General features: G+C 42.7%; 5 protein-coding genes across 13 annotated transcripts; 1 reads left to right on the top strand and 4 right to left on the bottom strand.

Moving 5' to 3' along the window:
- Positions 1-1907: 1907 nt before the first annotated feature.
- LOC132765109 (zinc finger protein 135-like) lies at positions 1908-13365 on the bottom strand. 2 transcript variants are annotated; one of them, XM_060759293.2, is made up of 2 exons: positions 13170-13365; positions 1908-5966 (listed from the first exon to the last, which is right to left on the bottom strand). In XM_060759293.2, exon 2 carries the CDS (start codon positions 5955-5957, stop codon positions 4788-4790), a length of 1170 nt encoding a protein of 389 aa, XP_060615276.2. In that variant the 5' UTR covers positions 5958-5966; positions 13170-13365; the 3' UTR covers positions 1908-4787. The 2 variants fall into 2 exon arrangements, with proteins under 2 accessions (XP_060615276.2, XP_060615277.2); XM_060759294.2 differs by having other exon boundaries at positions 1908-5963.
- Positions 13366-30120: 16755 nt separating this feature from the next.
- Positions 30121-53840, top strand: LOC132765101 (zinc finger protein CKR1-like). 3 transcript variants are annotated; one of them, XM_060759282.2, is made up of 3 exons: positions 30121-30276; positions 38665-38786; positions 49493-53840. In XM_060759282.2, the coding sequence occupies exons 2-3, from the start codon at positions 38699-38701 to the stop codon at positions 50980-50982; spliced, it is 1578 nt and encodes a 525-aa protein (XP_060615265.2). In that variant the 5' UTR covers positions 30121-30276; positions 38665-38698; the 3' UTR covers positions 50983-53840. The 3 variants fall into 3 exon arrangements, with proteins under 3 accessions (XP_060615265.2, XP_060615263.2, XP_060615264.2); XM_060759280.2 differs by having other exon boundaries at positions 49490-53840; XM_060759281.2 differs by lacking the exon at positions 30121-30276 and adding an exon at positions 30317-30429 and having other exon boundaries at positions 49490-53840.
- Positions 53841-55037: 1197 nt separating this feature from the next.
- Positions 55038-94643, bottom strand: LOC132765097 (zinc finger protein 135-like). Of its 6 annotated transcripts, none has more exons than XM_060759271.2 (6): positions 94447-94643; positions 79507-79993; positions 76277-76397; positions 67654-67798; positions 61123-61218; positions 55038-58522 (listed from the first exon to the last, which is right to left on the bottom strand). In XM_060759271.2, the coding sequence occupies exons 3-6, from the start codon at positions 76289-76291 to the stop codon at positions 56664-56666; spliced, it is 2115 nt and encodes a 704-aa protein (XP_060615254.2). In that variant the 5' UTR covers positions 76292-76397; positions 79507-79993; positions 94447-94643; the 3' UTR covers positions 55038-56663. The 6 variants fall into 6 exon arrangements, with proteins under 6 accessions (XP_060615254.2, XP_067319487.1, XP_067319488.1 ...); XM_067463386.1 differs by having other exon boundaries at positions 79525-79993; XM_067463387.1 differs by lacking the exon at positions 67654-67798 and having other exon boundaries at positions 79525-79993.
- Positions 94644-110696: 16053 nt separating this feature from the next.
- On the bottom strand, positions 110697-121199 carry LOC132765095 (uncharacterized). Its single transcript, XM_060759267.2, has 3 exons — positions 119266-121199; positions 117114-117240; positions 110697-116076 (listed from the first exon to the last, which is right to left on the bottom strand). Exons 1-3 carry the CDS (start codon positions 120553-120555, stop codon positions 114353-114355), a joined length of 3141 nt encoding a protein of 1046 aa, XP_060615250.2. The 5' UTR covers positions 120556-121199; the 3' UTR covers positions 110697-114352.
- Positions 121200-124420: 3221 nt separating this feature from the next.
- Positions 124421-143115, bottom strand: LOC132765099 (zinc finger protein 692). The gene is made up of 12 exons (XM_060759279.2): positions 142893-143115; positions 139979-140184; positions 139022-139053; positions 136346-136885; positions 135426-135480; positions 133360-133530; positions 132649-132777; positions 130715-130777; positions 130143-130221; positions 129263-129377; positions 128326-128425; positions 124421-126885 (listed from the first exon to the last, which is right to left on the bottom strand). Exons 2-12 carry the CDS (start codon positions 140167-140169, stop codon positions 126582-126584), a joined length of 1779 nt encoding a protein of 592 aa, XP_060615262.2. The 5' UTR covers positions 140170-140184; positions 142893-143115; the 3' UTR covers positions 124421-126581.
- Between the last annotated feature and the right edge of the window lie 1064 nt (positions 143116-144179).

Raw genomic sequence — 144179 nt, 5'->3', positions numbered from 1 at the left:
TCTTAACTAGGAGTCATTTGCAAGTCAGATGTTTGTAACTTGGGGACTGCCTCTTTTAAAGACCCAGCTACATCTATGGAGCCCCCGTGGTGCAGTGGGTTAAACCGCTGAGCTGGTGAACTTGCTGACTGAAAGGTTGGCGGTTCGAATCAGGGGAGGAGGAGGATGAGCTCACACTGTTAGCCCCAGCTTCTGCCAACCTAGCAGTTTGAAAACATGCACATGTGAGTAGATCAATAGATATCACTCCAACGGGAAGGTAACGGCGCTCCATACAGCCATGCTGGCCACATGACCTTGGAGGTGTCTACGGACAACGCTGGCTCTTCGGCTTCAAAATGGAGATGAGCACCCAGACTGGACTTAATGCCAGGGGAAAACCTTTACCTTTACCTACTACTATCTTTCCTCAGGCCCCAAACATATCTTCCAGTATTCAAGAGGGGGGCAACCTCCAGATACTTAGGATTGCAATCTCATCAGATCTAGCTGCCGTGGTTGATCACAAGGGATTATCAGTATGCCAAGGGATCTTGTTAATGCCTTAGAGGCTGAGAGAACAAAGTTGCTAGCATAAGCTTTCATCTCCAAGGAAGTAAACTTCATCTGTGAAAGTTTATGCTACCAATTTCATTTTCTCATTGTCTAAGGTTTTACAAGATCCCTTTTAACACTAATATTCCATACTAACATGGCATGTCTTTGAATAAGGGATGATATACCGCAAAACATCAGAAAGGCATCACTATGTCCTCAAATCAGAACTAGTGCAATCTGCATTTGTGATTTATAAGGAACAAAAATGGGATTATAAGATGTATTTTGAAATTAGGCATTTCAGCAAATACATTTAGCGTTCTATTTCTTTGTAGGACATGACATATTTATTTTAAGATTCATTTAATTGTTCTTCACTTAAACATTTTGGGAGTCAATGAGCATACTAAGTTATTACAACCACTAGAATGAAATTTGCTGTACCCATCCAGGGCATTCTGCATTTCAAATGTGAAAGCTGGCTTGATGTCACAGTCCTCTTGTGTTTGAAGCAGTTGTTTCTGAAGCAGAAAAGAGTTGTACTATATCTTTTCTCAATCTAGACCAGGGGTCTTCAAACTTTTTAAGCCAAGGGCTGGTTCATGGTCCCGCAGACAACTGGGGGTGGGGGTGGGGGCTGGACTATAGTTTGAAAAAAACATGAACAAATTCCTATGCACACTGCAATATCCTAGTTGTAGTGCAAAAAACCAATGGAAGAACAATATTTACAGTGAAGAACAAATTTCACCAACATAAACTTATCAGTATTTCAGTGTGAAGTGTGGCCCTACTTTTGGCTGATGAGATAGTCAAGATAATTAGTACTGTTGTTGTTTTGTGCCTTCAGGTTGTTTCAGACTTAGGGCAACCCTAAGTCTAAAGTTTAGGATGGGGGGCAGGTAAATGGCCTTGGAGGGCTGAATCCGCCCCATGGGCCTTAGTTTGAAGACCCCTGATCAAGACACCTATTGATGCAGCCTAGAATTGCATTGGCTTTTTCAGCAATCACATCACACTCTTGACTCATGTTCAGCATATGGTCTACTAAGACTCCTAGATCCCTTTCACATGGACTGTTTTCAAGCCAGCTTCAGGGAACTGTAGTAAAATAAGAGAGAGGGAGAGAAATAACCTTTGATTATACATTACTATTATTTAAAGATCACCTAACTTTTCCTCATAATTTTAACCTCACTAGTGTTGTTGTAACCTTTCAAATGACTTGGGTAATGCAATTGCAAGCAGCATTTCTTCTTTTAAGCATAATATCCTTATATCCCCACTGCATTTTATACTCTATATACTTTTCCTGCATGTCACAAGTAATATGTAACACCCCAGGGAGAGAAAGAAGTTTCAAGTCATAATTTACATGTTCCCCAGAGCACTCTATTTATTTATTTATTTACTTTAAAGAACAACATCCAACATATGCAATCCCAAATACTCTTTTCCTAGAAGCGAGTCCCTCTCTGACATCATGGGACGTACTTCTGTGTGAATCTGCACAGAGTTGCACTGCACTGCGAAATGTCTACCAAGCATACGTTCTGTGCATACTTTGGGAATGCAACCTTTTTTGGTGTTCAGAATAAAAGATCAACAACAACAACAACATTGGTTTCTTATATTAGAAGTAGAAAACTATCAATTACATTTTCTGAGAAAAAGAAAACACAGCAGGCAAAAAGAGTACCTAATTAAAACTACAGGCATATTTCGGTTAACAAAGCCTCTGACAAAGAAGCTTATTTTTACATTGAGTTTTTATTCCCTCAGGCCCTGCTTTTTCTCTAACTGGAAGTTTTGATAGCAGCATCTGCACTGGGAGGATGGTAACGGAAGACGGAGAAACACAGACTTTCTGTGTCCCTTTGCAGCAAACCATGCAATACTGAATTCCTAAGACGGATTCTGCTCTAGTCATGGAATCAAAGAGTTAGAAGAAACCACAAAGGCATCTAATACAACCCCCTTCCACGCAGAAACATAGAATCAAAGCACCCCCAATAGATGGCCATCCAGCCTCTGCTTAACTGTATGTGCATGCCTACAACAGGTAAAGTAAACAACTGCCCCAAGAACCCCTTGTTAGCATGGGTGAACAGCAAAATAAAGACAATGAGAATACATACGTTGTCTCACCAGGTTCCATCAACACATTAAAGAAGCAGATCTGTAAATGTGGACACCAGAATGGAATAAAAGTGGAGGCAGCTGAATATTTAAAATCATACTTCAGTACATTTGGATGGTGCTTTCAAATGGTCTTCACTTCTGCAAGAATGACCTGATCTGGTTTCTCAAGTCCATGCTGTAAATTTGAATGAAAACTTATCTGAAACACGTTAAACTATTATCCCTAATCTGAAAAGGGAACTTCTCTGAAGGTCTGGAACCAAACAAACCAATGTATTTCTAATTTACATCCGTTTCTTAACCACATCCCTGCCACTTGGGACCATTCCAAAATTTTCTATAAGCTCCACTAAAAAAAGGAGGGGTATTAGGGGGAAATTACATTGCAATTTTAAAGCTCTGCTGATGTCACATAAGCCTACAATACATGCTTGAAACCCCATATGTTGTCAGGCAGTGTCGAACAAAACTTTTTAATAGTGATTCCTCTTCTTGGCTGCTTCTGAGAGTACAGTGGGCTATTACAATAGATTGGAGGGGTTGGAGTTTGAATAGGTCAACCTGTCTAACAGTAAGTTAAACCAGTAGTGTCTAACTAGTAGTGTCTACTATTTATTCTAGTAGTGTCTACTATGAATGGCAGGAGCATTCCAGGACAAAAGCCTTTCCTGTCTTTACTGAGATCTTCTAATCTCTACATAGAATCATAGAGTTGGAATAGACCACATGGGTCATCCAGTCCATCCCCCTGCCATGCAGGAAAAGCACAATTAAAGTATCCCTGACAGATAACCATCCAACCTCTGATTAAAAGCTTCCAAGGAAGGAGTTTCCACCACACTCCAAGGCAGAGAGTTCCACTGCTGAATAGCTCTTACAATCAGGAAGTTCTTTCTAATGTTCAGGTAACATTTTCTTTCCTATAATTTGAACCCATTGCCCCAAGTCCTAGTTTCCAAGGCAGCAGAAAACAAGCCTGCTCCTTCTTCCTTATGGCATTGTTTCACATATTTGTACATGGCTACCATGTCTCCTCTCAACCTTCTCTTCTGCAGGCTAAACATACCTGGCTCTTTAAGGGATTCATGGTCTCCAGGTCTTTGATCATTTTAATTTCCCTCCTCTGGACACTTTCCAGCTTGTCAATATCTCTTTTGAACTGTGGTGCCCAGATTTGGACACAGAACTCCAGGTGAGGTCTAACCAAAGCAGAATACAGAGGCACCATGACTTCCCTTGATCTAGACACTATGTATAATAAGTATTCTCTAATAACAGCATACAACCTCCTCTCCCCACAAATTTGTGAGACCTCCACAACCAAGTTATCAAGTGTTAGCATAATTCAAGATTCAAGCCAACAAATGTCAAGGTCATCCAGAAGGCACACCAGACCTGGTCTTAATGGCCTTTTTGGCCTACAAGCCTGCCGTGAATAGATTAAAGGAGTGTTGAAAGTGATATCTGTCTTAGTCTTTTTAAATAAAAAGAGACGTATAGGAATCCAGACTAACTGGGAAATATCTTGCATGCAATTTCCCACCCAGTGTAGAGAAACAAAATGAGTGTACAGCATAAATCCACTGGATGATGCAGGGCGTTTTATGCACTAACAGAGTAGAAAGAAGGGAGTGTCTCAGTATCACCACAGAACTTGATATCAGTATAGTTCAGTCAGTCTTTTTTCCTCCTCCTTTCACCACTTAACAAAATGTCTGAGGATTTGTTAAAAACCAGAAAGTTAACTTTAGGAACTCTGGGTGTAGCAATCCACATCCAATCAAAGGTTCTAGAAACATGTCTGAAAGCAGATGGCCTAAAGATCAAAAGCAATAATTAAGCAGTAAAAATAAAAGCGTAGTGATGTGCCATGGAAAATTCTAGGACCCAGTTGTGAATTTGATAGAGAAAAAAGAAACCTGAATGGCTGATCCTAACTAGCCCCATAAAAAATTAAAGGTATATTGTCCTTTATTTCAGATGAGATTTTTACTGTATACATATGAGGGGAAGATGGGAAACACTAACTATGTGAGACACTTGGCTTGATTTCTTGTATATGAGCTGTTGCTATGGAGCTGAACTCCCACAGAACCACTATTTAAAAATTACCCAGTGTGGACTTTGTTATGCCTAGTCAGGTGTGAGTTCCGATAAAACGTTTTCCCACATTTGAGGCACATATATGGTCTCACTCCGGTGTGAATTTGTTCATGCTTCTTAAGACATGCGCGTTGGCTAAAACATTTCCCACACTCCTGGCATTTGTAGGGCTTCTCTCCTGTGTGAATTCTCTGGTGCTGGATCAAATCTGCAATCCCCCGGTACCTCTTCCCACACTCAGAACACAGGTAAGGTTTTTCCCCGGTGTGGATCCTCTTGTGTACAACGAGGTGAGAACTCTGGGAGAAACACTCCCCACACTCGCCACAAATATAAGGTTTTTCTGCTGTGTGTATTCTCAAGTGTCTGATGAGATGAGAGCTGACCAAGAAGCCTTTCAGGCAGACAGGGCATCCAAATGGTTTCTCTCCTGTGTGGATTCTCTGGTGGGCAACAAGATTAGAGCTCACGCTGAAGCTCTTTCCACAATCAGGGCATTTATATGGCTTCTCTCCTGTGTGTATCCTCTGATGTGCAATGAGGGTCGAGCTTTGGGAAAAGCTTTTCCCGCACTCAGGGCACGTGTAAGGTTTCTCTCCTGCATGGATCCTTTGGTGCTTCACCAGTGCTGAGCTGTCACTGAAGGGTTTCAGGCATTCACGGCAAACATATGGTTTCTCTCCAGTGTGGGTTCTTCGGTGCCTGATAAGGGGTGAACACCGTTTGAAGACTTTCTCACAATCAGGACACTTATAAATTCTTCCCGGCTTCTGGGTCTGCTTGGATTCCCCTGCAGTTCTGGATCGTGGCACAGCTCTACGTCTCTCCTTTGGAACAAATACTTGGGTTTCAGGACCAGGCTCGAGGTCAAATGGCTCTTCATCCCCACGAATCTGGAAGACGTTTATTTCATATTCTCCCAGAAAGGGTTCGCCTTCTTCAGCCTGTTCATGAATTGCCATTGGAAAGCTCTCCTCTTCATTCACCAGATTCACCTCTTCCTCTTCTTCTCCTTCTTCTTCTTCTTGAATTATCACCGCTTCTTCCATCAGATCTGCCTCAAAGTCCTCTGTGAGGATTACCTTTTCTATTATCAGGTTATCATCTTCCTCCTCCTCTTCCTCTTCTTGAATTATCAAGTCTTCTTCAATCAGGTAGTCTTCGTTTCTCATCATCTCTACCTGCTGGAGCAAAACATTCGTATCATGGAAATGCAAAATAAGAAGTGGGGAAATACTTGACAGCAAGACACATTGTTTTTTAGAAAACAAAATTAATAATGAGAAGCAGGATTGCCCATATGAAAGAAGGACTATAGTCAGAGGTGTTAGGTGGGGTGTAATGCCCCTGAAACACAGGTTCACAAACTGGGATTACTCTGGATTTGGCTCTGAACCTTGCAGGGACATGATCCTTGTCATCAGGCGGATGGTTTCTAGACTTTTCCCCCACATTATGCCCAAATTTTAACAGTTATCCAGTGGTATTTTGTGTTTAGTAGGCTACTAAGAAGTTTCACTTTAGTAGCATGCATGTCCTGTTCTCATAGCTATTTGGATAGTAGATGGGTCACACCAAAGCAGTCTTAATTTTTTTATTTGGTTTTGCTCTACAGAACATAAGGGATGCATCTTACAATAGCTTCATTTGATGTGTGTGTTTGCACCCCACCCCTGGGGAGCCACAGTCAGCCCTCTACATTTTATGGGATTAGGCACAGTGGTTCTCAACCTGTGGGTCCCCAGGTGTTTTGGCCTATGACTCCCAGATATCCCAACCAGTTTACCAGCTGTTAGGCTTTCTGGGAGTTGAAGGCCAAAGCATCTGGGAATCCACGGGTTGAGAACCACTGGATTGGGGGCACAGGACCACTGTGAAAATTTAAAAAAACACCTGTGAGTAAATACATTACTTTAAAAAATCTGACATTTGATCAACATCCATTAGAAGCTGGTCATAGAATCACCTTGGAGGACCTAGAGATTCCTAAGAAGCGATCTCTATGGAAATCTCTAGGTCCTATAGCATGATTTGAGAAGTTGACCATAGAGTCCAACTGGAGGACCACGTGATTACTAGATAGAACATTTTAAATCAAATCTGTGAATAATCAAACCCCCAAAAGTCAAAACTGCAAATGTGGAGGGATTATTGTATTTACCTAGCCATAGGGATTGGGAACTCTAGTTCTGGAATAAAGTGGAAAAAATAATTTAAGGTTCTTATTCTACCAACTGCTGCAAAAGGATGCTGGAATTCATATCCTAAAAGCCTACATTGCTTTGTTGTAGACAATTAGCTGCTGCATTCATCATCAATAAAGCTAACTTCCAGGGTGCCAGTCTGTTTCCGGGCACAATTTAAAGCCCTAGACACTTCAGGTCCAGGCTTTTTGGCTGACCACATCCCTTTGTATGAACCTGTCTGGGCCCTGAGATCTTCAGGAGAGGCCCTTCTCTCTGTCCCACCTCCATCGCAAGCTCAGTTAGTAGAAACAAGTAAGCGGGTCTTGCTTCTCAGTGGCTGCCCCGCAGCTCTGGAACTCCCTTATTCCCAGGGAAGCCAGAATGGCCCCCTCCTTCCTGTCCCTCCAGCAGCAGGCTAAAACCTTTTTGTTCAAGCAGGTTTTTAAATAGTAATAATAGTAGTAATAATAATAGTAATAATAATAGTAATAATAATAATACTTTATTTTTATCCTGCCCTGTCTCCCCAAGAAGATTCAGAAAAATGGCAAACATTTTTTAAGGTTTTTAAGATAATGTCAGGAGCTACTGTGGTTTTGTATGTTTTTATTTAATCTGAATTGTCTTAAATAGTAATGATGTTTAATACTGTTTTAATATTGTACATTAGTATATTGTACATTATATTGTCATGTTTTTAATGTTAGCTCCTTTTAGTCTCCTTATGAAAAGGAAAAAGCAGGATATAAATAAACATAACAACCACAACCCCTCTATGTAGCAGTGATATGTGTCAGCCTTCAGTACCAAGGACTGGGGGTGACATGGGTGCATCTACACTGTAGAATTAATGCACTTAGAGATCACTTTAACTGCCATGGCTCAATACTATGGAATCATGAAAGTTGTAGGTTTACAAAGCTTTTAGCATGCTCTGCCAAGGAGTGCTAGTGCATCACCAAACTACAACTCCCAGGATCCCATGGCAACTAAAGTGGTCTCAAACTGCATTCATTCTACAGCATAGATGAAGCCCTTAGCACACAGCCACTTCCAGCTCAGAACAGCCCTTTTGTTGAGGATGCAAGGGACTCAACAAGAGACCACTTGGACACAGAACTGCACCATCAATCATTGAACCAGGACCCTCTGTCTCTGTAGTTTCCTCTTCGCAACTGTATGGGATGTGATAAAATGAAAAGAGGGAATTAGTCGTATGTTGCCTAGGGCAGTTCATGGCAGGTATTTGCAAACAGGCACCCTTCTACCTTTTACATTCTGTACTAACCCTAACTTCCAATAAACACACCCCATTACAGGAAAGGAACAAGTGTTTCTGAGCATGGACATCAAGCACTCCTCAGAAACAAACTCAAGCAAAGGAAGGCCAATTATCCCTTCCAGATGGTACTTCATCCTTCCTCTAAGCCCCAGCCAGCAGCTTCAGTCATGAAGAATACTGGGAGATGCAATCAAACAATATGCAGAAGCAGGGATGCTGTTCATCCCTTAGTTTAAATCATGCTGCCACAGCAATAAATGGCTTCTTTGCATTAAAATGTTCACAGGTGACCCAAAACTCCCCAACCTCAGGGGATGGTACATGAGAGGTAGAGGGAAAGAGGGGACTGTCCTCTCAATAAAGAGCCCTGCTCTTTGGGCAATTTTCTTTGCACCTCTAGCACTGCAGTGAGACATTGAAAAACCCTTCACATACCCAAGAACTCTTGTATTTACTGTGTTTCTATTCCCTTGATAAATCTGCCTACCTCTCTTCTTTGGATGCCGAAATAGGATTCCAAATGCTCAACTGAATTTAATGGTAGAAATTTGGGGACTAAACCAAAATGTCATTAGGAGGAGGAGCGAATTCTAATCTTATAGTGCAATTGCCTCCCCAAATATTTATGAATTTTTGTTTCCCTTGTGGTTTTGAAAATCTGAATTCCACACTTCGAATTTTAGTTTGACAGCTGTTTTGTAGTCTTATATATTTTGACAACATGGATTAGTCAGCTTGTTTTGTGATTTTGTTTTTCACTTTACCTGAGCAATTTGTTTTTCCAGATTATATTGTACAATCTTGTGCTTTGTCATTCTTCCTTCCCTTTGTATATGCATGTGTTTACAGTGGACCCTTGGTATCTGTTCCAGGGCTTTCTGTGAATACCAAAATATATTCAAGTCCCCTTATATGTAACAGCATAGTAAAATGGTGTTCCTTATAGAAAAGGTAAAGGTTTCTCCATGTAAGCCATGCCGAGTCCCTTTGGGGAGATGGTGGCGAGAAAAAAAATTAAGTTGTTGTTGTTGTTGTTGTTGTTGTTATTCCCCTTGACATTAAGTCTAGTCGAGTCCAACTTTGGGGGGTGGTATTTATCTCAATTTCTAAGCTAAAGAGCCAGCTTTGACCATAGACGCCTGCTAGGTCATAGGGCCAGCATGACTTCATGAAGCACCGTTGCCTTCCCGCTAAAGCAGTAACTATTGATATACTCACATTTGCATGTTTTTGAACTGCTAGGTTGGCAGTAGCTGGGGCTAACAACGGGAGCTCATCCCATCCCATGGATTTGAACCGATGACCTTCCAGTCAGTAAATTCTGCAACTTAGCAGTTTAACCCGCTGTGCCACCATGTCCGCACATGGTGCTCCTTATACAGAATGACAAAACCAAAGTTTGCTTTTTAGAATTTTAAAATGTATTTTAAAGCTGTGGATCATGGAATTTGAGGCTGCAGGATCTATTGATATGAAGGGCCATCCTGTATACATATACTTTAGGTTGTATACCTTTGGGGGCAGCCACTGTTTTGGGCTGTTTTACTGTATAACGCCATGTACATTAAATGGTGATATAGAAATACATATATAAATAAATGATCATGATAATAATTTCCTCTTCCAAGATCTCTCTTAATTCTCCTGCTGAAGGGCTGACCCTGTCAACACTGAAGGCTCCTCACCAGCTTCTCTGAAATAAAACTCTATGGAGTTCAAGGAAACCAATGCATTTCTATTAAATGTGGGCAGAGGACATAAATACAGGCAATGAGCTATCTTGGAGATGGGACCCAAGTCTAAACACGCTGATGTTTTACGGAAACCTTAAAACATGAAGGTCATTTGAAACACATTATTTTTAATTATGTTGTGCAGGCATAAAAAAGTTGTGTATATTGAACCATACTGAACCATCAGTAAAGTGGTCACTATCTCAGCCATCCAGGTGGATAGGTTTGGAGCATAGCTGTTCCTCTATATCCACGGATTTTGTACCTAGAGATTCAAGTATCCATGGTCTGAAAACATTTTCAGTAACATCCAAAAAGCAAACCTTGGTATTAGATATCTTTGAATGTACATTAGAGATCTTTGAACGTTTATTAGAGATCTTTGAATGTTTATTAGAGATCTTTGAATGCATATTGGAGACCTCAAAGTCTATTTTAGAGATCTCTGAATGTATATTAGAGAACTCTGAATGCATATTAGATACCTCCTAAAGTATATTAGGTATCTCTGAATGTATATTTGATACTGTATTAGATATCTCCAAATGTATATTAGATATCTCCAAATGTATATTAAATATGTCCTAAAGTATATTAGATATCTCAAAATTTATATTTGATACTGTCAAATGTACATTAGATATCTCTGAATATATATTAGAAACCTCCAAGTGTATTTTATATATCTCCAAATGTATATTTGACACTGGGAAATGTATATTAGTTATCTCTGAATGTATATTAGGTATCTCCTAAAGTATATTAGATATCTCCTAAAGTATATTAGATATCTCCAAATGTATATTGGTAACCTTCAAATGTATATTAGATATCTCTGAATGTGTATTAGATGCCTCCAAATGATTATTAATAGATATCTCTAAAAGTATATTAGATATCTCAGAATGTATATTAGATATCTCTGAATGTGGCATCTCTGAATGTATATTAGATATCTCCAAATGTGTATTAGATGCTTCTGAATTTATATTACTAGATATTTCCAAATGTATATTAGATATCTCCTAACATATTAGATGCCTCTGATTGTATATTACTAGATAGCTCTGAATGCACATTAGATATCTCCAAATATATTTAAAATATCCTCTAGTATATTAGATATCTCCAAATGTATACTAGAAACCTCCAAATGTATTTTAGATATCTCCAAATGTATATATCTCCAAATGCATATTTGATACTGTGAAATGTAGATTAGATATCTCTGAATGTGTATTTGGCATATCCGAATGTGTATTGGGCATCTCCTAATACATATTCGATGTCTCCAAATGTGTATTACAGATCTCTGAATGTAGAGGTATCTCTGAGTGTATATTTGACATCTCTGAATGCATATTAGACATCTTCTAATTCAGGCTTGGGCAAAGTTGGGCCCTAAAGATGTTTTGGACTCCAACTACCACAATTCCTAACAACCGGTAGTCTGTTAGGAATTGTGGGTGTTGAAGTCCAAAACACCTGGAGAGCCTAAGTTTTCCCACGCCTGTTCTAATGGTATATTACACATTTCCAAATGTATATTTGATATGTCTAACATTTATTAGATATCTCTGAATGTATAGTAGAGATATCTGTAAGTGTGTATTTGACATCTCTGAATGCATATTAGAATTTTCCTAATGGTATGTTAGACATCTTATATATACTATATATTCCAAAATGTGTCTGAATGAGTATTAGGCATTTCCGAATGTGTATTAGGCACCTTCAAATACATGTTAGACATCTTCTAATGGTATATTAGACATCTTATATATAATATATATTCCAAAATCTCTCTGGATGCATATTAGGCATTTCCAAATGTGTATTAGGCACCTTCAAATACATGTTAGGTGTCTCCTGATGGTATATTAAACATCTTATATATAATATATATTTCAAAATCTCTCTGAATGTGTATTAGGCACCATCAAATACATCTTAGACGTCTTCTAATGGTATATTAGACCCCTTATATGTAATATATATTCCAAAATCTCTCTGGGTGTGTATTAGGCACCTTCAAATACATGTTAGATTTCTTCTAATGGTATATTAGACATCTTATATATAATATATATTCCAAAATGTGTCTGAATGTGTATTAGGCATTTCCGAATGTGTATTAGGCACCTTCAAATGCATGTTAGACATCTTCTAATTGTATATTAGATTTCTTATAGAATATATATATTTCAAAATCTCTCTGGATGTGTATTAGGCACCTTCAAATACATGTTAGACGTCTTCTAATGGTATATTAGACATCTTATATATAATATATATTCCAAAATCTCTCTGGATGTGTAATAGGCATTTCCAAATGTTTATTAGGTACCTTCAAATACATGTTAGATGTCTTCTAATGGTATATTAGACCCTTTATATATAATATGTATTCCAAAATCTCTCTGGATGTGTATTAGGCATTTCCAAATGTGTATTAGGCACCTTCAAATACATGTTAGACGTCTCCTAATGGTATATTAGACCCCTTATATATAATATATATCCCAAAATCTCTCCGGATGTGTATTAGGCATGTCCAAATGTGTATTAGGCACCTTCAAATACATGTTAGATATCTCCTAATGGTATATTAGTCCCCTTATATATAACATATATTCCAAAATCTCTCTGGATGTGTATTAGGCATTTCCAAATGTGTATTAGGCACCTTCAAATACATATTAGATATCTCCTAATGGTATATTAGTCCCCTTATATATAATATATATTCCAAAATCTCTCTGAATGTGTATTAGGTACCTTCAAATACATGTTAGATGTCTTCTATTGGTATATTAGACATCTTATATATAATATATATTCCAAAACCTTGGGTTTCTGAGGCATCCACTTAGGAAGCAGTCCAAAATCAGGCCCCAAATCCTAAACCCACACCAGGACTGATCCCAGTCGTTTTGAAGGATAAGGGTCCACTCAACCTTTTTCTCCTCCTCTTCCTCCTTTCATCTCCTGTCTCTGATTCTTCCTTATGGGGGGAATCTCTGTGATTGAGGCTCCAACGTCAAATGGCTGCCTTGGACAGGAGTCAAATCCTCTCTTGGGTCGGGGCTGGATCCCAACCCGGCTCCCCTTTAAAGGGGATCAAGCAGGGGATCAGGCAGGGGGATCCCCACCCTTGAGGCCTACTCCACCTCCATGCAGGCTTACCTATCTTCCCGCAGAAGCGACAGCAGCGGCCCTTTTGTTCTCGCCTTCCTCGGCTTTCTCCTCCCTCAGTCTCGGGATCCCACCCACCTCCACGCCGTGATCCAGCCCCTTCCTGGGTGGGAGGCCTTCGCCAGAGACCCTGCTCCGTCTCTGCCTGTCTCTCTGCCTGCCTGGCAATGAATGGAGAGGAAGCTGCAGCTTGACGCCTGTCTCCCTCCTTCCTTCCTTCCTTCCTTCCTTCCTTCCTTCCTTCCTTCCTTCCTTCCTTCCTTCCTTCCTTCCTTCCTTCCTTCCCTCCCTCCCTCCTTCTTTCCCCTTCCTTCCCTCAGCCTGTCTGGATCCGACATTTTGAGGCAGAGATTTGCCCAGGGTTTAAGTCAGCAGTTGGACTAGAAATAAAGCCATTCCTTTCATCAAAGGCTTCTCTATTCAGGAGAGTAAACAAAGAGTCACCCCATTCACTTCAACAAAGGGAGGCATCTTCTAGACTAGGCTTGGGCCAACTTGGGCCTTCCAGGTGTTTTGGACTCCAACTCCCACCATTCCTAACAGCCTCAGGCCCCTCAGGGGCCTGAGGCTGTTAGGAATGGTGGGAGTTGGAGTCCAAAACACCTGGAAGGCCCAAGTTGGCCCAAGCCTGGCCCAGGTTGAGTCATTTTGGGAATGTAAATGGGATTTTGGCCTGCATCAATAGGAGCATAGTGTCTAGATCTAGGGAAGTAATGCTACCCCTCTATTCTGCTTTGGTTAAACCACATCTGGAATATTGTGTCCAATTCTGGGCACCACAATTCAAGAGAGATATTGACAAGCTGGAATGTGTCCAGAGGAGGGCGACTAAAATGATCAAAGGTCTGGAGAACAAGCCCTATGAGGAGCGGCTTAAGGGGCTGGGTATGTTTAGCCTGAAGAAGAGAAGGCTGAGAGGGGATATGATAGCCATGTATAAATATGTGAGAGGAAGCCACAGGGAAGAGGGAGCAAGCTTGTTTCCTGCTTCCTTGGAGACTAGGACACGGAACAATGGCTTCAAACTACAAGAGAGGAGATTCCATCTGAACATGAGGAAGAACTTCCTGACTGTGAGAGGCGTTCAGCAGTGGAACTCTCTGCCCCGGAGTGTGGTGAAGGCTCCTTCTTTGGAAGCTTTTAAACAGAGGCTGGATGGCCATCTGTCAGGGGTGATTTGAATGCAATATTCCTGCTTCTTGGCAGGGGGTTGGACTGGATGGCCCATGAGGTCTCTTCCAACTCTTCGATTCTATGATTCTATGAATGGTGGGAGTTGGAGTCCAAAACACCTGGAAGGCCCAAGTTGGCCCAAACCTATCCCAGGTTGAGTCATTTTGGGAATGTAACCTTCAGAATTTCCTAGCCAATAGGACCATTACTTCCCAGGAGGCCTCTTAATGTTGATCATTCCAATCCTACATTGGGGTGTGTGTGTCTACACCAGTGATTATCAACCTTCCTAATGCCACGATCCCTTAATACAGTTCCTCCTGTTGTGGTGACTCCTCCCCAGCCATAAAATTATTTTCATAGCTACTTCAAAACTGTATTTTTGCTACTGTTATGAATCGTAATGTAAATATCAGAGATGCAGAATGTATTTTCCTTCATTGGATCAAATTGGACTTACTTACTTACTTACTTACTTACTTAGGCGATCCCCCATTGGACGAGTAAGATGGTCTTCCATTATGCGTTTCCTTGTGGGTTCGTAGGTGGCTGTGGAGCCCTATTTTTGACCCGCATCTTCTCCCACAGTGAGAGCATTGGTTTCCAGGTGGAAGGTGGTCCCTGTCGGGGTTGGCTTGACGCGCCTTCCTCCTGGCACGTTTCTCTCTTTCGCCCTCCACTCGTGCCTCCTCGAATTCTGTAGCACTGCTGGTCACAGCTGACCTCCAGCTGGAGCGCTCAAGGGCCAGGGCTTTCCAGGGCTTTCCAGTTCTCAGTGTCTATGCCAGAGATTTTAAGGTTGGCTTTGAGGCCATCTTTAAATCTCTTTTCCTGTCCACCAGGAATTGGACACAAATACCCGATATGCCTAAATCTGGATATTGATGGGATTTGGGCGAGGGGGGGGGGGATAGATTTGCTGGGATTTATACTTAACCTGGAGCCCCCAGTGGTTTAACCCTGAGCTGCTAAACTTGTTGACTGTAAGGGGAGTGGCGTGAGCTTCCGCTGTCAGCCCCAGCTTCTGCCAACCTAGCAGTTTGAAGACATGCAAATGTAAATAGATCAATAAGTACCGCTCCGGCGGGAAGGTAACGATGCTCCATGTAGTCATGCTGGCCACATGACCTTGGAGGTGTCTATGGACAATGCTGGCTTTTCGGCTTAGAAATGGAGATGAGCACCAACCCCCAGAGTCTGACACAACTAGACTTAATGTCAGGGGAAATCTTTACATTTATTCATATCCTGCTTTTCTCCCTCACGGGACCCAAAGCGGACTACAACATATTAAAATAATATAAACAGCAATCCAAATACATTGATTTTTATTTATCGTGTCATCAGCAACCAGACATTTGTATTACATTTTTAACAAAAACAAACAGACAGACAAAACACAGAATTTGCAAGCTTGGTAGTTGATTAAATGTCCTTTGACAAGTATCTGGCCACTTGGAGTGCCTCTGGTGTTGCCACAAGGAGGTCCTCCATTGTGCATGTGGCAGGGCTCAGGTTGTATTGCAGCAGGCGGTCTGTAGTTTGCTCTTCTCCACTCTCACATGTCGTGGATTCAACTTTGTAGCCCCATTTCTTAAGATTGGCTCTGCATCTCGTGGTGCCAGAGCGCAGTCTGTTCAGCGCCTTCCAAGTCGCCCAGTCCTCTGTGTGCCCAGGGGAGTGTCTCTCATTTGGTATCAGCCACTGATTGAGGTTCTGGGTTTGAGCCTGCCACTTTTGGACTCTCGCTTGCTGGGGTGTTCCAGCGAATGTCTCTGTAGATCTTAGAAAACTATTTCTTGATTTAAGTCATTGATGTGCTGGCTGATACCCAAACAAGGGATGGGCTGGAGATGTCGCTGCCTTGGTCCTTTCACTATTGGCTGCTACTTCCCGGCAGATGTCAGGTGGTGCAATACCGGCTAGACAGTGTAATTTCTCAACATTGATGACAAGTGTAAAACACCATACAGTCATGCTGGCCACATGACTTTGGAGGTGTCTGTGGACAATGCTGGCTCTTCAGCTTATAAATTGAGATGAGCACTACCCCCCAGAGTCGGACACAACTATACAATGTCAGGGGAAACCTTTACCTTTATTTATATCCCACTTTTCTCCCTCATGGGACCCAAAGCAGACTAAACATATTAAAATAATGTGAACAGCAATCCAAATACATCGATGATACGTATAAAACATCATAAAATAAACCATTTAAAGCAATAGCATACATTCACATTTTTGTAGCTTCATGTCCAATTAGATTGCACTTTGTCCCAGTGCATAAACATTATGGTGTTTCTGATTACACCAGCCTAGTTTCCTTCACTAAAGGCCTGTCTAAACAGGAAAGGCTTTGCAGCAGCCAGGGATACATTCTGTCTCCCCCTCCCTTTTTATTACAAAATAACTCCTTAAATCTTAAATGTGTTATCCTTTTTTTCTGATTCTTTGTATCCTTTTTGCCTCCCATGTCTTTCTTCCTCTCCTCTTTGCCTCTTGCAGCTTGGCCCCCATTATAGCCCCAACTGCCCTCAGAACGGGGCTCCTTTTCTTCTTTCCCTCAGAACATAACCTCCCTTCACCCCAACTGACCTCGAGTCAACCCTTGCCCTTTGTGGGTACCCTGGCTTCCACGGTTGGGTTCCCCCGATATCCACGGACCCCCTTTGTGTGTAATATGCATAGTATTTGATGTTTTATAAACTTTTGAAGACATTAAGCCACCAAGCAAGATTCTTGTAACCTTTCACCGGCACCTCTTGATCCTGTAATAATAATAATAATAATAATAATAATAATAATAGTATTTTTATTCCTGCTTTTCTCCCATAGGTGGGGCTGAAAATGGCGAAGAAATTGTTAAAAAACAGAAATTACATGATACAAGAGCACAACATCAGTCCTCCCAACCAAAACAAATAAACAATAGGCAAAAACATATTGCATAAACCATATTTATTTAATAGGTTCTTGTGGGTTTTTTCGGGCTATAGGGCCATGTTCTAGAGGCATTTCTCCTGACGTTTCACCTGCATCTGGCAAGCATCCTCAGAGGTAGTGAGGTTTATTTATTTATTTATTTAAAACATTTATATTCCTCCCTTCTCACCCCGAAGGGGACTCAGGGCGGAGCACAGCATATACATGGCAAACATTCAATGCCGGGACACAGATTCACATACAATACATAAACATTAAAAAGCATTTATCAAAATATTAAAATACACAATTTAAAACTGTCCTAGTCATCCGCGTCAAATCATTGGCCTTGTCATCTTTCTTATTGCCACTTTATTGCCCTGACCCAAAAGCTTGGTCCCACAGCCAAGTTTTTACTATCCTTCTAAAGGACAGGAGAGAGGGGGCCAACCTGATCTCACCAGGAAGGGAGTTCCATAGCTGGGGAGCAATCACCGAGAAGGCCCTGTCTCTCGTCCCCACCAATCGTACCTGTGACAAAGGCGGGATGGAAAGCAGGGCCTCCCTGTAGGATCTTAATCTCCGCAATGGTTGCATTTATAGTGAAAAGTCCCTGGGCCTCAGGCCAGTGAGGTTGTCCTTAAAACATTATACTAAGAATCCTTGAAGCTCCGCATCTTTTGCCATGAGAACCTTGCCAAACAGAGATGGCTTTCAATTATGTGTCTTGGCAATAGGTAAAGGTAAAGGTTTCTCCTGACATTAAGTCTAGTCGTGTCTGACTCTGGGGTTGGTACTCATCCCCATTTCGAAACCAAAGAGACAGCATTGTCCATAGACACCTCCAAGGTCATGACTGCATGGAGTGACATTACCTTCCCGCCCGTATCAGTACCTATTGATCTATTCACATTTGCATGTTTTCGAACTGCTAGGTTGGCAGAAGCTGGGTCTAACAGTGAGAGCTCACACTCCTCTGTTGATTCGAACTGCCAGTCTTTCAGTCAGCAAATTTAGCAACTCAGCGGTTTAACCTGCTACGACGCCAAGGGCACTAGCTTATTATGGATTGTCGGGAAATGTCTGCTTCTACAGAAAGGTTTAAACCTGAGAGCGAAAGGTGAGTAATGAAGGGGCCAAATGCACCTCTTTGGAGAGGGAGTTCCAGAGCCATGGGGCCATCACTGAAAAGGCCCTCTCTTTCATTCCCACCAACCGTACTTGTGACGGTGATGTGACCGAGAAAAGGGCCTTTCCTGATGATCTCAGGGCTTGTGTGGGCTGGTAGGAAGAGGTGCGGTCCCTCAAGTAGGCAGGGCCCAAACCATTCAGGGCTTTATAGGCTAAGGCCAGCACCTTGAATTGCGCCCAGAGACAGACTGGAAACAGACTGGAATTCCCTCCAGTGTTTGTCCTGGTCATCACATCAACAGTGGACTCAAGCACCCAACATCTCTGGAATCAGTCAATCTCTATTGATTCCCATAAGGCCGGTTGTACAGGGAACAACAGGATCCTTATGCAGTGCTACCCACCCTTTGTTGAGCCAATTGAACACAAAAATAACATTAATCGCCTGGTACTCCTCCAGTACGCCAGGTGGTCCTACCCCGTTTTTCCACAAGGATGGATCATTAAATCTCCTCACCTTGGACAATATATTGATATGGAACACAATGGATACTAGTGCCAGAGGCATTGGACTCATTCACTGGGGACTCATGAAACAATTATACTGACAATAATACTCATGGGACCAAATTGCCCCTATTTGTTCGTCACAGAGTTGAGACATTGTAATTAATTTATAAAACTATGTGTTCTTGTGTTCCTCTGGTCATCCTGCCCCCCTCCCCCCAGCCATTGGAGAACAGAAATCTGCATCAGAAATGGGAACTGTTCCCCGATTGGCTGGTGGGTGCTGCAGTCCCGCCTCACTGAGGGAATCCTCTTAGCTGGCTGTGACTTCAAAACTGGCTCTGCCAATCAGCATGAAGCCAGCTCCAGCTGAGGATGAGCAGAAAAAACAAAAAAAACTGTACAGTGTACAATGTATCTTTTACTTGTATCAAACAAGTACAGTATACAACTAGTTAGCATCCCTTCTGGCCAGGTTGAATCAAACACCTCGGTGACTTCTGCTTCAACTGGGGAGATTTATTTTATTGGGGAATATTAGGTTTTAGCTTTAAATCTTGCCAGGCACGGACTCACAGCAGTTTGATACCAGGTCTCGCTATTCACTTATCAGATCTCACTATCTGCAGTCCAGATCTCACTATCTGCAAACCACTCCAAATTGTTCGATTTGAGAAGGAACATGGGATAAAGGCTTTCTAGTCATGCAAAACATTGCTGCCTTAAGCAATTGCCCCCTTCCTGGTTACTACCTTATAAATTGCAGAGTAAGGATCCACGGTCTCCAAAACTAAGCCTATGGGCACTGAAAACTTATCCTTAGATTAATATTGCACCAAGAACACATGTTTATAACAAATAATTTCATGATATATTATTATGTTTATTTATATCCCACCTTTTCTCGCCATACAGAGACTCAGAGCAGCTCACAACCAAAATACAACTTCAAATATACAAATATACAAGTATTAGACAGTATTAAACATCATGTACACAAAGAAGAATGTGCAACTAGCGATATACATTCATTATATATTTCTAGTGCATAAAAACATCAAAATATTTCAGTATCTACAACTGAGAGTGAATCTCAACTGGATCACTCAATAGAAGTTCATCTACGATTGTTACTAGTATGCTTATGATGGCTTTTATTCCATGTCGGCTTTCTGATGTTTAAGGAGGCTAGTGGAATGGCAAAAGCTTATCCCACATTATTTATTATTTTATTTATTTTAAACTTTTATATCCCGATCTTCTCTACCTCTGTAGAGGGTCTCAGACCGGCTGACAGCAAGAATTCAATGCACTACACACACTTATATGTATTTCCCTTCATGTGTGTGTTTTTTCGTGGGAAGTAATGTTTGATCACTTACTGAACCTTTCCCACATTAGGCACTCACAGGTTTTCTTCCCAGTGTGAGTCCTTTCATGGATGATAAAGCTATTTTCACAGTCTGAGCATTTGTAGGGCTTCTCTTCCTTGCAGATCCTGGCATGTTCCTTAGGGAGGAAATGATAACACTATGTAACAAAATGTTAAACATTTTCTGTTCCTGTTTGAAAGTGTTATTTCTTGTTTAATTGTGTGGTACAAAAGTAGTTGACATATTCCAGAAACTTTGTTTTTTGTGGCTACCACACACTATGTTGAACTGGTCAAGACTATGAGATATTCCTTGAAAAATAAAGTCCAGTCTGTGTCCTATTTAAAGTTGCCGTGTCGATATGCTAGCTCTGTTGGGTTAATTTATCAATACTCAAAATTTCTACGATTTTTTTTCTTTATTTCCTCACTTTCCTATACTTTATTGTTCTCACTCTTTCATTGTAATCTATATAAAAATTAATACAATTATAATTAAAAAAATTTCTACGATTTTTATCAGCCATTCCTTTGGTGTAGGAATTTCGTTTTCTCTCCAATGTCGCACATACACTATTCTGGCCACTGTTGTCAAGTAATTGAAAATAATGTCTTCATTTCTTTCTAAATTTGTGCCTATAATACCCAACAGAAAATATTCTGGTTTAATTTGTAGTTTTATCTCTAACATCTTCTGGATGGCTCCATGTATTTATCTCCAATAGAAAGCTCTTTGCCTTCTTGCAATTATTTTATTTATTTATTTAGAGTTTTTATAACCCGATCTTCTCAACCTCTGGAGAGGGACTCAGGCCAGCTAACAACAGAGGATTAATAAGTTAAGATAAAACAAATATACATCATCAATATAAAATACATTAAAATACAATTAATACCATTTACAAAAAAAATCAGTTTGTCAGAGTGAAATCACAAATTCATCGCAACTCCACCACATATGAAAAAAGTGCCTATTTCCATTTTGTATTTCCAACATTTCGCATTCATACGTTGCTAATTTGTATGGAGTGATGTACCATTGGTATATAATTTCATACCAATTCTCTTTCATATCATAGGAGTATGTATATTTCAATTTACTATTCCAGATCTTCTAATCCTTCTGCCCACTTCGCCATACACATCTTAACTTGTTCCCCTTCCATTGACCATTCCAACCATTTCTTATATAATTTCATAATTAGTTTGTTTTGGTATCTGCATTATTCTGTCACAGAAAGAGTATTTTTTCATAAATCCTCTCTTCTTATCTTTGCTGTAATATTCTCTTATTTGCATGTATTGGAACCATGAAATATTCCTATATATCAAATTTATTTCTTCTTGTGTTTTCATCATGAAGTTTCCGTTTTGTTTTTTCAGTATTTCTTTATATGTGAGCCATTTTCCTCCTATTTCTCTTCTCTTGCATGCTTCCAGTGGTGAGATCCATACAGGTTTTTTAAAGATAAAATGTATCTTTATATCTCTCCAACATTTTGATCAGTGCCAATCTTATAAAGTGATTGCCATTTTTTTCAATCTTCCTTTCATCATACCATAGGTATGCATGCCAGCTCTTTTTTAAATCGAATCTGTCTAATGACAAAAGATTTTGTTTTATTGAGATTTGTCCAATCTTTTATCCAAACTAATTAACATGCATATAATTTAAAGTTGGGTAGTGCAAAGCCTCCTCTCTTCTTTTCATCTATTAGGTTGATAAATTTTATCCTAGCTTTCTTTCCTTGCCAAATAAATTTTGCCAAATCTTTGTCTCAAAATTTGAAGATCTGCATGTTTCTTAGAACAGGTAGTATTTAAAATAAGTAAAGCATTTTGGGAGGATGTTCATTTTAATTGCTGCTATTCTTCTCATGAATTACAAGTTTAAATACTTCAAATTTTCTAAATCTTTTTTATTTATTTCCATTTTACTTTATAGTTGTTTTTCAGAAGTTGTGAGTTTGTAACTGTTAAGATTTATTCCTAAAATATATGATTTTGTTGGACACTTGTATTCCTGGGGTTTTCTTCAGTAGTTCCTGTCTTGAATTAGTTATATATATATTTTGTTAACATTGTTGTCTTCTTATTCATCTTGAATCCTGATAGTCTTCCAAATTCCATTTTATTAAGCCAATTTTTTGTTTTGCAATGGGTCCGCCACTATACACATTAAATCGTCTGCAAAACCTCAGATTTTAAAATTTTATTTTTTTCAGCTTTGTCACCTTTTTATCTTCTCTTATTGCATATGGCGATATTTCCAATAATAATATAAAAAGTAAGGGAGATAATGGGCAACTTTGCCTCATTCCTTTATTTATCTTTATATTTTGGGTTGATTGTTTATTATTATTTTGGCATCCTGTTGATTATATACTGATGCAATTGCATTTATAAATTGGTGACCCATATCCAGTTCTGATATTAGCAATATGAAAAAGTCCCAGTGTAAGCTATCTAATGCCTTTTCTACATCTAGTGCAGTCAGCGCTACTTCCTTTTGATTGTTTCTCTCATAATATTTATGATGGTTCTGACATTTTCTATTAGGTGTCTTTGTGGCAAAAACCCTGTCTGGTCTTAATTTGAAAAAAATGTTTTTAGATGTTCTGGTAGTACAGTATTTTTGTAAATATCTTATAATCAATGTTTAGGAGGGATATTGGTCTATAAACATCTATTGGGTCCAAATTTTCTTTATGTAATATGGTAATATGGGCTCTCTTTCAGGAGTCTGGAAACTTTTGCATAGTTAATGCCTGATTCATATTTTTTTTAAGATATGGTATTAGTTCTTCAATTTATTTATAATATATTGCAGTAAAAAAAATTATTTTCTCTCCTTTTCTATCTCTTATCTTTCCTACTTTTGTATTATCTCAACACAAATGTTTTCACCCACTTTCGCTGTAAATATCACAAGAAAAAAGCACAATAAAAATAATTTAAAAAATATATTGCAGTAAAACCATTGGGTCCTGGGGCTTTGGTATTGTCTAATTTCTTGATGACTTTCTTTATTTCTTTTTATGTTATTTCTTAATTCAATGTTTCTCTTTGTTGATCTGATTTTTTTTCCAAATGTTGCCTTCCCAGATATTTCACTATATCTTCTTTATTAATTTGTTCCCTAGTTTAAAATATTATAAAACCCTATGTTATTTATTTATTTATTTATTTGCTGCATTTGTTGACCGCCGTTCTCAGCCCTGGGGCGACTCACGGCGGTGTACAACATATAAAAACACATTTACAATAAGCAATAATCACTACTACACAATACTAAATTACACTAAATACTCCGCTCCGTCTTATCGTAGAATCATAACCAAGCTCGTAAACCATATTCCGTTCCAGTCGTCATTACCAGTGAATGTAGCACTCAGTTAAATGCCTTCTCAAATAGCCACGTCTTTAGGCCCTTACGGAAAGACATAAATATACCTTTTTTCTTTTATCTGGTGAATTAAGTCCATTAATATTATTTGAATAATATTTAATTTCCATATTCATCTTCTTTTACTACATCCAAATTTGCTTGCGCAATTCCAATATACAATTAAGTTTTCTCTGGTGAGTCGGTCTTCATTCTTTTCTTTTCCTTATGTCATCCTTGTTCTTGAGTTTCATCTCTTTTTATATCTTTCATCTCCTTCTTCAGTTTTTTAATAAAACGCTTTTGCCTTTTCTTCAGTCATTAGCCAATATTTTACATCTTTGTACATTACCCCAATTCCTTCTGATCTCTCCCTTCTGAATTTGACATTTCCCTTCAGCCTTTGCAGAGATATCCTGCCCTGCTCCACTTCCTCCAGTTTTTCCAGAAGATTCATCTTTTCATTCTCACTCACTTTGCCATTCCCTGCTGAAATAAACAGATAGGCATCAAGTGAGCTTATCTGGCATAACCATAGCTCAATGATTAAGTATATATTTTGTAAGCAGAAGATCTAAGGTAGGGGTAGGCCAAGCACAGACCCAGGGCTGTTCATTCGGTTTGCAGGCCCATTAGAGAACAAAAACAGTCTTTAAAAAGATTTAGGTTGTCCTCAATAATGCTTTGAGTACCAGAATTCAAAAAGAACATTGATAAGCTGGAATGTACCCAGAGAAGGGTATTTAGCTTGGAGAAGAGAAGGTTGAGAAGTGACATAAAAGCCATGTTTAAATCTTTGCAAGATCATCATATTGTGGAGGAAGCAAGCTTGTATTCTGCTGTTCCTGAGACTAAGAAGCAGAGCTAATAGATTCAAACTACAAGAAAAGAGATTCCATCTTAATGCTAGGAAGAATTTCCTAAAGGGAAGGGCTGTTTGGCATATGCTGCTGCCTTGGGGAATGTGCTGGAGTCGTTTTCTCTGGAGATTTTTAAAAAGAGTTTGGATGGCTACTTGGGATCTCTTCCCTGTAGGAGGTGTGCCGTGTTAGTTGAGGCAGATCAAGGCCTGTTTTAGAAAAAGGCCTCTTTTGGATTGATAAGAAGGGAGGAATATGGCAAAAATGCACCTTTGCCTCCAAATGGTTCTTGCTATCAGGGCAACCCTTCAAGTTCTCCCAGGGGGCTAATGCAGTCTGCTAATTGCCCACCCTTCATCTAAGGCTGGTTCTAGGATTGTTTAGCTTTGTATTCCTGCATGGAAGAGGATTGAAGTAAATGGCTCTTGGAATGATTCTACTAAAAAGCCTAACATTTCCCATAAAAAATGGGGTGGAAAACTGTGATCTTCCATACAGTTTTAATCTTTTGTTAGTTCTGGCTATTATTGTAAGATATTGTGGTAAAGGCTTGTCCTAAAATACCAGGAGGACTACAACTGTGCCCTGAATTATGAGGACAGAAACACAAAAACAATTCCACATATAAACACAGCCAGATAAAGATTTTGGAGTATTACTATTGTCAGTTAGATCATTCTTGAAGTCTTTCATGTCTGGAATCACTGGTGTGTTGTAGGTTTTTGGGCTATATAGCCATGTTCTAGAAGCATTCTCTCTTGACGTTTCGCCTGCATCTGTGGCAAGCATCCTCAGAGGTTGTGAGGTGAGGACAACCTCTGAGGAGGCTTGCCATAGATGCAGGCGAAACATCAGGAGAGAATGCTTCTAGAACATGGCCATATAGCCCAAAAAACCTACAACAACCCAGACCAGAAAGTACTTGTTCACAGCTGCCATTCTCAACTCCTAGAATTCCAGCCATTGGCCTTTTGGCTGGTTGGAACTGAAACCAGAAATCAAAGGTTAAGATCCACTGGACTATAAGAACTGTAAGTGTGAGGGCTCTTCCAAACTGACCCTATATCCCAGGTTTTCTGCTTTAAACTGGATTATATGAGTCCACACTGCCAGATAATCTGGGATAAACAGAAAACCTGAGATCAGATCCTGGGATATAGGGCCTACCTGGAAGGGCCCTGAGTTAATGTGAGAACCATGTATGTGTTAAATGTAACACACCTTGTACTGCAATATAATGTGGGGTCCTTCAGATACTGATGAATTTATAATCTCATAATCCCCCTTGATAAAACAGTCGTTTAACACTTGCCAGGCTAAATCAGTCAGCTCCACTGAAGGAGGACAAGCGGAATCTCTTTAAGTGGGAATGATTAGTGAGCAATTTGTGCACAAGGGGCCCCAAAATTTGACTATATATTCCACGTAACCAATTGGCCAGCAAAGAGTCAACGGCATCAAAGAAGTAATTAAAATCTGGCTACTGTAGTGATTAGTTAATTTTTAATCTGTTCTTCCAAATGCTAGGATTTGTCAATGTCTCTCTACTTTGAAGATGAACTAGAACATCATGTCCTATATTTATCTCATCTATCATGGCTGACTGCAATACAAGAGCCCAGACAAATTGGGTTAAGCACACACATCTGAGGTGTGGCAATTTTGCCATGGAAAAATATAGCTTCAGAAAACTTTCTACGCCACATCTCTGAGTCAAATGTGTTTCTCCAATGTTCCTTTAACATGATCTCATTACTGAAATGGTTTTTTTAAAAAAGGATCCAACTAGACAGAAGAAAAGGATGGCCTAAGGAAGTGCTAAAAAGAGTTTGCAAAAAGGAAAAAAAATGTAATACAGGGTGAGGCAGCATAACTTCCTTTTTAAGAGCCGTCGCAAACTCTGTTCCTGCGGGAGAAAACCTTGCTAGCAAGTCCCTGACGTCATGAGCCTGCGCCTCTCTCCCCGCCCCTTTCTCCGCCCCTTTCTCTTTGCCAGCGTGGTTTTTCCTTTGCTAGGGCAGCATTGCCCGCATTTTCTCTCAGTTGAATTCTGCCAACTGAGAGAAAATGCGGGCAATGCTGCCCTAGCAAAGAAAAAACCACGCTGGCAAAGAGAAAGGGGCGGAGAAAGGGGCGGGGCGAGAGGCGGAGTCTCGTGACGTCAGGGACATGCTAGCAAGGTTTTCTCCCGCAGGAACCTAGTTTGCGACGGCTCTTAAAATGCACGCCATTCAGTCGGTTGAAGACATAGTGGAGCGCTAATGGCCTCGTTTGAGAGGCGGGAGCATAAAGTTTTGTCCTGACACAGTTCAGTTGCCATCATGCGTTGGAACAGTGAGGACCGTGCTTTTGCCATTGAGGTCTATTTTTCGAGCGGATTTGGAGTGGCCGGCCCGCTCTCCAGATTTGGCCCCTTGTGATTTTTTTCTATGGGTTTTTTTGGAATCCTGTGTTTATGTGAACCGTCCAAGGACCCTACAGGATTTGAAGACCAACATCCAGGAAGAAACTGCCAACGTAATGCCTGCTATGCTGGCAAGAGTCATGACAAATGCCAGAAATTGGTTTACTCAGTGTATGGAGAATGGGGCCGTCACCTACTTAATTTGATCTTCAAAACTATATAAAACAAAACTTTAGGTATGTGCCTACATTATAATTTTTTTCCTGATTCATACAATGGGTTTTATTAAGTTACGGAAAAAGGAAGTTATGCTGCCTCACCCTGTATATATTATATAAACATATTTATTATATTGTAATTTAATGCAATATACTACTACTACTACTACTACTACTAATAATAATAATAATAGTAAGCCGCTCCGAGTCCTCTTCAGGGTGAGAAGGGTGGCATTTAAATGTTGTAAATAAATAAATAAACCTTTATTTTCAGACATTTTGTCTGCCTCATTTGAATTCTTCCCTGATACTTTTTGTAATGTGATCCAGGCACAGAGGGAATCCTTACCAAGCCAAGTGGCTATTTATTTATTTATTTATTTATTTACTTTGCTTATATACCGCTGTTCTCAGCCCGGGGGCGACTCACAGCGGTGTACAACATAGGCGCAACAAAATTCAAGACACAGTATAAAAACAATTCACAATCCAACCATTATACAAAAACATCATCATTACTACGAAAACCATTCAGCATCGTCTCATCGTCCAAACCACAATCCAATATCATTTTCCTTTATTCCATTTCTATAGTCATTACCAATCATTGCACTTCCTGTTCGAACGCCTTCTTGAACAACCAAGTCTTCAATTTCCTGCGGAATATCATCAGGGAAGGAGCCAGTCTAATGTCCACGGGAAGGGTGTTCCACAGCCGAGGAGCCACCACCGAGAAGGCCCTATCTCTCGTCCCCACCAGCCGTGCCTGTGAAGCAGGCGGGATCGAGAGCAGGGCCTCCCCGGAAGATCTCAGTCCTGGTGGGCTCGTAGGTCGAGATGCGGTCGGATAGGTATCTTGGGCCGGAAACGTTTAAGGCTTTATAGGCCAACGCCCTCCTGCAAGGCTGACTTTCGCCCTCCTGCAAGGATACCATGTACAGCAGCATCTTCAAGGCGTGTGCCTCAGAGAAAACAACAGCCACTTTTCCCAAAAGTCCTGGCACCTGAATCAAAAGAATGGATAAGGTTCAGACTACAGTGCCGGTTTTGGAATAGCAAAACATTTTAACTGTTGTGCTTCAATGTAATGGAACTGTGCGAGTTGTAGTTTCACAAGGTCTTTAGCCTTCTGTGCCAAATAATGCTGGAGTGTCACCAAACTACAACTCCCAGGTTGCCATAGCCTTGAGTTTGAGTAATAGTGGTAAACTGTATTAATTCTACAGCAGGCATGGGCAAACTTGAGCACTCCAGGTGTTTTGTATTTCATTAGGAGACATCAAATATATATTACTAGCCAACCCCTGCCACGTGTTGCTGTGGCCCAGTCTGTGTATGTGTGTTTTGTGTGTGTATATATATTTGTGCATATATGTGTTTTTGTGTGTGTGTGTGTATTTGTGTGTTTATTTGTGTACATGAATATTGTGTACTTGCTGTGGCCAAACTTCCCTCTTCTTCTCCTTCTTTCCCTCCTTCATTCACTTCCTCTTTCTTTCCTTCCTTCCCGTCTTTCCTTCTCTTCTTCCTTCTCTATCTCTTTCCTTCCTTTCCCCTTTTCTTTCTCTTCTGCTGTCTCTTTTCTTCCTTCTCTCTTTCCTTCTTTCCTTCCCTCTCTCTTTCTCTACATCTTCCCCCTTCCTTCGCTCCCTCTTTCCTTCCTCTTTCCCATTTTCTTTCCTTCTCTCCTTCCTTCCTTCGCTAACTTTCCTTCCTCCCCCCTTTTCTTTCCCTCTCTTTCTCTTTCTTTCTTCTCTACCTCTTTCCTTCCTTCCTTCTCTCTTTGCTTCCATGCTTCCTTCTCCCTTTCCTTCTTTCTTTCCTTCTCTTTCTTTCTTTCTTTCTTTTTTCTCCTTCCCTCCCTCTTTCTTCCCTTTTTTTCTGTATTGTCATTTAGCTTTTCATCATTTTGGGGGCTTTTAAAGTCCCTTCTGCTGTGTTTTTCAGTGTTTTTATGAGTGAAGGACATACATTGCGTTGTTAGGTGTGTTGTGTCCAAATTTGGTGTCAATCCCCCCAGTAGTTTTTGATTTCTGTTAATCCCACAAACGAACATTATATTATTATTTATATAGATATGTGTGTGCTTGTCTATATGCATATTTGTGTGTATATATGTGTGTGCATGTGTATATGTATGTGAGCATGTATATTAATATGTGTGTGTATTTTTATGTGTGTGTGTATGAATGTGTGCATGTGTATAAGTATATGACTATATGTGTATATGTATATATTGTGTATTGGGGGGGTTAAGTCTGTTCTGCTGGGGCTTTGTGTGCGTGTGCGCGTGTTTAGGGGTGATGGACACTCGTCGGATTGTTATGTGTATTGTGTCCAAATTTGGTGTATTTTGGGGGGGTTTTAAGTCTGTTCCGCTGAGGTTTTGTGTGCGTGTGCATGTTTAGGGGTGATGGACACTTGTCGGATTGTTAGGTGTCTTGTGTCCAAATTTGGTGTCAATTCATCCAATGGTTTTTGAGTTATGTTAATCCCACAAACGAACATTGCATTTTTATTTATATAGATGAGATATCTAATATACATTTGGAAATGTGTAATATACCATTAGAACAGGCCTGGGCAAACTTAGGCCCTCCAGATGTTTTGGACTTCAACTCCCACAATTCCTAACAGAGATATACATTTGGATATATTGCCTGCTTTACAGTGTTAAGAGAGATATCTATGGAATTAAGCCATAATTAATTATGAATAAATAAGTCATAATTAAGTCATAATAATTAGAAGTGCCTGGTGAAATGCTATAACACAAAAAAAATGGAATGGCTGTATCTTTCCATGATACAAAGCTTGGGACCATTCAGGATTAGGGATGCTCTCAACCTGTTAAAAAAACAAGACCCCCCCCCCCCCCGGGATTGTCAGTGGTCTCGCCCGGTGCCGGCAGAGGGCACCTCTTCCTGTTGGAGCCTGGCCACTCGGCCGTTCTATCTATTGCTCGGCCGGGGGGAGGCGGGGTTTCCCAAGTCAGCCGCCGCTGCACATCCGGATTGAGCCTAAGCAGCCTCTCTTGATTCCCGCAATACAGAGGGAGAGAGAGAAAGGAGGAGGAGGACTCCCCCACTCCGCCGGCTCCATATTCCGACCCGCAGGTTGATTGTAGGTGATCAAGGGCGATTCCATTCGGAAATGGGGGGGAGAAGGGGAGAAAGGGCTGTTGCTAGGAAGAGGGAGGGCCCCCCAGCAACTAGGCCTGGAAGGCTTTTTGAGTCAAACCTTGGCCTTGATTTCTCTTCTGCGGTGGATGGAGAGGTGGGTTGACATAATAAATGAAAGGATTTATTTATATTTGGGTGGGATGGGGTGGCTAGCATATAATAAACCCTAAAAATGACAATATTCACAGCAAACCACGCCCCCCCCCAAACCTTCAAAGAAATTGTTGTGAACCCTCAAAAAAAACCTATCAATTAGGGTACAACTTGCAGGAAAAACAAAGGATCTAGATATTAACATAGTTCATGTTTCTGATTCCATATATATATGTGTATATATGTCTGTATATATTAATGCAAACTGCTTATGCTACAGCTTGCCAGAAGAAACAAAGGAACTAGCAACTAATGGAGCTCAGGCTTATGGGGTTTTTTTTTTAAATTGATTTTTGATTGATTTCTAATGCAAACAACCTGCTTCATTTCATGTATGCCTGTGTAAGGCCCAGATTAGACAATGGGCTGGATGTTGTGAATTGTTGCAATGGGATGTGTGTGTGCTTTGAAGGATGTATATTGTAACCTGATTAAGGTTTTATTTTTATTTTTAAATGGATCTATTTTAACGGTGTTTCAACTTTTGCATCTTGTAGGTTGTTAACCATGTATTTTTAATTTTTCCAATCCTCAGGGCATCCCAATTTGGGGGAAAAAACAAGATAATAATATAATAATATATAAATAAAATAATATAGACTGCCCGGAAGACTGCCCGGAAGCTTCAATCAGTCCAATGCGCGGCAGCCAGATTGCTAACAGGAGCAGGGTACAGAGACCATACGACCCCTCTGTTACGCCAGCTCCACTGGCTGCCGATCAGCTTCCGGACACAATTCAAAGTGCTGGTGTTGACCTATAAAGCCCTAAACGGCTCTGGCCCAGTTTACCTGTCCGAACGGATTCTCCCCTATGAACCATCAAGGCTACTAAGATCTTCCGGGGGGGGGGGGACTGCTCTCGGTCCCACCACCCTCACAATCACGGCTGGTGGGGACGAGAGACAGGGCCTTCTCGGTGGTGGCTCCCCGGCTTTGGAACTCCCTCCCACTAGAGGTTAGATCTGCCCCCTCCCTCCTGACGTTCAGGAAATTGCTAAAAACATGGCTCTGGAAGGCGGCATTCGAGGACTGAACCTAGAACCTTCCCTGTGATGAATTATGATGAACTGTGACTATGAATGTGATTATGACCATGACTGGATTGACGATTTGGCATAGGAAACTGTAATGATGTAATGTTTTTATTGTACTGAGTTATACTATTTTAATATGTAATGATTTGTATTTGCTGTTTTTATATGATTGTATTTGATATGCACTGTAAACCGACCTGAGTCCCTCGTCGAGGTTGAGAAGGCCGGTATAGAAAACCTTTAAATAAATAAATAAATAATAATAATAAATATATAGGTTGTTGTAGGTTTTTTCGGGCTATATGGCCATGGTCTAGAGGCATTCTCTCCTGACGTTTCACCTGCATCTATGGCAAGCATCCTCAGAGGTAGTGAGGTCTGTTGGAACTAGGAAAAAGGGTTTCTATATTTATTTATTTACTTTATTTGTATACCGCTGTTCTCAGCCCTTAGGCGACTCACAGCGGTTAACAACAAGAACAGCAAAAATTCAATGCTACAACAACACGGTATATAAAAACAATTAACATCATAAACACATTAAACAGTTAACAACAATAACCATCCACTGGCGTCTCATAACTAAAAACATGATCCAGATTCGTCATCCATTGTTCCATTCCTATGTTCATTACACTCATTGCACTGTCTATTCAAACGCCTGTTCAAATAACCAGGTTTTCAAATTTTTTCCGGAATACCATTAGTGATGGAGCCGATCTAATGTCCGTGGGAAGGGCGTTCCACAGCCGAGGGGCCACCACCGAGAAGGCCCTACCTCTCGTCCCCGCCAGCCGTGCTTGTGAAGCAGGCGGGATCGAGAGCAGGGCCTCCCCGGATGATCTCAAAGCCCGAGTGGGTTCATAGGCAGAGATGCGATCAGATAGGTAACTTGGGCCGGAACCGTGGCATGACCAGGGTGGGACAAAGGACTCTTGTCTGCTGGAGCTAGGTGTGAGTGTTTCAACTGACCACCTTGATTAGCATATAATGGCCTGACAGTGCCTGGAGCAAACTTTTGTTGAGAGGTGATTAGATGTCCTTGTTTGTTTCCTCTCTGTTGTTGTGCTGTTGTAATTTTAGAGTTTTTTTAAATAGTGGTAGCCAGATTTTGTTCATTTTCATGGTTTCCTCCTTTCTGTTGAATTTGTCCACATGTTTGTGGATTTCAATGGCTTCTCTGTGTAGTCTGACATGGTGGTTGTTGGAGTGGTCCAGCATTTCTGTGTTCTCAAATAATATGCTGTGTCCAGGCTGGTTCATCAGGTGCTCTGCTATGGCTGATTTCTCTGGTTGGAGTAGTCTGCAGTGCCTTTCATGTTCCTTGATTCGTGTTTGGGCGCTCTGTTTGGTGGTCCCTATGTAGACTTGTCCACAGCTGCATGGTATACGGTAGACTCCTGCAGAAGTGAGAGGATCCCTCTTGTCCTTTGCTGAACGAAGCATTTGTTGGATTTTCTTGGTGGGCCTGTAGATAGTTTGTATGTTGTGTTTCCTCATCAGCTTCCCTATGCGGTCAGTGGTTCCCTTGATGTATGGCAAGAACACTTTTCCTCTTTGTAGATCTTTGTCTTGACTCTTGTGGCTTGTTCTTGGTCTTGCAGCTCTTCTGATGTCTGAGGTGGAGTATCCATTTATATATTTATGTAATATATAAATAAAAATAAAAATAAATAAATAAAAGGCGGCAATCTTTTGCTGGAGTAATAATAATAGTAGTTTTGGAGTACAATGCTCCTGACTTCATGATCGTGTTAAAAAAAAGTATGGATTGTTGATGTTGCAATCCCAGGCTACAGCAGGATTGAAGAAAAACGATTGGAAAAGCTGACACGATATGAGGATTTAAAGATCGAACTGCAAAGACTCTAGCACAAGCCAGTCAAGGTGGTCCCAGTGGTGATCAGCACATTGTGTGCAGTGCCTAAAGACCTTGGCCTGCACTTAAACACAATCTATGCTGACAAAATTACCATCTGCCAGCTGCAAAAGGCCACCTTACCGGGATCTGCATGTATTATTCACCGAGACATCACACAGTCCTAGACACTTGGGAAGTGTCTGATGTGTGACCCAATACAACGGCCAGAAGAGTGTATATGGCTATATGGCCATGGTCTAGAGGCATTTTCTCCTGATGTTTCGCCTGCATCTATGGCAAGCATCCTCAGAGGTAGTGAGGTCTGTTGCAAACTAGGCGAAGTGTCAGGAGAAAATGCCTCTAGACCATGGCCATATAGCCCAAAAAAAACCTACAACAACCCAGACATTTAGTATAATGCCAAGTATTTAAAGTTTGTGTTTTTAAATACATTACAACTGTTTGCTTCTGACACAATAAATAAATAATAATAATCATTGTGTTGTTGAAAGCTTTCATGGCTGGAATCACTGGGTTGCTGTGAGTTTTCTGGGCTGTATGGCCCTATTCTAGAAGCATTCTCTCCTGACATTTCATTCACATCTATGGCAGGCATCCTCAGGGGTTGTGAGGTCTGTTGGAAACTAGGCAAGCGAGGTTTATATATCTGTGGAATGTCCAACGTGGGAAAAATAACTTGTCTGTTTGAGGTATGTGTGAATGTTGCAGTTGGCCACCTTGGTTAACATTAAATGGCCTTGCAGCTTTGAAGCATGGCTGCTTACTGCCTGGGGGAAACAATGCAAATGGACATGGATTTAAACCTTGGACATGGATTTAAATATTGATTTTTATAGTTTTAAATTGTTTTAATGAATTTTATGTGATTTAACATGTTTTAAACGATGTATTTCTGTGTGTTTGGCATCTAATGGTTGCCAGTCTGTACTGAGTCGCCTTTGGGCTGAAAAGGGCAGGATAAAAGTGTGGCAAATAAAAAAAAATATATAAAAATATGTGAGGGGAAGTCATAGGGAGGAGGGAGCAAACTTGTTTTCTGCTGCCTTGGAGACTAGAATGTGGAACAATGCCTTCAAACTACAGGAAAGGAGTTTCCACCTGAACATTAGGAAGAACTTCCTAACTGTGAGAGCTGTTCAGCAATGGAACTCTCTGTCCTGGAGTGTGGTGGAGGCTCCTTTGGAGGCTTTTAAACAGAGGCTGGATGGCCATCTGTCGGGGGTACTTTGAATGTGATTTTCCTCCTTCTTGGCAGGGGGTTGGACTGGATGGTCCCAGAGGTCTCTTCCAACTCTATGATTCTATGATAATTGTGTCTCTTCCAATTCTATGATTAAGAAAGAAATTATTAAATCAAAATGGGATGTCTTCTATCACTATTTTTGTTGTCTCAAGCTGCTTTGAGTCTGAATCTGGGGAAAAGGTGGGATAGAAATATCAATATAATTGTCATAATCTCCTCCCTTCCTCTGAATTTTGGGGACAGAGAAAGGAAAAGGCAATGGTTAGATCAAAATAGGGTGTCATATATCACTTTCTTTTTGGTGTTGTTGATTCAGGATAGGTGGTTAGGGTCAGAGTGGGATGATAATAATAATAATAATAATAATAATAATAATAATACTTTATTTATACCCCACCACCATCTCCCCTAGGGACTCGGAGTGGCTTACATGAGGCCAAGCCCAACAACACATCAATAAAACAAGAAAGCAATAAACAAAAACAATACAATTAGTATAGATCTCATATAAACAATAACACACAAAAATTTAAAAACCTATGGCTGGGATTGAACCAAGAGTAAAAGTGAAAAGGATGCCTGAGCAAGGAGAAAATCAGAAAGACAGACAGAGAGAGATTTAGAAGAACAATAATGGCCAGTGGCTAAACTGAATTGGCTCAATAACATTCAAATCGCTCTCTCTCTTTGGGCCATCCAGATTAAGGTACTGTAAAGGCCCCCAGTTGAATTAGTAACTTGCAGAGAAAGAGAAAGTCAGTCATTTTGGCCTCTTGAGGGCAAAAGCAAAAATAATGTGCAAAGGCATGGTTCTTTGGGCTTCTGGTTTGTGGGTGGAGTGAGATGTTGCAAATACAAACTCAGATTACTTTATTCAAATTGCCTGTTGATTTATAGAGACCCAGTGAATCTCACAGTGGATTATTTAGGAATAAACAACCAGCACTGACCTATTTCTTTGCTGCATCCTGATAACCAATGTGACAGTTTTCACCTTTGCTTTCTGATCTTACTATTGTTGCCTCCGACGTAATTAAGGAGTCTTCGGCCTCAATCGTAAGCACTGCTGGATTTATAAAACTGCAATTATATGCACATTCTCCTTTCTTTGATGTGTTATATCATTAAAGAAATAGGATTGTTTACCATGTAATTAAAGGTTAGGAGTCAAAATTAGCAAGGTCATAGTGATCCCTAGGTGCAACAGTAGTCATTTCATATTAAAATAAGGATCCAGTTATAAAGAAGCAGCCATAAGCTTATTATAGCCATTTATATGATGTTAGTACCATAGAATTGGCAGCAATCAGCCAGTCTTTGAAGCTGTAAGGCCATTCAATGCTAATCAAGGTGGCCAAATACAACATTCACACCTGCCTCCAGCAGACAAGAGTTTTCTCCCACCCTTGACTTTCCAGAGATATATAAACCCCACTTGCCTAGTTTCCAACAGACCTCACAACCTCTGAGGATGCCTGCCATAGATGTGGGTGAAATGTCAGGAGAGAATGCTTCTGGAAGATGGCCATACAGCCTGGAAAACTCACAGCAACCCATTGACACTTTTGCTTTCTAATTATTCAATGGACACAGATTTTGTTTTATGCACAAAATTATTAAAATATTGTGTATAAAGATACTTTCAGGGTGCGCATAAAGCATATATGCAAGATACTCCACTTAGGCAGAAAAAAATGAAATGTAAAGATACAGAATGGGGGATGCCTGACTTGACAGTAGTACGTGTGTAAAAGATCTTGGAGTCCTCGTGGACAATAAGTTAAACGAGCCAGGAATGTCAGGCGGCAGCTTAGAAAGCCAATGGGATTTTGACCTGCATAAAAAGGAGTCTAGTGTCTAGATCCAGGGAAGTCATGCTACCCCTCTATTCTGTCTTGATCACACCTGGAATCATGGTGTATTCTACACTTGGAATCACAGTTCTGGGCACCGTAATTGAAGGGAGATGTTGACAAGCTGGAATGTATCCAGATGAGGGAAACTAAAATGATAAAGGGTCTGGTGAACAAGTCCTATGAGGAGTGGCTTAAAGTGGCTGACTTAGGAAACAATGCTGGCTGTCTTCAACTTAAACATTACATCTTTAGGGAAGGGGGTTGCCAGCTTTATTATTTGCACAACTTCTCTGTTTTAGAGAGATAAACCCGGTTAATAAAAATAATAGTAATAATAGTAATACAACTGGAAAAGCTTACATGATATGAGAATTTAAAGATCGAACTACAAAGATTCTGGCACAAGCCAGTCAAGCTGGTCCCAGTGATGATCGGCACACTGGGTACAGTGCCTAAAGAGCTTGGCCTGCACTTAAACACAATTGGCGCTGACAAAATTACCATCTGCCAGCTGCAAAAGGCCACCTTACTGGGGGATTTGCATGCATTATTCGCCGATACATCACACAGTCCTAGACACTTGGGAAGTGTCCAACATGTGATCCAATACAACAGCCAGCATAGTGATCTTGTTTGCTGTGTACTAAACTTGTGGTGTATCAAATAGCAACACATCAGAGAAGGGCGGTTTTGTGTATATCTGTTCAAAAATCTGAAATCCAGAAGCATGTAGCATTTTGTAGCTCCCTTTTAATCCCACTTATTACAGCTCTGTCAAATTCTGTCCTACTTCTGAGTTATATGTGAACTGAACTATACATGATACATTTATGTTAGAAACCAAAATAAGCTCAAGTTTCATTTTTAAAATGTATATCGTACATATTATAATTTCCTCACAATTTTCAATATTTTCAGTTCAATAAAGGTAGAGGGATATCTCCACATTTCAGACTCTCATTCTCCCAGCAAGAGCTTTGGCTGCTGTTATAAGAAAATAATCTGTGTTGCATATTCAAGTGTTCGGTGCTATTAAAAGGTTATCTTTGTATGTTTGTCACAACTCAGACTATTGTGGAAATGCTCTTCACTATTTTGTTACTTATTTGGGCCAGGCAGATCACAGCTCTATATACTCCAAGGGCACTTCTTTCTTGGGTAAGCCAAACAATCAAAGGGCTGGTAATATCTTTAAATTCGACTATCCCTGCAGAGGTTGCAAAACTGTGTCCTAAATCCACATGAAAGGCCTCTAATCAGGTTATTCACTTGTCTCTTCATCTCCTACTGGGCTTGTAATTTTCTGATACTATCAAAAGAGAGAGGCAACCTGTTTCCTTTGCCTATTTATAGTGTGAGACATGCCCAACTGTAATTACAAGCTATTAGAACAAATTGGGTACATTAATCACCTGCATTAAAAGTAGGCCAGAAGTGTAGAATTTTATTTTTGTAGAATAGAACTATGGTAGTAAAGGTAAAGGTTTCCTCTTGACAGTAAGTCTAGTTATGTCCGACTCTGGGGGGTGGTGCTCATCTCCATGTCTAAGCCGAAGAGCCGGCATTGTCCGTGGACACCTCCAAGGTCATGTGCCCAACATGACTGCATGGAGTGCCATCACTTTCCAATAGAAGCGATACCAATTGATCTACTCATATTTGCATGTTTTTGAACTGCTAGGTTGGCAGAAGCTAGGGCTAACAGTGGGTGCTCACCCCGCTCCCTGGATTTGAACCTCTGAACTTTTGGTCAGCAAGTTCAGCAGCTCCACGGTTTAACCCACTGTGCTACCAGGGGGCCTTTGTATACACATACACATATTGGTAAATAAACAACTGCATTAAAATCAAGCCTATTAAAATCAAAACATTAAAACAGCAGTTAAAATCACAAAACCCAGATCATATTCCAGGGCCAATAAACTAATAGGCAAGTTTGAAATCACATAGTCAAATTTAACTGATAGGACATCAGACTTTTGCATTTTCTCTCTGTAACCAAGGATGGGTGATGTTGGACTACAATTTTGCACTGGCTAAGGATGATAGGAGTATAATGCAAGATATCTGGAGGGCACTGAGTTGGGGAAGGTTAGCCTTGCTAGCAATCACCAGTGAGAGTACAACACTGAATAAATTTGATTTCTTTTTCTTGGCAGGGACTAGTGAACTTCTGAGAAGCCATTTTCCACCATGGAGCCCTGGGTGTACCTGGACCCACGTCAGAGGGCTTTGTATCGAGATGTCATGCAGGAGAGCTACGAGACATTGATGTCTCTCGGTAAGGATCACATTTCTGCCTTATTTTTTGTTTCCTTGATCTCTCTTTTCCCCCTTTCATCATTTACAAGTAGCAAATGGCAGGGCCTCCGCAGTTTCTTTTTCCCTTTTCGGTTTAGCAAAAATCCCTTAGAAAAAACACTCCAAGAAACTCCGCTCATTTTCTTTCTTTCCTGTAACTCAAAATTGAGCCAGTGGGTCGTAGTACTATGTAGACTTGGATGAGCTGGTGCCATTAACTAGTTTTCTGCTGCCCTGGAGACTAGGACTTGAAGCAACGGGTTCAGATTACAGGAAAGAAGATGCCACCCAAACTTTAGGAAAAATTTTCTGACTGTAAGACCTGTTCAATAATGTAACTCACTGCCTCTAAGTGTGGTGGAGCTTCTTCTTTGGAGCGGGTTGAACTGGATTGTCCTTGGGGTCTCTTTCAATTCTACGATTCCATGATTCTTGGCCAATCATGAGAGATGGATCGCAGTCATAACCCAACAATATCCAGAGCGTCAGATTGCCTACCTGTTATTAAGAGTGCTAGCATAGGATTGGGAAGACCCAAGTTCAAATCCCCTCTTCTTGGGGATGCCAAGAAAAGAGATGTTTGGGTGGGAAACTGAACATGGCATATTGGTTTGAGTGATGGACTAGGACATCAGGAGGACAGGGCTCAAATCCCCACTCAGCCATGAGCAATCTTGGGCAAGTCACACTCTCACCTTTGGGGGAAGTAAAGACAACCTCTACCTGAACAAATCCTGCCAAGAAAACAATGTAAGTCAGAAAAAGAAAAGGCAGAGGAATGGGAGGCCAAATTGCCAATATCCACTGGATAATGGAGAAAGGCAGGGAAAAACATCTATTTCTGTTTTATTGACTATTCTAAAGCCTTTGACTGTGTGGGTCATAATAAATTGTGGCAAATTCTTGGTGGTATGGGCATCCCAAGCCACCTTGCCCATCTCCTAAGAAATCTGTATAATGACCAAGTAGCAACCATAAGAAGTGACCATGGAACAACAGACTGGTTCAAGATTAAGTAAGGCATATAGCAGGGTTGTATCCTCCAACCCAACCTATTCAACTTGTATGCAGAACACATCATGTGACGTGTGGGGCTTGATAAATGCAAGGCTGGGATAAAAATTGCTGGAAGAAACATTAACAACCTTAGATATGCAGATGATACCACTTTGATGGCCAAAAGCGAGGAGGAGCTGAGGAGTCTTCTAATCAAGGTGAAAGAAAAAAGTGCAAAGGCTGGGTTGCAGTTAAACATTTTAAAAAGCCAAGATTTTGGCAACCAGACTGATAGATAACTGGGAGAAAACGTGAAGGCAGTGACAGACTTTGTATTTCTAGCAGGCCTGTAGCCAGGGTGGGCTAGAGGCCCCCCACTCCAAATTTTCAAGTTAAAAAAACTCTGGTTTACTCATGAATTTTAACTGGTTAACCAAATCCCCATGCTAAGTCTATGAGACACAAAAAATTAATAGTCCCTCCAGAACTCCAAGCACTATCTCAAGCAAATATTGAGACTGGCCCTATATCCTAGATTATCTGGCAGTGTGGACTCATATAATCCAGTTTAAAGCAGAAAACCTGGGATCAGGTCCTGGGACATAGGGCCTGTCTGGAAGGGCCCTTAATCTTGGATTTTTGCACCACAAGGAAAACACTTGTGGTGCAAAAATTATCAGTTTTTAGTTGCTATTTTTCTGCTTTTAGTAATGCCATAGTACAGGTTGTAGTGAGGACTAAACTGAGAAGGAGAGCCATATATGCCAGCTTGAACTATTGGAGGAGTTTTGTGCCACCCCAAGATTAGCAAGGTATATGTGATGAAGGGCATAGGCATCCACATAGTTTATAACATCTAAAACAAGTTAATGTTCAAAGTGCTACCAATATGGCATAGTTTTTGGAGGAAGTGATTGGAGAAAAACAAACAGCAACAACAAAACCCTTTTCAAAAGCAGTAGCTTTTAAAAACATCCCTTTCCGCTTCTATATTCTGTATAACTTTAAAAACATACACTTTTTGTCTGCAAATTAGAACATTTGAAGTTAAGATTGTGGTTAAAGAGTCCAGCAAAAACTACAACAAAAACTAGGCTCGAAAGTAACTTATTAAACAATCTATACAGCCTATGCTAGATTTAAGAACCTGCTTTTAGAACAATTGGATGCAAATTTATTACACTGTTGTAATTCAATAAATATTGTCTTACCTTGAAGAAGGTTCTCATTCAGTTTAGTGACATATATGTATTTGAATAAGAACTTGTTTGTATTATACCCACAGAGGAAAACCTGCTCTCTGGGTACATAAAAGGGAAAGGCACGTTTTATTCTCTCCAAGCCTTTCCGGGAGGAGCCTTGATGCATTAGCACAACTGCTGACCCACCTGGAGCCAATTTAGTCAGTTTCTACAACAGTTGCTCCCCATTAAACTTAAATTGTAGCCTTGTGGCTTGATCACACCATGTAACACAATTTGAAAAATTATCTGTTCCTGGTTTGTAAATGTTATTTTTCTGTTTAATTGTGTGGCACTTACTTTGAAAGTAAGCACTCCAGAAACTTTGTTTTTGTGGCCACCACAAAGTTGAATTGGTTGAGACTCAATGAGATATTCATTGAAAAACTGTTGCAAAATGTGCTGCAGGATTTCTCTCAAGAACAAAGTTTTTTGCAGTTTAATAAACCTTTTCCATGGATTGTTGTAGGTTTTTTGGGCTGTTTGACCATGTTCTAGAAGCATTCTCTCCTGACATTTTGCCTGCATCTATGACAGGCATCCTCAGAGAGATGCAGGCAAAACTTCAGGAGAGAATGCTTCTAGAACATGGCCATACCTACAACAACCCAGTAATTCTGCGATGAAAGCCTTCGACTAAACCTTTTCCATGTTTTTATGATAGAACCAATTAGGAAATTACATTTATAGCCCAGCAACAAAAATGTGTTACATAGTGTAATCTCTTGTGTGTGTGTGTGTGTGTTTTTTTTTTTTAAGGAAAGCATTGGGCCATTCAATATCTCAGATTTTCAGGTGAAACAATATCTGTGCATGCATCAAAAGTTGATTTGGGGAACTAAAGTGCAAGTGCTTTGTAGCCCCAAACAGTAATACTTTTAGACTGTAAGTTAAATCTCAAGTCTTGCTCTGAACCTAGAAAGCCAGCATGGTTGAGACTCAATGAGATATTCATTGAAAAACTGTCGCAAAATGTGCTGCAGGATTTCCCTCAAGAACAAAGTTTTTTGAAGTTTAATAAACCTTTTCCCTGGATTATTGTAGGTTTTTTGTTACAGGATTCATGTTCAGACATGAAAACCTACTGGGTTTTTATTTTTCATACCAGGAGCCACTTGAGAAACTGCAAATCACTTCTGGTGTAAGAGAATTGGCAGTCTGCAGGGACGTTGCCCAGGGGATGCCCAGATTTTTTACTATCCTGTGGGAGCCTTCTCTCATGTCCCTGCATGGGAAGCTGGAGCTAACAGATGGAAGCTCACCCCACTCCATGGATTTGAACCATCAACCTTTTGGTCAGCAGTCCTGCTGGCACAAGAGTTTAACCCATTGCACTACTAGGGGCTCCACCCATTGGGTAACTTGGTCAAATCACATGCTCTCAGCCTCAAAAAAATGCCACAAGTCAGAAATGCATTAATGGCATACAGCAGCAATCACAACATAGAACTTGGAGATGTTGTATTTTGCAATTATAAATTCCACACTATCTCGCAGCCAGATTCAGAAGGCTATTTCTAAAGCATGAAAATGTTACTTTAAAAAAATGTAACACCCATATTGATTGGGAATCTAAAAGTTGTAACACCTTCAAATTCATGCTCTAAGAACTGGAACTACGAGTAAAGTTTGATGAGACCGCTCTCACACATGGTAGAATTAATGCAGTTTGACACCATGTTGAAGGTGCATCTATGCTATAGAATTAATTCAGTTTGACACCACTATTACTCCTATGGCTCAGAGCTATGGAATCATGGGAGCTCTATTTTACCAGGTCTGTAGCTGATGCTCCTTGTGATGCCATAGCATTCAGCCATGGAGATTAAAGTGGTGTCAAACTGCATTAATTCTACAGTAATGCTTCTCAACCTTGGGTCCCCAGATGTTTTTGGCCTACAATTCCCAGAAATCCCAGCCAGTTTACCAGCTGTTAGGATTTCTGGGACTTGTAGGCCAAAAACATCTGGGGACCCCAGGTTGAGAACCACTGTTCTACAGTATAGATGTACCCTAACTGCTGTAGCTCAATGCTGTGGAATTGTGGGCATTGTAGTTTTACAAGGTCCTCAGCTTTCTCTGCCAAAGAGGGCTGCAAACCCCATAATTCCATAGTGTTTATTCATGGCTGTTAAAGTGGGGTTAAACTGCATCAATTCTGTAGTGTATACACATCCTAAGTTTCATTATTGTTTTTCCAGCTGAGAAGCTTTTGTTGGAATTTTGGGCATTACCTGCAAGGCTGAGAAAAGGTTGTTTTTCAGGTGTATTTTGTTTTTTGGAAGACTGCTCCCTAGGAGCTGTGGAAAAGCAGAAATTCTCCAGTGTTACCTTTTCTGTGGTTTGGAAGGGTGTTCTTTCAAAACCCCACCCATCATTTACAGCCCATAAATGGCCCAAAATCTCCCTCCTTCCCTGTCTCCCTGTGAGAAGGAAGGCAGGAGCAAGGAGGCAGCCTACTTGGATGGAGGAGTCTACTTGGATGGAGGAGTCTACTTGGATGGAGGAAGGGACAAATGGGCCAGAGACTCTGTTCTTTGTGCTCACCAGCCCAACTGGTGAGTAATGTTTCTTTGTGGCAGGAAGATAAAAGGGAAAGTTGTGAGCAAGCATTTGGTTTCTGTGAACTGTGTTTTGTAAGGTAGCTGTTTTCCCCTACACTCCATGTTATACATTTGCTATGCTCACAGATGGCCTGGGACTTCTAGCACAAACACTAATTTAATCAAGGAGTATCCTCAGGCACAGAGACAGAATGGTGTAGTGGTTTGAGTATTGTTGGACTATGACTCCAGAGTTGACCTGGGTTTGAATTCCTGCCACTGGGTGACTCTGGGCTAGTGTCATACCCTCTCATCCCAATAATAATAATAATAATAATCATCATCATCATCATCTTTATTTATATTCCACTTTATCTCCCCAAGGGGACTCAGAGTGGATTACAAGATACACAGATAGGCAAACATCCATTGCCTTTTAATGCAATGATGTAACAATGACACACAAATACACAGAACAAAGGTAAAGGCTTCCCCTTTCATCTCTGGCTTCTGGAGGCGATGCTCAACTCTGGCCATGGGGAGGTGCTCTTTCTCCATTTCCAAGCTGAGGAAGCCTGTTGTCCATAGATACCTCCTGGTCATGTTGTCGGCATGGGTGCCTTTTATTACCTTCCCAGCGAAGCGATACCAATTGATCTACTCATATTTGCATATTTTCGAACTGCTAGGTTGGCAGGAGCTAGGGCTAATAGAGGGAGCTCACCCTGACCTGCGGCTTTGAACTGCCAACCTTTAGGTCAGCAGATTCAACAGTTCAATGTTATCCTGTTGTGCCACCGCGACCACAGAAAGCCATGTGCTAGTGCAACATTTCTCAACTTGGGGGTTGGGACCCCGGGGGGGGGGGGTCACGAGAGGGTGTCAGAGGGGTCACCAAAGACCACCAGAAAACACAGTATTTTCTATTGGTCATGGGGGTTCTGTGTGAAAAGTTTGGCCCAATTCTATTGTGGGATGAGTTCGGCAAGCTCTTTGATTGTCGGTGGACTATACATCCCAGCAACTACAACTCCCAAATGACAAAATCAACCCCCCCCCCCACCACCAGTATTCAAATTTGGGCATATCAGGTATTTGTGCCAAATTTAGTCCAGTGAATGAAAATACATCCTGCATATCAGATATTTAATTGTATGGTTGGGGTCACCACAACATGAGGAACTGTATTAAGGGGTCACGGCATTAGGAAGATTGAGAAACACTGTGCTAGGGTTTCTCTAAGCCAATCTAATTTTGTTTTGGAAATGAATTGGAAGTAAGTGATAATAACAGCAGTATGTTTAGACAGTGCCGTCTTGCAGTAGGTGCTGCTCTCTTGAATGCAATGGTTCCCAACCTTTTGGCTGTGCCCCACTTAAGCATCTCTAAAATCCTGATGCCCCCACCCCTCCCTGGCATATAATTCTTATTATTCAAAAAGTGAACTCCTATTTATTCACGTGGAGGAAGCCTAAAAGGTCATTTATTTGGTCTAAAGAACATAAAAGAATAAAAGGACACCTGAAATACTGAGTAAGGTATTACTGAGAAACTGATGATGATAATAATAATATGAAGTGTTATGAAAAAACAGCAAATAAAGCTTCAGAAGGATTGCTGTGAGTTTTCTGAGCTGTATGGCCATGTTCCCAAAGCATTCTCTCCTGACGCTTCGCCCACATCTATGGCAGGCATCCTCAGAGGTTGTGAGGTCTGTTGGAAACTAGGCAAGTGAGTTCCAGGGTGGGAGAAATAACTTTTGTCTGTTTGAGGCAAGTGTGAATGTTGTAAATGGCCAACTTGATTAGCATTAAATGGCATTGCAGCTTCAAAGCCTGGCTGCTTGCTGCCTGGGAGAATCCTTTATTGGGAGGTGTTAGCTGGCCCTAATTGTTTCATGTCAGGAATTCCCTTGTTTTTTTAGTTTTGCTCTTTATCTATTGTACTAATTTTAGAGTTTTTTAAAATACTGGTAGCCAGATTTTGTTCATTTTCATGGTTTCCTCTTTTCTGTTGAAATTGTCCACGTGCTTGTGTATTTCAATGACTTCTTTGAATGGCTTCAGAACATAACAGAGGACAGAAACGCATAAAAATAAAATTATTTTAATGGAAGTATTTTCTGTAATACTTTGATAGTTTTAAGTGTTATACCAAAAGACATTTTTATATATTTTGTATAACTTGCAGTGTTAAAAGAACACTGAAAGAGGAGTAGGATGTTTGGAAGGAGAGCTGCCTCCCTTTTCTGTGCAAATGGAAGCACAGTTTTGGCTGTGTATTGTCGAAGGCTTTCATGGCCGGAATCACTGGGTTGTAGGTTTTTTCGGGCTATATGGCCATGTGCTAGAGGCATTCTCTCCTGACATTTCGCCTGCATCTATGGCAAGCATACCTCTGAGGATGCTTGCCATAGATCAGTGTTTCTCAACCTGGGGATCGGGACCCCTGGGGGGGGGGTCACAAGGAGTTGTCAGAGGGGTCACCAAAGACCATTAGAAAACACAGTATTTTCTGCTGGTCATGGGGGTTCTGTGTGAGAAGTTTGGTCCAATTCTATCATTGGTGGGGTTCAGAATGCTCTTTGATTGTAGGTGAACTATAAATCCCAGCAACTACAGCTCCCAAATGTCAAGGTCTATTTTCCCTCAATTCCACCAGTGTTCACATTTGGGCATATTGAGTATTTGTGCCAGGTTTGATCCAGAGCTACCATTGTTGAAGTCCACAGTGCTCTAGATGTAGGTGAACTATAACTCCAAAACTCAAGGTCAATGCCCACTAAATCCTTCTAGTATTTTCTGTTGGTCATGAGAGTTCTGTGTGCCAAGTTTGGTTCAATTCCATTGTTGGTGGAGTTAAGAATGCTCTTTGATGGTGGATGAACTATAAATCCCTGCAACTGCAACTCCCAAATGACAAAATCAATCCCGCCCAGCCCCACCAGTATTCAAATTTGGGTGTATTGGGTATTTGTCAAATTTTGTCCAGATATTTACATTTTGATTCATAAGGGTAATCACATTACAGTTATGAAGCAGCAACGAAAATAATTTCATGGTTGGGGGTCACCACAACATGAGGAACTGTATTAAGGGGTCGCGGCATTAGGAAGGTTGAGAACCACTGCCATAGATGCAAGTGAAACGTCAGGAGAGAATGCCTCTAGAACATGGCCATAAAGCCCGAAAAAACCTACAGCAACCCAGCTTTGGCTGTATTTCCTTCCCTTTGAATAAGAGCTGTTTTGAGTCTCGATCCAGAGAGAAAAGTAGGGTCAAAATAATCCTCCTCCTCTCTTGATTTAGCTCCCTGTGAGCCCTCTTTATCCTGTATCTGCTGATTTTTCTGTTTTTCCTCACCAATCCTCACCAGCCTTTGCACTTGCCTTCACCCTTTTTCTTTTCTCCATCCCATTTCCTTAATCCTATTTCTCTCACTCTCCTCTAGGACCCTCACTTGAGGATTTGGTCTCAAGATTCAAGTACACGGTATATTGAATGCAGTTCAGCACCACTTTAACTGCCATGGCTGAATGCCATGGACTCATGGGAGTTGTAGTTGAGTGGGCCACCAACCCTTTTTAGTCAAAAAGACAAAAAACCTCATAACACAACTCCCAGAATTCCATAGAATTAATTCCAAGTCCTTTGCCCTTCCCTCTTTTGTTGTGACCATTAGTATCCAGGATTTTTTGTCTGCTTGGACTTTTTTGTGCTTGTTCTGTGTTTGTATGGGTGCATCTACACTGTAGAATTAATGCAGTTTGACACCACTTTGATTGCTATTGCTCAAAGTTGTAGAATCCCGGGAGCTGTAGTTTTACAAAGACTTTAGCGGTCTCTGCCAAAGAGTCCTTGTGCTTCATCAAACTGCAACTCCCAGGATTCCATAGCATAGAGACATGAGGGAAAGGTTAACATTCCTGCAATGTTTGCTTTGCTGTCTGTTCAAAAGATTTCACCTCACTTTCTGGAGCCCCCGGTGGTGCAGAGGGTTAAACCCCTGTGCTGGCAGGACTGAAGACTGACAGGTCGCAGATTCGAATCCGGGGAGAGGCGGATGAGCTCCCTCTATCAGCTCTAGCTCCTCATGCAGGTACATGAAAGAAGCCTCCCACAAGGATGATAAAAACATCAATTCATCCGGGTGTCCCCTGGGCAACGTCTTTGCAGACGGCCAATTCTCTCACACCAGAAGCAACTTGCAGTTTCTCAAGTTGCTCCTGACACGACAAAAAAAAACAACTTTCTGTGCCTGTGATAATTTGATTTTGAAAATATTTGTTTGTTGTGGAAACAAGGATTGGTGACACAGCTTCAGTTGAGACACCTTTTCCCCATGATAACTCTTTCTGGAGAGAATTTCCCTTCCGAGGGGTAGATTTCTCTCAGTTCCTATTGTCTCGCCCCTGTTCTTAACGGAGTCATTTGTAAGTCAGATATTTGTAACTTGGGGACTGCCTGTACTGTATTGACAAGAAACCACAAGCACCATCTAGTCTAAACCCATTGTGTTATGCAGAGAAACACAATTAAAGCACTCCGGGCAGATAGCCATCCAGCATCTGATTAAAAATTTCCTGAAATAGAGGCCCCTTATACAATGCCATATAAAATCCAGATTATCTACTTTGAACTGGATTTTATGGCAGTGTATGTCAGAAATATTAAAAATTAAGTATTTTTAATTACAAAAGTGTGAGTCAAAAACTGACAGGGTTAAATGGATACAATGACTCAGCAAAAGCTACAGTTCAGTATGTGGTTGTAGCTTAGTAGCCCTCAGTCTGAAGGAGCCTTAAGTCTGTGAAAGGTCTCTGTGGGAGAAGGGTCTCAGTGTAAGAAGGCCTCAGTGTTAGTTTGCCTCAGTCTGAGGTAGCTCTCAGAATGAGAAGCCTCAAGAGTGAGAAGGCCTTAGTGCAGTGGTTCTCAACACATGGGTCCCCAGATGTTTTGGCCTTCAACTCCCAGAAATCCTAACAGTTGGTAAACTGGCTGGGATTTCTGGGAGTTGTAGGCCAAAACACCTGGGGACCCAAAGGTTGAGAACCACTGCCTTAGTGGGAGATAGGCCTCAATGTGAGGTAGGACTTCAGTGTTAGTAGGCCTGGTGTGTGAGAAGCTTCGGTGAGAGAAGCCCCAGTTGAAGGCCATTGTGTGTGAAGGCTGATGGGTGTAAAAAGCTCCTGTGTGAAGCTCCTGTAACTTTGGTGTGAGGAGAGGCTTTGTGAGAGTGAAACTGTTTATCTGCATGAGAAAGAAGCCCAGCGTGGAAGCAGAGAAGGAAGCGTAAATAACTTTATTTGTGTTATGGAAACCTTGTTGCTGCAAATAGTGCAACCATATTATTTTACTACAAAGAAAAGCCTCCTATGGAAGAGATAACACCGGTCCGTGTGTTTTTGTTCTTTTCATCACTTTGAGCTACTGGTGTTGATAAGTTACTCTGCTATACATTCAAGGGGAGGGCCTTTTGTTATTAAGCCCACTCACTCAACAGTGCAGACTCATATAATCCAGTTCAAAGCAGATAAAATGGATTACCTGCTTTGATAATCTGGATTATATGGCAGTGTAGAAGGGGCTGGAAACTCCATCACACTCCAAGGCAGCATTTTCCATTACTGGGATCTTACTGGCAATTCTTTGTAATATTCAGATGAGATATCTTCTCCTGGCATTTGAATCCATTGCTTCATGTCCTAATCTAACCCTCTCCCCCTCAATGTGACTTCCTTTCAAATATTTAAACATGGCTACCATGTCCCCACAGCCTTTGCTTCTTCAGGCTAAACATACCCAGCTCCCTAAGCTGCTGTTCATTGGGCTTGGCTTCCAAACTTCTGGATACATTCCAGCTTGTCCATCTTGATCATATTTGTTTTTCTTTTCTCCTTTTAGCAGCTGATAAATTACTGAACAGCAATAACAATGATGAGGAGGATGATGATGATGATGACGATGATGAAGAGGAGGAGGAAGATGAAGGCCCCGAGGAGCTGCGCCCGGGTACATCTCAAAGCACCCCCAGGAGGGTGAAGGCCTTGCCTCGCCGGGTCACTCCTCAGCCACAGAAGATCGTCCCAGTGGTGAAGAAGGACAAGGCCACCCAGCGTGGCCATGCTCTGAAGAAAAGCTTGGAGAGCCGCTGCTCGGATTGTACGAGGGTCCTGCACACCACCAGCCGGGGCCGCCAGCGGAGTGAAGCCAATGCCGCCCGGGAGAAACCCTTCCAGTGCACGGATTGTGGGAAGAGCTTCATTTGGAGCTCGCACCTGGAGCGCCACCGGCGGATGCACACGGGGGAGAAGCCCTTCAAATGCCTCAACTGCGGCGAGGCCTACAGCCAAAACTTCCATCTCCTCCAGCACCGTTGCTCCCAGCTCATCGAGAAGCCCTTCAAGTGCGCTGAGTGTGGAAAGCGTTTTGCTCAGAGCTCTGCCTTGGAGAACCACCAGAAGGGCCACACGGCTATCAAGCGCCACAAGTGCAACGATTGCGGCAAGTGTTTCATTTGGGCTTCCCACCTGGAGAGGCACCGACGAGTCCATACCGGCGAGCGGCCCTTCAAGTGCCCCGAGTGTGGCGAGACCTACAGCCAAAGTGCCCACCTGGCCAAACATCGGCGGAACCACATGGGTGAGCGGCCTTACAACTGTCCGGCCTGCTGGCGAAGCTTTGCTCTGATCTCAGAGCTGGAGGAGCACAAGAAAACTCACCTGGGTTGCGAGGATTGTGGGAAGGTCTTCCGGAGCCGGCAGACGCTGATGCGGCACCAGCGAGGCCACCGCCGAGAGCGCACCCACCTCTGCGAGGAGTGCGGTAAAGGATTTGTGTGGGCCTCTCACCTGGAACGCCACCGCCGGGTCCATACCGGAGAGCGCCCTTTCCCTTGCCCCACCTGCGGAGAGAAGTTCGCCCAGAAGGTCCACCTCCTCCAGCACAACAAGACCCACTCGCACACACGGCCCTACAAATGTGGGGACTGCGACAAGCGCTTTGGGGACAGCTCAGCATTCCTCGCCCACCAGCGGGGCCACGCCATGGAGAAGAACCACAAGTGCCAGTACTGTGGCAAGAGCTTTGCCTGGAGCTCCCACCTGGAGAGGCACCTGAGGATCCACACGGGAGAGAAGCCCTACAAATGCCCCGACTGCCCTGAGCACTTTAGCCAGACCTCCCAGCTCTTCAAGCATCAGCGAAGCCACCTGGGCAAGAGGCCCTACAAGTGCAACGAGTGTGGGCGTTGCTTTGGCACCACCTTGGAAGTCATCATTCACCAGCGGACCCATTTTGGGACCAAGCCCTACCGCTGTTCCAACTGCGGCAAAGGCTTCACCCGCCGGGCCAATCTCCTCAAGCATCAGAGGAGCCATGGAAAAGAGTGCACTTAAAGAACTTTGGCGCTGGGCCCCAAAGCAGGTGCATGGAGAGCACCTGGATCCCCCTTGACCAGACAGTCTTGAACCCCTCCCTTCAAGAGAAACCCCTTCTTCTGTATGGTCCAATTATGGGGAGACTCCTGTGTTTGGTCCCGCTCTTGCGACAGCACCAAATTAACTTGCAAATGGTCGAGGGATATTTCAGAAGCAAAAATACGCACAGTTAACCAATGCGGAGCTCATTGAAAATGCCTTGATGGAGAGGTGCGGCTGACATCAGCCTTTTTCTTTTCTGTTTTTCTTTTTTGGCGTATAGAAGACCAATTGAGTTTTTAAAAAAGCAACATGTGCTTTTGGGGAATGGACCTTGGTGTAGAATCCATATGGATGTCCAAGTAGTAATTTGTTTGAACACTGTACATAGAACTATACCCCAGTTTGGGGGAAACGAAAGAAGCTTTAGTGACTGTTCGTCCCTATATTGCAGATCAGAAACTTTGCTTGAGATAGACCAACTCCCTTCTCATTTCCCCCTTTATAATTCTGAACTCTGGATATCAAAGCTTTAACAAATGCCACGGATCAACCTCCAGACCTTAAATGCCTGACAGGTGGATGGTGAGACTTCAGAATCCACATGGAGGTGGAAAAAGGAAACTTCAACCAGTCCCTTGAATGTGGTGAAAAAGCTTTATGGAGTGATTCAGCTCAGAAAATCATAATGGCTGGAAGCCCGTAACAAATGTTTTTGCGAAGCAGGCCAGTAATGCCGTGTTCGTACCTGAATACCCAGAGATTGTCTTCATGTGAAATGACAGCATTAGCTAGACGGACGGCATTATCTAGACAAACTGTGGGGCTTCCTGATTATTGTTTTATGAATAATGAAGCCCTAGTTGATGTCTGACCAATCTTGGAATCCCAACTGTTCTTTTTTTCCCTGCTCACAATGGGAGTTACAAGAAAAATACTTCCAATGACAGAAATATCCTGGAGATTTATTTTTTTTTGGACCGTGAACTTGATGGAGATTTTTTGTTGCCTTCCACTTTGCAAACTGGGGGAAGAATAATGGAGCTTAGGTGCCACTGACTGTGAGGGCTTGTCTCTGGTGCTCTTAAAAAATATCTTAGTGTTTTGGTCACGGGGGTGAAAAGATGTGTGACTGGGTTTGGGAAAGCAAAGAATAGCTGGAGGAGGGAAGAAGATGCCAAAGGATGATTGCCGCATATGGGGGAACGAATCCCATAAGGGGCTAAAGGGGAATTCAGCTTGGATAAATGGGGAATTGTTTCTGAATTTGAATTCAGAACTACTACAAAACTCAGTTTAGGGAGCTGTGTAACTGCCTATGTGAATTTCCTCCCTTCTTTTAGATTTCTTACTTATTAGATTGCATTTCTGATAGTCCAAATTGGCCTTTTCTTACCCTGGAATAAGGCTTGCGTTTTGTAAAAAAGGAAAAAGGTGGAGGCAAATTCGTAGAAAAAAAAGTCACGTATTTGAAGGTCTGGGATAGATCAACCCTCATGAAGAAGGTATTGCTTGTGTTTCATCTGGAATAAAAAAAATAAATTTAGAAATGCAACAAAAAGAGAGCAATATGTTGTCCCCCTGGGATGGAAAAAAAAAAATCACTATGCTACAATGCAGGGCTAACCCCAGGATGCAGTAAACAACTCATCTGAGTGTGTGGGTGTATACAGAAACCTGTGGGGGAGAAGCAAAAGAGGCTTTGCTGAAAATCCAGTACAGCTAATAGTGGGATTTTTGCAAAGGTGAATGAATTAGGGATTGAGACTGAGCATTGTAGAACACTCTTGTCGGCTTTTGGGGAGAATAACTGGATTTATATGTGTGTGGAGTGAGGGAAAGATAGTCTTAGAAATTTGTCTTTATGTTCAGTTGCAATAGATATCCAGGCCCCTGAAACCATGGGACTTAGTGGAAGTCTACTAATGGGTAGTGGACTTCCGCAATCTGATGGGTAGATCAGTGGTTCTCAACCTGTGGATCCCCAGGTGTTTTGGTCTACAACTCCCAGAAATCAAAGCCAGTTAGGATTTCTGGGAGTTGAAGGCCAAAACATCCAGGGACCCACAGGTTGAGAACCACTGGGGTAGATTACTTTTGTGGGGAAGTCAACTTCCAGACCCTTCAGCCTTTAAGGCCATGAGGTTTGGAGTTGTGATTCCAAAAAAAAAAAAAAAAAATCTTGACCCAGCTGTGTGAGACTTTGAAGAGGAGTGGCTTTTCCCCTTACTGTTTGCCGAGGGAAGTTATTTCACCTGATGGCTGTGCCTCCCTCGCATACTGCTTTCCATCACCTACCTCAGAGGAAAGGCTGCAAAAGATGCATACCAAGGAATCCCTGGCAATGGCAAAGAGACACATTGGCATTGGTGATCCTGCAAAATACACTGTGCCAGTCCGGCACAATGCTGTTAAGCTTCCCAGGCCCTCTGGACACAGAAAGGAAATGGATCATTGTGGAGGTTACCCCGAATTAGGTCCCTTGCTTCTGTTACCGTATGCTGACTTCTTTTTTCTTATGTTGACCTATACCTCCCAGCCAGCTCCTTATTGCTATTCTGCCCCTTATTTACTTTCAATCTGTTTTTTTTGGGAGGGGGGGGATATTATTTGTTTGCCACAATGTGCTCCCATTAATTTCCCCCCTTACCCTATTTTCTTTCACCTTTTTGTTTTCATCCAAAGCATGCAAGCATCTTTTTTTGTCGTCATTGTTTAGTGCCCTTCTCCTCCCTTTCTTCTCAGAACTGACATATAGAGGAATAAAAAAAGTCTAAGCTCTAATTTCTTTGTTGTTGGTTAGGAGTAATAAAGTTTTAAAAATTTAGCTGATGAAATTCCGGTTTTGTCTGGTGTGCATTTATGACTGGGTCTGTTTAAATCAATAGAGCAATTGTGGTAAACTAACTCCCAGCTTCTGTGAAGTGAGACTGTTGGGAGGTGCAGTCCAAAAAACAAGTTGCGACACACAAAACGAAACAAGACATAAATCTGCGCATCTGGTTTAATAGCTGTAGCTTAAAACCAAATGTTGGTTACAACTTAGAAACTCAATGGGAACTTGGCCAGACAGACATTATATAAATTCCATTGATTCAATAGGTCTTTCAATTGAACTAAAAATTAGGACTAGGTTTTAATATTGACAATACAAAATGTGCCATAAAATGCCAGCATGGCTGGCGAGGGATACATCTACCTCTTGGGAGGGAAGACGAGCAGAATTCAAAATGATCTTAACAGATTATAGAGAGATGGGCCCAAACCAACAAAATGAAGTTCAGTGTGGACAAAAACAAGATACTCCACTTAGGCAGAAAAAATGAAATGCAAAGATACAGAATGGGGGACGCCTGGCTCACCAGCAGTACATGTGAAAAATATCGTGGACAAATTACATATGAGGTAACAATATCATGTTTCAGCTTAAAAAAAGCCAATAGATTTGGGATTGTGCATGCAGATGTGCATTCTTGGCCAGTGTGAACCTGTCTACCTGGCTGCAACAGGAGATGGAACTTATTCCATTGTATTGGATGAACAACAATGGCGCTCCACATCTGTGGACAGGGATAATGCTCATCAAGCGTGAGTCTCCTGCCACATCTAAGATCAATGTAAAATTTGGATTCACATGAGAACAAGGCCGCAGACCTGAATATATGACAGTATGCCCTCCATTTTTGTAGAGATTAAGGGCATAGAAAAACAAAAAAGTGAAAACCTTCAAATTAAACAAAAATTGGGGAGAACACCAAAGAATTTCTAAGTCCTCCAGCTCAATTCTAAGGTCAACTTCCACAAGAAATTGGGCACAGATTAGCACTGGAGGACAAATGCCCAGAAAAGGGGTCTCTTTAGGAATTGCTTGGTTCTCGTGTCAAGTTCTAGCAACTGGGATTAGACAAGACGGAAATGTCTTGTCTAATCCCAGTTGCTAGAACTTGACACGAGAACCAAGCAACACACAGAAGGAACGATAATGGCAGCTAAGTGATAAACTGAAAGGATAATTATTTCACACAAGATGGAAATAATTATCCTTTCAGTTTATCACTTAGCTGCCATTACCATTCCTTCTGTGTGTTGCTGCTACAAGTTGCAGAATAAAGTTCTGTCGGCCTCTAAGTACCCAAACTCACGTTCTTCTGTCCTCTGATACAACTTCAATCCCACCCTTACACTATAAGAATATTTGTTTTAGGGAAGAATCTAAAAGTTTTTAAGAGGATATGAAGTTAAACAAAACTGAATACTTTCCAGGTAGACAGAAGATGCATATAGCCTCTATTACAAAAAATGGACATTGTTATAAACAGTGGTCCAGAGGCAATTAGAGTTTTCTCAGTGTTTAAAAGATAAACAGAGGGATTTCAGGTGTTAGATAGTGTCTCTAGACACCAATTTGGTTTCTTAAGCTAACCCTTTAGGGAATCTCGTTTGGATACATATAGTCATGGTTCTAAATGGTGATCGTTCTTCATGAACCTACTCCCCTTCACAACAATCTGGAAGAGGTTTTTGTACCAGATTAGTTGTCACTGTCATGCAGAACAAACACAGAGAATTTTGGGTTGTGGTTACCTAATCACACAAAACATGGATGCTTTTCTACTCACAGGACTTGCCCCATGCCTGACCACATAAAGCACAGAAAATTTGTTTCTGATTCTGGGACTGTCCTGTGATTTATGGAAGACTTGCTGCTTCTGTCTGGATCAGATCAAGATGCTTGAGGCTGGACCGAACCAAGGGCAAACCTTGTTGAGCAAGTTCCCCAGCAAGGTTGCTTGTTGGCTTTTTTCATTTCTTTTTCTCTTTCCACTGGAATACAACTCCTCCATACAACTAATCCTGTTGTTCAGGGATTGGGAAGTAGATCATGGGCTCTACAGCATCCAACTTGCTGTGGATGCATCTTGCTCAGCTTCATATGTATATAGTGGAGGCTCCTTTGGAAGCTTTTAAACAGAGGCTGGATGGCCATCTGTCAGGGGTGCTTTGAATGCAATATTCCTGCTTCTTGGCACGGGGTTGGACTGGATGGCCCATGAGGTCTCTTTCAACTCTATGATTCTATAATGGAAATAACTCTAATCGACCTCACTGTTGTGGGGAATGGAAGTTGTCAGAAAAATACCCTTATAATAAAGATGGTAAAACATTTTACAGCATTTGACAGCGTTTTAATTCATACGGTCCCTTCCCAAAGAAATACTCTTTTGGTGGTGACGGTGGGTCTACTATTCACAGAATCTGCTTCTGCCCTTCACCTGTGACTTCTACTCCCTTAAAATATGATTTCTACTCCTAAAAACAAGCTCCATGTTGATACACTAAATGCTTGGGATCTATACCACACATTTTTCTTTCTGTTCTGTGTTTGGCCTCAAGGTATGATAGGAGTTTTAGCAATTTTAGGAGTGATAGCAGCAACAGGAAGCCGTGGATGGAGGAGAGGAAAGGTTGCCCTTTCTTTTTGTCCCAGGAGGAGAGATGATGAAGAAGATAACAATAACAATAACAATTATTATTATTATTATTATTATTATTATTATTATTTACCCTGCCACCATCTCCCCGAAGGGACTTGGGGTGACTTACTAGTGGGATGTGTGTTTGGCATTTCCAAAAAGTGTAAGGGGGCCATTAAAAGGAAGTCAAGGGAAGTGAGTAGTGAGGGGCACTGCAGGAGGTGGGTGAGTCCAGCTTTCTGTAGGATCTATCAAACTTTCAGGTGCCTGCTTAAGGGTGCTGCTCCCCACGGTCCTCCATGCATCGACAGGAGACTTGGCTGGCCACTGGAAAGGGCTGGTTGCATCCAAGGTGGGTGACCAGACCTCCTGATGCTCCATCAACAGCCTTTCCTCTCCTTCCCCTTCCTTCCACCAGCTGCGAGTTGTGTTTGTCACTAAAACACTGCCTTCTTTTTCGTCATTCTGTGGCTGATTTTGGTCCTTGGCAGGGACAGTGTGGGCACGTTGGTGCCGGTTGCGGTGGGAGCTACGCCCAAAGCGTTTCCCACAGTAGGCACAAGGGAAGGGCTTCTGTCCTGTGTGCGAGAGTTGGTGCCGGATGAAGTGTGAACTCCAGGCAAAGCCCTTGCCACAAACGTCACACTGATAGGGCTTCTCACCACGATGCATTTGGCGATGACGCTCCAGCATGGCAATGGTACTAAATCCTTTCCCACATTCGAGACACTGATAAGGCTTGGCCTTGGTGTCATGGAGACCTCGGTGTGCGGCCAGCCCAGAGATTAAAGGGAAGCTTTTGCTACACCCTCCACAACCATGGGTTCGGGCTTCATTGTGGATCTGCTGTGGACCCTGGATGCAATCTGTACGTGTGTAAGGTTTCTCTCCAGTGTAGATTCGCTTATCTCTCTCCAGTTGAGAACTGTGCTCCAACCTTTTGTCACAGTCAGAGCTCTGGTGGGGTTTCCCTCTGGAATGGGTGAACTGGTGCTTGGCCAAGGAAGTGGGATTGCCAAAAACCCGGGCACATTCTGAGCAAGAGTAAGTCCTGCCTTTATTGTGATCACTGCGCTGGTGCTTGAGGAGAGCAGAGGACCAGCTAAAGTGGAGATCACACTCTATGCACTGATATGGCTTCTCCCCAGTGTTAATGCACCGGTGCTCAATTAAGCTTGAATGCTGTCCAAAGCTTTCCCCACACATTGTGCACTGGTGAGGGGGCTGCCCCATTTCTGTCTCTTCGACCACATCTTCATGCTCCAGAGGGGTCTGGGTGCTCTTGTGTCTAAAACGATCGGGATGGGTAATGTGGTTGACTCGCTTGCCACAGTCGGCACACTTTGAGGGGGGCGCCTCCTCTGGCAATGCTGATGCAGAGTGAATCCGCATGTGCCGATCTAGATGTGAGCTCCATGCAAAGGCCCGTCCGCACTCATGGCACTTGTATGGTTTCTCCCCCGTGTGGATCCGCCGGTGCCGCTCAAGGTGGGAGCTCCATGCAAAGCATTTCCCACAATCCACACACTTGTGGGGGTTCTCTCCAGCATGGCTCTTGCGATGTTGCTCCAGGGCTGCCAAGTCACTGAAGCACTTCCCACACTCAGGGCAGCGGTTGGGCTTTTCGCTTCCCGGCGCATGAATCCGCTGATGGGTCAGCAGGGTGGAGCAGACGCTGAAACGCTTCCCGCAGTCTGGACACTGATATGGCCGCTCCCCTGGGTGGGTTCTTTGGTGAATAATCAAGTCTGAGCACTGAATGAAGCTCTTCCCACATTCTTCACACTCGTAGGGTTTCTCTCCTGTGTGGATCTTCTGGTGTTTCACCAAAGCTGACTTATGACTGAAAGTTTTGCCACATTTGCAGCAAATGTTGGGGTTTGGAGTGGACAATGGAGGAGAAAGTGGGAGGATCTCAGCTTGGGCCTTGCTGTTTGTGGCTTCACTTGTGGGACACTGGGAGGCTTTGGCAGTAGACTCTGTCTCTTTGGAAACTTCTTGCACAGAATTCTCTTCTTTCATATTCTCATTTACTAATGCAGTAACTAAGACAGGAAGAAGAATTAGCCAGAGTTATGTAAACAGAGTATGTGTGGATGAGTTTGTGAGATTATTTTTTTCCTCCTTAAGCAATTTTCTACTTCAAAGTTAAGAGAAGGCTTGCTTTAATGTATTGCTGAAGGCTTTCATGGCTGGAATCACTGGGTTTCTGTGTGTTTTCTGGGATGTATGGCCATCTTCCAGAAGCATTCTCTCCTGATGTTTTGCCTGCATCTACGGCAGGGATCCTCAGAGGTTGTAGGGTCTGTTGGAAACTAGGCCATTGAGGTTTACATATCTGTGGAATGTCCACAGTGGGAGAAAGAACTTTTGTCTGAGGCAGGTGTGAATGTTGCAATTGGCCACCTTGATTGGCATTTAATGGCCTTGCAGCTTCAAGCAACCAGACCTCGAAGCTGCAAGGCCATTAAATGCTAATCAAGGTGGCCAATTGCAACATTCATACCTGCCTCAAACAGACAAGAGTTATTTCACCCACCTGGGACATTCCACGGATATATAAACCCCACTTGCCTAGTTTCCAACAGACCTCACAACCTCTGAGGTTGATGCAGGTGAAACGTCAGGAGAGAATGCTTCTGGAACATGGCCATACAGCCTAGAAAACTCACAGCAATCCAAGGCTTGCTTCATTTTGAACTATGGCTCCAAAAGTCAGCTTGTCTATAAATAATATTACCGAAACATGGAGGTGGAGCAGACCATAAGGGCCATCCAGTCCAACCTCGTACCATAGTTTTGTCTGTGAAATTGTGAAAACTGTAATCCAATTATATCTTTGACAAAGAAGAGTGAAATGAAAGTTTTAACTCAAGGCTGGTCAGAATTCAGAATTGGAGAAGTTAACTCTTCTGGGTTTTCTAAAACTAGCAACTCAAGATTTACCAACTGAGGTTAGCCACAAAGCAATACTGTGATGGAACAAGATAAAAAGTGGTGGCTCGTGTGTCACAACTGTAACTCATACATGGATGTTATCTGCAGATGGAAATATAAACGTGTACCTAAGCCTCTCACCAAGCGCTCATGTGTACACCTACATTGCAGAATCAATGCAGGTCATCACTGCTTTAGCTGCCATGACTCAATGCAATGGAATCACGGGACTTGTGGTGTTACAATGTCTTATACCTTCTCTGCCAATGACTGCTTATGCCTCATCAAACTACTATGAAAATCTGGGATTTGTAATCTGGTTAGATGCTGACACTCTTTGGCAGAGAATGCTAAAGACTTTGTAAAACTACAGCTCCCATTTTTTTTGTCATGTCAGGGCAGCTCCCATAATTTCATATCGAGACATGGCAGTTAAAATGGTGTCCAACTGCATTAGTGTAGATCGGTGGTTCTCAACCTGTGGGTCCCCAGGTGTTTTGGCCTACAACTCCCAGAAATCCCAGCCGGTTTACCAGCAGATGTTTTGGCCTTCAACTCCCAGAAATCCTAACAGCTGGTAAACCGGCTGGGATTTCTGGGAATTGAAGGCCAAAACATCTGGGGACCCACAGGTTGAGAACCACTGGTGTAGATACAGAAAAAATCTCAAAACAGGTCCAATATTTTGGACAGTGCCTTTAAATGTGGTGTCGAAGGCTTTCATGGCTGGAATCCCTGGGTTGCTGAGTTTTCCACTCTGTATGGCCATGTTCCAGAAGCATTCTCTCCTGACGTTTCACCCACATCTATGGCAGGCATCCTCACAACCTCTGAGGATGTCTGCCATAGATGTGGGTGAAATGTCAGGAGAGAATGCTTCTAGAACATGGCCATACAACCCAGAAAACTCACAGCAACCCAGTGCCTTTACGGTGAGGACAAAAACCTGAAAGAAACTCAGTTTGACAAGACACTAGAAACTCCAAATGCCATTGAGTAAGGCTGAACCAGTTAGATTTTTTTCTTTCTTGTTGTGTTTGTCTTCATTTGTTTTAGTTGGGTTTAATATCGTGACAGTTTAGTTTTTTTCTTAACCTTCATTAAAACTGTAATTATGTTTATCTTAGGTATTGCAAACTGCCTTAAGTTCTAAACTAGGAAAATATGAAATGTAAACAAACCATTTAGGGTTCTGAAATGCAGAAACCTGGTTACTTTACATAATTCAATCCACAACTGAAGAAATGTGTTCCTGGGCGGCACAATAGGTTAATCCTTGTGCCGGCAGGACTGAATACCAACAGGTTGGAGGTTCAAATCTGGGGAGAGCATGGATGAACTCCCTCTGTCAGCTCCAGCTCCCCATGCGAAGGACATGAGAGAAGCCTCCCACAAGGATGGGAAAACATCAAAACACCTAAGTGTCCCCTCAGCAACAACCTTGCAGACAGACAATTCTCTCACATCAGAAGCGACTTGCAGCTTCCCAAGTCGCCCCTGACACGGAACCCCCCTCCCCATTTTAAATCTTCAGGAAATTATTTATAAGGTCACAATCTTCTTTGCCACACATGTGCAAACAGACTAAAGAATGTCAATGAAATATACGATGGTTTAAAAAAACGCAAGCAGAAAATGAAGGTTATGGCTAGTAGAACCAGAAAAAAATCAGACAGTTCTCATCCTCTTCTGCCAACTCATGACTTACCTGGAGGGAGATTTCCTGGTGCTTGCAGGTCAGATGTTGTTGCTTCATTTCCTCTTTCCAACAGGGATAATAAGTCAGTCTTGGGCAGTGGAAATTCTTCTCAGTGGAAATATATACATATATGAGAGGAAATAGAATATAAGAACCACTTAGTTCAAGTATGTAAGCTAAAACAAACAAAAGTGTCAACATTTCAAGAGAGGTAACAGTCTATAGACAAGTAGACTTTAGATCTGAAAGGTTTGGAAAATTCCTTCACTAAGATCTGTTAAGCGAATGCCCATTGTTTACCAATAGAAAGAAAGAACGACCAGCTTCGAAATCAGTTTGGAAGAACCCACAAGTGGTTCTTGTGGGCTGTAAAGTCCACTCTGGGTGCTCAAAACTAGGCTGATTCTACACTGCCAAAATAATGCAGGTTGAACTGCATTATATGGTCAGTATAGAACAGGCATGGGCAAACTTAGGCCCTCCAGGTGTTTTGGAATTCAACTCCCACAATTCCTTGTTGAAGTCCAAAACACCTGGAAGGTCCAAGTTTGCCCATGCCTGGTATAGAATCATATATAGAATCCTAGAGTTGGAAGAGACCTCATGGCCATCCAGTCCAACCCCCTGGCAAGAAGCAGGAAAATTGCATTCAAAGCACCCCACAACAGATGGCCATCCAGCCTCGGTTTAAAAGCCTCCAAAGAAGGAGCCTCCACCACACTCCAAGTCAGAGAGTTCCACTGCTGAACAGCTCACACAGTCACGAAGCTCTTCCTAATGTTCTGATGGAATCTCTTTTCCTGTGGTTTGAAGCCATTGTTCCTCGTCCTAGTCTCTAGGGTAGCAGAAAACAAGCCTGCTCCTTCTCCCTATGACTTCTCCTCACATATTGATTCATGGCCCTCATCATATCTCCTCTCAGCCTTCTCTTCTGCAAGCTAAGCATGCCCAGCTCTTTAAGCCGCTCTTCATAGGGCTTGTTCTCCAGACCCTTGATAATTTTAGTTGCCCTCCTCTGGACACATTTCAGCTTGTCAACATCTCACTTCAATTGTGGAGCCCAGAATTGGACACAGTGCGATTCCAGTTGTCGTCTGACCAAGGCAGAATAGAGGGATAGCAGGACTTCCCTGGATCTAGACATTATGGAGGCCAAAATCCCATTGGCTGTTATAGCTGCTGCATCAAATTATTGGCTCATGTTTACATTGTTGTCCACGAGGATTCCAAGATCTTTTTCACACGTACTGCTCTCGAGTGATGCATCCCCCATTCTGTATCTTTGCATTTCATTTTTTCTGCCTAAGTGGAGTATCTTGCATTTGTCCCTGTTGAACTTCATTATGTTAGTTTGACCCATCTCTCTAATCTGCTAAGATAGTTTTGAATTCTGCTCCTGTCTTCTGGAGTATTGGCTATCCGCCCCCGCCGCCCCAAATTTGGTGTCATCTGCAAACTTGATAATCATGCCTTCTAACCCTTCATCTAAGTCATTTATAAAGATGTTGAACAGGACCGGGCCCAGGACAGAACCATGCTTATGGCACTCCGCTCGTCACTTCTTTCCAGAATGAGGAAAAAGCACCTTCTGGGTTCATTCGCTTAACCAATTATGCAGCTTGAACTACACTGAACTGCATTATATGGTTTTACACTGACTATATAATGCAATTCAAATTGCATTATTTGGAAGTATCGAACCAGCCAAATTTGGGTAAAATAGAGACACAAAGTTAATTCTGAGCATAAGTAAATGGCCCCGATTCAAATTACCTGTCCGAAAGCATATCTCCCTATGAACCATAGCGGAAATTAAGATCCTCCGGGTAGGCCTTGCTTTCTGTCCCGCCATTGTCAAAAGCACGATTGGTGGGGACGACAAGCAGGGCCGTCTTGGTGATTGCTCCCCGGCTATGGAACTCCCTTCCTGGTGAGATCAGGTCAGCCCCCTCCCTCCTGTCCTTCAGAAGGATGGTAAAAACTTGGCTGTGGAACCAAGCTTTCGGGACAGGGCAATAAAGCGGCAATAGGAAAGATGACCAGGCCAATTAGGTTTGACGCAGATGACTAGGACGGTTCTAAATGGTGTATTTTAATATTTTGATTTTTTTTTAATGTTTATGTATTGTATGTGAATTTGTGTCCCGGCATTGAATGTTTGCCATGTATATGCTGTGCTCCGCCCTGAGTCCCCTTCGGGGTGAGAAGGGCGGAATATAAATGTTTTAAATAAATAAATAAGTATACCCCCAATCCTATATATACTCTCTGTTTTGAGCATATGTATAACCCCAATCCCATGGCTGTTTAGGACATGGTGGATCAGAGACCATTGCTTTTCACATCCCTGGAAGCCCCCTTTAAATGATATAGCGACACACCTACTTTTAATGACACCCTTCTAAATCATAAATCTCACAACTGACAATAATTCAATATTAAGGGACTAGGTAATTCAATTAAAAAAAACCCAAGTAAAGGTAAAGGTTTCTCTTTGACTTTAAGTCTAGTTGTGTCCAACTCTGCGGGTGGTGTTCATATCAATTTCTAAGCTGAAGAACTGGCGTTGTCCATAGACATCTCCAAGGTCATGTGGCCACCATGACTGCATCTACTTTTAATGACACCCTTCTAAATCATAAATCTCACAATTGAAATCATTCAATATTAAGGGACTAGGTAATTCAATTTAAAAAAAACCCCAAAAAAACCCCCAAAAAACAAAGTAAAGGTAAAGGTTTCTCCTTGACTTTAAGTTTAGTTGTGTCCAACCCTGGGGGTGGTGTTCATATCCATTTCTAAGCTGAAGAACTGACGTTGTCCACAGACATCTCCAAGGTCATGTGGCCACCATGACTGCATGGAGCGCTGTTACCTTCCTGCAGAAGCGGTACCTATTGATCTACTCACATTTGCGTGTCTTCAAAGTCTAGGTTGGCAGAAGCTGGGGCTAACAGAAGGAGCTCACCCCACTCCCTGGATTCGAACCGCCAACCTTTTGGTCAGCAAGTTCAGCAGCTCAGTGAAACAAGCAAACCAAAAATAGCTACACAAGAATACTAGAATAAACAAACAAGTTTTAAGTATTTTTTAAAAAACTACACATTAGCATGTAACCTACTACAACTAAGTAACTACTAAGAATAACAGCATGTGAATGCAAGAATAAAACACACAAATAGTCACAGATGCAAAAAACAAATACACAGGCAAGAAAATCGTAAACTACGAACCTTTCACTCCCTATCTGATGATTATATGTTTTAAAATCAAATTATGCTCAATTGTGAGATTTAGCACTCAGAAGTGTGATTATATAATACCATTTAAAGGGAATAGACTGATCTAACATGGTTTTTAAAAACTCAGTTCCAATCCCTGCTCTTATCTGGAAGCTCTCGTCTTTGATTTGTGGCAATCTTCTTTATTTGGGAGTCATGAAACTGTACTCTGAGCACATTGAGGAAGACCCATCCCAATGCATGTTTACTTTTTTCTTGGGCTGTGAAACTGAGGGTCCCGCATCCACTATGTCCCAAACTGAATCCCATCTATTATCTCCATTTTTTCCCTGTCTCCTTTAGTATTTAATTATTTATTCAGAGTGCAATGGGAAAACTCAAAATGTCCTCAAAGCAGAGCTGTTACTTACATAATGATTGGCTAATCCCCCCCCCTCCACCGCCTGCCTCAAAAATACGGGATCATTATGCAAGCTCTGGATTTGATGCTAGGAATGAAATCCAACATTCTGAATATCTTAATGCAAGAGTAAGTATCTGAGGCCAGATGTTGTTGGATTACAACTCTCAGCATTTCTTATCGTAGGCTAGAGATGCAAGGGACTTGCAGACCAACAACATCTGGATGACTTCATGATTCCCACCTCTGTCTTAATTATTTCTTTTTTTCACCCCTAAGTAAGTGTCCACTTCATATGGTCAAAAGAGCCACCAAGTGAAAGATAAAAGCATGACCTCAGAGGTGGCATATGAAGTCATTGGGATGCAAGATGTTCCCTTAACAATTTTGCCTTTCTTATGTCATGGGCAATAATTACAATATGTGTTGTTGAAGGCTTTCATGGCCAGAATCACTGGGTTGCTGTGAGTTTTTTGGGCTGTATGGCCATGCTCCAGAAGCATTCTCTTCTGACGTTTGCCCACATCTATGGAAGGCGTTCTCAGAGGTTGTGAGATCTGTTGGAAAATTGGCAAGTGGAAACGTTTACATATCTGTGGAATGTCCAGTGTGGGAGAAAGAGCTCTTGTCTGCTGGAAGCAAGTGTGAATGTGGCCACCTTGGTTATAATAATAATAATAATTATTATTATTATTATTTATTTATTTATACCCCGCTACCATCTCCCCAAGGGACTCGGTGAGGCTTACATGAGGCCAAGCACAAAGTACATCAACAGTAAAAGCAATAACAAACAGTCAATACAACAATTAAAATAATCTCATAAACAAAAATAAACAATAACAATAACAACAAGCATATAAAAACCTATGGCTGGGCCAGATTTAATATATTAAATTTTTTAAAAAATAATGCTGGGCATGAACAAGATCGAAAATAACTGAGGTAGACTTTTCAGAGAGAGATGGGGCGCGCAGACAAGGCTATTCAGGTTAGCACTGAATAGCCTTGCAGCTTCAAAGCCTGGCTGCTTCCTGCCTGGGGGAATACTTTGTTGGAAGGTATTAGCTGGCCCTGATTGTTTCTTGTCTGGAATTTCTCTGTTTTCTGAATGTTTTATTTTATTTGCTGTCTTGACCACTCTAACAACCATCATGTTAGACTACACAGAATTTATTATTTATTTATTTATTTAAACGTTTTCTATACCGATCTTCTCACCTACAAGAGGGACTCAGATCCGGTTCACAACATGTGTTCATATACAAAAATACAAACCACAGAAAAGCCAATTAAATCCACAACTTTAACAGAAAGGAGGGAACCATGAAAATTAACAATATCTAGCTACCAGTATTTAGAAGCTCTAAAATCAGGACAGTAAATAAAGAACAACACTCAGAAAACAGGGGAATTCCAGATAGGAAACAATCGGGGCCAGCTATTTATTAATTTTTATTTCCTATATACCTGTATATACTCGAGTATAAGCCGACCCGAATATAAGCCAAGGCACCTAATTTTACCACAAAAACTGGGAAAATGTATTGACTTGAATTTAAGGTGAGGGTGGGAAATGTAGCAGCTACTGGTCAATTTCAAAATAAAACTCGATACCAATAAAATTACATTAATTGAGGTACCAGTAGGTTAAATGTTTTTGAATATTTACATAAAACTGTAATGTAACTGTCCAGCTCTGATGAAACCATTATTCTAGCCTCCTTCAATGTAAATGTGCTTACGTATCCTTCCAATAATAATAAAGAGAGCAAAATAATAAATTTCATAACAATAATAAATAGAGTAAAATAATAAATGTAATAAAAATAATAGAATAAAATAATGCAAATGTAATAATATCAATAACAGAGTAAATAATATATGTAATTATTTTTTTGTCATGTCAGGAGCGACTTGAGAAACTGCAAGTCGCTTCTGGTGTGAGAGAATTGGCCGTCTGCAAGGACGTTGCCCAGGGGACGCCCGGATGATTTGATGTTTTTATCATCCTTGTGGGAGGCTTCTCTCAGGTCCCCGCTTGGGGAGCTGGAGCTGACAGAGGGAACTCATCTGCCTCTCCCCGGATTCGAACCTGCGACCTGTCGATCTTCAGTCCTGCTGGCACAGGGGTTTAACCCACTGGGCCACCGGGGGCTCCATAATAAATGTAATAAAATAATAATAGAGTAATAACAGAAATATAATAAAAATAATACGAATAACAGAGTAAAATAATAAATAACCTTGGCTCAAGTATAAGCCGAGGGGAGCTTTTTCAGCCTAAGAAAGGGGCTTATACTCGAGTATATACTATATATATATATATAGAGAGAGAGAGAGAGAGAGAGAGAGAGAGCGCTAACACCTCCCAACAAAGATTTTCACCAGGCAACAACCAACCAGGCTTTGAAGCTGCAAGGCCATTCAATGCTAATCAAGGTGGCCACTGCAACATTCAATTGCCAATTGCAACTTGCCTCAAGCAGACAAAAGTTCTTTCTCCCACCCTGGACATTTCACAGATATACAAACCCCACTTGCCTAGTTTCCAACAGACCTCACAACCTCTGAGGATGCCTGCCATAGATGTGGGAAAAACGTCAGGAGAGAATGCTTCTGGAACATGGCCATACAATCTGGAAAACTCACAGCAACCCAAAGGATTTATTATATATATGATTATTATTATAACATTCAGCAATAGCAGTTAAAGTAGTGTCGAACTGTATTAATTCTACTATGTTGATGTATCCAAGAGAGAAGTCCCTTCCTTAGAAAGAAACACCATCAAGTTAAGACATTCCCTCTCTTCATATGCTTAAAGGTTTCAATTAATCGTGCAGAGATTAACCCAAGCTGGACTCCCCTGACTTTAGTTGCAGAAAAGGGCCCTACCGAGTGCCATCAGCATCTCATAACTTTCTTGCATGACGTCCCGATACAAGGCTCTCTGTCGTGGGTCCAGAAGCACATATTGTTCCATTTTAACTGGAAGCCAGTGGTTTGTAGACCACAATCTCCGGAACAGCAAGCAACAGCCCTGTCAGATAAAGAAGGAGACTGGATAGGATCCTAGAAGTAAATCAGTAAAATATATTCCCAACCATATAGAAAGCAACAATAAGGAACAGAAAGCAACAGTAAGGAGCTCCCTGTGCGCAATGCCGGCAGGACTGGAGACTGACAGGCCAGAGTTTCCAATCTGGGGAGAGCACGGATGAGCTCCCTCTGTCAGCTCCAGCTCCCCATGCTGGGACATGAGAGAAGCCTCCCGCAAGGATGGTAAAACATCAAACATCCGGGCGTCCCCTGGACAATGTCCTTGCAGACGGCCAATTCTCTCACACCAGAAGCGACTTGCCGTTTCTCAAGTCGCTCCTGACACACACACACACACACAAAGAAGTACGGAAAGCAGTGCAATGGTCTAAATGTTGATCTAAGATTCCTTCTGGCTGTTAGGAATTGTGGGAATTGAAGTCCAAAACACTTAGAGGGCCAAAGTTTGCTCATGCCTGGTGTAGATGCACCCTGAGTAACCCATGCACTGTAGAATCAATACAGTTTTACACCACTTGAACGGCCATGGCTCAATGCTATGGGAGCCTAGGATTTGTAGTTTGGTGAGACACCCACATCCTTGGATAGAGAAGGCGAAATACCTTGCAAAACTACAACTCCCATGAATTTGTTGGAATGAGTCATAGCAGCTAAAGTGGTGTATAACTGCATTTGTGTAAATACAGCTTTGGTTAGGTACTGGTGCTCTCTGGCACTTGTAAAACTACAACTCCCAGGATTCCATTATACTGAGCCACAGCTCTTAAATGCCACTTTTACAAGGTCCTTTGCCTTCTCTTCTTAAGAGCCTATATGCCTCACCAAACTAGTGTAGAATTATGGGATTTGTAGTTTGGTACAGTGCCATCCACTCTTTAGCAAAGAATGATAAAGACCTTGCAAAACTACAACTCCCAGGATTCCATTATACTGAGCCACAGCTCTTAAATGCCACTTTTACAAGGTCCTTTGCCTTCTCTTCTTAAGAGCCTATATGCCTCACCAAACTAGTGTAGAATTATGGGATTTGTAGTTTGGTACAGTGCCATCCACTCTTTAGCAAAGAATGATAAAGACCTTGCAAAACTACAACTCCCAGGATTCCATTATACTGAGTCACAGCCCATAAATACCACTTTTACAAGGTCCTTCGCCTTCTCTTCTTAAGAGCCTATATGCTTCACCAAAGTAGTGTGGACTTATGGGATTTGTAGTATGGTAGAGTGACACGCACTCTTTAGAAAAGAATGATAAAGACCTTGCAAAACTACAAATCCCAGTGTTCCATAGCATTGAGGCATGGCAGATAAAGCAGTATCAAATTACAGTAATTCTGTCCTGTAGATGAACCCCCATTAACCCCCTCCCCCCAATGCCATCCCTGCTGGAATCAATGGGAACAAATGCCTCTTTTGTGGTTTGCAAAACCTGCATTAAAATGGAAAGCCAAGTACTGTAGTAAAAATGGAGGCTTTCCAAAAGCCATTCTCTCCCCCCTCCCCTCCTTGCTTGAGCTGAATCCGTTTTACCTGGACTCTGTGGCTGCTGAAGGGTTAAAAGGCTGAGCAGAAAACACACACACTTACACAAACACACATTTACACAAACACACACATAAGGTCTCTTCCTCGGGAGTTTTCAATGGGAGAATTCAGCAGCAGGGATCCATGAAGCTCTGTCTCCCTGATAGACATAGAATGGAAGCGGATTAGGGAGCAAACAGCGCCCCCTGGCGGTGGTCGAGGGCGGCTCCAGCTTACTTCACTAACTCAAGCCTGAGAAAGTCAACATTGAATAGCAGCCCTTATAGCAGTGGCTATAACAGAAGCTGAAGAGGTCAAGAGAAGGTGGTGAGACTATACAGAAGATCTGTATAGGAAGGATAATAATATTGAGGATAGTTGGGTTGTTGTAGGTTTTTTCGGGCTATATGGCCATGTTCTAGAGGCATTCTCTCCTGACGTTTCGCCTGCATCTATGGCAAGCATCCTCAGAGGTACTGAGGTTTGTTGGAACTGGAAAAAGGGTTTATATATCTGTGAAATGACCAGGGTGGGACAAAGGACTCTTCTCTGCTGGAGCTAAGTGTGAATAGGTTCTTGTGGGTTTTTTCGGGCCATGTTCTAGAGGCATTTCTCCTGATGTTTCGCCTGCATCTATGGCAAGCATCCTCAGAGATAGTGTGAATGTTTCAACTGACCACCTTGATTAGCATATAATGGCCTGACAGTGCCTAGAGCAATCTTTTGTTGAGAGGTGATTACATGTGCCTGGTTGTTTCCCCTCTGTTGTTTTGCTGTTTTGGTTTTAGTTTTTTAAATACTGGTAGCCAGATTTTGTTCATTTTCATGGTTTCCTCCTTTCTGTTGAAATTGTCCACATGCTTGTGGATTTCAGTGGCTTCTCTGTGTAGTCTGACATGGTGGTTGTTGGAGTGGTCCAGCATTTCTGTGTTCTCAAATAATATGCTGTGTCCAGGTTGGTTCATCAGGTGATCTGCTAGGGCTGATTTCTCTAGTTGGAGTAGTCTGCAGTGCCTTTCATGTTCCTTGATGCGTGTCTGGGCGCTGCGTTTGGTGATCCCTATGTAGACTTGTCCACAGCTGCATGGCACACGGTAGACTCCTGCAGAAGCGAGAGGATCCCTCTTGTCCTTTGCTGAACATTTGTTGGATTTTCTTGGTGGGTCTGTAGATAGTTTGTATGTTGTGTTTCCTCATCAGCTTCCCTATGCGGTCAGTGGTTCCCTTGATGTCTGGCAAGAACACTTTTCCTCTGGGTGGATCTTTGTCTTGACTCTCGTGGCTTGTTCCTGGTCTTGCAGCTCTTCTGATGTCTGAGGTGGAGTATCCATTGGCCTGTAGAGCCCAGTTTAGGTGGTTCAGTCCATCTTGTAGGAGGTGGGGTTTGCAGATTTGCAGATCAAATGCTAATCAAGGTGGTCAGTTGAAACATTCGTGCCTAGCTCCAGCAGACAAGTGTCCTTTGTCCCACCCTGGTCATTCCACAAATATATAAACCCATTTTCCTAGTTCCATCAGACCTCACTACCTCTGAGGATGCTTGCCGTAGATACAGGCGAAACGTTAGGAGAGCATGCCTCTAGAACATGGTCATATAGCCCAAAAAAACCTACAACAACCCAGTGATTCCAGCCATGAAAGCCTTCGACAATACAATATTGAGGATAGTTTTGACGGTGTGGTGAGTGAATTAGAACCAGACATCCTGAGGAGTGAGGTTGAATGGGCCTTAAGAAGCATTGCTAACAACGAGGCAGCAGGAGATGACAGGATCATCTTGAAAGAAAATCTTGAAAGATGATGCCATCAAGAGGATGAATGCCATATACCAGCAAATATGGAAAACACAAAAATGTCCATCTGACCGGAAAAAAAAACAACTTATATCCCTATACCAAAAAAGGGAAATGCTAAAGACTGCTCAAACTTTTGTACAGAGGCCCTTATTTCTCATGCCAGTAAGGTCATGCTCAAGATCCTGCAAGGAAGACTCCAGCAATACATGGAGAGAGAGCTGCCAGATGTACAAGCGGGGTTTAGAAAAGGCAGAGGAACGAGAGACCAAATTGCCAATGTCCACTGGATAATGGAGAAAAGCAGGGAGTTTCAGAAAAAACATCTATTTCTGTTTTATTGACTATTCTAAAGTCTTTGACTGTGTGGATCATAATAAATTGTGGCAAGTTCTTGCTGGTATGGGCATAACAAATCACCTTGTCTCTCTCCTGAGGAATCTGTACAAGGACCAAGTAGCAACAGTAAGAGCCGCCGCAAACTAGCGTCTTGGGAGAGCAAACTGTGCCAGCACGACCGATGACGTCGAAGACTCCGCCTCTTTCTCCGCCCATTTCTCCGTGCCTTTTGCCTTTTGGTTTTTCTTTTGCTAGGGCAGCGATGCAAGCGTACTCTCGCTGTTGAATTCTCCGGCCCATCCTATGTTTTTATATCAGCCAGCATGCCAATGCCTTAAATCAAGAAATGGTTTTTTAAGATCTACAGAGATACTTGCCGGAACACCTCAGCAAGCAAGAGTCCAAAAGTGGCAGACTAAAAATCTGGAACCTCAAGCCATGGCTGATACTGAATGAGAGACTCCCCCCGGGCACACAGAAGACTGGGTGACTTGGAAGGCGCTGAACAGACTGCGCTCTGGCACCACGAAATGCAGAGCCAACCTTAAGAAAAGAAGTCGCAAAGTGGACTCCGCGACATGTGAGTGTGGAGAAGAGCAAACCACAGACCACCTATGACAATACAGTCTGAGCCCTGCCACATGCACAATGGAGGACTTTCTTACAGCAACACCAGAGGCACTCCAAGTGGTCAGCTACTGGTCAAAGGACATTTGGTATAATGCCAAGTTTTTAAACATTGTGTTTTTTAAAAGACATTACAACTGTACCCTTGGTCCGCTCCTGATATGATATAGAAATAACACAAGAAAGTGTATTGGTTATTCTTTATTTGCTGAATAACTGAAGACCAGCTGAATTATGACCAAGGAAACTATTTACATGCTAACAGCATGTATGATTGTCAGTTAACAATGGAAAACTTTGTGTTATTGTACAAAGAAGTGGTCTGAGTGAATTTGAAAACAATTTACAATAAAACACTGACCAAAAATACTCTTAAAGCCACATAACTGTCCCAATACAAAGAGCAACCCTTTTGATGAAAATTTCATGACATTAGTTATTTCTCTGATTCAGGATCCCTAAGGACTATTGTCTCGTGACCAGAATCTAGATTTAACTAGCAGTAAGTTACAATAAGATCTTTTTTTTTTAAAAAAATACAAATCTCAGGACTGTGCAGAACAAGAAGGCCACCGGTCTAATAGGTACATACATACATACATACATACATATATATATATATATATATATATATAGAAAAATAACATTTTGAATTTATCTACTTTCAAAGAGGTCTGGCTCAGTATATAAATGAAGGAGTCCCGAAAGAACATGTAAATAAGCAACTTTCTTTGTTCTCAGGAAACATTTTCAAATCTTTTTGCAAAACAGACACAACATTCTTTTTTCAAATTGATCCTACCTACATTGAGGGCTGTTCCATTGGAAGGGTGCATGTCCATTAATCTCTGGAGTGGACTCTTCCATGTCTTATAAGACTTGAACGTGCTCTGAAGCTTCTGCCACAAGCGGAGCATGGATAGAGCTGCTCATTCGTGTAGGTTTGGGAATGATAATTTTTTTTTCCCGGCCGACTAAATCTCCTCCAGCAGGCTGGAGGGATCTCTCCGGTGTGGATCCTTTCCTTGGGTTTCTCTCTAAAGTGGATCCTCTGGTGAAGGGAAATGCTCAATTTGACTCTGAATCTCTTGCCGCATTCGTGACACTGGTGGGATTTCTCTCCTGTGTGGATTTTCCAGTGAGCCTTAAGATTTGACCGAGTTCGGAAGTGTTTGCCACATTCAGAGCAGCCGTGGGGCTTGTAACCGGTGTGAATCATTTGGTGATTCATGAGGACTGATTTGTAAGGAAAGCTTTTGCCGCAGTCCTTACACAGATGGCTTTTCTCTCCTTTGGTAGGACGACCACGCCGACGAGAGCGGGAGCAACTTGTATTCAATTCAGTAAAGGCATTTGGTGGATCCATAACACTGCCATTGAGACTTGGGCATTCTTCTTGATGCCACTGCCCACTTGTTTCCACAGGGAATGCAGCAGCGGGATACTCCTCTTGTTCTGTCGTGGGGTAGATTTGGGGATGGTGCTCTTTCTCTAAACTACTTTGGGGCCAACTGGATGTTTCTTCTTCTTTTATCCAGTGCTGTTTTTCCTTCAGTCTCTGTTCCTGTGGCCAACAGGGCCAATCGTTGTAGTTTTCCTCTTTCTTAATGTTCTCTTCTTTTATCGTAACTTCTTCCCAAACGTCTTCTTCTTCCTTTATGCCTGGAAAGTGTGCATATTCTCTTGTTTATGTATGGCAAATAGCTTCCCAATACCTTTAACTTACATAGCCAATAATAATAATAATAATAATAATAATAATAATAATAATAATAATATATTTAAAAAAAAAACAAAGTATGGATTGTCGATGTTGCAATCCCAGGTGACAGCAGGATTGAAGAGAAACAACTGGAAAAGCTGACACGATATGAGGATTTAAAGATCGAACTGCTAAGACTGTGGCACAAGCCAGTCAAGGTGGTCCCAGTGGTGATTGGCAAACTGGGTGCAGTGCCTAAAGACCTTGGTCTGCATTTAAACACAATCGGCACTGACAAGATTACCATCTGCCAGCTGCAAAAGGCCACCTTACTGGGATCTGCACGCATTATTTGCTGACACATCACACAGTCCTAGACACTTGGGAAGTGTCCGACGTGTGATCCAATGCAACAACCAGCAGAGTGATCTTGTCTGCTGTGGACTCATCTTATTCTGTTTCTAATTAATAATAATAATAATAATAATAATAATAATATAAAGACTCTGGCACAAGCCAGTAAAGGTGGTCCCAGTGGTGATTGGCACACTGGGTGCAGTGCCTAAAGACCTTGGCCTGCACTTAAACACAATCAGCACTGACAAAATTACCATCTGCCAGCTGCAGAAGGCCACTTTACTGGGATTAGAAGTATTTGACGTGTGATCCAATACAACAGCCAGCAAAGTGATCTTGTCTGCTGTGGACTCATCTTGTTGTGTTTCAAATAATAATAATAATGATAATACTTTACTTTTAACCCACCCTCTTTCCCCGAAGGGACTCAGGGCGGCTTTCATGAATGAAAATGGCAAACATTCAATGCTGTGTGCAATAATAAACAATTAAAAACATTTGCACATATTTATTTATTTATTTGCGGTATTTCTAGCCTGCCTTTCTCAGCCCTAAGGTGACTCAAGGCAGGTTACAGATTGGCAGCATTTAATGCCACGCATTCATAAAAAATACATTTTTTAAAATTCAGCATAACATTATAAATACCATATAGAACCCATTAAAAACATATAATCACCACATACTATTAAAACAGATTGTGGCTAAAATGATATAAATCAGCAGCCAAGCATCATAGCTAGTACAATTAAGCAGTTAAAATCTGTATAAAAATATAGCTCTTTCATAAATTAAATGATCATTGTCAACTTGGTCCACCAAGAAGGGAATTGGTGTTACACTGTTCTACAAATTTTCAGTTTTTCTCAGTTGCGGAAACGAAATGTGCAGTTTCTTAATAAATTTAACATGCTGAATTCAAATATAATAATTAAATGTGTTAATTGGCTCTGGTTTTTATGCAACAGGTATTTCAATTTTCTCCACAATAGGTAATTCGTTAATATTATGATAATGCGCCTAACCTTTCTGCATGTATATAAACGGTGAATATTTACTAAATTTTAGTCAAATTATATTGCCAATAGTTTATACATGAGAAATATTTATTTAATTAGTCTATTGTTTATGTTTGTGCAGCAAGAAACTATATTAGTAGGCCTAATGCAGTTGAAAAGTCTGAAAGTTTAAATGTCGCTTTAATCGTGACTTTAGCTTATAACCTGTTTGTTTCTCTTGACTTTTCTTTTGTATTCAAGGAAAGGATTGTCTCTTACAATGCTCCAGCAGTAGTCTGACAGCATTGACGGAGTCCATTTGCCTTGATATCTTTTTTCCATAGTGCTTTATTTACACACGTGCGAGGCATAACTACAGTAAAAAGAACAATGTAAAACGATGTTTAACGATACTGTCTCAGTCTTCAACTGACTGACCCTCACCGTTCAAAAGTCTGGCCTTATATAGGGCTTTTTGGCTTTTGCACACGGCACTTATACTGCATCATCAAACTTTCTAGCGTATTCTAGAATCTTCCATAGTGTAAGTCGCAACATGCATTTTTTTCAACCATATGTGATCACGTGATTGCTTATATCATAAAAACTAGAGCCAATATACATTTTTAAATGTCATTTTCGTTTTCAGCACCCCAAAATCATAAAAGAACAACTATTTTCAGGCCCGCAACTTTTTCTCCGTTGAACAGTGTTATTATTCATCCTCCTCTCCATAAGCTAACAAGCAGAAACAGGTTTTTAATTCTTTCTTGAAGGAGAGGAATGAAGAGGCTGTTCTGATTACCGCAATAGCTTTTTTTAGACTGCCGCTGAGTATCATTCAAAATCAAACTGTTTATCTATTTCAGGGGTGTGAAACCCATTTTCATTGAAGGTCACATCAGCCTTCAAAGGGCCACTGAATCCATGGAGTGAGAATCCGTGGATACAGAGAGCCAACTATATATATATATTTAACATAGTACTCAGTGCTCTTTGGTATTAGAATGCTTCAAAGAAGGTCAACTTAATTTGAAATGTGCTCTTTTCTCCCCACCACCCAGCTATACATTCAGGTAATGGCAAAATCCATTAATGAAGGAAAGAAGGAATGCTTACAATTGGATGTCTCATTCTTCTCCTCCACAACTTCCCAGTAAGTAATATTTTGCTTGGGAGGCGTCAAAACACTCTTGCGTTTGGGAGCGTCTCTACACGGGCGAGCAGTTTTCATCATACTCTGAAAAAAAAAGCAAATCATTTCAAAATACAGGTTGAACATTTCTTATGTGGAAATTCGAAATGTTTTAAAATAATCCAGCTGTTTATTGTTTTTTATGAATATGTAAATTGAAAATAAAAACATATAACAACAACAACAACAGCAACAACAAAACATCTTATCCAACAATAATACTAATAATCTACCTAAGGTAAAGGTTTCCCTTGACATTAAGTTTAGTTGTGTTCGACTTCATTTCTAAGCCGCTGTCCCTAGACGCCTCCAAGGTCATATGGCCAGTATGACTGCATGAAGTGCCGTTACCTTCCTGCAGAAGTGGTACCTATTGATCTGCTCACATTTGCATGTTTTTGAACTGCTAGATTGGCAGAAGCTGGGCCTAACAGTGGGAGCTCACCGCACTTCCCAGATTTGAACCACCACCCTTTCCATCAGCAAGTTCAGCAACACAATGGTGTAACCTGCTGCTCCACTAGGGCCGTAATAATCCATTTAGGTGGCTGCAATAGTGACATCTTTGCTTCCTGATATTTCAATTCAGACAAATTTGTTTCATGCTCGAAATGATTAAAGTATTGTATATAAAATTACCTTAAGGCTATATGTATAAGGTGTACACGAAACATATATGTTTTTTGACTTCGGATCCATAGTAATAATATATTTTATTATTTCCAAGATAATATCCATTTCCAAGATATCTCATTATGTATATGCAAATAGAACAAAATCCAAATATCTATGTGTCTACATATATATCTCTCAATATAGATATTTCCAGGTTACTTCTGTTCCCAAACATTTCCAATAAGGGATACTCAATCTGTATTTCAAAATATACACTAATTAGAGGCCATTTGTTTACTCTGATATAATAGTGCTTTAATGAATGGAAATTGGGTTCCATATTCCCAAAATGTTTCCTTCTTACTTTGTTTTCAATCTAAAAAATCCCTATAATTGACAGCCAGACTATAGAAACGTTAATTTTTCCAAAATTCCAGTCATCTCGGCAAGTAGGCATAGTGGCTAGAAATGTGCTCATGGCATTTAGAAAAACATCTGATTCTACACTGTAGAATTAATAGATACTATATTAATTGCAATAACACAGTGCTATGGAATGCTGGGATTTTACAAGGTCTTCTCTGCCAAAGAGGGCTGGTGCCTCCCCAGACTACAGATTCCCCTGCAAATACTCTGAGAAGCACTTTAATTACCCATTGGGTTGCTCTTTACTTTTGATTTAAAACCGTCCAAATAGATACATCCTCTGTTCATGTCCACCGTTTATTTTTAAAGTTTTAACTATTACATTTGGTCCAGCCATAGGTTTTTAAATTCTTGTGTTTATTGTCCACTTGTGAGTTATATTAATTGTATTGTTTATTTTGTTTATTCCTTGTTATTTTATTACTGCTTGTTGTTTTTGATGTGTTGTTAGGCTTGGCCTCATGTAAGCCGCTCCGAGTCCCTTGGGGAGATGGTGGCAGGGTATAAATAAAGTTGTTGTTGTTATTATTATTGTTATTATAGCATTGAGCCATGGCAGTTAAAACTGCACTAATTCTACAATGTAGATGCACCCTAAGACCATGGTTTCCATCACCCCTTATGGGTTTATACTGGCAAGAGTTCCTGGAAGCCAAAGTCTGAAAGATTTGGAAGATCCGCATTTCTCTATCACATTTTTAAAATAGCATTAAGTGGTTTGTAAGGAACCGCCGGTGGCGCAATGGGTCAAACTCTTGTGCCAGCAGGACTAAAGACTGACAGGTTGGAGGTTCAAATCTGGGTAGAGCACGGATGAGCTCCCTCTGTCAGCTCCAGCTACCCATGAGGGGTCATGAGAGAAGCCTCCTACAAGGATGGTCAAACATCAAAACATCCGGGTGCCCCCTGGGCAATGTCTCTGCAAACGGGCAATTCTCTCACACCAGAAGTGACTTGCAGTTTCTCAAGTCACTCCTGACATGAAAAAGTTTATATTTTTATATTTAATCAGAATTTATCAGTTTAACCACTATGGCTTCTATGATATTTTGGAGTCTATATTTCAGTTAAATTCTTTCTTGGAAAGCAATCTAGAAAACTCCCAGGACTTACAGCAGGGAATTTCAGTACCTTCCCAACCTATAAAACCTAGGATGATGCCAGGGAACATATAGTGAGAAAACACTACTAAAACGGTGGAGTGTGAATGCACCGCAAGTTGGACCCAGACTTAAGGTGTATCTACACTGAAGAATGAATGCAACTGGATACCACTTTAACTACAGTCTCTCAATGCTATGTAATTATGGGAAGGTATCAGCACTCTTTGGCAGAGAAGGGACAAAACTTTGTAAGATGACAACTCCCATGATTCCACAGCATTAAGTCAAGATTTTTATATATAAATCTATATAAATAAAAATGTAATGTTCATTTGTGGGATTAACATAACTCAAAAACCATTGGATGAACTGACACCAAATTTGGACATAATACACCTATCGGGCCAATGAGTGACTGTTATTCATAAAACACTGGAAAACACAACAGAAGAGACTTCAAAAGCCAAAAAAAAATAATACATTACGCATGCGCAAAATCACACACAAACACATATATACGTACACATATACACACAGAAAACACATATACACAGACCGGCCAACAGCAATGTGTGGCAGGGAACAGTTACTTGAAAAAAAAATACAAATTAAAAAATAATAGTAATAATAATGTGTTTACGCAATGTGTTTTGTTTATTGTTTACTTACTCGCAGCTTTGAGTGCCGCCCATGCAAGAAAAGCAGAATATAAATAAATAAATAAAATGATGACGGGTAAGCAGCATTCATTCTAGTGTCAATGCACCCTAAATCTGAGTTCAATCTGCAATACATTTACAATCGTTTCTTCCCACTTTAAATGACAAGGTCTTAGGCTTGTCTACCGCTGCAAACTACAACTCCCAGGATTCTATAGCACTGATCCATGGCAGTTCAAGTGGTGTCAAACTGCATTCGCTCTACAGTGGGGATGCACCCAGTACACCAGTTCCCTGGATTCTGAAAGATGGCACTACATAACATAAAAAGTGATAAGAAAGTGCTATAACCATAGAGTGTGAATGCACCTCGGGCTGGACACATGTTTCGGCATTTCCTACTCTGATGACGTGAGTAGTTTTTTGATTTTGCAAGGAAATGTCCGCAAACTTGGCTGCCTCTCTGCTGTTTTTCGGCCTCCTAAATCTCAGCCATTCCTGCAGGTCCTCTGGAAGAAGAGCCAAGAACTTTTCCAGGATAACAGCGTCAACCATTTGCTCCTTGGTTTTCCTTTCGGGGAGCAGCCAGCCATGGACAGCATCACTCACGCGGGAGAGGGTCTCTTGAGGGGTTTCTCCAGCTGGAATGGGGCTCAAATGGCAACTCAACCCAGGATATTCCAGCCTGGCTGGTGGTGGATCTATGGCATCTTCCCTGGAGAGGAGACGCTGCTGAGACGTCTTTTTAGGTGATGGCAGATCTTGGAGGATAACCTTGTTGTTCCAAATCCTGTATTGCACCCTCTTCATCTTCCCAAATAAAGTCCTTCCTTAAAATCTGCCAAGGCAAGAGGAAGATCCAAAATCTCCTTAGATAATCAATTACTCTCAAATCTTCAGATCTGTACACTCAGGGTGCATCTATATAGCTTGGGTCCAGACTGTCTGAAAGACTGTATCTCCCTATATGAGCCAGCTATGTTTTAAGATCTTTGGGGAAGGGCTTTCTAACAACAACAACAACATCATCAACAACAAAAATTATCTGCCTCTCCTTGCAGCTTGAGGTGGGCAAAACATTGTTAAATCAGCAAAGTTAAACAAGGCATTCTTAATATACATATAACAAATTAACACAGGTGCAATGGCAATCTACACTGCAGAATTAATGCTGGTTCAAACCAAACAATCTGGTACCTCAACAGACTACAACTCCTAGGATTCCATTGCATTGCATAGCATCATACCAGTTGAAGGGGGTGTCAAACTGCTTTAATTCTTCAATGTAGATGCATCCAAAGTGTCTGACAAATGAGGTCCTTTTTACAACGCATGTTTATCCCTCCCTAGCTGCCCCCATTTCTTTGTTGTCCACTGTCCAGCTAACATATTTTTAACAGCTTCTGTATTGGGAGGATGGTAGGGAGGGATGGAGAAATCCAGACTCTCCGTATTTCATTGCAATAGTGGGTCTGATGGGAGCAATCCTATAAAGCATAAGCTGGGAAATAATGGGATTCTGCCAGACAAGACAGAGGTATTCCTGGTCAGTCGTAAGGCTGAACAGGGCACAGAGTTACAGCCTGTGCTTGATGGGGTTACACTCCCCCTGAAGGCGCAGGTTCGCAGCTTGGGAGTGATCCTGGACTCATCGCTGAGCCTGGAACCCCAGGTCTCGGCGGTGGCCAAAAGAGCTTGTGCGCCAGCTGCGTCCGTACCTTGGGAAGTCTGACTTGGCCACAGTGATCCACACTCTGGTTACTTCCTGTATAGATTATTGCAACGCTCTCTACATGGGGTTGCCTCTGAAGACTGCTTGGAAGCTGCAATTAGTCCAACGTTCAGCAGCCAGGTTACTAACAGGAGTGGGGTACAGGGAGAACACAACTCCTTTGTTGCGCCAGCTCCACTGGCTGCCAATTAGCTTCTGAGCACAATTCAAAGTGCTGGTGTTGACATACAAAACCCTATACAGTTCCGGCACAGTTTACCTGTTTGAACGTATTCTCCCATATGAACCATCAAAGTTGTTAAGATCTTCTGGAGGGGCCCTGAGCTCGGTCCTACCACATTCGCAATCGTGTCTGGTGGGAACGAGAGACAGGGCCTTTTCTGTGGTGGCCCCTTGGCTATAGAACTCTCTCCCAACTGAGATTAGATCTGCCCCCTCCCTCCTGACCTTCAAGAAGCTAGTAAAATCTTGGCTATGGAAAGAAGCATTCCCGGAATAAGGGCTGAGACCAGCACTAGATTAAAGTTACTATTACACATGTGGACCGAACTGGACATGATTTTATTTTGGCGACCTGGCTTATATATTTTAATCTATTTGTATTTTAACCTTTTATTGTTTGTATGATTTTTAGACTGTATTTGGCATTGAATTTTTGCTGTTAGCTGATCTGAGTCTCTCTATGGAGGTGGAGAAGATCGGGATATAAAAGTTTTAAATAAATAAATAATAAATAAATAGTCAATTCTACTGACTATGGGAAAACCAGGAATCTCCAAAGGCCTTTGGAAGCGTGATTGATTGGCATTCACACTATTTGGAATAATCATAACCTTTCGGAAAGGCATGACCTTGTTAGAGTTCATAACCTTTTGTAAAGTATGATCTGCCTGAGAAGAGTTAAAAACTCACTTGAGTCAATCTTCTTCTAGGTAAATATCCACTAGTATTCATGAAAGGCAAATTACGTTTCTCAGTTGTTAGACTGATATGCCTAGTTATCTCTTTGAATTGTTAGGAACAAAGATAATAATAAGAATCTTTATTTATACCCATCTCCCCAATGGGACTCGGGGCGGCTTACATGAGGCCAAGCCCAACAATACAGCAATACAGCAATGCAAATAAACAACGACAGTAAAATGTAAAAATATAAAGTAAAATACAAAACAATATAAATAAACATCAACAATATAAAATCACAATAATTTAAACACAAAAAATAAATCGCAGTGGGCAGGGCCGATAGCAAAGATTAAAAGTTTAAAAACACTGGGTGAGAAGACAATGAATTGTATCGGCACAGGGGATCAGGGGGACAAAAGTAAGGTTTATCTGTACTAGTAAGTGCTTCCGAGGACATTTTTTTGCAGGGTTTGGTCAGGTCAGAGGTTATATTGTGATCATTCTTAGTGTTTAATATTTTTATTTTTTACTGTTGTATTGCTTATTTTAATGGTTCTGTATTTTATGTTATTTTATTTCTTGATTTTTGTTGTGTTTTGTGTTATATTGTGTTTACTGCAATGATGGGTGTGGCCTTACGAAAGCTGCCCTGAGTCCCCTTTGGGGAGATGGTGGTAATAATAAAGTTTATTATTATTATTAGAAACACAACGAGATGAGTCCACAGCAGACACTCTGCTGGCTGTCGAATTGGATCACACATTGGACACTTCCCAAGTGTCTAGGACTGTGTGATGTATCGGCGAATAATGCGTGCAGATCCCAGTAGGGTGGCCTTCTGCAGCTGATGGATGGTAATTTTGTCAGTGCCAATTGTGTTTAAGTGCAGGCCAAGGGCTTTAGGCACTGCAACCAGTGTGCCAATCACCACCAGGACCATCTTTACTAGTTTGTGCCAGAGTCTTTGCAGATTATTATTATTATTGTTCAGTTAATCATTCCTTGAACGCACAGTGGAACAGCCAAGTTTTCAATCTCTTCCTAAAGACTGCCAAGGTGGGGGCTAGCCTAATTTCCAATGCATAAAATATATAGCAAATCTTCAAAGTGTTATTAGTAGTGCCAATTGTGTTTAAGTGCAGGCCAAGGTCTTTAGGCATTGCAGCCAGTGTGCAGATCACCACTGGGACCATCTTTACTAGTTTGTGCCAGAGTCTTTGCAGATTATTATTATTATTGTTCAGTTAATAATTCCTTGAACGCACAGTGGAACAGCCAAGTTTTCAAGCTCTTCCTAAAGACTGCCAAGGTGGGGGCTAGCCTAATTTCCAATGCATAAAATATATAGCAAATCTTCAAAGTGTTATTAGTAGTGCCAATTGTGTTTAAGTGCAGGCCAAGGTCTTTAGGCACTGCAGCCAGTGTGCAGATCAGTTAATCATTCCTTGAACGCACACTGGAACAGCCAAGTTTTCAAGCTCTTCCTAAAGACTGCCAAGGTGGGGGCTAGCCTAATTATTATTATTATTATTATTATTATTATTATTATTATTACTTTATTTGTACCCCGCTAGCATCTCCCGAAGGATTCGACGCGGCTTACACAGGCCGAAGCCCCAAAACACAATACAACAAAACAATACCTAAAGCAAATTAAAATAGTTAAGCAGGAAACAATAACAATACAACAAGACACTATTAAAACTGGGCCTGCCAGGGTAGGGGTACAGGGTTAAAAGTGCTGATGTGGCGGGAGGAATGTGGGATTATAAAGTAAGTGCAGTGATCTTGGTTCTACTAAAGTGCTTCTAGGACTTGGTGTTGGAGGTTCCTAATCTGAAAAGGCACGTCGGAACAGCCAGGTTTTCAAATTCTTTCTGAAGACTGCCAATGTAGGGGTCTGTCTGAGATCTTTCGGGAGGGCGTTCCAAAGTTGGGGGGCCACCACAGAAAAGGCCCTGTCTCGCGTCCCCACCAAGCGCGCTTGCGACGCGGGCGGAATCACGAGCAGGGCCTCTCCAGATGAACGGAGTGAGCGTGTGGGTTCATAGACAGTGATACGGTCACGCAGGTATGGTGGTCCGAAACCGTTCAGGGCTTTATAGGTAAGCACCTGCACCTTAAATTGGGCTCGGAAGATAAACGGCAGCCAGTGGAGCTCCTTAAACAGGAGGGTTGACCTCTCTCTGTAATGAGCCCCGGTTAACATCCTGGCTGCTGCCCATTGGACCAGTTGGAATTTCCGAGCCGTTTTCAAGGGCAGCCCAACGTAGAGCGCATTGCAGTAATCCAATCTAGAGGTGACCAAGGCATGGACCACCCCGGCCAGATCAGCCTTCGCGAGGTACGGGCGCAGCTGGTGGGATGACTCCTATCGCTGGAATGTAGATATCGAGGGGTATAACCTCTTTCACAGAAACCGAACAAAGGGGAGAGGAGGTGGAGTAGCCTTATATGTCAAAAACTCTTATGCTGCAGAAGAGATTCAAGACAGCAATCTGGGAAACCAGCTTGAAATCATCTGGATAAGAATCAAGGGAACTGGGACTCAAAAAGATGTCGTTGTAGGCGTCTACTACAGACCCCCAAGCCAGGAGGAAGAACTTGATGAAGTCTTCTGCCAACAGTTGACCAAACAGGCACAGAAAAGAGATGTAGTAGTCATGGGCGATTTCAACTATCCCGATATTTGCTGGAAAACAAACTCGGCCAAGAGTACAAGGTCCAACAAATTCCTCGCTTGCCTTGCAGACAATTTCATGGTCCAGAAGGTAGAAGAGGCAACAAGGGGATTGGCTACTCTTGATCTCATCCTAACAAATGCGGAGGACCTGATCGATGCGGTCGAAGTGGTAGGATCCTTAGGGGCAAGTGACCATGTGCTCCTGCAATTTGAGGTACAAAGGAAGGCCGAAACTAAGACAAGTCAAACCCGCATTTTGGACTTTAGGAGAGCTGATTTCCAAAAAATGAAGGAAACGCTGAGCGGCATTCCGTGGACACAGATACTAAAAGACAAGGGAGTTACGGATGGATGGGAATTTCTCAAGAGTGAAATACTCAAGGCGCAATTGCAAACCGTGCCAACAAAGAGAAAAAATAGGACAAGTACAAAGAAGCCAGAATGGATGTCCAAAGAACTTCTAACTGTGCTAAGACACAAAAGAGACATGCACAAGAAGTGGAAAAAGGGAGAAATCACCAAAGAAGAATTCAAACAAATAGCCAACACCTGTAGGGAAAAGGTCCGCAAGGCTAAAGCACAAAATGAGCTCAGGCTTGCCAGGGACATTAAAAACAATAAAAAGGGCTTCTATTCTTATGTCAGTAGAAAAAGGAAAAACAAGGAGGCGATAGGACCTCTTCGCGGAGAAGATGGGGCAATGCTGACAGGGGATAGGGAAAAGGCAGAACTACTTAATGCCTTCTTTGCCTCGGTCTTCTCACAAAAAGAGAGTCTTCAACCTCAGCAAGATGGAGTGGATGAGGGATTGGAGGACATCCAACCCCAAATTGGGAAAGAAGTCGTCCAGGAATACCTGGCCGCTCTTAATGAGTTCAAGTCCCCAGGGCCAGATCAACTACACCCCAGAGTATTGAAGGAACTAGCGGAAGTCATTTCGGAACCATTGGCAACCATCTTTGAGAGTTCTTGGAGAACGGGAGAAGTTCCAGCAGATTGGAGGAGGGCCAATGTGGTCCCAATCTTCAAGAAGGGAAAAAAGGATGACCCAAACAACTACCGTCCGGTCAGCCTCACGTCGATACCGGGCAAGATTTTGGAAAAGATTGTTAAGGAAGCGGTCTGCAAACACTTAGAAACAAATGCAGTCATCGCTAATAGTCAACATGGATTTATCAAAAACAAGTCATGCCAGACTAATCTGATCCCTTTCTTCGATAGAGTTACAAGCTGGGTAGATGCGGGGAATGCCGTGGATGTAGCGTACCTGGATTTCAGTAAGGCCTTCGACAAGGTCCCCCATGACCTTCTGGCAAGGAAACTAGTCCAATGTGGGCTAGGCAAAACTACGGTGAGGTGGATCTGTAATTGGTTAAGTGGACGAACACAGAGAGTGCTCACTAATGCTTCCTCCTCATCTTGGAAAGAAGTGACAAGTGGAGTGCCTCAGGGTTCCGTCCTGGGCCCGGTCCTGTTCAACATCTTTATTAATGACTTAGATGAAGGGCTAGAAGGCATGATCATCAAGTTTGCAGACGACACCAAATTGGGAGGGATAGCCAATAGTCCAGAGGACAGGAGCAGAATTCAAAACGATCTTGACAGATTAGAGAGATGGGCCAAAACTAACAAAATGAAGTTCAACAGTGACAAATGCAAGATACTCCACTTTGGCAGAAAAAATGAAATGCAAAGATACAGAATGGGGGACGCCTGGCTCGAGAGCAGTACGTGTGAAAAAGATCTTGGAGTCCTCGTGGACAACAAGTTAAACATGAGCCAACAATGTGATGTGGCGGCAAAAAAAGCCAATGGGATTTTGGCCTGCATCAATAGGAGCATAGTGTCTAGATCTAAGGAAGTAATGCTACCCCTCTATTCTGCTTTAGTTAGACCACATCTGGAATATTGTGTCCAATTCTGGGCACCACAGTTCAAGAGAGATATTGACAAGCTGGAATGTGTCCAGAGGAGGGCGACTAAAATGATCAAGGGTCTGGAGAACAAGCCCTATGAGGAGCGGCTTGGGGAACTGGGCATGTTTAGTCTGAAGAAGAGAAGGCTGAGAGGAGATATGATAGCCATGTATAAATATGTGAGAGGAAGCCACAGGGAGGAGGGAGCAAGCTTGTTTTCTGCTTCCTTGGAGACTAGGACGCGGAACAATGGCTTCAAACTACAAGAGAGGAGATTCCATCTGAACATTAGGAAGAACTTCCTGACTGTGAGAGCCGTTCAGCAGTGGAACTCTCTGCCCCGGAGTGTGGTGGAGGCTCCTTCTTTGGAAGCTTTTAAGCAGAGGCTGGATGGCCATTTGTCAGGGGTGATTTGAATGCAATATTCCTGCTTCTTGGCAGGGGGTTGGACTGGATGGCCCATGAGGTCTCTTCCAACTCTTTGATTCTATGATTCTATGATTCTACAAGTCTCAGTTGTGCAAAAGCCCTCCCGGACACCGCCGATGCCTGAGCCTCAAGCGTGAGCGATGAGTCCAAGAGGACTCCCAAGCTACGGACCTGTGGTTTCAGGGGGAGTGTAACCCCGTCCAACACAGGTAACCACCCTATACCCTGATCCGGTTTGCGATCGACCAGGAGGACCTCTGTCTTGTCCGGATTGATCTTCAGCTTGTTCGTCCTCATCCAGATAGACACAGCAGCCAGGCACTCGTCCAACACCCGAGAGGCCTCCTTGGAATTAGGTGGAAAAGAGTAGTAGAGTTGTGTGTCATCTGCATAGAGATGGCACCTAACTCCAAAACTCCAGATAACCTCTCCCAGCGGTTTCATGTAGATGTTAAAGAGCATGGGAGATAGAATAGAGCCTTGCGGGACCCCACAGGTCAAAGGCCAGGGATCCGAGTAGGCGTTTCCCAGCTTCACCATCTGGGTTCGTCCCTCCAGGAAGGACCGGAGCCACGACAGAACCGTGCCCCCGATACCCATCCCAGAGAGACGACCCAGAAGGATACCATGATCGATGGTATCGAAAGCCGCTGAGACGTCCAAGAGAACCAACAGAGTCACACTCCCCCTGTCCAGCTCTCTACGGAGGTCATCCACCAAGGCGACCAAGGCTGTCTCGGTGCCGTGGCCAGGCCTGAAACCAGACTGTGACTGATCTAGGTAGTTGATGTCATCCAAAAAGCCCTGGAGCTGGGAGGCGACCACCCGCTCCAGCACCTTACCCAAAAAAAGGGAGGTTGGAGATTGGTCTGTAATTGTTCAGCACCGTGGAGTCAAGGGAAGCCTTTTTGAGGAGTGGGCGCACCACAGCCTCTTTCAGACCAGATGGAAAAATCCCTTGCTCCAACGATGCGTTAATAATCAACACAAACCAATCAACCAACCCCTCCTTGGCAGATTTAATGAGCCAGGATGGGCAAGGGTCTAGAGTCGAAGTGGTCGCCCTCACAGCCCCAAGGACCTCTTCCACGGTCTCAGGAAGAACAAGCCTAAAAGAATCCCACAAAATTGGACAAGCAGATACCTCAGTCACCTCATCTGGCCCTGCAATGAAATTGGAGTCGAGCTCAAGGCGTATCTGAGCAACTTTGCCTGCGAAATGGTGTGCAAAGTCGCAACACCGAGCTGCTGGGTCGTCAGAGATCTCCTCCACCACAGGTGGGTGAAGGAGCTCCCCGACAACCCGAAACAGCTCCGATGATCTATTTGCTGCAGACGCTATACGGGTGGTCATGAAAGATTCCCTGGCAACCCGTATAGCCACGGAGTATGCCCTAAGGGAGGCTTTAGCCCGTGTTTGATCAGACACGTCCCGAGATCTCCTCCACTTGCGCTCTAGCCCCCTTCTCGTATGCTTCATCACAGCCAGCTCCTCGGTGAACCAGGGAGACGGCCTGTCACGACGCAACGAGATGGGGCGTTCAGGAGCGATCGTATCTATCGCCCTGGACATCTCCCTGTTGTAGAGATCCACCAAGGCGTCGATAGAATCGCCAGGCTCCAAGGCAGGAAGAGCCCCAAGATTCCTCAGGAATCCATCCGGATCCATCAGTCTCCTAGGGCGGACCATTTTAATCTGTCCTCCACCCCTGCAAAGGTTGAGGGTCGCAGAGAGTCTAAAACTGATCAGATAGTGATCAGACCATGACACCGGAAGGATGTTTTGTTCTTCCACTCTGATCATTCCGCTGTCCGCCACAAAAACTAGGTCGAGTGTATGTCCAGCCTGATGGGTGGGTCCAGATATAATTTGTGACAGTCCTATGGTCGTCATGGCGGCCATAAAGTCCTGAGCTGCGCCAGACAAGGAGGTCTCAGCATGGATGTTAAAATCTCCCAGCACCACCAGACGTTGGGGAGCCAGGGCCGAATTGGAGACCACCTCTGCTAGCTCAGACAGGGAGACTGCTGCGTTGCGGGGTGGGCGGTACACCAGCAGAAACCCCACACTGTCACGGTTCCCCACCCTCAGGTGGACACACTCAAACCCAGGTGCTTGCGGAACAGCGCATCTGACCACGGCGATGGATTGCCGAAAGACTACTGCAACCCCTCCTCCCCACCCCCCGTCTGGCCTGCTGATGCACTCCGAAACCCGGTGGACACAACTGAGTGAGATTTACTCCCCCCAGCTCATCCAACCAGGTCTCAGTAATGCACGCCAGATCCGCCCTCTCATCCAGAATCAAGTCCTGAATGGCAGCGGTCTTACCATTGACGGATCTAACATTAATCAGCAGGACCTTAAGACCGAGGGGACTGCCATGGAGCCTACCACTTCCTACCTTCTCCAGGGTCGCAAGAACTCTGTTGCGCTTCTTCCTGGGGTGTTGGTGACCCACAAATCTCCTCCCCCACACGACCTGAATGCATAAAATATATAGCAAATCTTCAAAGTGTTATTAGTAGCGCCGATTGTGTTTAAGTGCAGGCCAAGGTCTTTAGGCACTGCAGCCAGTGTGCAGCTCACCACTGGGACCATCTTTACTAGTTTGTGCCAGAATCTTTGCAGATTATTATTATTGTTCAGTTAATCATTCCTTGAACGCACAGTGGAACAGCCAAGTTTTCAAGCTCTTCCTAAAGACTGCCAAGGTGGGGGCTAGCCCAATTTCCAATGCATAAAATATATAGCAAATCTTCAAAGTGTTATTAGTACGGTATAATCTTATTTATTAGGTTGCTCACTCTCCCATAAAATATATTGCTTTCATATCATGCTCTCAAGAAACCAAAAAAATACGTAGCCTATGTTAAAAGTCTAACGTAGTTGATTTACCGTACTTACAGACTTAATGTATTTATTAGTTAGTTAGTTAGTTAGTTATTTACTGCCTTTCTCACCCCTGGGAAGACTCAAGATGGCTTACAACATACAGAAACAAAGTTATTGGTTTCATGTTAACTGAATAATATAGCAACTATACTATACTATACCGTACTTCTGATGTATTTCAACATCAACTGAACATCTCACTGAAGCACACTGACTATACTCCTGCTCCAACTGACATCAACAGATTCAACCAGCTTCTAACTTCCAACTGACTCAAGCCTCAACTGACCCAACTGACTTCTGATTCAAACACATTCTAAAATGGAATCTCTCTCTGCACATTCTAAGGTTAGGCTCACATGGTCTGTAGTCCCTCCCACAACCTCTAACAACATAGAGTTAAGAGGAACAAACTGCATACCAATATATACATACGACATAGTAAGCAGTCTCAATTATATACATAACAAATAACTAGATTGTGTGGTTTATAGTGATAGTAATGTTTTATAATGTTTTAATGTATTTAATTTTGATTTAAATGTATTTTAATTGTATACTATGGTTAAGGCATTGAATTATTGCCTATCTGTAAGCCGCCTAATAGAAGCTGAAGAGATCAAGAGAAGGTGGCGAGACTATACAGAAGATCTGTATAGAAAGGATAATAATATCGAGGAGAGTTTTGACGGTGTGGTGAGTGAATTAGAACCAGACATCCTGAGGAGTGAGGTTGAATGGGCCTTAAGAAGCATTGCTAACAACAAGGCAGCAGGAGACGACCGGATCCCAGCTGAACTGTTTAAAATCTTAAAAGATGATGCTGTCAAGGTGATGCATGCCATATGCCAGCAAATAGGAAAACACAAGAATGGCGATCAGACTGGAAAAAATCAACTTATATCCCCATACCAAAAAAGGGAAATGCGAAAGACTGCTCAAACTTCCGTACAGTGGCCCTTATTTCTCATGCCAGTAAGGTAATGCTCAAGATCCTGCAAGGAAGACTCCAGCAATACATGGAGCGAGAGTTGCCAGATGTTCAAGCTGGGTTTAGAAAAGGTAGAGGAACGAGAGACCAGATTGCCAATATCCGCTGGATAATGGAGAAAGGCAGGGAGTTTCAGAAAAACATCTATTTTTGCTTCATTGACTACTCTAAAGCCTTTGATTGTGTGGATCATAATAAATTGTGGCAAGTTCTTGGTGGGATGGGCATCCCAAGCCACCTTGTCTCTCTCCTGAGGAATCTGTACAAGGACCAAGTAGCAACAGTCAGAACTGACCACGGAACAACAGACTGGTTCAAGATTGGGAAAGGTGTACGGCAAGGCTGCATCCTCTCACCCAACCTTTTTAACTTGTATGCAGAACACATCATGCGATGTGCGGGGCTTGATGAATACAAAGCTGGGGTGAAAATTGCTGGAAGAAACATTAACAACCTCAGATATGCAGATGACACCACTCTGATGGCCAAAAGTGAGGAGGAGCTGAGGAGCCTTCTAATCAAGGTGAAAGAAGAAAGCGCAAAAGCCGGGTTGCAGCTAAACATAAAAAAAACCAAGATTATGGCAACAAGAATGATTGACAACTGGAAAATAGAGGGAGAAAACGTGGAGGCCGTGACAGACTTTGTATTTCTAGGCGCAAAGATTACTGCAGATGCAGACTGTGGCCAGGAAATGAGAAGACGCTTACTTCTTGGGAGGAGAGCAATGTCCAGTCTCGATAAAATAGTAAAGAGTAGAGACATCAGACTGGCAACAAAGATCCGCATAGTCAAAGCCATGGTATTCCCTGTAGTAACCTACGAATGTGAGAGCTGGACCTTAGGGAAGGCTGAGCGAAGGAAGATAGATGCTTTTGAGCTGTGGTGCTGGAGGAAAGTTCTGAGAGTGCCTTGGACTGCGAGAAGATCCAACCAGTCCATCCTCCAGGAAATAAAGCCCGACTGCTCACTGGAGGGAAGGATACTAGAGACAAAGTTGAAGTACTTTGGCCACATCATGAGGAGACAGCAAAGCCTAGAGAAGACAATTATGCTGGGGAAAGTGGAAGGCAAAAGGAAGAGGGGCCGACCAAGGGCAAGATGGATGGATGGCATCCTTGAAGTGACTGGACTGACCTTGAAGGAGCTGGGGGTGGTGACGGTCGACAGGGAGCTCCGGTGTGGGCTGGTCCATGAGGTCACGAAGAGTCGGAAATGACTGAACGAATGAACAACAACATAGGATACTTGTAGAAGGTTGCTATTTCCAACAAATGTGAATGCTTGCTTACAACAGGTGAGGCAAACAGCAGCTGCCATCAGAATCCCTTACTGTGCTGATGTGAACAATAAAGTCCAACCTATGAAACTATATGCTATGGTTTGTGTTAACTCATTAAAAACCAATATATGCTGCAATAGACAGCAGGAATACCCTAAAAGTCCTTCCAGGTTATCAAACCACATTATCCCCTTGGAACTGGCAAAACCATCACTTGAGTCAGGCATGTAGCCCGGGGGTGGGGGCTTGAGGGGCTTCAGCCCCCCCTCTCGAAATTCTCATGGTGGTCTGTGAGAAGGCCTTACTGGTGCATTACTTAAACTGTTATGTTTATTCATATCATGATCTGATCACCATAGTCAATATATCCCATATGCATGGGGGTATTGGGGTAACGATACAAAAGGTTTGCTAGGGTAGACCCCCTTTCACTCAGACTCAGCCCCCCCGAACCAAACTCAGCCCCCCCCCCCCCCCCCGCTCCGAATCAAAATCCTGGCCACATGCCTGTCTTGAGTATTTCCCACTTTAATAAACCTTGTGAACTGGGTTATATGAGTCTACACTACGCATGGGCAGACTTGGGGCCTCCAGGTGTTTTGGACTTCAACTCCCACAATTCCAAAACAGCTGGAGGCTTCAAGTTTGCCCTTGGCTGGTCTACACTGCCATATAATCCAATTGAAAATGTATAATCTGGATTTTATATGGCAGTGTAGAAGGGGAGAGAAGCAACTTGATGGCATGTTAAAACACACCCCTATTCTAAACAGACTCAAAATAATTTACAACAAATGGTAAAGCTGCAGTAGCTGAAATTAAAAATCACTTTCCCAAAAGGCCATGTTGTCCCTTAAACCAAGAGTAGAATAAAGTAATTAACTATATATACAGATTTTTCACATTCATAGTAAAAGCTCAGGTCATGCCCATGAAAGCTGCTTAGGAGAACATATTAGTATTAATAGTTGTTATTGTTGTTGTTGTTGTTATAGCACCATCCTAGGCAAGTTTGAGTTTTTGAATTGATTCTTAATGTGAGGGCCCTTCCACACAACCCTATATTCCAGAATATCAAGGTAGAAAATCCCACATTGGGTTGTTGTAGCTTTTTGGCCATGTTCTAAAGGCATTTTCTCCTGACGTTTCGCCTGCATCTATGGCATGCATCCTCAGAGGTGGTGAGGTCTGTTGGAACTAGGAAAAAGGGTTTATATATCTTTGGAATGACCAGGGTGGGACAAAGGACTCTTGTCTGTTGGAGCTAGGTGTGAATGTTTCAACTGATCACCTTAATTAGCATTTGATGGCCTGGCAGTGCCTGGGGCAATCATTTGTTGAAAGGTGATTAGATGTGCCTGTTTGTTTCCCCTCTGTTGTTTTGCTGTTGTAATTTTTGAGTTTTTTAATACTGGTAGCCAGATTTTGTTCATTTTCATGGTCTCCTCATTTCTGTTGAAATTGTCCACATGCTTGTGGATTTCAGTGGCTTCTCTGTGTAGTCTGACATGGTGGTTGTGAGAGTGGTCTAGCATTTCTGTGTTCTCAAATAATATGCTGTGTCCAGGCTGGTTCATCAGGTGCTCTGCTATGGCTGACTTCTCAGGTTGAATGAGTCTGCAGTGCCTTTCATGTTCCTTGATGCGTGTCTGGGCGCTGCGTTTGGTGGTCCCTATGTAGACTTGTCCACAGCTGCATGGTAGACGGTAGACTCCTGCAGAGGTGAGAGGATCCCTCTTGTCCTTTTCTGAATGTAGCATTTGTTGGATTTTCTCAAAAATTACCACAGCAAAACAACAGAGGGGAAACAAACAGGCACATAAAATCACTCTCAACAAAAGATTCCCCCCAGGCCCTTCCAAACCATTGAATGCTAATCAAGGTGATCACCTGAAACATTCACAGCTAGCTCCAGCAGAAAAAAAGTCCTTTGTCCCACCCTGGTCATTCCACAGATATATAAACCCAGTTTTTCCTACTTCCAACAGACCTCACTACCTCTGAAGATGCTTGCCATAGATGCAGGCGAAACGTCAGGAGAAAAATTGCCTCCAGAACATGGCCATATAGCCCGGAAAAACCTACAAGAACCCAAAGTTGAAGTACTTTGGCCACAGTATGAGGAGACAGCAAAGCCTAGAGAAGACAATTATGCTGGGGAAAGTGGAAGGCAAAAGGAAGAGGGGCCAACCAAGGGCAAGATGGATGGATGGCATCCTTGAAGCGACTGGACTGACCTTGAAGGAGCTGGGGGTGGTGACGGCCGACAGGGAGCTCTGGCGTGGGCTGGTCCATGAGGTCACAAAGAGTCGGAAGCGACTGAACGAATGAACAATAACAACATTCTGGGATGTGGGGCTGTGTGGTAGGGCCCTTTGCTAACTTTCCAATTTGGGGCAAGAGACAAAGTGATCCCCTATCTCCTTTTGGCCTATTGTTTACCTAGAAGTCCTTACCTGGGCAGAGAAAGAGATTTCCCAATCATATCTTCTAGGAAAAACATTTGCAACCCGTTCACGTGCAATTCTGTGGCTAAGGTCCTCCTACAGAGTTCTGGGAGTTGTAGTTCAGGGAGGAGGAGGAGGAGCGCTCTGGTTGAGCATTCCAAAGACTCCGCCCTGAACTATAAGCCCCACAATTCAACAGGGTAGCTTCCAATGGCGGGAAAAGGGGTTCTCCATCCGGATGAAGTCCCGCCTCTTAATGTGAGACTCAGGAGGGAAGGGAAAAGGAAAGGAAACCAGGCTTTCCAGCTTCCTCCCCAGTTCATGAGCCTAGAGCAGGCGTGGGCAAACTTTGGCCCTCCAGGTGTTTTGGACTCCAACTCCCACAATTCCTAACAGTCGGTAGGCTGTTAGGAATTGTGGGAGTTGGAGTCCAAAACACCTGGAGGGCCAAAGTTTGCCCATGCCTGGCCTAAGAGAATGTGTCCTGGCCATAATGATCTCTTCAAGGCAGGAAGTTAATGCCTTGAGTTCCCTTTTGTGCTTTGATGGGCAGAAATCAGCATCTCAAAAGCTTTTCACACTTTGCAAAGCAGCCCTGCTCTTTCTCCATAGATCTTGACTAAACCTAAACCCAAAGATTTTGCCATACATCCCTTTGATTATTTTTCTCCTTTTCCTTTGCCATGCCTTTCCTTTTATTTATATTACCTTTCTTAAAATCACAGGACAATAAGAGTTGGAAGAGATCACATGGGAAGTCTGATCTGGCCACAGTGGTCCATGCTCTTGTTACATCCCGTATAGACTACTGCAACGCACTCTACGTGGGGTTGCCCTTGAAGACTGTTCGGAAACTTCAACTGGTCCAGCGAGCGGCAGCCAGATTGCTCACCGGAGCGACATACAGGGAGCACCCCCCCCCCCCCCCCCCCCGTTGTGCCAGCTCTACTGGCTGCCTGTTCAGTTCCGAGCACAATTCGGTTTTGACCTACAAAACCCTGTACAGTTCCGGTCCAGTGTACCTGTCCGAACATATCTCCCTCTACGTCCCACCCCGGAGTTTGAGATCATCTGGGGAAGCCCTGCTCTCGACCCCACCACTGTCACAAGTCAGGCTGGTGGGGACGAGGAGCAGGGCTTTCTCAGTGGTGGCCCCTCACCTGTGGAACTCACTCCCGGGGGAAATTAGGGCGTCATCACCCCTCCTCTCCTTCAGGAGGAAGGTAAAGACGTGGTTGTGGGACCAGGCCTTTGGGCAATCTGACAATTAGAGAAGATAATCAGACGAGTATGACCAGGACTGACAATGTGGAATTGAAAATGGAACTATGAGATAGCGAACGCTGACCATTTATGAGGAGGAATTGGGTTTGTATTGGTTTTATTGATTTTATTGGTTTTATTGGTTTTTATAGTTATAATGTAGGAATTGTTGTTTAACTGTGAATTGACGCTATGTCTGTTTTTGACTGTTATGTGAAGTGGGCATCGAATTGTGCCTTTGCTTTGTAAGCTGCCCTGAGTCCCCTTCGGGGTGAGAAGGGCGGGGTAGAAGAAACCGAAATAAATAAATAAATAAATAAATAAATGGGCCATCTAGTCCAACTCCCTGCCATGCAGGAAACGCACAATCAATGCGCCCCCACAGATGGCCATCCAGTTTAAAACATTGGTTCTCAACCTTCCTAATGCTTATTTATTTATTGTGTCAGGAGCAGACCAAACAGTTGTACTGCATTTTTAAACAAACAAACAAACAAAACACAAAGTTTGCAAGCTTGGTAGTTGATTAAATGTCCTTTGACCAGTATTGACCACTTGGAGTGCCTCTGCTGTTACTCTAAGGTCCTCCATTGTGCATGTGGCAGGGCTCAGGGTGCATTGCAGCAGCTGGTCAGTGGTTTGTCCTTCTCCACACTTGCATGTCGTGGATTCCATCTTGTAGCCCCATTTCTTAAGGTTGGCTCTGCATCCTGTTTAAGGAGCTCCATTGGCTGCCGTTCATCTTCCGGTCCCAATTCAAGGTGCAGGTTCTTACCTACAAAGCCCTGAACGGTTTGGGACCTGCCTACCTGCGTGACCACATTTCTGTGTACGAACCCACACGACCTCTTCGATCATCTGGAGAGGTCCTACTCGTGAGGCAGGCGCGATTGGTGAGGACGAGGGAGAGGGCCTTCTCGGTGGTGGCTCCCCGACTCTGGAACTCACTCCCCAAGGATATCAGGCACACCCCAACTTTGGCAATTTTTAGGGGGAGCTTGAAAATGTGGTTGTTCCAGTGTGCCTTCCCAGAATAAGGAAACTCCCAGCAATATGTCCCTAATTGCACCTTATTAGTGATCTAGAACTGTCTGTATGCCCCATTCTTTTCCGAAATTCTATCCTAGTTATATTTCACCTGGTTTTGTCCAGCATTATTGTTAAATTTTAACTATTACATTTGGCCCAGCCATTGGTTTTTAGATGTTGTGTTATTGTCGATGTTTACTGCCTATTTTTTGTTTATGAGCTTTATTTTATTGTTTTGTATTACTGCTGTTGTTGTTTTTTGTTGATGTACTGTGGGCTCGGCCTCATGTAAGCTGCACCGAGTCCTGTGGGGAGATGGTAGCGGGGTATAAATAAAGTTTTAATATTATTATTATTATCTCGTGGTGCCAGAGCGCAGTCTGTTCAGCGCCTTCCAAGTCGCCCAGTTTTCTGTGTGCCCCAGGGGGAGTCTCTCATTGGTATCAGTCACTGATTGAGGTTCTGGGTTTGAGCCTGCCACTTTGGGACTCTCGTTTGCTGAGGTGTTCCAGCGAGTGTCTCTGTAGATCTTAGAAAATTATTTCTTGATTTAAGTCGTTGACATGCTGGCTGATATCCAAACAGGGGATGAGCTGGAGATGTCACTGCCTTGGTCCTTTCACTATTGGTTGCTATTTATTTATTTATTTATTTATTTATTTACAGCTTTTATATTCCACCCTTCTCACCCCTCAGGGGACTCAGGGCGGATTACAGTGTACACATATATGGCAAACATTCAATGCCAATTTTTGACCTACAAACATATACGGACATACACAGAGGCTATTTAACTTTTCTGGCTGCCGGGGAGCTGTCGCTTTCATTGTCCATCTGCGACGCTGATGAAGCACTTCCACATTCCCCGCATGCTTCCCCGCTGGAATGCTTTGCTGGAGTCTTCTTTATGGCGTCGTAAATCAGTTAATTTAGCCTCCCTACACTTTAAGGTGGTACCTTATTTTCCTACTTGACAGATGCAACTGTCTTTTGGGTTGCAAAGGTCGTCAACAGGCTACACACAATTGGTTGGAAACCCACTCCAACCCAGGCTGGCTTCGAACTCATGACCTTTTGGTCAGAGTGATCTTAATGCAGCTGACACTCAGCCAGCTGCGCCACAATCCCGGTACCCTTGTCTTTAAATAAATTGTAAAAACTCCCCCTCCCCTTAAATGGAAGTGCCACTAAGTGCCTTGTCATGGTGACTGTATTTGTAGCAGTTCCACCTTGAGAGACATCACTACTTTCTATATGGTTGTATGTATGGCCTACTTCCCGGTGGATGTTAGGTGGTGCAATACTGGCTAAACAGTGTAATTTCTCCAGTGGCGTAGGGCGCAGACACCCCGTGATAATGCAGCATGTCTCATTAAGAGCCACATCCACTGTTTTAGCATGGTGAGATGTGTTCCACACTGGGCGTGCATACTCAGCAGCAGAGTAGCATAGCGCAAGGGCAGATGTCTTCACTGTGTCTGGTTGTGATCCCCAGGTTGTGCCAGTCAGCTTTCGTATGATATTATTTTTTATATTATTTTTTTCCTAATGCTGCCACCCCTTAATACAATTCCACATGTTGTGGTGACCCCCAACCATAAAATTATTTTCGTTGCTACTTCATAACTGTAATTTTGCGACTGTTATGACTAATAATGTAAACATCTGATATGCAGGATGTATTTTCATTCACTGGACCAAATTTGATACAAATACCCGATACGCCCAAATTTGAATACTGGTGGGGTTTGGGGAGGGTTGATGTTATAGTTGCTGGGATTTATAGTTAACCTACAATCAATGAGCATTCTGAACTCAACCAATGATGGAATTCAACCAATCTTGGCACACAGAACTCCCATGACCAACAGAAAATACTGGAAGTGTTTGCTGGGCATTGACCTTGAGTTTGGGAGTTGTAGTTCATTTACATCCAGAGAGCACTGTGGACTCAAGCAATGATGTATGTGGACCAAATGTGGCATGAATACTCAATAGAACCAAATGCGAACATTGGTGGAGTTTGGGGAAAACAGACCTTGAGGTTTGGGAGTTGTAGTTGCTGGGATTTACAGTTAACCTACAATCAAAGAGCATTCTGAACGCCACCAACGATGGAATTCAACCAATCTTGGCACACAGAACCCCCATGACCAACAAAAAAATACTGTGTTTTCTGATGGTCTTTGGCGACACCTCTGACAACCCCTCATGACCCCCTAGGGGTCCTGACCCCCAGGTTGAAAAGCTTCCAAGGAAGGAGCTGTTGGATTAGTTGACCTATCAGCAAAAAATCCTCGTAAAAGTGCAGCAGAGCAACTCATTAGCGGCATCGTGACCCAGCACCTGTAGCCCAAAGTGATAAAAAGAACAAAACACATATACCAATGTTATCTCCTCTCTAGCAGGCTGTTCTTTATATTAAAATAATATGGTTGCACTATTTACAAGAATATGGTTTCTATGACCCAAATAAACAAATACACTGCTTTACACACAGCAGTCTTCACACTGGAGCTTTCTCAGACGAGGCTTCTCTCACACTTGAACTCATACTGGAGCTTCACACAGTCGCTTTTTACGCAAAGCAGGCTTTATACTGGAGCTTTATACATGAGGTGTTACACATGAGGCCTTCTTTCACACAGAGGCTTACCTCAGACTCCTCAGGATGACATAGTTTTGGCCCACTAATTCTAACAGGCTTCGGCTTACTCACTATTCTCAGAACGACACTAGCTTTGGCCACTGACTCTTAACAGGCTGTGCCTACTATTTTGGTGTTTGACTCACACTTTTGTAATCAAAAATACCCGGTGGTGCAGTGGGTTAAAGCCCTGTGCCGGCAGGACTGAAGACCGACAGGTCGCAGGTTCGAATCCGGGGAGAGGCGGATGAGCTCCCTCTGTCAGCTCCAGCTCTTCGTGTGAGGACATGAGAGAGGCCTCCCACAAGGATGATGAAAACATCAAGTCATCCGGGCGTCCCCTGGGCAACGTCCTTGCAGATGACCAATTCTCTCACAACAGGAGCGACTCCTGACACACACAAAAAAAGTTAATTTTTAATATTTCTTACAGGAGCTTCCACCACACTCCAAGGGAGTTGTTGTATGTTCTTGTTGTATGTAATGGGTTGTTGTATGTTTTTCGGGCTGTATGGCCATGTTCTAGAAGAATTCTCTCCTGCCGTTTTGCCTGCATCTGTGGCAAGCATCCTCAGAGGTTGTGTCGCTCACAAATAGAAAGTGTGGGTTATATCCTTGGTACCATCTCCCACTGTTGTAGGATGATAGGAACTTACTATCATGAATAACCGATAGTTTATGCGCTTCAACCCAGGACAGCCTCTCCCATTTTAATCCCCCTTAGCATAGCCCTATATGTGGCTATTGATATATATTGGAAATATAAATATTTATACATATATTGTATGTACATTAGAAGCACTGAAATGTAGAAAAATCAGGTTCTCTCTGTATTAGAAAGCCAAGCTGACAGGTCAAAAAGGATGCCACCAATAAATATGTCAGGCACTCAAACTTGTTGCGTGGCAGAAGGGCCCTTAAATCTATTTATTTCACCAAAGATGTAAAACAGTTAGGAAGGGGACAGGCTGCCAACCTGTGCAAACATATCACTCAAGAATAAAAATTTGTTTAACTCTTCTTCCACCTTTTGTGACTTCTTGAGTTGGAGGTGAGATATTGAAAAGAGGCTTTGTTTAAAATAAAGCAGTAACTCTGTTTATTTGTAGCATTTTGAGGCAAGAGCGTAGTGGTTACAAAGGTATAAATGCTTGGTGGGTACAGAACAACATTTCATCCAACTTTCATTCAACCTTTTCCTTTTCCCCAAAAGGACTGTTACATTCCTACATAAAACAGATTTTGAACTATCTTCAACCTATTCCTCTGACTAATTTTCCCCAGTATCTTTCCAGCTAACGTCCTCCCTGACATTAGCTCACTAATCAACTCCCCAGAATGTTCAGTTAGGCTTCTTCAACTGTCATCCTTGACTCTGCCATCTTTCAAACCTTGGCACCCGCTCATTTGCATCCAGCCAATCAGGCTGCTCTCATGCAAATAGCTTCTACACTGGTGCTGCGGCTCCCTGAGAACCACAAAATGGCTGCTCACAAGCCAGTCCTTCAAAGTAGATCACGTTTCAACTTTCTAAGGTGAGCCAGAATCATTACACCTGGTTTTTCAAAGACAGCACTTCCATATTGCGTATGTGGTCTTTCCGCCACTAAGATCATTCCTGGGTCACAACAACATCTGTTATAGAACTCCAATAAGCTATTGACAATGTTGTCTGGTGCATTCAGAAGATCTCCAAGCCGCTCTAAACACCTTTACCGAAGCATACAAGAAGCTCAGCCTCTCATTGAACATTTAGAAAACCAAAGTGCTCTTCCAGCAGTCACCAGCCAAACCCTCTGCAATGTCAGAAATGCAGCTTAATGGTGTAATATTAGAAAACGTTGACCATTTCCGCTACCTTGGCAACCACCTCTCCACAAAAGCCAACATTGACACTGAAATACAACTCCGCCTGAGCTCTGTGAGTGCAGCATTCTTCCGAACGAAGCAGAGAGTCTTTGAGGACTGGGATATTATAAAGCCATTGTCCTCTCAACCCTGATATACACCTGTGAAACATGGACTGTCTACATATGTCACACTCAACTCCTAGAATGATTTCATCAGCGCTACCTCCGAAAAATCCTGCAAATCTCTTGAGAAGACAGGTGGACAAATGTCAGCGTTCTGGAAGAAGCAAAGACCACCAGTACTGAAGCAATGCTTCTCCGCCATCAATTCTGCTGATCTGGCCACGTTGTCCAAATGCCTAATCACCGTCTCCCAAAGCAGTTACTCTACTCTGAACTCAATAATGGGAAACAGAATGTCGGTGGACAGGAAAAGAGGTTTAAAGATGAGCTTAAAGCCAACCTTAAAAACTGTGGCATAGACACTGAGAACTGGAAAGCCCTTGCCCTTGAGTGCTCTACCTCGAGGTCAGCTGTGACCAGCAGTGCTGCAGAATTCAAAGAAGCATGAATGGAGGTTGAAAGGGAGAAATGTGCCAAGAGGAAGGCATGACAAGCCAACCCTGACTGGGAACGCCTGGAAATGGACGTTCTCACTGTGAGAGAACATGCGGATCAAGAATAGGGCTCCACAGCCACCTATGGACCCATCACCAAGACACCACATCTGGAAGACCATCATCCTCGCCCTACAAGAGACTGCCTAAGTAAGTAAGACCCTACCGTTCCTTGTTCTTACTTTTCCTACAGAGATAACCCAACCAAGTTCCTTTTATCATTTGTTGTTAACCTTTCTAGGAAGCCTCAGCTTCGGCTTTTCCAAATTTCTCCATATACATGCTTACTTTTTATTAGAATTCAATTTTTGTGATGTTTCCACTGCTTGTACATACCCCTTTTAAATCTTGTAACAAAACGGGTTCTATGAATTGTCAAATACTTTCATGGCCGGAATCACTGGGTTGTTGTAGGTTTTTTGGGCTGTATGGCCATGTTGTAGAAGCATTCTCTCCTGACATTTTGCCTGCATCTATGGCAAGCGTCCTCAGAGGTTGTGAGGTAAGAAAAAATAGGTCTTTATCTTTTGATCCAGAGAAAAAAGAGACTACTGATTCCATGACCAAGACTAAAGAGACGAATAATACACAAGGATACCAGATTCTGGGTTTCACACTATGCATGTAACCTTTATTTATATATAATTGATTACACATACTCAAGATTACATAGGTTCTGAGTACCAAGAGTGGGGTTCACACATACACATTCACACACTCTACTCAAAAAAGGAATCATATCAAGGAGTTTTCAGAGCCATCAGGTACCCAGATGCGGCGCTGGTTCTCAATTACAAGGACCCTTTTGAAAGTCAGTGTTTTTATACCCTTTTCTTCCAGTGTCTTCTTTGTCTGCTTTCAATATCCATTGATCAGATTATTTTTTGACAAAGACCTTATGATGACACTACCTTATTTCTCGTCATGTCATCACTTTCCAGTCTTCTTATCACTTGGTAACAGGTGATTCCTTGGCACTTTAGGTAATCCCTTGGTACTAAGTGGTCTTTCATCACTCAGTCCTTGACACCTTAAGTGATTGCTTGATAGTTATGTTGATCTCTTATTGGTCAGTATTGTCCAGTGCTTGTAGTTGTCCATATCTAGACCTATGTTCTATCTAGTAACATAAACCAACTATTTGGTGTTAATGGAACTTCCTTTCTCCAATGGAAAGATAACATTCTTTCTAGGATATGAGAAATGAGACTCCTCAGACACCTTATCTTAGTGGATCCCTCCTTTGTCCATTTAAGAGGGTGCAAACGTCCAGCTTTCCTCTGCTTCAAATGTAAAGGTACCATATTATCCTGCATTGCAGTTCTCCATTTTGAAAATAGACCTTTCCTTTCTTCTGTATTCTTCAGCACAGAGCTCATTTACTCACATACAAACACATGCATTCATAAACAAGCATTTGTAAGAATCTTAGCTCAATTGAAGGTTCTTTAGATATCTATTCTGGTTTCTTCAGAATGCCAAAATGCATGCATTCATTCATAAAGTGGGATTTTAATGCCTAAACACACAAATACACACACACAAATATACAATTTGGCTTTAAGCTACAAGAAAGGAAATTTCATCTGAACATGATGAAGAACTTCCCGACTATGAGAGCTGTTCAGCAGTGGAACTCTCTGCCTTCGAGTGTGGTGGAGGCTCCTTCTTTGGAGGTTTTTAAACAGGCTGGATGGCCATCTGTCAGGGGTGCTTTGAATGCGATTTTCTTGCTTCTTGGTAAGGGCTTGGACTGGATGACCTATGAGGTATCTTCCAACTATTATTCTAATTTGCCCTCTGTATCCATGGATTCTGCATCCTTAATTTCAACCATTCGTGATTTTAAAATATTTTTTAAAAATCCATATTGAAATATTTTAATATTTAAAATATGTAAGATGTTTTATATAACTGAGACCATTTTACACATAATGTGGCATGTATGTCCATAATATGGGTTTTGGTATCGATAGGAAGGATAGGCTGGGATCCTAGAACTACTCCAGTGGATATCAGAGGCCCAATGGGGAGATAATATATCCTAACCATTAAGACAATACCTTCAAAAGAAATAGCGCCTCAACATCAAAAGATAATATGTCAAAACTAAAATTACTAAGTTAATTAAAAAATCACACTACAGGGATTAAAATAGTTTATCTTAAAGAGTGTAGTACATAAAAATGCACAGAGGAACAAAAAGACAAAAATATGGTCAGATAGGTAGACTTTCCCTGGGAGAATATTCCAGCGATAGGATGGATGGGAACTGGGAACTAAAAAAACCCTGTCTCTCAATCATAAAATTGGAGAGGACCCCAGGGGCCATCTAGCCCAATCCAGCCATGTAGGAAAACACCATCAAAGCACTCCTGACAGATGGCTCAAATGCCTCTGCTTCTAGAGACGGAAATTCCATTAGACTCTGTGGCAGCACATTCCACTGTCAAACAGCTCTTACTGCCAGGAAGATTTTTCTAATGTTGAGGTAGAATCTTTTTTCCTGCCCTTTAAATCCATTGCTTGTGTCCTAGTCTCCACAGCAGTAGAAAACTATGACTTCCTTCCTAGACACTATACTAAATTTGCATATATTTTTTTAGCCACATCACACTATTGACTCATATTTGGCTTGTGGTCTACTAAGACTCCTAGATTACTTTCACATGTTCAGTTTTGAAGCCAAGTGTCACCTATCCTATACTGGACATTTCATTTTTATTACCAAAGTGTAGCATTGTACATTTCTCCTTTTTAACATTCATTAATTTTGGCCCAGCTCTCTAATTTATTAAGGAATTCTGATCCTGTCTTCTGGAGTATTAGCTATCCTTCCCAATTTGGTGTCATCTGCAAATTTGATAAGCATGCCTTCTATTCTGTCATCCAATTGATAAAGAGCACTTGAGGCTGAAATTCCAAGGATGGTTTCAAGCAGAAGAAGGTCCTTAATGAGAGGAAACATTCTCTCACCTACTAAGGTGGTGCCTCTTAGAAGAGAGGTGGAAACTATGAGGCTTCTTAAAGGTTGGACTGCAACCCGTAGAAGCCTTAGCTAGCATGGCCATTGGGTGAAGAACACAAGGATTTGCAAGCTAGCAACATTTAAGAGGCTGCAAACATTTCGTTCTTATTTCATAGATTAAAACCCAACAATTCTGGATACAGAAATCAAATTAATTGGAAACCAGTGCAAGGAAATGTGGTGTAATACTATTATCATGCCTGGTGGACACACTTCAATCTATTGCTCATATGTTTCCCCCCCAGAATTTAGAAAATATATTTTCTGGACTGGCTGGAAGATTCCAGAAGTTGTCAGTTAAAAAGGAGTCCTTCCCCAAAACTCTAATGTTGGCTTTGCAGAGGTTTCTGGTCATCTTTAAAGGTGGACCAAGGCTGCATCTACTTTGTAGAGTTAATGCAATTTGTACCGACTACTCTGCTGGTCAACAGTCTCCCTCCCTGAGTTAGCTGAGGTGGTCTCAGATGGGGGACTTTAATAGTTTAATAGTTCACGGCTCATGGTGCTGGGGGACTTCTACATCCATGCTGAGGCTGCCCTGTTGTGAGTGGCTCAGGACTTTATGTCTGCTGTGATTACCATAGTTCTGTCCCAATTGTTTGCTGCCCCCACAATAATAATGTAATAATACTTTATTTGTATTCCGCCCAATCTCCCTGAGGGTACTCAGGGTGGATTCCAGCATACTCAACACAAGGCAAACATTCAATGCCTAGAAACACAGATAAGGTAAAGGCTTCCCCTTCTGGTTCTTGAGGAGTGGTGCTCATCTCCGGCTCTGGGAATGATGCTCATCTTCATTTATAAGTCGAAGAGCATGCGTTGTCCGTAGACACCTCCTAAGTCATGTGGCTGGCATGACTGCATGGAGTGCTGTTTGTCTTCCAGCCAAAGTGGTACCTATTGATCTAGTCACATTTGCATGTTTTCGAACTGCTAGGTTGGCAGAGGCTGGGGTTAACAGCAGGAGCTCACCTCATCCCCCAGATTCTAACTGCCAACCTTTTGGTCAACAAGTTTAGCTGCTCAGCAGTTTAACCTGTTGTGCCACATGTTGCTGGACACCCTCTAGACTATTTAATCTGTACAGAGGACGATGGTCTGGGAATGGAGATGCTTTATGGGTCACTGTTGTCATGGACAGATCACTATCTGGTCAAGTTTAGACTTGCTGGAACTTAGATCTTCTGTGGGGGTTGGGGGACCCATTAAGATGGTTCACGCCAGGAAGCTTAGGGATCTAGATGGATTCCTGACAACTCTTGGCAATTTTCCTGCTATCCAAACAGGTAATTCCGTCAAAATCCTGGCCGATCTCCGGAATGGGGAAATGACCAGGGTGGCGGACATGATTGCTCCTAAGTGTCCCTTCTCGTGAAGTGGAACAAAACCAGCCTTGTTTTACTAAGGAGCTAGCAGCACTGAAACGTGAGATGAAAACTAGTGCGACAGTGGCAGAAAAATTACAGCGATTTCGACCAGAAATAGGCAGAAATGGTGGCACAAAAAAGGTAGCAAAAGAAGCATTTTACACCCAAACTATTGATGCAGCATGGAACTTAACCAACAGAGCTTTTTCAAGTGGTTAGGGGCCTAATCCAACCTGGTCCAAAAGAGAATGTCACCCATGCAACAGCATGCTGTGACGAACTTACCTGTCATTTTGTATGTAAGATTGCCCCGATCCGCTCTGACTTTCATTCCACAGTTGATGCAGTTCAGTTAGATGTAACCTTGGCTCCTGCTTGTCCAGTGTTGATGGATACTTTTCAGTTTGTGCAGCCTGAGGACATGGACAGGGTTCTTGGAGAAGTGAGAATAACCACAAGTGCTCTAGACCTCTGCCGTTCCTGGTTCATAAAAAAGTCAGAGAAACACTGGCGGAGTGGGACAGAGAAGCGATCAATGCCTCCTTGCATCAGGCCAAGGTCCCTGTGAACTTCAAGGATGCTAAGTCCTCTTGTGGTGGTTCTCCTGGACCTTTTAGTAGATTTGGAAACCATCAACCATGGTATTCTTCTGAGTTGCCTTTCTGGGATGGGGCTTGGAGGTGCTATTCTTCACTTGCTCTGTCTCTTTCTGGAGGAACATTTTCAGAAGGTGTTGCTGAGGGACTCCTGTTCAACTCCTTGGCCATTGGCCTGTGGGGCCCCTCAAGGCTCTGTGCTGTTCCCCATGCTGTTCAACATATACATGAAACCGCTGGGAGAGGCCATCTGGAGTTTTGGAGTGCGGTGTCATCTATGTGCAGATGGCACCCAACTCTATCACTCCTTTTCAACTAATTCCAAGGAAGCGGTTCTTGTGCTAAACCGGTACCTGGCACCTGGAATGGACTGGATGAGGGAAAACAAATTGATGCTCAATTCAGACAACACAGATGTGCTCTTGGTCAGTCGAAAGATCTGGGAATAGGGATTCAGCCTGTGCAGGATGGGGTCACATCCCCCCTGAAATCGCAGGTTCGCAATTTGGGAGTACTCTTGGATTCGGCTCTGAACCTGGAAGCCCAGGTATCAGCAGTGACAATTCAAACTTGTGGGCCATCTGCGTCTGTTCCTAGATAATTTGGATCTGGCCACGGTGGCACATGCCTTGGTTACATCTTGGTTGGACTACAGTAATGTGCTCTACATGAGGCTGCCTTTGAAAAATGCTTAGAATCTTAATTTGGTCCAAAGAGCAGCAGCCAGAGTGCTGACTGGGGCTGGTTATTTCTCCCTGAGTCCCCACAGGGAGAAAGGCGGGGTATAAATAAAGTTAATTAATAATATTATAAATAAAACTGTTCAATGCTATTTTTATAAGGTCCTTAGTCATTTTTGTCAGAGAGCTCTGGTATCTCACCAAACTACAACTGCCAGGGTTCCATAGCACCGAGCCATGGCAGTTAACATGGTATCACCCTGCATTAATTCTACATTGTAGATTCACCCTCATATATATTTTGCGGGTGACGAGTGTCTTTCTATTTTACAAAGAAAAAAGTGGCAGCTAATTATTTGTATACAGGAAAAAATGTATGAAGGGATGCATGCTTTTAGGGCTATAGATATTCTCCGTCTCTAGTATCCACATTCCAAGTTTTTCCCCCTCTCAAGTCCTTTCATGCTACACAGCTTATTGATGTTATTAACTACTTTCAAGTCAACTTAGATTTATTTATAATTTATTTATTTATATCATTTTTACCCCGCCCATATCAGCCCAAAGGTGAAAGTAAGAATGAGAGGCTTCCAAGTCATCCTGACATCAGCAGCCCTGATCAGGTCTTGCAGAACTCAGGGCCATTGCTTCCTTGATCGAATCTATCCATCTAGAACAGTATTTCCCAACCCTTTTTTGACCAGGGACTGCTCTCAAACATTAGTACCAAAGGGTTATGAATCAGTTTTTAATCATCTTTAGATTCGGTTTGGTTATTTGGGGTGCCGATTCAGTAAATTGCTTTGGATAGACGACATCAGTTCTAGTTTCTGATACAAAACATATGCCATCCAATAGTCGCCATCTGCTCACCCACAGAAAACCATATTTAATAATCTAGATGTGATGATGTGGTAGTAGCAATCTTTTGTGGATAGTCAATCTCTCCCCCTCCTGACATCCCTGTTGCCTCGGCACTATAAGATTTCATGAGACCAGTCGTTCTCGTTGCCATGTGGTTTCGAGGCAATGATGTAGTAATAGTGACGCCGTGGACCATATTTTCTTTCTTGGGGATCACTTGTGGTCCACCTACCACAGGTTGGGAATCACTGATTTAGAATGTAGTCTTCCTCTTTTCCTATTGCCTTCTGCCTTTTCAAACCCCATTGTCTTTTCTAGTGAGTCATGCCTTGTCATGATAAGGCCAAAGTATGGCAGTGTCAGTTTAGACATCTTGGGAAAAATCAAGCCAGATTTGGTTTTGGATCCATTTCTTTGTCTTTTTTAGCAGTTCATGGTATTTGCCGAATTCTTTTCCAGAACAATTTCAATGAGATGATTTCTTTCCTATGAGTTTTCTTCACTGACCTGCTTTCATAGCCAATCAGCCATACATAGAAATGGGAAATATCATCGTATGTACTATCGGATTTTAGTACTCAGTGATATATCTTGGTACCTCAGGCTCTTGTCTATTTCCTTCCAAATCTTCAATTTCTTTACTGCAGTCATGGGGGTGGTCCGGATCAAAGGATGGGAAAAATATTGTGTAGTACTTTAGACATAGAAATAATGTTTTAGGATATTCCACACTCTGAGCTCCTTCTTTTCCTGAAGACATTCGGTTGTAAGATGAAATCTAGTCTAAAGTGCTCTTAAGTTTCAAGGTGGTATTCACAAGGAAATTTCAGCATGGTTTGCTTGACAACACCTGCTAAACTATTCTCATCTATACAACTATTAAAAGTACAAGAACCCTCTCCAGTTTTCAGTCAAGCAACCTTATGCATTCTCACAGTCTAAATGGATAAGCAAAGCAAATGGTTGATTGCTTAGCAATTACTTCATTTTCTTCTCCTGCATGTCTTCCAAATCCAGAGCTGCGCTCAGTGTTTCCTATAGTCTTCCCAAATATCCACAATTTTCCAGGAAAAAATTCTTCCAAAGCTAGCTGTAACATCAAAATACAGTTGGCCTGTCAGGATTAATTTAGTTATGTATGTGTTTTAAATGTGCTTCTATGTATTGCCAATATGGATGCCACTGTAAAATAGAAATGCTGTGCAGAATGTTTACACCATGAGGCTGTGATTAAGTGAACTTGAGAAAAGTAAGATAAGGTTTGCTCTTGCTGGGAACAGAAGGGAGTAGCCAGTCTCAGCAAGAAAAGATAAGCAGGTGTGAAGAGACTTTCGTTTTGACTAGTTCCTAAATTGTAGCTCGCTGTAGTAAGACGTGTCTGATGTATGTGCTTAGTAAACTTAGTTTCTTTTGTAACTCAAAGCTAGCAGAGTCCTTATTTTGCAACTCAGTGTCTGCTGATCTAGCATTCCTTCCGCTGGGCATCGTCTGAACTCTGACATGGCCTCCCACAACCACAAATTCAATCATCCAATGCTTAAAAATATGTTTAGGAAAATTCCCAAAACAAAACATGATTTTGTTGAGCGAGTGGGCTTATTAACAAAAGACCCTCCTCATAAATGCACGGCAGAGTAATTTATCAGCAGCAGCGTGACTCAGCACCAGTAGCCCAAATGATAAAAAGAACAAAAACACACAAATCAATTTTATCTCTTCCATAGGAGGCTTTAAAGCAAAATAATATGGTTGCACTATTAAAAAAACAAATAAAGTTCAACCTTCACCCTGGAATTTCAGACACGAGATCTTCTCAAAACGAGGCCTACCTCACACCCTGAGGCCTTTCTCCCACAGTGAGGCCTACTACCACTGAGACGTTCTCTCACACTGAGAGCTCTCTCAGACTGAGACGTTACTAAGCAACAGGCACACCTTCTTATATTGAACTACAGCATTTGCTGAGTCATTGCATCCATTTAAACAGCATCCAGTGTGTGACTCACATTTTTGTAATTACAATACCTAGTTATTTTTTAATATTTCTGACAGATTTTGCCATTTTATATAGGGCATGATATTTTACTACTGAATTGTCTGTAGTTGGACTTGTGCCCTCACCAATTTGGGAAAGCATGAGAAATCTTGAAATCAAACCTCTGCTGATACCAAGGGCCTATTTTATATAGGACCAGAAAAAATATTTTAGGTATTTCCACTATAGTTTCCCTGTAGATTTAGATTCAATCTTGCTCATTTCCAAAACCCAGTGGCTAAAGCATGACAAAGACAATGACCACAACTCAATTCTGCAATTGAAATGCATTAAACAGTTTATTGATACCTATTAATTAATACAATGTCAGAAAAAATGCTAGCAAAGGTAACTTGGGTCAGTGCCAGAGAAAGGATGGGCGGATTTCAAGCTTATTAGATCTCATTTGTTATTGTATTTCAAGATTCAAGGTACCAAACAATAACATCAAATAAAGAGCCATTAAAACATTGAAGAGGTGAGTACATGAGACAAATGAGAAATGATATAAACATCAAAATAAGAGGGGAAATGCATTGATCCAGATAAAAAATACTTCTGTGACAACTCTTAAGGGGACTTGTAATAAAAGTCTGAGATTGTAAAGTTAAATAATACATATATCAAGAATGGAAATAATGTAGGCCTCCAGATAATGCTGGAGAATATAATACTATTGGCTATGCTAGTGAGGCATTGATGGGATTACAGTTCAAAAATTTCCGGAGGTCACATGATTTCCATGTCTAATGTACATTAGTATACTGCATTGCATAAAAGGTCCACATACAGGGGTATCATTCCACCCAGCACATATTTAGCTGCAGGGCACCCATCCAACCCTGATTTAGTGACTGCAGGACAGGAAAGGATATTAGAGAGGCATCTGAATGTAACTGAGATCCATTCAAACTACGTTATGGTATGAATTATAGCCCTATGACCCCACTTTAACTGTCATGAGATCATCCTATGGAATGACTAAATACCACGTTTTCCCGAAAATAAGACATTTTTTTCCCCAAGAATGGCTTATTTTTATTAAGTACTAGCTGTACCCGCCACACATTGCTGTGGCTAGCCTTCCCTCCCTTTCTCTCTTTCCTTTCTTCCTTCTCTACTTCTTTTCCCTCCCTTTTTCTTTCTCTCCATTCTTCCTTCTCTACCTATTCTTGGATTGTAACTCCCAGCAGTCCTCCTGATTGATCAATCTACCTACCTACCTACCTCTATCTATCTATCTGGAGGATTGCTGGGAGTTGCAGTCCAGGAATAGGAAATATGTATGGATTGGGATTTTTTTTTTGTTGTGTCAGGAGTGACTTGAAAACTGCAAGTCGCTTCTGGTGTGAGAGAATTTGCTGTCTGCAAGGACGCTGCCCAGAAGATGTGATGTTTTTATCATGCTTGTGGGTGGCTTCTCTCGTGTCCCCGTATGAGGAGCTGAAGCTGATAGTGGGAGCTCATCCGCCTCTCCCGGATTTAAACCTGTGACCTGTCGGTCTTCAGTCCTGCCGGCACAGGAGTTTAACCCACTGCGCCACCGGGCGCTCTCAAAGAAATGGATTGGGATGCTCTCAAAGAAATCCAAGGAGAAGCAAGCTTGCAACTTGGATGCAGCGCATTCAGAGCATCCTCCTCACCTAAAGGGCCTGGTCTAGGGGATGCTGGGAGATGTAATTTTTGCACATGCGCTATATTGTCATTTAGCTTTTTTTGGTTTTTTAAATCCTTTCCACTGTTTTTTGGGAGGGTTTATGAGTGGTGGTCACTTGTTGGTCTGTTAGGGGTGTAGTGTCCAAATTTCGTGTCAATTCGTCCAGTGGTTTTTGAGTTATGTTAATCCCACAAACTAACATTACAATTTTATTTTTATAGATGGTATAACAATCTGCATTCAGTCAAATATAGTGCTGAGTAAAATGGCAGCCATAGCTTTACTTCTTCACCCCCCCCCCTTTTTTTGTCGTCTCAAGAGCAACATGAGAAACCGCAAGTCGCTTCTGGTGTGAGAGAATTGGCCGTCTGCAAGGACGTTGCCCAAGGGACGCCCGGATGTTTTGATCATCCTTGTGGGAGGCTTCTCTCATGTCCCCGCATGGTGAGCTGGAGCTGATAGAGGAAGCTCATCTGCACTCTCCCCGGATTCAAACCTGCAACCTGTTGGTCTTCAGTCCTGCCAGCACAGGGGTTTAACCCACTGCACCACCGGGGGCTCCTTCTTCACCCTGAGGACACACAATACCTAAAGCAGAGCATCCTGCTCCTCACTTCACTGAGGAGACTTCCCAGGGAAAGGGCCGAAGGGAAGTAGCGCCACCAACCGCGGCCCCTTTGGAGCCAATGACTCCCTTCCTCTCTCACTCACTCACTCAGATGCCCTGACTTGCCCAGCCCGAAGGAAAGAAGAACAGAAGGAGAAGGAAGAAAAGGAGTAGCAAGAAGTGAGGGGGGGGGGAGGGCTGTACTCCCCTGTGCTGCCACTGCAGGAAGTTTTGCATTTCACTTTCTATGTCTCCCTCTTGTGCCTCAGCTTGTATCACCATGTCTTATTTTCAGGGTATGGCTTATATTGCGCAAATGCTTAGAAATCCTGCTATGGCTTATTTAATAGGTATGTCTTATTTTCAGGGAAACACGGTAGCTGGGTCCTCCAACTAAAAAGTGGAGTTGGGGGATTTTGGTCATGGCACAAAGTTGGCAGAAGATTCTGACCTCTGCAATGATAAAAAGGAATGACTTATGATTGTGTAAAATTGGAAATGCACCGTTTTACATTACTAACCAAAGCAATGTCTTCAGCAGAAGTCAGGAAATTGAACTGATGTGCTTGTACTACAGTGGGATTAGTAATACTAGCTGATCGCTTGATCTTTGTACCAAGAGCAGTAGTCCCACCCTTGAGGTCATCAGCATAAGCCCCTTCTGGACTGTCATACAAACAGATAATCTGGCTTTTATATGGCAGTGTAGAAGGGGCCACAGACACAAGTAGTGTTGGTCTGGTGGCTTCCATGTTACTGGAATGGAGAATCTGCTTCGAGTTCAAGTCCAAACCTGAAAGGAGATACCTAAGGTGCTGCTCAAAGAGATTTTGTAGATCAAATAGCCTTATAAAGATCACACTAAAACCTGAAATATGGATCCAAGTGCTATGTATTGTCGAAGGCTTTCATGGCCGGAATCACTGGGTTGTTTTAGGTTTTTTTGGGCTATATGGCCATGGTCTAGAGGCATTCTCTCCTGACATTTCGCCTGCATCTATGGCAAGCATCCTCAGAGGTAGTGAGATGATCCAAGTGCTGCTACTTGATCCAAGAACCCTTTATTATGTGTTGTCTAAAGCTTTCATGGCCGGAATCACTGGGTTGCTGTGAGTTTTCCGGGCTATATGGCCATGTTCCAGAAGCATTCCCTCCTGGAACTTCTGCAATATGGCTATACAGCCTGAAAAGCACACAGCAACCCTTTGTTTTGTTTCTAATCACCAGGACAAGGTTTACTAAAGTCTGAAAACTTGCAAAGGTTTTCCAAGAAGGCAAACAGGAATGCTGTTTACGTAGCTGGTGGACTCACCAGCATGCATCTGATGCTACTCCCAACTACCAACAGATCCCTCAAATCAACTGTTAGTTTGCTAAGTTCCCATCATTTCCATGGGTCTACTCTATTTTGAGACTAAAAACAGAATGTAGGCCATTGTCTATGCCAGACCACCTGACAGTATATTTTCCCAATATACTTGAGGCTGGGCACCATCTTTGTAGCTCACAGGCTACAATGATTTCTCTTACCTGGGAAATTCCCAAGGACTGGCAGCCAATGGCTGAGGGCCCGAGACTGGTCCATGGGATACTTACTTTGAGCCGTACTAGTCTAGACCGCTGAAAGGAGCAATCTTTGACCTCCTTCTGAACCATTTGGGATGCTTCCTTCTCAGGTGTTTGGGGACAGATTTAGGGGACTTGCCCCTCTACTGATCTTCAGGGAGGACCACAGCCCGGCTATGACATTGGTCTGAATAGTTTTCCCACCCAATTTGGCCTCAATCGCCTTAATATCATTACAATGCTGCACGAGCTGAGACTTAGTGTTTCGGGTGGCGTCCTCCAAATGGGAAATCCTGTGTTCAGCTTCGTCGGTGCATCCGGAAAGGCTCCCTAGGGCACTCTGGATGCCAGTTACCGTGCACTGCAGGCTGGAAACTGAAGACTTAATTTCTGCAGTGTCTGCAGCCACTCTCTGCAATATGCCCATCAGCTGGGCCAGAGAGGGTTCAGCTACCATTTTGGTGAGAAATGAAGATTCCTGGTGAGATTCAAAACCTTTGAGGTCAGACGAAGAAGACTCCACATTCGATGATATCCTCACTGCCTCCATTGGCTGATGCCAAGCATTGCCATTTTGGATATGACGTTTTAAGGGGTAACACTGTGAGGTTTCCGTTATTCCATTCACTCGTTCAAGAAGTCTGCAACTACATAGTCTGCAGCAGTTCTGGTTTTCCCCATTCACATGTTTATGTTTCTGTCTTGGACAAATTCTCGCATGTGGTCCAAGAACATGTGTGTCTCTACAGTGAAAACATCTTTCTTTCCCCCCGTTCTTTTTGTGCTTTGTAGAAGAGGTTTCCCCCGACTCAGAGCAGCTAAGCTCTTCTAAATTGTGGGGGGATTTCTTTTCATACTCCAGACATGTGTTCAGGTCTTCTGAACAGCTATTTTCCAGACTATCAACATGTGTCGAGGTTTCATCTTGATTTCCACCAAGGATGCCGATACACTGAATCTCTGGACCTGGTTCAACAATGGACTCCCCTGTAGTATTTCCAGAAATAATGGACTTCTCTATACATCCTTCACTTCTGGCACCATTTTCCCTCTGGTTCTCACTTGTCAAACCCACTTCGATATTCAACCCAGTGTTACCCAACTCTGAGTTAATGTGGGCAGCATCAGACTGCAGGTCTTGCTCTGGACTTTGGGAACTCTCCTCTGTTGACATTTCCAATGATTCATTGAGTATAACAACACCTTCAGCGTGCTCCCCATCTAGGATCTCCTTATCACTGACAAAAGTTAATGATTCTTCTTGTTCTACGCCATCAATTTCTATGAAGAGAGTCTCCACACCTGGTCTCACATCTTGAAGAACTGGGACCCACAACCACTTTTGTAAAACAACAGGCTCCTCTTCTTCCATTTCCAAGCAGTTTGAGTGCTGCTCCTCTTTACTCTTTTGGACCTCATTGACTGAATTTGGGAGGTTCTGGAAATGTCTCTGTTCTGATGTTTCATGTAACTCTTCAGATTCTGTCATGACTTGAGGGTCTTCCTCACTGAGATGTTTCTGACTTTCAAGAACTGTTGTGGTTTCATCCTGTTTGTCACAGTCTGTATTGAGACACTGTGGCTCTGGACACAGTTTAGTATTTGGGTGAACTCTGCCTCTGACAAGTTTCTTCAACCCTTCCCTGAAATAAACAAAACTTCCCTTTTTTCCTGTGCTGTGCTTCAGTTGCCTTTCAAAACAGTTCTCCCTGATCAAATCCAGTTCAGGACTTGGTGAAGATGCTCCATGTTTTGCTGACAATCCCAGCAGGGGTTCAGACATTGCCAGCCCAACGTCCACCCCTTCATTTTGGTCATTTGATCCACCACCTGTTGAAGAACAGGAATGAATCAAGTCATTATCTAAAGCCATAATGACATGTTTGCATCAGAACCTCTTTGGTGCTACACAAAGTTTTCAGAAAATTAAATATTATCAAATTATCATCAGATTGGTTTGTATTTCCTTATGAGTTGCAAGATCTGCAGGAGAGGAGGGCTTTCTCTCAGTCCCACCGCCTTCATAGGCATAATCCACGAGGACTCAGAAGAGAGCCTTCTCCATGGCTCCCTTCCCTGATGTCTTTCCACCAAGAGGTTTATGTAGGGAGATCACACTTTCTCAGATGAAGAGAAAAAGGTAAAGGTTTCCTCTAGTCATGTCCAACCACATTTTTAAGTCGAAGAGCTGACATTGTACGTAGACACCTCCAAGGTCATGTGGCTGGCATGACTGCATGGAGAACCATTACTTTCCCACTGGAGCGGTACTATTGATCTACTCAAAAAGCTGGGGTTAACAACAGGAGCTCACCTCATCCCACAGATTCGAACTGTTGACCTTCGGTCAGCAAATTTAGCAGCTCAGCAGTTTAACCCACTGCGCCACCAGAGAAAAGCAATGGTAAATCTGTGAATAAATCCTTCCAGGAAAACTGTATGATGGGGTTGCCATGAGCTGGGGTTGATGTGGAGACCAAGCACAACAGCAAAAGCAATAGTGGAGGCAAAAAAAGCAATCCTGAAATTAGTTTTCTGACAGAAAATGATTAAGGGAAAACTGAGAGTAGAGTACAGTCTTTGTGTGTTTGTGTGTAAGAGATAGATATGCAGGTGGGAAGAGAGAACGAGAGAGATGGGGAAAGAGGACAGGATCAAAATACACCTGATTCAAAAATTATTAAATCCAAGAGGCATCATGTTACTTTATACTTGCTCTTCAAGCAATTCTCTCTCTCTTTCTCCACACACTCACATATAAATGTGTGTCTGAACATTATTTCATTTCTTTGTTACAACACAGTTGCTCTGTAGTTGTGCATTCTTTAATTTTAAAATCCAAGAGCCAAACGCAAGGGTTTTCTTACCAAGGCCGGTCACATTGTCATAATTCTGATGCATGACATTCCAGTAAAGAGCTTTTTCTCCATGGTTTAGTAAAGCCCATTCGTCTGTACTGAAATTCAAAGATACATCTCCCAAGGTTATCTGGTCCTGAAACAACCAGATGGATATTGCATTAATATTTTGCAAATACTTGGCAACAGAAATAATGAGCCATCCCCAGCTTGTCCCTTCGATGCTTAACAATAATAACACCAATTTATGTGACAAGGTTGGCTCAAGAGAGAAAGAGCAAAATAATATCCATTACCATTCTGTACACAAAAGCCAGCTGGTTGGGAAACTGGGACAGGAAGCAGAGAAAGAAAACATCTTGCCTAGGAAAAGCTCCTTGCCAATTAGTCTAAATGGAATGATGAACATCGTAAGTTCAATATCTCACATTCAGATCCAACAACAGAATTATCTGCTTTGTCATGGGTGAGTGGGCCCACAGAAAAAAAACAACTGGGTCACTGCCCCACTTATGCTTTCTGTCATTTGCTACACAGCATAACATCTAGAGCCTGAGGCTGTTAGGAATTGTGGGAGTTGAAGTCCAAAACACCTGGAAGGCCAAAGTTTGCCCATGCCTGATTTAGAGCAAACTGGCTATTGCCTCTTTTTGCTCAGCTGTAATGTTTATTTCAGTTTCAAGACAATTTCTTATCATTTTTTTCATCTTGTTTCATATTATTATATTTTACATGCCCTGATTCTCCTTTGCCATTTGTGTGAACACCAAATAAAGAAAACATCAGTCAGCATCAGGCTTCACGTTAACTGAATGGTTGAGGATATTTATTTGACAAAAGGCTCATGTGCTCACATGTATTAGTCAAGAATCAGCATTAAGACTGAATCTAAACCAGATTACGGCTTTATTAGCTGTGTCTAGATGTCCTGGTTTAGCAGCCAGCCTGACACCAAGATCCAGGGGAGATGAGAACAACACCATAATGGTTTGTATCCCTAAAGAGAAGACATCTGGGAGGGACAGGAAAGGTTTTCTCCCTTGGTGCTTCCCTAAGAATGCTTGCATAACAGGAGCAGCTCAGCCTGCATTTTGCAGAAAGAAGCAAAGCATGGGAAATCTGCCAGGAAAAAAAAGCTGGCACTCTTAGACAGGGATCGACAGTACATGTGTGTACAAACCATCTGAAGCTAGATAAAACTTTTTGTACAGCACAGGTCCACAAATGCTTAACATCCAGTGGTAGCTGGTAGTTTCCACATCAGTGAATTTTACAGATACATTTGGGCCAGCTTTAGCACAGTAGGTTCATCTGCAGCTGCAGTAAATCTTACCAACCGAAAGGTTGACAGATTGAAGCCGGGTCTGGGTGAGCTCCTCCCCTTTAGCCCAGCTTCCCCATCCAACTAGTGGATCAAAAACAACAGTGTGAGTAGATGAATAGGAACCGTATTAAGCGGGAGGGTATTTTAGGCACTGCGTTTGGAGAAAGGTTTATGAAGAAAGAAAGCTCTTCGGCAAGGAGATGGAGCAACAGCACCCCCTGTGGCCGGAATGGAGCACAGCTTCCAAAAGATGCCAAATGAGAAAAAGCCTAAATATACCCCTATCTGTTGTCTGTCTTGTCATTGTATAATCGGCATTTGAATGTTTGCCGTATATGTGTTCTGTGACCCACCCTGAGTTCCCTTCGGGGCAAGAAGGGTGGAATATAAGTACTGCAAATAAATAAATACATTTATTTATTTGCACTGGTTCAAGTCCAAACTGTAAAGGAGTTATACAAGGTGCTGGGCTTTCCCTACAAAGTGGTTCAGCACATGGATCACTTTTTAAGTTTGGACTATAACCCAGGTTGCATTCATTGCAGCAATGACATGGAAACAACCAGTCACCACTGCTTGTACTACTACACCACAAACATTTTCTGAATTATATTCTAGAATCAAGAAAAGCATCACAACCCGTTTCTGGCCAGGGAGACAGAATTCATTTCCCTTTACAGCAAGGGTATCTGTACTCTTTGTTGGCTTATAAGCACTTGTAAACAAGAGCAAACAATATTAGATCTCTCAGCCTCCTTTTAGCATCAAGTACATCACAGCTTCCCCTTCTGCCTTTCACATGTTCACTACCCCCTTAGTGCACCCCATGCCTCGCACCTGAATAGTGTGGTCTGGTTGGCGCTCTCTGAAATAGGCCTCTGCCAGCTGAGCCGCTTCCTTGCTGCTGCCCGGCTCCCTGGCTCTCACCCACGTCCGCATGTCCACTGGGAGTACATCCAGGAATCGTTCCAGGACAACCATGTCCACAATCCACTCCTTACTATGCTCTTGCGGACACAGCCATTGCTGTGCCGCGTTGCCCAAATGCAACAGGATCTCCTCGGGAGCTTGTTCAGGGGGGATGGCACTTGAGCGGAACCTCAGTCGGTTGGCTTCTCGATGGGCCCATGTCAGGGTTGAATGGCACTCTCTGGTGGGAATAGGGGCATCCTCAGAAATTTCTTCTTGAGGACTGGGAGTGGCCTCAAAACTCCCCTCAGTGGCTCCTTCCATTGAACTCTCTGGACAATCTGTAGGTGCTTGAGGAAGAGTCGCCGTTGGGTCTTCGGCAGCTCTTTTAGTAGAGGCAGGAGTCCGTAAATCAGATGTGCTTTGCCGGAGTGCATTCAGACATGCTCTCAAGCGCTGGATTGTCTGTTTTGGATTATTTTGGATGCAGGGTTTCTTGTTAGCCACGGCTTCTGGTGATGCTCCATTGCTTGGTATTACTGCAGCACTGTGTGCCAATTCTTGGCTGGGGATAATTTCTTTGAGGCCAATAATCTTTCGTTTAGTTATCCCCACGGTCTCACTTGCTTTCACTTCTCCATTGGTTGGCATCACTGTGGCATTGTGTGCCGATTCTTGGCTGGGGATCATTTCTTTGGGGCCAAAAATCTTTCGTTTAGTTATCCCCACGGTGTCACTTGCTTTCACTTCTCCATTGGTTGGCATCACTGCGACATTGTGTGCCGATTCTTGGCTGGGGATCATTTTTTGGGGGCCAATAATCTTTCGTTTAGTTTTCCCCATGGTCTCACTTGCCTTCACTTCTTTTGGACCACTGACCTTTCGTTTGGTTTTCTTTGCGGTCTCACCCAAGGTAATTTCTCTGAAGCCACTCATTTTTTGTTTAGTTTTCCCCACAGACTCATGAGGGATCATTTGTTTGGGGCTATGAGCCTTTGGTTTCGTTTTCTCCACGGTTGCATCGGGAGGATGCCGATGCCGGAAGTACTTGATCATTTGGCCATCACATGTATAGACTCTGCCTTTGCATTGATACTTGGCGTAGTCGACACATTTCCATAAAATTTTGCCAGCAGTTGCCCGCTGTTTCTTATGCAGGTATCCTTTGTAGAGGAGCTCCTCTCGGCCTTTCTGGTTCTTGACGTACTCTAGAGCCATCCTCCCCACTTTGTATTGTGCAAGGAAGGTAGGAAATTAGGGAAAGGGATTTCCAAATAGAGTCAATAAAAAAGTATATCTTAGGGTCCTTCCAGAAAGGCCCTATATCCCAGGATCTGGTCCTGCTTTAATCTGTATTATATAGAATCATAGAGTTGGAAGAGACCTCATGGGCCATCCAGTCCAACACCCTGCCAAGAAGGAGGACAATTGTGTTCAAAGCACCCCCAAAAGATGTCCGCACTGCCAGATAATCTGGAATAAACAGAAAACCTGGGATCAGATCCTGGAATAGAGGGCCTGTCTGGAAGAGCCCTTTGCTGAGATGTAAATGTCTTTTTTTCTGCTTGCAAAGTCCAAGGAGATTCCTTTCACTGCCTGAAAAGTCACCAAAGATCCCTTGTCAAGGGCAGGAAATAAGAGAAAGGTGGATCCAAATGGGTTAAATAAAAAGACAACAAAGGAGGAAAATAAAAGGCATACCACACTCCTCCTTTTAAGGATTTTCTTTCTCAAATATAGATGGATTTTTTTTCCTGTTTGCAGTGTTAAAAGAGGTTTCCTCCACTGTTTGAAAAGTCACAAAAGATCCCTTCTTGGGGAAAGGAATGAGGAAAGGTGGATGCAAATGGATTCAATAAAAAGTGACAAGAAAATAAAAGGCCTAGCAATTATTTTTCAAAGATTTATCTTGCACACATGTATTTTTTCTCTTTCCACTACTCAATTATTAATTAACAACTAATTAATTAATTAACGAATAATTAAATAATTAACGACTAATTAATTATGTACTAATTTATTAATTAATGGCTATTGAAAAGTCATCCAAGAAATTGGGGCAAGAGATTAGTGAAAAGTGGATGCAAATGGATTCCTTTTTTTAAAAAAGGGCATGGGAAGAACATAAAAGAGTCACAACAGTCCCTTTCTTGAATTTTCTCTTGTTTTGCAAAATCCAGAGATCCTTTGTTGGAAAATCACTCCCAAAAAAAAATCCCTTCTCGAGCACCAAAGATCCCTTGTTGATCCGTTTTGATCAGATCCTACCTTGGAGGGATGTGCAAACCGACCTGAGCACCATTTTCTCCAAACAACGCAGCAAAATAAATCAATGGATGGAAGAAGCCTTTCCTAAAAATCTTCAAGGAAGATGGCTTGGTTCCTTTCCTCCTTCCAGTCCTTTTATTCTTTCGCCTTGGAAGAAAGTCCAGCATCCAAAAGGGTTCCTTCCTTTCTTCCTTCCTGGGAGGAAGAGAAGAAAGAAAGCAGCAGCAGCAGCAGCACCGCCTGCGGACCGCACACAAGCAGTTCTCACTCCGGTCCGACGCGGTGCGCGCCCATGTGACCTCCTAATCGGGCGAGAAGAGTCAGCAGCCGATTGGTCGCGCCTCCTCCAATAGGAAGGCGTCGGATGCGCTCGGGCATCGCTTTGGAAGGCAAGCCTTTGCAGCTGGGAATGAGGCGGCCTTGGTTTCAATCAGGGTGACGCGAGCGCGCCCTCTAGTGAGCAAATCCAGCCACGCCATGTGTAAGGCTATGCTGGTCTTTGGTGCATCTTCTCTCTTTGTGGAATGAATGCAGCTTGACACCACGTTGTCATGGCTTATATGGAAACATGGGAGATGTAGGCCTTTAGCCCTCTTTGTCCAAGAAGGAGGGTGCCTCACCAAACTACAAATCCTAGAATTACATTCGTTTCTACAACAACAACAACAACAACAATAATGTATTGTCGAAGGCTTTCATGGCTGGAATCACTAGGTTCTTGTGGGTTTTTTTGGGCTATAGAGCCATGTTCTAGAAGCATTTCTCCTGACGTTTCGCCTGCATCTATGGCAAGCATCCTCAGAGGTTGTGAGGTCTGTTGGAAGTAGGAAAAATGGGTTTATATATCTGTGGAATGGCTAGGGTGGGGCAAGGAGCTCTTCCCTGCTGCAGTTAGGTGTGAATGTTTCAGCTGATCACCTTCATTAGCATTTGAAGGCCTGCCTGAGCCTGGGAAAATCTCTTGCTGGGAGGTGTTAATCTGTGCCTGGTTGTTTCCCCTCTGTTGTTTTGCTGTTGTAATTTTACAGACCAATTTTAGGTGGTCTTTAAACAAAAGGGGCATTTTAGTTGTATTTCCCTGCGTGGCAGCGGGTTGTACTCGATGGCCTTGTGATCTCCTCCATCTTCATGATTCTGTGAAATTTGACTTTCTTGCAACAAACTTGGAAGTCACTGTGTAAGAAAATTAATTATTTCTAAATCAAGAACAGTTTGGGTCTCCAAGAGGCGCACAGAGACCAGCATTGATTTGCATTAAAAGAGAAATTCCATTTTCAGGGATGTTCAGCCATACTTTCATGCCAACATCCTACTGTATGAGAGACCATGAATCCTCCCTGGCTGTTTGTTTGTCGTGTCAGGGCAACCAGTCAATTATATTACATTCTACCAGAAAAAGCAAACAAACAGACAAAATACAAAATTTGTGAGTTTGGTAGTTGACTAAATGTCCTTTGACCAGTATCTGGCCACTTGGGAGTGTTTCTGGTATTGCCGCAAGGAGGTCCTCCATTGTGCATGTGGCAGGGCTCAGGGTGCATTGCAGCAGGTGGTCAGTGGTTTGCTCCTCTCCACACTCGCATGTCAAGGATTCCACTTTGTAGCCCCATTTCTGAAGGTTGGCTCTGCATCTTGAGGTGCCAGAGCGCAGTCTGTTCAGTGCCTTCCAAGTTGCCCAGTCTTCTATGCGCCCAGGGGGTAGTCTCTCATTTGGTATCAGCCATTGGTTGAGGTTCTGGGTTTGAGCCTGCCACTTTTGGACTCTCGCTTGCTGAGGTGTTCCAGCGAGTGTCTCTGTAGATCTTAGAAAACTATGTCTAGATTTAAGTCGTTGGCGTGCTGGCTGATACCCAAACAGAGGATGAGCTGGAGATGTCTCTGCCTTGGTCCTTTCACTATTTTTTTTTATATATTTTTATTAAGCTTTTTAAACATACAAATATAAAAGAATCTTGGGAGTACGAGGGAGGGAGTGGGAGGGGAGGGGGGGTATTGGGTACATTCACTCCTTCGCACAATCACTCCTGGTGTCCTTCATCCATTCTGGTGCCATTTATCTCTTCTTTCATCCCATGCGGGGAGGGGGGGGGAGTGGGGAAGGGAAGTTGGTGTGACAGGGGAGTAAGAACTTCCCGATTAGTCTGAGCATTTGGTATATATAAATTTTCTTTGTATCTCGAACATTAGTCCATGTCTTCGTCTTTTTTTTTTTTTTAAAAACAGTGTTGAACATTTTTTACTTTTAGGCCTTTCTATTCTTAAAGTAGTTCAGGAAACTGTCCCAGTTCGTGTTTTTCCTCTTGTCATTATCTTTAGAGAGTCTTTGAGTCAGTAGGTCCATATTCATCAGGTCATATACTTTCATGATCCAATGCTCTAGTGTTGGTAACTCATTAGTTTTCCATAGTTGCGCCAGTTTTATTCTGGCCGCTGTAGAGAGATAGAAATTTTTTTTGTTTTCGTTGAGATCTAGTCCTTTCACTATTGACTGCTACTTCCCGGCGGATATCAGGTGGTGCAATACCGGCTAAGCAGTGTAATTTCTCCAGTGGTGTAGGGCGCAGACACCCCGTGATAATGCGGCATGTCTCATTAAGAGCCACATCTACTGTTTTAGTGTGGTGAGATGTGTTCCACACTGGGCATGCGTACTCAGCAGCAGAGTAGCACAAGGGCTGGCTGACAAAAGTAAACAACTCGTGAACGGTTTCAGAAGCTGTAAGGAGCCTAGTGGTGAAGGCTAAGTATTATATTAATGGCACACATAATTTAAAAGCTGTGTAAATGAAACAGCAGGAACAGATAGCAATGAACAGCCAGATCAGGATGTATTTAATGCAGAAACAAATCCAGAGTGTTCAAAATGTAGTTACCTGAGAATTCCAACTTCAATAAAAAACACACATAGAGACCAAAGCTAGTCCTTTTGGAAACCACAAGGACTAGAGAATTGCTACTTGCTTTAACTTTGAAAATTGGTGGGCAAAAGTCAATGCCAAGGTTTGCGAGGGGAAGGGACTAAAGTGCCCTGAACAACTTCTGGGACAACTCTCCAGAAGGGTTTGCCAGCTTGCCATGGCTAGCAACATTATGTAAAAATAAGTACTCACAAAAGTTGTATAATTTATAGAAAAAAAATGCAAAATCCAGCCATTCACTGGCACAGAATACTTAATCCAAAGGACTTCCAAGCTCCGACCTCGGTTGTGTAATGAAGCATGTGCTTTGTACAAGCAAAGGTCCTCTGTCCTCTCTGTATTAGGAGACCCCCGGAAGCGCAATGGGTTAAACCATTGTGTCGGCAGGACTGCTGACCAAAAGGTCGGCGGTTTGATCAGGGAGTGGGGTGAGCTCCCATCTGTCAGCTCCAGCTTCCCATGCGAGGACATGAGAGAAGCCTCCCACAGGAGGAGGCTTCTGGGTGTCCCCTGGGCAACGTCTTTGCAGACGGCCAATTCTCTCACACCAGAAGCAACTTGCAGTTTCTCAAGTTGCTCCTGACAAGAAAAAAATATCTCCGTATTCAGCAAGTGCACTCTCCGGGAAGAGGGATTTTGTCCAAGAAGAAATGGATCAGGGTAACAAATGGAAAAAGAAGGAAGTCTGGCCTTGTGGAACTGCTGGACCTTGGAAGGTCCTCAGCTGCGATTGGCCAAAAAGCAACCACAGGGTGCTACTTTCAGCTAAATCTAGAACAGTGAAAGGCCAAATGTGGGTGCTTCTAGAACTCACATGACAAATGCAAGGCCTGCGGGCAAAATCCAGCTCGCCACATCATTTCACGTGGCACTCAAGGCTTCCAATGCAAGGGCAATATAGTTTTGTTTATACAGCCGTACAATTACAAACAACCCTTTAAAGCACTGTTTCTCAACCTTCCTAATGTCGTGACCCCTTAATACATTTCCTCATGTTGTAGTGACCCCCAATCATAAAATTATTTTCATTGCTACTTCATAACTGTAATTGTGCTACTGTTATGAATTGTAATGTAAATATCTGAAAAACACGATGTATTTTCATTCACTGGATCAGATTTGGCACAAATAACCAACACGCCCAAATTTTAATATTGGTGGGGCTGGAAGGGGTTAATTTTGTCATTTGGGAGTTGTAGTTGCTGGGATTTATAGTTCACCTACAATAAATAAACATTTTAACTCCAGCAATGATGGAATTGAACCAAACTTGGGAAAAAAGAACTCCCATGACCAACAGAAAATACTGGAAGAATCTGGTGGGCATTGACCTTGAGTTTGGGAGTTGTAGTTTACCTACATCAGAGAGCACTGTGAACTCAGAGAGCACTGTGATCCAGATGATGGATCTGGGCCAAATTTGGCACAAATACTTAATATCCCCAAATGTGAACACTGGTGGAGTTTCGGGAAAATAGACCTTGACATGTGGGAGTTGTAGTTGCTGGGATTTATAGTTCACCTACAATCAAGTAGCATTCTGAACCCCACCAATGAGAGAATTGGGCCAAATTTTCCACACAGAACCCACATGACCAACAGAAAATACCATGTTTCCTGTTGGTCTTTGGCGACCCCTCTGACACCCCCTCGCGACCCCCCTCCAGGGGTCCCGACCCTTAGGTTGAGAAACACTGCTTTAAAAACTGATGTGGCCCTCGATGAAAATGAGTTTGACATCCCTGCTCTAGAAGCAGATCCTTAGTCACATTGTAGTCTGGATGGAAGCATGGCAAAACACAGGCCTCCAGAAATGAGGTCAGATAAGTGCAGAAACATCTCTCCAATGCTGGGACTGACTGAGCTGAGTGAAGGAATGTGGTTGGAGGGACTGTGCTTTGGGGATCATGGCCTTCACACCCGTTCAACTCTGCAAATTGGGCAGTTTTCATCTTGCTGGTACTTTAGCCGGGCGGAAGACCCCAGACCCCTTCTCTGTTGCAAATGGGATTTGCCAGGAATCCCATGCCACTCCTTCCCCTTGATTTGGACCAGCCGTCATTCTATAATGACTGTGATGGCAAGGGGGGAGTGTCCTGTCCTCTCCCGCACGTCTCTAGGTGGGACCCGTCCAGAGTTTTCGACCTGCTCCATAGCCAGTGGCTGGCCCATTATGGACTGAGGAGGCCCAGTCACTGCTTCTGGGTGGCTCTTGCTTTTGTGGGCAGCAACGTTGTCTTTCTTCTCAAACTTCTTGCCACAGAGGTCACAGGAAAACTGGTAAAAGGAGTCGGCGTCGTGCTTCTTCATGTGCCAATTCAAGGAGGCTTTCTGGCGGCAGGTGAACCCGCAAATCTCACATCTGCGTGGGGAAAAAAGGAAAGGAGGAGGGGCTTGACTACAACCAACTGAGGGATGAAATAAATGGTGGGTGAAAGATGCATGGTCCAACCTTCCCCTTCTGCGCATACACGCAAACTTGTAAAGAACAGGTTGGAAATTTGCAGCCTGGGGACCACATGTATCTCCACAGCCTACCTGTTTGTTTTTATTTTTTTAAGTGCTCCAAACCCTTACAGAAGGCACTGGAGGTTAAAGTAGGAGACTGGAGCCCTTAACAATACCCTGAAAGTCCCCTAACCATATTGATCTTGGATTGCGTGGTTTTAATAATGTTATAATCTTTATATGAATTTAAATTCATGTTTCTGCTGCAGGCATCCCCTGTTTTTTGGACATTCTGCTGTTTCGACAGAATATTCTGCATTTTCAACCCCTGGTTTGCTCTTTTGACCAATGTGGCTGCTTTTTCAGTACACAGTTTTTTCTCAGTTAACCTGGGGCTATCTGGTGTTTATTCTTGAATTTGCTAGCTAATGGAAACCTGGGTTCCATTTTTCAACCAATTCAATTTTCTAACAGTGATCTGGTCCCTTACCCATGAAATAAAAGGGGCTCCTGTATATATTTATGAAGATTAGGAAGAGCTGAGGAGGAGACTGTTGTAGATCAGCCACCAGAGGATGATGGTTTAATTGAAGATTGTGAGCTTTCCTGTGGCACAAAGTGATGGGCTCTCAAGTCTGGGAAATTATGGTTCTCTCAATGAGGAAACCGGCTCGGAAAGTGCAGGCCCTCAAGGCATTCATGGGAGTCAGAAGTAGCAACAGCAGATAAGAAATCAAGTGAAGAGCTGAGTGATAAGGAGGGTTTCCAGGGGAACCCACCTGTAGCTATGAAGATCAAGAAGGCTTTGTTTACAAATCAGAGTCAAAAATAGATTTATGTTGTTTAGACAGATTACGTGGGAAAGTTGTGAAGGAAATTCATGGGAAACGGAATGATTTCATGGGTGTTTATTAAACAAGTTGTTTACTTTAAGGTAAGTTGAGGCAATGCTGCGTTAGAGTGAGAAGCTAAGCCTGATTTCTCTTGTTCCTAGTTCAAGTAAAGCTTTGATTTTGGATTTAAGATATACTGAAGTTTTTTATGTTCCTGGTCTTGTATTCCCGTTCAAGTTTTATTAGTTATACTTTCTTTATTGTGGACTGATGCTGTATCTGTGATTTTTGGCTCTTTTTGGACTTTATCACCTCTGGAACTTGATGAGACATTTGGATTATTGTTGGATTATCACTTGTTGCTAAACCTTTTTGGATTATACATCTTCCTTTCTTATTCCTGATTTTTCTATGTTTTTTTCTATGTTTGTACAATAAATTGCTTATATTTATGGACTCTTGTGTGGTGTAGTGGTCACAGGTGTTTCCAGGCCTGGAGTGCAAGAGAGACTAATACTTACTGTAAAGGTTTTTCTCCAGTGTGGATTCGTCTATGGATAATTAAGTTGCTGCTTGTCCGGAAGGAGCGGGCACAAAACTCACAGATGTAGTCACGTTTATCTGCAAGTTCAAGGAGATGGGGAAAGAAGTCAACCCACTGGTTATTTTGAGTTGGACGTAACAGATTGCATGGCAAAATTATCACAATATTTTTTCTTCAAAATAATCAAGTCAGAACTCCTGTTTTTAATCATCTTTAAAGAGATAACACTATATTACATGATTTTCATTCCTGGGTTATAAATGGCATTTCCTAATTGATTCTATCATGAAAACACGGAACAAGTTTGTGGGACATTCTGCAGCACATTTTGTTTTTCAGTGAACATCTCGAGTTTCAATCAATTCAACATAGTTTGTAGCAGCCACAAAAATGAAGTTTCTGGAGTAGAACAACTACTTTCAAAGTACATAATGCACAATTAAATAGGAAATAACACTTTCAAATCAGGAACAGAAAAAAAAATTCTAATTTTGTTACATAGAGTAATTGTATTAGTCTGTTGAGCTCCCTCTATCAGCTCCAGCTCCTCATGCGGGGACGTGAGAGAAGCCTCCCACAAGGATGTTAAAACATCACAAACATCCGGGCGTCCTCTGGGCAACGTCCTTCCAGACGGCCAATTCTCTCACACCAGAAGCAACTTGCAGTTTCTCAAGTTGCTCCTGACATGACCAAAAGAAATTAATGGAAAGGGAATGAAAATTGAGTTTTCCCCTTTAAGACTTAACCAATTTATTTCAGCAAAACATTTTGTGCCTTACAGCTCAGTTCTTTGGGTGTAAGAATGGGAGGAAACCTGTATAAAAGCTGAGAAAGGCAGCCCAGAGAAGGGGTCATGGCAAAATGAGAGGCTCAGAAGGTATGAATGTGACTCCAGGGCTTGGCATGCTCACCACTATGAAGTTTCTCATGTTCCTTGAGGTGTTTCTTGAAGTTGAAGGACTTGCCGCAGCTGGGGTCTGAACAGGTGAAGGTTTTTTGGTGAACATGCTGGTATTTCTTGTGGTGCTGGGGAAGGAATGATAACAATAACAATAATACTTTATTTGTATTCCACCTTAACTCCCCGAGGGGACTCAAGGTGGATTCCAGCATACACAAAGGCAAACATCCAATGCCTAGAAACAACAACACAGAGATACATAGATAAAGGTAAAGGCTTCCCCTTTCATCTCTGGGGTGGGGGATGCTCATTTCCATTTCTAAGCCAAAGAGCCTACATTGTCCGTAGACATCTCCTAGGTAATGACTGCATGGAGCACTGTTTACCTTCCCGCCAAGACGGTACCTATTGATCTATTTACATTTGCTAGGTTGGCAGAAGTTGGGGCTAACAGTGGGAACTCACCCTTTCCGCAGATTCAAACCACCAACCTTCCAATCAGCCAGTTCAACAGCGTAGCGGTTTCACCCACTGCAGCACTGCAGCCCAAATTGTTCACTTCAGGCTGAACAATTAACACTAATTTCTCTGATTTTAATTTCTCAGAGTCCATTCATTTTAAGTACTAGCTAAGGCTGTCTTGTTTTAGGTCTTGGAGTAATACTCTGGAGACCAGAGTTGGAAACTTCACTTGGTAATTAGGAAGAACTTCCTGTGAGAGCTGTTCAGCAGTGGAACTCTCTGCCACGCAGTGTGGTGGAGGGTCCTTCTTTGGAAGCTTTTAAACAGAGGCTGGATGGCCATCTGTCAGGGGTGCTTTGAATAACCATTCAAATAACCATTTTGAGTAACCATTCAAATTTCCTTTTTGCCACTACTTTGTCCCTTACATTCAAGTATTGCCGGTTGGAGAAAATCTTCCCACAGCCATCGTAGTCACAAAGGAGAATCTCTCGTTTAGCTGCCTTCCTGAAAAAAAAAAAATAACAGAAGAAGAAAGAAAAGGAAAAAGGAAGAGACAGTTAAAACTTCCTGCTCCAAATATCACAACAGAATTATAAGATTATGTAACAATACTTTGGCAGTAAACGATGCAGAATTGAACATGCAGAGCTCTGGGAAAAAGTCTAGAGCAGTGTTTCTCAACCTGTGGTTCTCCAGGTATTTTGGCCTACAACTCTCAGAAATCCCAACCAGTTTACCAGCTGTTAGGATTTCTGGGAGTTGCAAAGACCAAAACATCTGGGACTCACAGGTTGAGAAACACTGGTATAGAGCTGGCCACTGAACCGCTTTAGGGGAAAAGAAGATTTGGTCAGATTTGTCCAGTGCTGATCAAGTATTTTTAAAGCATGTATTGCTAAAGCAAAAATGGGTGAGCATTTGTTGATTTTAGATATGAACAGTTATGTCAGTTATGAAAATGCCTTGTCGGGTTGAAATGCCAAGGAGTGGTGCCCACCTGATTCGCTTTGGACCAATCTGGGCCACATCTTCGTCATTAGGCTGTATCCGCCTCTTCAAGCTGTACGGGAAGAAAAGATGTTTGGTCAAGAATATAGCAAAGGAAACCCTCTCCTCCAAAAGGGCCTTTTGCCTGCAGTTATGATAACAATGGGAATAGAGCTTGGGCATGTTACTATCTCAGGGCCTAAATACCCTAAAAGTGGCAAATACTTTCTCATCTTGGAAGCTAAAGATTAGTACTTGGATGATGGATCCTTAAGGAATACCAGGTGCTATATATTTCAGAGAAAAGCCATGGAAATATGAAAAAACCCTCCTGAATGAGAGATGTTTGTCATTGAAATATGTTGCCTTGGAGTTCTGTGGAGTCTCTCTTTAAACAGAGTCTGGATGGCTATCTGTTGGGAATGTTCCGATTGTGTATTCCTGCATGGCATAATATGGCTCTCAGAGCTACTCCTCATAGGGATTGGCTTCCAGACCGTTTACCATTTTAGTTACCCTCTTCTGAACATGCTTCAGTTTGTGATGCCCAGAACCGAATGGAATATTTATTTATTTATTATTATTTATTCCAAGTGAGATCTGACCAAAGCAGAATGGAGTGGGACTATTACTTCTTTGTGGGCCAAGTTTTAGCACAGCGGGTTAAACCGCCAACTGCAGAAAATCTTGTCAATCGAAGTTCAAGTCCGGGTTGGGGTGAGCTCCCACCCGTCAGCCCAGATTCTGCTCACCTAGCAGTTCAAAAAAAGTAATGTGAGTAGATAAATAGGTACTGCTTTGGCAGGGAGGTAATAAAAGGTGCCCATGCAGACATGATGGCAATTCAATTGGGAGAGAGTCTAAAGACAACAAAGCTCCTCGGCATGTAAGATGGAGCGACAGCACCCCCATGGCCGGAGTCGAGCACAGCCTCCAAATGCCAGAGATGGAAAAAGATGGGAAGCCTTTACCTGTTTATGTACTGTCTGTCTGTTAACTGTATAACGGAATTGAATGTTTGCGGTATATGTGTACTGTAATCCGCCCTGAGATAGGGCAGAATATAGAATCATAGAATAATAGAGTTGGAAGAGACCTCGTAGGCCATTCAGTCCAACCCTCCTGCCAAGAAGCAGGAAAATCGCATTCAAATAATAATAATAATAATAATAATAATAATAATAATAATAACTAGCTGTATCCGCCATGCGTTGTTGTGGCCAACCTTCCTTCCCTCTTTCTCTCCTTTTTTCTTTCTTTCCATCCTTCTTTCCTTCCTTCCCTCTTTTTCTTTTCCTTCTTCTTTCTTCCTTCTCTACCTGTTTCTTTTTCTCGCTTCATCTGCTCTTTGGTTCCATCCTTCCGTGTCTCCTTCCTTCCCTCCCTATTTCTCTCTTTTGTTCCTTCTCTCCTTCCTTCCCTCTTTCACTTTTTTATTTCCTTCTCTTCTTCCTTCTCTACCTTTATTTCTTTCCTTCTCTCCTTCTTTCTCTCCTTCCTTCTCTACCCTTCTTTCTTCCCTTCCCTTCCTCCCTCCCTTCCTTCCTTCCTTCCTTCTTTCCTTCTTTCTTTCCTTCCTTCCTTCCTTCCCCCTTTCTGTGTATGTGTTTTGTGTGTCTATATGCATATATGTGTGTATATATGTGTGTTTGTGTTTATATATGTGGTTTTGCGCATGTGTTGTGATGTATTTTTGGGTTTTTTTTGCTTTTTAAGTCCCTTCCGCTCTGTTTTTCAGTGTTTTTATGAGTGATGGTCACTTGTTGGCCTGATAGGGGTATTGTGTCCAAATTTGGTGTCAACTCTTCCAGTAGATTTTGAGTTATGTTAATCTCACAAACGAACATTACATTTATATTTATATATTTTATTATTATTATTAAAATCTGATTTTGTCTCTCCCACTGCCTTCCTCACGTATTGACACCAAGCTTGCCCTCTCACCCCACTTCGCCAGTTTTGTCTGAAGAAAGGCCCTGGTTGGCGAGACACGTTTCACTCGTGGGTTGCTGCTGCTGCTCCTCTTCCGAAGGGCTCTTGCTGCCTTTGTGGTGTCGCTGCAGCTTTGAGTCCCTATGAGAAAAAGCAAGATGGGACACATGTTTGTGTATAAAAGCCTAATCCACCTGGAGAAACAGATGCATTGACTAAAACTAAAATGAGTAGCATTTACAAAGTGACAGCAAGCAAGGGTTATCACCATCTGCTTTACATGTGTTTGATAGAGGTAGGGGCATAAGGTGGAAATTGTTTCCTTACAATAGCAATTGTAATCCCCTGATCCAGGTCTGTATTTCATGTAGAGTAGCCCCTCCACTGTCATGGTGCTTAGTGAAGGTAGAAAAACTATGGTTATCTCATAGAATCCTAGAGTTGGAAGAGACCTCGTGGGCCATCCAGTCCAACCCCCTGGCAAGCAGCAGGAAAATCACATTCAAAGCACCACCGACAGATGGCTATCCAGCCTCTGTTTCAAAGCCTCCAAAGAAGGAGCCTTCACCACACTCCAGGGCAGAGAGTTCCACTGCTGAACAGCTCTCACGGCCAGGAAGTTCTTCCTAACGTTCAGGTGGAATCTCCTTTCTAGTAATAACTTACTGTTACCAAAAGACTTGTACTCCCAACCTTCTCTAGCCTCTTCCATAAACTCCGTACCTCTCTAGAGAAGGATAGTAATTCTCATCTCGCAAGTCATCTGCGTAGGCCAGGTTGTCTTCCTCTGCCAAATCATCTTCATCTCCTTCTTCATCTTCCCCTCCTCCTTGTCTTTGCTCCTCTGTTTGGTCTGGTAGCGACTCAGGCATCGCCTCCAGGGGAACTGAAGTGCTAAAAAGAGTCCCAGAAAGTGAGAGGAAGGGATGCAGAGTTTAAAAAAAAAAAAAACATCCATAGAATCACAGAATCTTAGAGTTGGAAAAGACCCCAAAGGTCATCCGGTCCAACCCCATTCTGCCATGCAGGAACACACAATCAAAGCACTCCAAACATACAATCATTGAGTTGGAAGGGAACTCATGGGCCATCCAGTCCAACCCCTTGCCAAGAAGCACGAAAACTGCATTCAAAGCACCCCTGACAGATGGCCATCCAGCCTCTTTTTAAAGGCCTCGAAAGAAGGAGCCTCCACTACACTCCTGGGCAGAGAGTTCCACTGCTGAACAGCCCTCACAGTGGAACACTCTGCCCCAGAGAGAGTTCTCTGCCTAAATACTTAAATAGAAGGAGATTCCATCATGCTCTGAGGCAGACTATTCCATTATCAAAGAGCTCTGTGTTACCTTTTCCAGCATTTTGAATCCATTGCTCCAAGCCTTAGTCTCTGGAGCAGTAGAAAACAAGTTTGCTGGGAGAGGATGGTTTGTCACTCACTGACTAGATGCATTCAGAGGCTATTTTTCTGTTTAATTGATGGGGAAGAAAATGTCAGTGGGATTGTGAATCTCGCTTGTGTTTAAGTCTGAACGATAATAAAGTAGTTACCAAGGTGTTGAAAAAGACAAAACAGTACATTATATAGTTCCATTAAACTTCAGACTTGAGTAATTTCAACTTCCTACTGACATAGGAACCCCCTACAGCTACTGAATATATCTTGAGGGAGAGTGGAACTCCTAGAATGATAAGAGTTGGAAGAAACCTCATGGGCCATCCAGTCCAAACCCCTGCAAAGAAGCAGGAACATCACATTCAAAGCACCCCTGACAGATGGCCATTCACCCTCTGTTTAAGAGCCTCCAAAGAAGGAGCCTCAACCTTGCCAGGAACCACCCTAGAAGCTCTTCAGAGGAAGAACAATCAGCCTGAGAGAATTAAGAGGGCAGCTATATCGCGAACAACTGGGATCTATAGCTGGGGTGACATTTAAAATCACTACACACTAGTCATGAGCTGGAATTTTGTCCCATTCGTTTGATTTGTGTTTCGTTTGATTTGTGTTTAGGATGGTGCAAAATGGAAACGCCTCTCCTGGAACGAAAATGCAATCAATACGAAAGGCAGACAGGAGTGGGTACTGGGTCAAAACCTGCTTTTCGGATCAATTACCTGGGGCCTGGCAGGGCCTGCAGCTGAGCTCCTTACCTGGCGTTCAGCTGCAGGCTCTGCCAGGCCCAGATGCATAGGCCCAAAGCCTGCACCCATAGGCCCAAAGTGCCTGGGTCTATGGGTACAGGCTTGGGGTCTACATATCCAGGCCCCGCAGGACCTACAGCTGAGCAAGGAGCGCTCCTTACGTGGTACTCGGCTGCACGCACCTGGCGCTTTGGGCCTATGTGTCCGGGCCTGGCAGGGCCTGCAGCCAAGCACCAAGTGAGGAGTGCTCCTTACTCGGTGCTTGGCTGCAGGCCCTGCCAGGCCCAGGTACATAGGTCCAAAGTGTCAAGGTGGCTGCAGCCATGTGCCGAGTAAGGAGCGCTCCTGTAGTAAGGAGCTGCACCTGTAGGCTCGGGCACTTTGGGTCCATGAGTGAAGTCCCCCCCCCCCCCCAATAATGGGCTGAAAGAAAACTCATCTTTCAGCCCTGAAAACAAAAAACAAATATCTGATCTCCCGATTTCAGGAGGCTCAGATGAAAACAGCTTTCACCGAAAGCCGGGACTTGAAACGGATCAAGGTAAGTCCCAAATGCACATGACTACTACACTACAGAGCAAGCTAGCTTGCTATCCACATCTGTAGACAGTTTTCAAAAAGCCAAAAAAGCAACCAGGGAATAAACTTACATTTCAGGTCCTGGGGATTCTGTTCTACCTGGAATTACTTCTTCAGCTGAAATGGCTGAAAGGGAAACCACACAACATATCAGATGAAGGTGAAAAGCCACAGACTGATCAACAGGATTTTATGTTTTGTAAATGAAGAGGTGACCAGCTCTTTCCCACCAACTACATGCAGTGTAATAATCAGAAACAGGATCTCTATTGTAATTCCTTCTTGCACAGGATATTGCTGATAGAATCATGGAAATGTCAGTCTATGGTTTCCAGTTGTTTCCAGTGGCTGCTGCCCAGTAAGGCAAAATGTCTATGCATTCTTACACTATTGCCAGGACTGTAAAGACTTGCGAATAAGAATCACTTATATATCTGTAACTCTAGGTTAATAAATTCCTAAAAATTCCTAACTACAATTGCAAATTGTATCCCATTCCTTTAGTACAGTTGTCTGTGACTTGTTAGTGGATTATTCCCAAAATATAAAATTAAAGGTTGCCACATTTGCAGTTGCAGCCCAAAAACTCCGAGCCAAATTAGTAAAGTCCACAGCGGAGGCTAGAAATGGAAATGGAGATAGTTTGAGATAATATAAATCAGACATTCATTATTGTTGAAGTCCAAAACATCCGGAGAGCACAAGTTTGCCCACGCCTAGTATATATGGTAGTTGGCCTTAAGGCTGCACTTAGGGGGCTAACTCTTTCCCAGCTCTCTTTTATTTGAAGTCAGGTCAGAGTGGCACACCTCACAGCCCAACACAAGAGTCGACAAAATGGCCCCTCATCCCTATTATTATTATTATTATTATTATTATTATTTACTTTTATTCTGCTTTTCTCCCACTATTGGGACTCAAAGCAGTGTCATCCCAAGGCAAGACCTCTCCAATCCCTTTGCCTCCTCCTGCAACCTGCCAGCCCCCTCACCTGTCTCCTCCATGCTGTGGCCACTCAGTGGTTCTGCCTCCTTGCCCAGGCCTTCTCTGCTGCTGGAAGACATGCACGCTGTCTTCTCTCTTTCTGCATTGCCCTCCCCATCCTCTCTGGAAGATGGTTCTGCTGCATCCACCGGACATGGCGAGTCAGAGGCAAGTGCTAAGGAAAAGGCATGGGCAGCTGCAGCCCTGCGGAGGGAACGCCGGCGTCGGATGGCTGGGGAGGGAGGGGGGCTGAGTCGGGAACTCACAGCTTTTTCCTCCTTCTCCTTCTCCTTGTCCCGGTCTGCTCCAGAGGTGGCTTTGCAGGGGGATGCCGTGCAGGTCTGTGGGGTGGGGGGTTTCCAAGAGAAGGTGTGGCCAGCCAGGCACTCCCAGAGCATGCCATCTGAGATGTCTTTGGGGTCCGGGATAGCAGACTTCATGTTAGGGATGAAGCCGCACTCTTGGCTGTGATTGTGGGATAGGACAACAAGGTGCTGCAGTGCGTCGGATGGAAAGGGATGGGGAGTGGTGTTGGAGCCATCCTGTCCTGGGACAAGAAAAAGGGAGAGACAGAGAGGGCGAGAGAATATAATCAGTATGAGACCTGGTACACCAAACTTCAACAGAAAACAAGATTTCCACAAATGAGTCTTTTCATCATCCCTATTCTTCTATAACCCCATAAGTATTGATTTAGCCCAATGGACAGCAAAACCCCAAAGAAGAGGCTCACCAATTGCTAAGTTCAGAAGGAGAGGGAGAACTAGAGATGAGCTGCCCTTTTCCCATTAGATAAATTAGTGGATTTTCAGATGAGAGCCAGTGTGGTGCAGTGTTCTGAGTATTGGACTATGATTCGAGTAGGTAAAGGTAAAGGTTTCCCCTTGACATTAAGTCTAGCCATGTCCGACTCTGAGGGGTGGTATTCATCTTCATTTCTAAGTCAAAGAGCCAGCATTGTATGTAGACACCTCCAAGGTCATGTGGCCGGCATGACTGCCAGAGTGGTACCTTTTGATCTACTCACATTTGAATGTTTTCGAACTGCTAGGTTGGCAGGAACTGGGCCAACAATGGGAGCTCACCCCGCTCTCCGGATTTGAACTGCCAACCTTTTGGTCAGCAAGTTCAGCAGCTAAGCAGTTTAACCTGCTGCACCACTGGGGGCTCCGTATGACTTGAGATCAGGGCTCAATTCCTGCTCAAATAATGGAAGCCCACTAGGTGATCTTGGGTGAGCCACACACGCTCAGCCCTAGAAAACCTTGTGGTATCACCTTAGGGGCACCATAAGCCAGAAATAACTTAGAGGCATAACAACAAAGAACATACTAGTACAAAATAGCTTAATTTAATGTCACACATTAAATTTCCCATAAATTATACATGATTTAGGGCTTATCTACATGATCCCAAAAGCCAAGATGTGCCAAGAATGGTTTTTCTTGTTGTCCCCATAGTGTACAGCAGCAAGTTCTGGTGGGTATAATGGGCTTTGTTTTTTGTTTATCTAAACAGTCTTTCAACAAAGCTAGGGAGTTCTCTGGAGTGTCCCATGCCTTCAGGGAAGACTGGTCTGATTCAGCCCAATCCTCTCATCCGATTGGGCTCATCGGTGCATGGAAAGATGTTGGATTGTCCTTGTGGCACTGTTGCCATTGCTTGTACGCAGCCACGGAGCTCCATCCAAGCTCCTAGCCATCACAGGCATCTCCGCTGAGGCCAGAACAGAGCCAGCAAGAAGGAGGGGGACAATCTTTCTTGCCGCGTCTCTTTCTAGCATCAGCAGAGGTGCCTGCAAGAGCCAGGAGTTCAGAAGCAGATTCATGGCCAATTAGATGTAGCAGTGGTACAGAGATGGTGAGATGTGGGCTTCCCAAATGGAGTGGATGCACTCAGGACATATCTAGACAACATTTGTGCCAAATATGGGGTCACTCTGTTGCAGATTTATGCCAGGGTAAATTTGATTTTTTCATTTCTCTTTCCCTTCCTCCAACTTTGATGCTTTAAAAAAAAAAACGATATGAAAGATGCTGTTTGATTTCTATATCTCCCTTCTTTCCATTTTATGCTATCACTCTGAGAACTACATAACAATTAAACAAATTTAATATAATACTTTTGAGATTCACCGGGAAGTCCTTCTCTCGGTGCCACCACCATCCCAAGTATGGTTGGTGGGGATGAGAGAGAGGGACTTCTTGGTGGTGGCCCCCCGGCTCTGGAATACCCTTCCTAGGGAGATTATGTTAGCTGCCAGTCTCAAAGCTTTCCGATCCAGTTTAAAAACATGGCTTTTTAAACACACCTTTGAGCTCAAATAGATTTTAAAGGCTAGTCTGAGGATTTAGTGTTGGCTTCACTTTGGAATTGGGTTCATTTATCACAAATAACTAATTTTACCTGCAGTTATAACTGTGTTTTATGCATTTTATTTTATTATGTGATTTATATGTGGGGGCGATGACATGTGTAGGTGATTGTAATTTCATGTTTTTTATTGTTTTCGGTTCTATGTATTGTTTATTTTATATGGGGCACTTTGGAGTGCTTTGTAAGCCGCACAGAATCCCTTCAGGGAGATGGTGGGGGGTATAAATATTATTATTATTATTATTATTATTATTATTCTAACAAAGGTCACTGTGTTAATTTCCAGTTAATTCGAAAGGACTCTTACCTGTTTTTACCACTGAGCTAGGCGAATTGTACCTATATGAGAAATGGCAGAGATGAAGAAGAAGAACATTTGGTTAGAAGTGCACTTGGTTAATGATAAGAGTATTTCTTATTGCTTGCAGCATACAAAACAATTTTAAGAACATAATGAGGGAGATACTAAGCAAAGACAGAAATTGATCTATATGTATACATAACTGCTCTGTTCATTTTGAGTGACATCATAATTCAAAATACGCTTGATGAATTGCCGCCAAATTTGGCCACAAGACACCTACTAACCCAAGGAGTGACCATTACTAAAAAAATTGATTTTCTCATTTGGGAGTTGTAGTTGCTGGGATTTATAGTTAACCTACACTCAAATAACATTCTGAACTTCACCAACGATGGAATTGAACCAAACTTGGCACACAGAAATCCCATGAGCAATAGTAAACACTAGAAGGGTTTGGTGGGCATTGACCTTGAGTTTTGGAGTTGTAGTTCACCTACATCCAGAGAGCACTGTGGCCTCAAACAATGAAGGATCTGGACCAAACTTGGCACGAATACTCAATATGCCCAAATGTGAAAACAGATGCAGTTTGGGAGAAATAAACCTTGACATTTGAGACCTGTAGTTACTGCGATTTATAGTTCACTTACAATCAAAGAGCATTCTGAACCTCACCAATGATAGAATTGGGTCAAAATTCCTATACAGAACCGCTATGACCAACAGAAAATACTGGTCTTTGTTAACAACTGGGGGACTCCACAAGTCCCACCTCCCTCTTAGAAGCAGAAATGGAAATTATGAATAGGAATTACAGATCCTCCAGATGTTGCTGGACTACAACTCCCAATGTTCCTCAACTAATTTGGCTAGTTACAGGCTGGTGCTGTAGTTCAACATGCTACTTTGGATTGAGGCAAAGGTAGCAATTCTCGGTTTACCTGCCACAGGTCCTCTCACCTGTCAAGCAAGTACTTGGCCAGCTGGGAGTGCAAGGAAAACCCCAGCTGCTCTTTGAGCCGGCACCATTGCTCCAAGTGGCTGCCGATACGGATCCGGCACTTGCCCCGCCTGGCATCCAGCTCCTTGCGTTTCTGCTTGCGGATGGTCTCCGAGGCCCGTTGGCGGCCCTGGCGCACATGCTCCATCATCTCAAAGCCACCGTGCTGGGAAGACAGGCAACCCAGTTAGGACCCCTTTTGTAATTCTTACTAAAAGGTATGTAGCGCAATGCTTCCTTTACAGTCAGTTATCCACATTCATTGGGGTTAGGACAGCCATGGGCCAACTTGGGCCCTGCAGGTGTTTTGGACTTCAACTCCCAGAATTCCCCAGGCTTCTTCCTTTTCCCCTCAGCTACTTAAGCGGATTGTGGGAGTTGAAGTCCAAAACACCTGCAGGGCCCAAGTTGGCCCATGCCTGAGCTAGTTTCACACCCATTTAACTGCCATGGCTTAATGTTATGGGATCATGGGAGTTGTAATGGAGCCCCCGGTGGCACAGTGGGTTAAACCCCTGAGCCGGCAGGACTGAAGACTGACAAGATGCAGGTTCAAATCCGGGGAGAGGTGGATGAGCTCCCTCTATCAGCTCCAGCTCCTCATGCGGGGACATGAGAGAAGCCTCCCACAAGGATGATAAAAACATCAAATCATCCAGGCGTCCCCTGGGCAACGTCCTTGCAGATGGCCAATTCTCTCACACCAGAAGTGACTTGCAGTTTCTCAAGTCGCTCCTGACACGACAAAAAAAGAAAGGGAGTTGTAGTTTCATAAGGTCTTCATCCTTCTCTGTCAAAGAGTGCTAGTGTCTCACCAAGTGATCGAGCTTAGAATTCCATTGTGTGAAACCACGTCAATCAAAGTGCTGTCAAACCACATTCATTTTACAACAAAGGGTGCACTCTATTTCAGCCACCCATGTGGATGGTTTTGACTTTCTGAGTATTTTGGATTCCAGAATTCAGGAATATCCAACTTGTATTGTCAAAGGCTTTCATGGTTAGAATCACTGGGTTGTTGTGTGTTTTCCAGGCTGTATGGCCATGTTCCAGAAGCATTCTCTCCTGACGTTTCGCCTGCATCTATGTCAGGCATCCTCAGAGGTTGTGAGATCTCAGCCTCTGAGGATGCCTGTCATACTTGTAATGGAAAAATCCATCAGAATGAAACAGCAAAATTTAAACACTTCAGGCCAGACAATTTTGGAGCATCTTAGATCCTGGAAAAGGGATGGTCAATCTGTAGTACAGGATCGCGGAAGGGTGCATCTAGACTCCATGATGACAACAATCTTGGACAGCAATGGCTCCCAAAGTGACCCATTTAAGGTGGAATAAGGTGTCAAACAGGGATGTGTTATTGCCCCAACCTTATTTTTCATCTTCATCGCTATGATACTTCATCTTGTTGATGGGAAGTTTCCCACCAGAGTGGAAATCATCTATCGGACAGATGGCAAGCTATTTAACCTAAGCAGACTGAAAGCCAAAACCAAGGCAACAACAACACCTGTTATAGAACTCCAATATGCTGATGACAACATTGTCTGTACGCATTAAGAAGAAGACCTACAAGTCACTCTAGACACCTTTGCATAAGCATACAAGAAGCTTAGCCTTTCATTGAACATTGGGAAAACCAAAGTGCTCTTCCAGCAGTCTACCAGCCAATCCCTCTCCAATGCCAGAAATACAGCTTAATGGTGTAACATTAGAAAATGTTGACCATTTCCGCTACCTTGGCAGCCATCTCTCCACAAAAGTCAACACTGACACTGAAATACAACACCGCCTGAACTCTGCGAGTGCAGCATTTTTCCAAATGAAGCAGAGAGGACTGGGACATCCGTAGGGATACCAAGGTGCTTGTTTATAAGTAAGTACTTACTTACTTGCTTGTTTATAAAGCCATTGTCCTCCTAACCCTGCTATACGCCTGTGAGACGTGGACTGTCTACAGACATCACATGCAACTCGTGGAACAATTCCATCAGCGTTGCCTCCTAAAAGTCCTGCAAATCTCTTGGAAAGACAGGCGGACAAACGTCAGCGTGCTGGAAGAAGCAAAGACCACCAGCATGTAAACGATGTTCCTCCGCCACCAACTCTGCTGGACTGGCCACATTGTCCGAATGCCCCATCGCCGTCTCTCAAAGCAGTTACTCTACTCCGAACTCAAGAACGGAAAACAAAATGTTGGTGGACAGGAAAAGAGATTGAAAGATGCTAATCTTAAAAACTGTGGCATAGACACCGAGATTGGGAAGCCCTTGAGTGCTCTAACTGGAGGTCAGCTGTGACCAGCAGTGCTGCAGAATTCAAAGAGGCACGAATGGAGGGCAAAAGGGAGAAACGTGCCAAGAGGAAGGAGCAACAAGTTAACCCTGACTGGGACCGCTTTTCACCTGGAAAATGATGCCCTGACTGCGGCAGAACATGCAGGTCAAGAATAGGGCTCAACAGTCACCTACTTACCCACCACCAAGACACCGAACTTGGAAGACAATCCTACTCGGACAACGAGAGATTGCCTAAGTAAGTAAATATCTGAGTCCACAGATAATGTGGGATTTTCTGCCTTGATATTCTGGGGTATAGATCCTGGAAAAGGGATGGTCGATCTGTAGTACGGGATCACAGAAGGATGCATCTACACTGTGGAATTAATGTGGGTTGACACCACTTCCACCGCAATGGAATCATGGGCTTTGTAGTATGGTGGGGAACCAGCATTCTTTGGCAGAGAAGGCTAGAGACCATGTCAAACTAATACTCTCAAGATCCCATAGGCACCCAGCAGAGACAAGTGCTGTCAAACTCCATTCATTCTACAGTGGAGAGAGTAAAGAGGAGGTTAAAAAGAGTTGTCCTTACAAAGCCAAGCTTGGAGAGGCGCGTCCCCCTTGCTCCTGGATCCTACACGTGTAAGAGGATGCAGACGATACCCATGACACGGGTTCACCGGCCAAAGATCCAAGGCTGCTTCATGCCACCGTGTGATTCATGGCTTGGGGTGATCTCTCCCCCTAGAAGACCACATCCGGGATGGAAAGACACTCTGTTGCAGCCCCGTTTGGGGAGCCAAGCGGCACAGGAAGGGGCGGGATCAAGGCAGAGTGAGTGTTTAGGGACAGCCAATCCGGAGCAGCAGATCCAGGGAGGAGGAAAGGAAGAGGCTCAGAGCAGGAAGCTGCTTTTGATGCAAGGCTTAAGGTGCATCTGCAGCAGGTATGGGCAAACGTGGGCCCTCCAGGTGTTTTGGACTACAACTCCCACAATTCCTAACAGCCGGTAGGAATTAAACAAGACATTACAAAGGGAGAATTTGCTGGTTGCAGTCATCCTTCTGGGGTTTTTGAAAATCTCTCTTGCCTCTGGTGCAAGCAATGGTTATAAACTGTCTTTATCTTCTTTCCTGTGAAGCTTAGGCTGGCCAAAAGCTTCAGTTGTTCTTTGGACTGCTGGTATAAAATACTGCTAAATGCAGCAGCAGCAGAAGGTGCTAAGAATGCCTGTTTTGGATTGCTAGGCCCAGAATTCCAGACAATATCCAAGCCAGGTTCTTGTAGGTTTTTTTGGGCTATAGGGCCATGTTCTAGAGGCATTTCTCCTGACGTTTCACCTGCATCTATGGCAAGCATCCTCAGAGGTAGTGAGGTCTGTTGGAATTAGGACAGTGGGTTTATGTATCTGATAATGGGTTTATATATCAGATATATAAACCCTTTTTCCTATTTCCAACAGACCTCACTACCTCTGAGGATGCTTGCCATAGATGCAGGTGAAACGTCAGGAGAAATGCCTCTAGAACATGCCCTATAGCCCAAAAAAACCTACAAGAACCTAGTGATTCCAGCCATGAAAGCCTTCGACAATACAATATCCAAGCCTCTAGTTCACTATAGCTCTCCTGTATTAAGAAGTCCAGCAAAGAGCTTTGTGCAGGGAAATGGAATAGACCAACTAAGATTGGCCTCTGGGGGATTTTAAGCTTCCCCCAAAAACTAATACAAAGGAAGTTATCTACACTACTGGGAAGGCCTATAAACAGGGGTAACTAAAGCAGAGGAGAGAAGGCAGAGTCAAGACTTCACAAAATATGAGGAGCGTTCATTAAAGATTTCCCCTGACCCACTTCCTTTGGACTGAGAGCAATGAGAC

Source organism: Anolis sagrei, chromosome 2 (genome assembly GCF_037176765.1).
Source record: "Anolis sagrei isolate rAnoSag1 chromosome 2, rAnoSag1.mat, whole genome shotgun sequence".
NCBI classification, from domain to species: Eukaryota; Metazoa; Chordata; class Lepidosauria; order Squamata; family Dactyloidae; genus Anolis; species Anolis sagrei.
Note: the sequence above shows the minus strand (reverse complement) of the source record. Positions and strands in the feature narration are given on the sequence as shown.

Coding starts and splice junctions, on each gene's coding strand:
- LOC132765097 (XM_060759271.2), bottom strand. Junction 61,219..67,653: donor TGAGATGCTGATGGCACTCG/GTAGGGCCCTTT, acceptor TCCACTGAGAAG/AATTTCCACTGCCCAAGACT. Junction 58,523..61,122: donor ACCAGGAAATCTCCCTCCAG/GTAAGTCATGAG, acceptor TTCCTGTCTTAG/TTACTGCATTAGTAAATGAG.
- LOC132765101 (XM_060759280.2), top strand. CDS start 38,699: ATGGAGCCCTGGGTGTACCTGGACCCACGTCAGAGGGCTTTGTATCGA. Junction 38,787..49,489: donor CGAGACATTGATGTCTCTCG/GTAAGGATCACA, acceptor TTCTCCTTTTAG/CAGCTGATAAATTACTGAAC.
- LOC132765099 (XM_060759279.2), bottom strand. CDS start 140,169: ATGATGGAGCATGTGCGCCAGGGCCGCCAACGGGCCTCGGAGACCATC. Junction 129,378..130,142: donor CCAACCGGCAATACTTGAAT/GTAAGGGACAAA, acceptor TTCCTTCCCCAG/CACCACAAGAAATACCAGCA. Junction 126,886..128,325: donor ACTGGAGAAAAACCTTTACA/GTAAGTATTAGT, acceptor TTCCCCACGCAG/ATGTGAGATTTGCGGGTTCA.
- LOC132765095 (XM_060759267.2), bottom strand. CDS start 120,555: ATGGCTCTAGAGTACGTCAAGAACCAGAAAGGCCGAGAGGAGCTCCTC. Junction 117,241..119,265: donor AACCAGACCACACTATTCAG/GTGCGAGGCATG, acceptor TGGTTGTTTCAG/GACCAGATAACCTTGGGAGA. Junction 116,077..117,113: donor TGACAATGTGACCGGCCTTG/GTAAGAAAACCC, acceptor GTTCTTCAACAG/GTGGTGGATCAAATGACCAA.
- LOC132765109 (XM_060759293.2), bottom strand. CDS start 5,957: ATGATGAGAAACGAAGACTACCTGATTGAAGAAGACTTGATAATTCAA.